The 135,244-nt window shown below is 41.2% G+C and overlaps 4 protein-coding genes across 7 annotated transcripts; all 4 read right to left on the bottom strand.

Annotated features, from left to right (window-relative positions):
* Positions 1 to 2,954: 2,954 nt before the first annotated feature.
* asb8 (ankyrin repeat and SOCS box containing 8) lies at positions 2,955 to 33,318 on the bottom strand. The gene is made up of 4 exons (XM_036533425.1): positions 32,977 to 33,318; positions 26,775 to 26,997; positions 19,795 to 19,899; positions 2,955 to 4,699 (listed from the first exon to the last, which is right to left on the bottom strand). The coding sequence occupies exons 2-4, from the start codon at positions 26,901 to 26,903 to the stop codon at positions 4,064 to 4,066; spliced, it is 870 nt and encodes a 289-aa protein (XP_036389318.1). The 5' UTR covers positions 26,904 to 26,997; positions 32,977 to 33,318; the 3' UTR covers positions 2,955 to 4,063.
* A 7,682-nt stretch (positions 33,319 to 41,000) lies between these two features.
* Positions 41,001 to 66,809, bottom strand: LOC118780282 (la-related protein 4). Of its 4 annotated transcripts, XM_036532701.1 has the most exons (18): positions 66,734 to 66,809; positions 66,357 to 66,597; positions 59,821 to 59,962; positions 58,545 to 58,691; positions 57,864 to 57,951; positions 57,074 to 57,210; positions 56,368 to 56,471; positions 55,818 to 55,928; positions 55,574 to 55,627; positions 54,176 to 54,388; positions 53,173 to 53,276; positions 47,021 to 47,062; positions 44,131 to 44,328; positions 43,400 to 43,451; positions 43,037 to 43,198; positions 42,723 to 42,847; positions 42,202 to 42,409; positions 41,001 to 41,645 (listed from the first exon to the last, which is right to left on the bottom strand). In XM_036532701.1, exons 2-18 carry the CDS (start codon positions 66,468 to 66,470, stop codon positions 41,277 to 41,279), a joined length of 2,370 nt encoding a protein of 789 aa, XP_036388594.1. In that variant the 5' UTR covers positions 66,471 to 66,597; positions 66,734 to 66,809; the 3' UTR covers positions 41,001 to 41,276. The 4 variants fall into 4 exon arrangements, with proteins under 4 accessions (XP_036388594.1, XP_036388593.1, XP_036388596.1 ...); XM_036532700.1 differs by having other exon boundaries at positions 66,357 to 66,794; XM_036532703.1 differs by lacking the exons at positions 66,357 to 66,597; positions 66,734 to 66,809 and adding an exon at positions 61,780 to 62,138.
* Positions 66,810 to 93,503: 26,694 nt separating this feature from the next.
* On the bottom strand, positions 93,504 to 112,442 carry LOC118780855 (integrin beta-7-like). Its single transcript, XM_036533573.1, has 15 exons — positions 112,413 to 112,442; positions 107,964 to 108,033; positions 107,478 to 107,557; positions 105,383 to 105,578; positions 103,830 to 104,000; positions 102,868 to 103,112; positions 101,371 to 101,529; positions 101,097 to 101,192; positions 100,490 to 100,579; positions 99,724 to 99,864; positions 99,437 to 99,627; positions 98,754 to 98,980; positions 98,447 to 98,660; positions 95,019 to 95,215; positions 93,504 to 93,658 (listed from the first exon to the last, which is right to left on the bottom strand). The coding sequence occupies exons 2-15, from the start codon at positions 108,025 to 108,027 to the stop codon at positions 93,504 to 93,506; spliced, it is 2,226 nt and encodes a 741-aa protein (XP_036389466.1). The 5' UTR covers positions 108,028 to 108,033; positions 112,413 to 112,442.
* A 1,126-nt stretch (positions 112,443 to 113,568) lies between these two features.
* LOC118780211 (ATP-dependent 6-phosphofructokinase, muscle type-like) lies at positions 113,569 to 130,761 on the bottom strand. The gene is made up of 22 exons (XM_036532603.1): positions 130,573 to 130,761; positions 128,591 to 128,664; positions 125,791 to 125,868; positions 124,681 to 124,870; positions 123,986 to 124,151; positions 123,670 to 123,714; positions 122,595 to 122,703; positions 122,271 to 122,366; positions 121,963 to 122,055; positions 120,096 to 120,221; positions 119,821 to 119,885; positions 119,421 to 119,484; positions 118,305 to 118,451; positions 117,879 to 117,949; positions 117,224 to 117,311; positions 116,645 to 116,797; positions 116,365 to 116,529; positions 115,734 to 115,795; positions 115,168 to 115,279; positions 114,584 to 114,683; positions 114,104 to 114,209; positions 113,569 to 113,917 (listed from the first exon to the last, which is right to left on the bottom strand). The coding sequence occupies exons 1-22, from the start codon at positions 130,661 to 130,663 to the stop codon at positions 113,770 to 113,772; spliced, it is 2,349 nt and encodes a 782-aa protein (XP_036388496.1). The 5' UTR covers positions 130,664 to 130,761; the 3' UTR covers positions 113,569 to 113,769.
* Between the last annotated feature and the right edge of the window lie 4,483 nt (positions 130,762 to 135,244).

Genomic DNA, 135,244 nt, shown 5'->3' on the forward strand with positions numbered 1-135,244 from the left:
TATTGTTGAAATCTCTCTCAGCTCTTACTCTTTGCTGTTTTGTCGTTCCCATTTCTGTATCCTGAACTTGCCAAGGAGGAAGCCATGTCTTTAATTATGTATCCAGCCCACTAGATCAGGCCTTGCATAACTAATGGCCCTGTTCCATCCAAACCCAGGCGTGTGAGGCTCTGATGAAAAAAAGAGGCTAGCATCCTTCATTTTTTCAAATCACGTGTAGCCCTCCCACAGGTTGAATTCACATTTAAAGAATTTCTCACCAAACAATGTAGCAGAACAGAGGAGGACATCTCTGCAAGCAAGGTAAGGGTATAGGAGAATATAAGGAGTTTGTTAAACCGTTACATTACACTTTTTATTTTATTTCATAGTTTAGTAGGAAACAGGTTCGAGACCTGTTTGAGAGTTTGAGACATTCCTTTATGGGGTAGTGGTTCAGGTGCTCAGGTGAGAGAGAGCTGTGTCTTCAGATGTTTCTTGAAGACAGAGGTGGACTCAGCAGAACAGAAGAAGTGTGGAAGTTTATTTCACCATCTGAAATGAAATTAAATAAGATAATGTTTTTAACTGGTCATTTCAATCAGACCTCAACCCAGACCTCAATTAAATGAAACATTTTTGGCTGTTTTCAGCTGAAAATCAGATCTAAAGGACGTAGAGGAATTATGACTACATGAAAATCTCCTCTCAGAAAGTTCAAAGCCTCTTAAAACACTACAGAATCCATGTAATAATCCATTCCAAGGGATGGTGTACAAAATACAAACTATAGCGGTGTGCATAAATATGTCTGTCTCGTTTTCTAGAATGAAATTAGTTTCTGAACAGTTTGACTTTACTCAGTGCAATCTTGTCAAGAGTAGAGTGCAAATCTAAGCATATACATGTTTCTGTTGCATCATGTTTTTGTTCCTGTTTAATCGGGGGTAGAATAAATATGGTGGATACTGCATATGTTCCCCTTAAACCATGACCATGCTTAAGATTGTAACTGCTGTACATCTAGGAATTACTTGGTTTTTCAAGTGTACACTATTGTTTAGCCATGCCTGTCTGAACATATAATGCATTGTTCAGTTCAGCGTTGTCTGTACTAGTTTTATGCGTGTGTCCCCATCAACGCTGTATATGTATGCAAGACAAATTTCTTTCAGGGGTAATAGTTGTCTTACTCGCTTACCTAACCCAGAACAATGGTGCTAACTTGGATCATAAACATACGAGCAATGCTAAATAATACCACAGGAACAAAATAGAAGACGGGAGTGGCATTCATGAAATCTGTAATGGGTGGTGTTCTAAGTCACTGTCAAAAGATTTTAACAGCAAAACACTGGTTCTAAACAGCCCACCGATTTTGGGAATCATGATACCTTGCTCTCCCCTCACTTCTGGTCAGTGTATTAAACAGTGTTCATGCTGACTGTTGGTAGGACTGAATCAAGAGAGGCTGAATGTGAAGAAGAACCTTCACCTGTCCCCCAGAACTGTTAATTGCTGGTTTGTTTAATTATTGTCTTAAGGATCTTTGTCTTTCAAATTGCTAATTTGTCAATAACTGAGCTCATTTCATGTCAAATACATCTAACCAGTTAATTTCATTGTTACTTGTCAGTTGTCTGTCTGTGTAAGCCAACCATTGGTTAACAAGCCTCACCTGCCTAATCAGGCTTGTTAAATACAAATGTGAGGGTGCTGTGTTAGGAGACTGATTTGGTTTGGCTATATTCTTATGCTGGTTCCTTTTTCTGGATTTTTAAAATAAATTACTTATTTTGTCAGTTTTGCTCATCCTCTCAAATATTGGCTTCTCCACAGAGGGTGACATTGGGATGGGTGAGTGTTATAAAACCCACTCACACAGCAAACAGGAAGGGGATCACCACCAACAGACTGAGTGTCCAATGGGTTCAGACTGTGCAAAAGTCACTAAGTCTGCATCAGCCCTGCCTCAGACAATGAATTTCCGTGTTTGACATTCTGCACAGATTTGCAAGCTTCAGATGATTCAGCTGAATCTCTCTGCCCTCTATATTGCCTGGTCCATACATCATAAATATGTATACATGTGGAAAATTTTGCAGACACATACTATCAAAACTGACCTCAGCCACAACTGAAAGCAGTGATCCAACACCCTCTGGCTTTGATGTCATCAAGACCTTCCATCTATCAAGGAGGGTGAACTGTGCAAGAGGGATGTAGAGACCTGTATTAGGTACACATGCTTACATCACCAAGTCTATATGAATACCACTGAAAAGTGGCAATACACATCTGAAGATATACACAGGTGCTGAAGGAGAATGTTCACTTGTTCCATCAAACTGTTACTTGTTTATTCAAGGATCTTTGTCTTTTAAATTGATAATTTGTTGATTACTGACCTCATTTCACATATACACCTAGCTAGTTAATTGTTCCATGGTCACTTGTCTAATTGTCTGTGTAAGCCACAGGTTAACCACCCTCACCTGTCTAATAAAGCTTGTTAAATACAGGTGTGAGGCTGCAGTGCTGGTTAAGACTGAATTGGGTTGGCTGTGTGTTCTGGCTGTTTCTTTTTGTTTGTTGCTTTTATTTAAAATGATTGGTTTTGAATATTTGCTCCTTCTGTATCATTTTTTGTGAGAAGTGTTGGCCAGAGTCTCCACAGGGAGTAACAGGCTTAGAGTCACTGTAGGCTACAGATCCTGTACTACCTACTGTGGCAGCTTCTGTTCTGGTCAACGTGGTTACTGTGTCAGTGTGCATCTGCAAAGAACTGAACGTCCTGAGACAAAGACCCCCCACTGGACTGAGGCTGGTACTGCAAGAACAAAAGGTCCAGTAATAGGGCCACTAACAACATGCACATGTACAGCATTTGGACAAGTTTGTCCTTTTTCTTAAAAATAAAATAATAATGGAAACACAAAAAGAACTGGATAAATCAAAGACTCCTAAATGCAAGGAGGATGATTTCACTTTATTACTTTAGGTATGTACAATCAGAAAAAAGAGCCAGTATTATTGGTATGCTCAACCAAAACACAGGCTACTTGTAAAACACAAACACCAACAGCACACAAGAAATACATTTGTCTTTTGCCCCGTGTCTTTGAAGTACACTCTACAACTATGAGATGTGGCAATAAAAATTATGCAATTGTTCCTCTTTTTACAATATTCCATGGAAAATATATTACCAAGCACTATGTGAAGTTCTCTCATCTGCTCTGTTTTCATTCCACATTTTTCCATTTAATATCCAAAGTATTACAGAAAAGACCACTGCGCCCCTTTGAAAATACTGATGACTTCAAGAGTTCAACCCTCTCTCCAAGTGCATCTAGGTCATGTTTACTTTAAGTGATTATCATACTGAGTGTATTCTCACATTAACTGTGTCACAGGTCTTCGGGCCTATGCTCTCAAATAGACTGATATAGATACAAAACCACTTCAAAACATAAAACATCTTTTTCTCTGTTGAAATAAACCTTTTTAAATTATATGCTCATTTAACAGGGTATACAATAGAATTTTAAGATTACTTATCAAACTTAAAAGCCAAAGGGATATTTGCCCATCTTGCACCATAAACACATGCAGCTTAAGCATTATATTACATCTTTAATCAATATTTTCACACATACTTTACAAGCAGATGCAAGCCTTTACTTTTCATGCAGCATGAGCAATATTTGTCTTACAGGCTGCATTTCAATGGATAAATGCCATATTCTCACAGATATGACTGCCTGTAGTTTTTTGTAGTCAACTATGCTGACCCAGGTTCCTTGTAATACACTTATCCATGAGATGAATGAATGATTTCTCCTTAGACCACTGTCCTGAGGTCAGCTGACATGAAGGAGGATGGGGGGAGGCAGGAATAAAGAGACAACGTGCGTATACACATACACGCAACCTCGGCAATTGTTCTAGTCACACTCAGACACAGGTGGATGTAAATGGAAAATAATGTACCAAAATTTGCGTATGTACACACACACACACACACACACACCGTCTGCTTTCCTCATAGACCACATCCACTCATCTCTTCTCCTCCCCTCCTTCAGTGCTTAAGCAGCAGGTACTCCTGCACTGACTCAGGCAGTGGCAACTCCTTGACGGCGCTGGGCAGGAACTGGACGCCTAGGCTGTAGCGAACAGCACAGCGTGCCAGCGAGCGCAGCGAGGGTGGCTGGGTGGCTATGGCGCTCAGGCGCGCCAGCAACTGCGGGTCCCGGCTGAGCTCACGTGGCAGAGATCCGTCGGGTCGCTGGATGTCCAGCCTGCCCGCGGCACGGCACAGCAGCTCCAGGCACTCCTCCTCCTGCTCTGTGCCCAGGCCGCGTGCCAACAGCGCCGCCAGCCGAGAGATGGGCGTCTGCCCCTTCAGGTTGGTGACATGAACCTGGGCGCCATAGTCCAGCAGCACGCGCACACTCTCCAGATTGCCCTTCATGGCAGCCCAGCTGAGTGGGGTGTCACTGTTGTAGTCCCGCGCATTGGGGCAGGCACCGCTCTCCAGCAGCGCCCGCACGCACTCGGGGTTGTCCTTGAAAGCCGCCCAGTGCAGCGGGGTGTCCTTGTTGCCATCCAGGGCGTCAGGCTGCGCACCATACTCCAGCAGCAGCTCCACGCAGCCCTCGTCCTTCTCCGCTGCATAGTGCAGCGCTGTGCGATTGTAGCCATCCAAGGCGTTCACCTGAAGGGGAAGCACAGACTGCACATGAGGAAACGTGAGGGAGAGCCTTTACCTGTATTCAGAAACTGAGAACAGTTTTGTGTTTAACTGCATTTTTTTAACATTTATTTATTGCAGTTTTGGAATGAAGCAAAAATGTTGTCAACAGGATACAACAGCATATCATTCAACTTATTCCCCCTGCCCTCCTCCCTCCCTCTTCCCATAACATCAAATCTTTCAATATAAAAAAAGCAGAAACTCAAAATGATCTTCAGTACATACACCTAGCAACAAAGGGGCACACAGATGCGGTAGACCCATGAGGATGGGTTTCTATATAGGGATGATGTTACTCTGATGAAAGTGATTGTATTAAAATATACAAACACACACACACACACACACACACACACACACACACATTTAATTAAAAGTGCTTCCCTTTTTTTCTTAAATGCTATTAAAAATGAAAAGTGCAACTTCAATAAATGTTGGTGGAGTAGCAAGATGCTGTGTTACAACTTTGTCCAAGTCATCATAATAGAATCAGACCAACACATTGAAAATTCTGTCCATGTTGCGGTTTGTGGACTCATCAACGTTCTGTGAAAACATCTGTATTGACAGCTTGTGCACAAAACATTGCCTAATGTGACAGGCAATGTTGTGAGTAGATAGGCCTTGTATTTGATACGCTAAGTTTGGAGAGTGCAGTTCTGTCCTGTGATGTTTTGCACAGGTCAACTAGCGCTGGCGCTATCCTGAAAGACAGATCATGTTCCACTATAAATGCAGACTTTATGATTGCACATGCGGTCTTGGATGGATGAAACGGCAACGTTGATGTATAACCAAGAGCCCGAACAGCTGCTTTGTGTGAGGGATCTGTATCATGCTGAGATAATACTTTTTGCTGCTTGTCCCATACTGTATTTTTTTCGAACACACGGGCTCGTTTAATTTGTGACAACATATGCTGAACGTTTGTCTGTCATTACCATTTTCATCTAACCAAGCCTATCACCATTTATTTTTCACCCCCCATTCTATTATGCTTGTGCCTGCGCCACACTTCACAAGTTTCGCTTCCGTGCTCCATCTATTTCAGGGGTGGCCAAAGTACGGCCCGCAGGCCAAATGCGGCCCGGGGGCAGATTTTAAATGGCCCGTGGCCTCTCTTCCTAAATACAACCCCTGGCAAAAATTATGGAATCACCACGTGTTCACCCAGCTTTTTTACTTCATAGCAAATAAACAAATCACAGATATGACACAAAACAATTTTTGTCGAATAGCTGAACATTCTGGCTTCATGAAACATACCTCAAACAAATTAAATTAAATTATTTTAATTAATGGCATACATTTTTCCAAATCAAGTAGAGGAAAAAATTATGGAATCATCAACCAAAAAAATCACAATTCGTACTTTGTTGGTCCTCCTTGGGCTTTTGATGGCCTGAATTATTTGAGACATGGACTTCACTAATGAAAAACAATATTCTCCATCAAGCTGGTTCCGACTTTCTCGAATAGCGGCTGACAGATCAGCTTTGCAAGATGGAGCCTATTTTTTTTTTTTTAATTTCCACCATAAATTTTCAATCGTATTGAGATCTGGACTGTTTGCTGGCCATGTCATTGAGTTGATATGCCTTTCCTGAAGAAAAGCTTTAACACTCTTTGCTCTGTGGCAAGATGCATTATCAACCTGAAAAATTACTTCATCATCACCAAACCTATTTTCTATCGATGGAATGAGAAAAGTGTCCAAAATTTCAATGTACACCTGTGCATTGACTTTTGAGGTAATGACTGCCATCTCCTCTGGTTCTTTACCTGACATGCAACCCCATATCATAAACAAGGGGGGAAATTTTATTGTTTTCATCAGTCAGTCATCTTTATATGTTTCATTAGGACAGCACCAGACAAAAGTTCCAGCATCATCTCCTTGGCCAATGCAGATTCATGATTCATCACTGAATATCAGTTTCATCCAATCATACACACTCCATGATTGCTCGTCTTTAGCCCACTGTAACCTTGCTTTCCTCTGTTTAGGTGTTAGTGCTGGTTTTCGTTTGGCTTTTCTGTATGTAAATCCCATTTCATTCAGTCGATTTCTTACAGTTCTGTCACAAACATTCACTCCTGTTTCCGCCCTTTTGTTTTTCATTTGTTTTGTTGTGCATTTTCTATTTACAAGGCATATTGTGTTGAGTTTTCTATCCTGATGCTTTGACGTATTCCATGGTCTACCCATATGTTTTCCTTTTATAACCTTACCATTTTGTTTATACCTGCACCAAATTTTAGACACAGCTGACTGGGAACAACCAACATCTTTTGCCCACTCCATGTTGGATTTCCTTCTTGAAGGAGTTTTATAATCCTTTCCATGGTTTCAATTGACAACTCTCTTGTTGAGGCCATGTTTCCTTTCAATTAGCCGAGTTTAACAGCTCGTTAAGGTCTGCAAGCACTCTCTTGTAACTGCAGACTAATTTGCATTTTTATACTTGTGCCGGTATTTGGTTTAGAAATGCAAATTACAAGGTGATTCCATAATTTTTTCCTCAACATTGAGTGATTCCATAATTTTTTCCTCTACTTGATTTGGAAAAAATGTATGCCATTAATTAAAATAATTTAATTTAATTTGTTTAAGGTATGTTTCACGAAGCCAGAAAGCCAAAAAATTGTTTTGTGTCATATCTGTGATTTATTTGCTACGAAGTAAAAAATCTGGGTGAACATCTTCTAAGTGTGGTGATTCCATAATTTTTGCCAGGGGTTGTATAGTGCGAGTGGGCCGCCACGGTGCCAGCACTATAGTACAATATTAGGCTATGTGGTGAAGAGGTGAAATGTGCTATTCAAGTGGCCCACCACACGATGGCAGCACTAACAGTTTGTAGACCTGCAAAACATTGAAGAAATTAAACTTGTCCCTTAATAACAAACTGATTGGTTATTCAGTCAATAGCCTACCAGTCATTCGCTATGGCTGCAAAGAAACGCAAAGTTGATAGCGAGGGCCGCCGCTTTCAAGAGAGATGGAAAACGGAGTACTTTTTCCACTGAAAGATGAAATAATTGCGTCTGTGTCATTTGCCAAGAGACTGTCGCTGTTATGAAAGAATTCAATATGAAGACACATTACGAAAATAAGCAGTTTGTACCAGAAACTGTCCAGCTGTGAAAGGACTAACAAAGTGAAGCAACTGGAAGCTAGCTTTGCCTCTCAGCAACAACTCTTCTTACGGGCAAAAGATTCAAAGAAAAAAGGTACCAGAGCTAGCTAGGAAGTGGCAATGCTATGATGCTAATTGCGAAGCGCACTAAACCTTTTGCTAAGGGAGAGTTTGTGAAAGACTGTGTAATGAAGATGGTGGATGCCAGCTCACCTACTTATTTTTTAAGGGGAGGTGATGATATGAACATTACTGAAGAATTACTTGACCTTCAGAGTCTGAGGGGCCATACTAGGGAGGAGGATTTGTTTCAGTCCGTGTCTAAAGTTGTCAATGACATAAAACTGCCATGGGCGAAAATGAGCGGAATTACTACTGATGGTGCGCTTCTATGCTAGGTGAAAAGAGTGGATTAGCCGCGCTGATACAGAACAAATAATGGCATCGCGCCCATGCTCACGGTAAAATTCATCATTCATCAACAAGTGCTGTGCGCGAAATTTATGAAATTTGAGCATGTTGTGAAGCCAGTGGTAAAAACCATTAACCTCATTCGTGCAAAAGCTTATTAAACACCTGTGTGTAGCAACAGTAGGCCTAGCCTGCAAACACATCTACAGTTTTTGAATCATCAGTCTAATTTATCTGTATTTTGAAATGCAATGCATTGCAATGATGTCTTATTAAGCCTGTTTTATATTCATATTTCTTTTATTTATACCAGTCCAGAATTAACTTTGCTTAAAACTAAAGGCACTATAAATAAATAAAATGTCTGACTTAAAGACTTGTTTAAGTATAGTAGGCACCTACATACACTACTGTATGTTAACGGATTTGAATAAAACTTAATTGATTTGTATTTTGAAGATTTTACATAATGAATATTTTGAATATAATACAATATAAACATTAAGAATGTGTTGTTTTCATTGCTATCTTACTGTTTCATAATTAATTGAAAACTGCACAGTACATTTTGAATTTTACTAAGTAGTCAGTGTAAGAAAATGTGAAGGCAAGGCTTGCTATGTTATTGATTACAGCCCATTTAATTGTTGATTTATTATTACACTGAAAATAAAAGCTTTTAGAATGCATGTGTAAAATTAAAAACAAGGAGTTGGCCCTCGGGTATTTTCACAAGATCTAACCTGGCCCCCGTTGAAAAAGGTTTGGCCACCCCTGATCCCAAGGTGGGTACGTTATCACTGGTTCTTCGCTGGCGTCGGAAGTAAATTCCCTATGGAAAATTACAATGGGCTTTGCACACTATCCATCTTTACTCAAGTTCGGATTCATTTCAGGAGCTGGAAATTTCCTGAATTAATCTATTCGGTGTGAGGATTTATATTTGGACTCGTCAAATGTTTCAATATTTTCCAAAAATGCTAAGATTTAAGACTTGTAGTTCATTTTGTAGTCCACTTTTCGAACGACATATCCCATAGAGCAATGCGGGGGAACGTCCTGACAAATCAGATACCACCATCTCAGCTGGGTATTCTGGGATGATCTTCGGTTTAGAAAATCGTTGGCTCTTTTCTCCTTCCCTTCTTCCCGCCATGTATCTCTATCGCGCTACTTCACCGCAATTGCATTCCTCTCTGCCATCACTACTCTTTATTAGGATTCTTACTTCTATCTCCCAGTATCTACCCATTATCTCTCTCTCCCCGTCTTCCCTCTTATCTTTCTCGATCATTGTTTATAAAAAACAAATCCAAAGATATTATAAAAATGACTTTCCTGCTGTAATATTACCTACTCCAGACCCGCTTTACACAGTTGAGTCTTCAAATGACCTCCCAACTCGACTACCTATCCCCAATTACGTTAATGTTTTTCACTCTGAGTGCTTGTATGTTTCTGTGTTTATGTTACATGTTTATTTTAGTTTTATTACATGCTTTCACATTCAAAACCTTCCCCCACATGCATCCTTACTGCACATTGTGTAATTCAATATCAATCACCACAATACCTATCCCATGGTACTGCCAGTGAAAATAACATCATGGAACATAAGAGGAATCAGCTCCCCAGCAAAAAGAACAAAAATATTAAATCACCTAAATGAACTAAGATCTGATATCTGCTTTATACAGGAAACTCACCTTACAGAGGCAGAATCTCGGAAACTTACAGCTAGATGGATTGGCCAGACATACCACTCCACATAGTTTCAAAAAACGAGGCGTTTCCATTTTAATCAGTAAAAACATTTCATTTTCTCACAACTCAACTTTGATCGATCCAGAGGGACGTTATATCATTATCACTGGTACTATCGGAAAAGACACTCTAACCCTAGCAAATATCCATGGCCCCAATGCAGACTCTTCCTCCTTTTTACACTCATTATTCTCAGAACCGTCTAATTTTCCTGACTCACATATCATCTTAGGCGGTGATTTTAACATAGTATTGGACCCAAACACAGATCGCTCATCATCAACCTCCACTAATAAACCCAACCACTCCTCATCCTTGCTTAAACAGTACATGACAGATTATGGACTGATGGATATCTGGAGAATGAATAACCCCAGTAATACTGAATACTCATATTATTCACCTTACCATAAATCATACTCCCGTATAGACTACTTTTTGGTTAACAACTCTATCACACACAGAATAAATGACTCAGCCATCCATAGCATTATCATCTCTGATCATGCCCCCATTAGTATTATCTTCTTAGCAGAACATCAGCCCCTCCCTCCTCCCAGATGGCGCTTCAATAACTCATTACTTAAGGACAAAGAATTTCACGACTACTTCAAACACGAATGAGCATCCTTTATAGAAATCAATAACACTCCTGGAATAACAGCATGTACACTATGGGAAACTGCAAAGACAGTCATGAGAGGGAAAATTATATCGTACTGTACATACAAAAAGAAAGAAGAAATTGCAAAAGAAAACAACCTGCAAAAAGAGGTGAAGAGATTGGACCTTCTGGCCTCTCACGCGCCTACCGATTCAGTAATGAAGGAACTCCTGAAAACTAAATATGAGTTAAACAACATATTGAACAAGAAAACTGAAGGCACCCTCCTCAAACTCCGACAGCAACATTTTGAATTTGGAAATAAAACAGGCAAACTATTAGCAAATCAGTTAAAACAACAAACAGAGAAATCTATTATTACCTCAATCATAGACTCATCTGGAAATAAAACTCAAAACCCCTCCATAATTAATGACTCTTTTAGATCTTTTTACTCAAATCTTTACACTTCAGACCAGAACTCCTCGCCTAAAGATGCTGAAAGATTTCTCAGGAATGTCTCCCTACCTAAACTAACTCAAACCCAAGCAGAAGATCTAATGGTACCTCTCTCCTTAGAAGAAATCACCAGAGCGCTTCATCTCATGCCTAATAATAAATCACCTGGACCAGATGGCTACCCTGTAGAATTTTATAAACAGTTTTGGCCTCTCCTTTCACCTCTGTTTTTTAAAGTGATATCTGAAATCCACTAAAATACCACTATTCCCCATCATATGAACACTGCCTATATTACAGTCATCCCAAAACCAAACAAGGACCCCATTCAATGCTCCAACTATCGCCCCATATCATTAATCAACACAGACACGAAAATTATTAGCAAGGCTTTATCAGTCAGACTGGAATCTGTAATTTCATCATTAATACACATAGATCAAACCAGCTTCATCAAGGGGAGGCATTCCTCAGAAAACACACGAAGAGTATTCAACCTGATCAATTTCTATAAAAACAGCACCTCCTCTAACAATCCACTATTCATCATAGCAACCCTTGATGCCGAAAAGGCGTTCGACAGGGTAGATTGGCCCTTTCTCTTCACCTCCCTTAATCACTTTGGATTCCGGTCATATTTCACCAATTGGATTAAAACACTGTACAACTCACCCACTGCATCTGTTATAACCAATGGACTTATATCAAAACCATTTCAGTTACAAAGAGGTACTAGACAAGGATGCCCTCTATCCCCACTACTGTTTGCACTTTTCATTGAACCCCTGGCTGCTTCCATTAGGCAATGTGACCGTATCTCAGGCATCCAATCAAACTCACACCACCATAAAATCAGTCTGTATGCCGATGACATTCCGTTATACATTACAAACCCCTCATCCTCACTTCCAGCAGTCCATAATCTGATCAGTAATTATAGTAAGGTGTCTGGCTACTCCATCAACTGGACAAAATCAGAGATTCTGCCTATATCCAAATCGAACTGGGATGCTGAGGCTGGGGTCCCCCTCTTTAAACAAACAGCAAAATCTATTACATACCTTGGAATCCACATTTCTCCAAATTTAAACGAATTATTCAAGCTTAACTATACCCCCCTACTACAAGAAATAAAAGATAATCTGGAAAGATGGAATAAATTACCACTATCTCTAATTGGCCGAATTTCAACCGTTAAAATGAACATCCTCCCAAAAATAAACTACCTCTTTGCCATGACCCCTGTCACCCCTCCCCTGGGCTTTACTGGAAACACCAAAAACCACAAATTAAACTATCCACCCTCCAAAAGCTCAAACAATACGGAGGACTCGGGGCCCCAAATTTCTTTTACTATTTCCTCTCACACCAATTACAGTATATCCGCCACTGGACAAATAACACCAATCCACCTTGGCTAGATATCAAAAACACTTTAGCTCAAGAATTGAACATCAAAAATCTCCCATTTATAGATAAATCCATAAAAACTCACACTTGTTACAAAAACAACAACACTATCAGCACCACCCTAACTGCTTGGTGGAAGTCAAATGAAATTCTCCATTACAGCCTCTCAGCATCTATCCATACTCCATTATGGCATAACCCCATGTTTTTAATCAATAACAAATCCTTTTTCTTCTCAACCTGGAATGAGAGAGGAGTAACCAGCCTGGGACAATTACTCGATGATGGCCTGCTCATGACCTTCGACCACATCCAAAAAAAATATAACATACCGAACCACTGCTACTTCCAGTATATCCAGTTAAAAGAAGTCATAAAAAAACAACACTAGGAATTTTAATAATCACAGCCCTCCCCTCTATTTAAAGTTACAATCACTCAAACCTAAAAAAATGTTATCCCAAATATACAAACTCCTAGCATCTGAAGACAGCACTATATCAATCCCTATAGACAAGTGGACCACAGACATAAACAACCTACCAACAGATGTGATTGGCAAAGCATATGCAATAACTCATTCTCTATGACATGTAATTCCAAAACCCAGCTTATACAGTATAAAGTCCTCCATAGAACACACGTTACTACCCACAAACTTTACCGCATGGGCTTTAGCCAAAGTAATACATGTTCATATTGTTCAGCCTCAATAGATGATTACTTCCATGCCCTCTGGCTCTGCCCACATGTCTAAAACTTTTGGTCGGAGGTCTTGAGCAGGCTATCTGAGATCCTTAGCCTCAGCATCCCTTTATGCCCCATCATAGCTTTACTTGGCGATGTCTCTACACTACATACACCGAAACATCTCAAATCATTCATATTAATATCACTAACCATCGCCAAAAAGACCATATTACTGAACTGGAACCAAGATATCCACAGCTCACTGGCTCAATCTACTAATAGACCATTCAAATCTAGAAAAACTTACCGCATCTTTGAAAAACAACATTAAATCCTATGAAGATAACTGGTCCGCTTTTCTACAATACCTTCAACGCTGAATCCTCTCTCCACAAATGACCCTTAACATTACTATTCTTTTTAATTTTTATTTATTTGTATATATTTTTTCCTTTCTTATATATTTTTCTCTTTTCTTTCCGTTCCAACAAACCTACATGAAAACACAGTGTGCAGTTTGTCCCACCAGTCTGGTCTTGTCTGTCCTGCCCCATCACGTCTTGTCAGTCTTGTTATGCTTTATGCCTCAACCTTTAAACACATTTAAATACATATATAGAAAGAATGATGTATTTATTTTATTTATGTATTTATTAAATGTTATTATGGTTTTGTTTTTTTGTTTGTTTTTTGTTTTTCCTTTTCCTTTTTTTCTTTCTTTTTCTTCATTGCTTCCCTTTGCTCTTTGTTTTTTGTAGTTGTTGTTGCTGTTGTTGTTGTTGTTAAATAAAAAAAAAAATAAATAAATAAAAATAAAAAAAGAAAATCGTTGGCTCTGAACCCGGCTAGTAGTGGTGTTCAAAACAATTCTTTTTAGTGATTCGGTTCCTTTCGTTCAGTTGAATAAAATGATTTTAATCTTTGACTCACTGATTCGTTCATTTCCATATCCGGTCGGGCGGCATACACAAGTCTGTAAATAGTTTTATTGCATTTTAAAAATTACTCTACATTGTTCCAAACATCATGTTCATTATTAGCCTGCTCTGTGGCAAAACAGCACGTGTGAAAGCAAATGTCAATGAAATTAATAATTATTAAGTCGTAATATTCATTACGTGAAACTGCATCTTGCTATTCAAACAATCATGCAGCCACAAAGTATACTTCGTCTTTAGGAAGGTAATAGAACCCCACATTTTAACGCGTATAATAGCCTAAGTAGCCTACATGTCATTTACTAAAACTAGAACAAAAAAAAAAAAAAGCACTGACGAAAAAAGAGCCAAGCTTATATCCGAAGTGAAAAACTTCATTTTACAAGTTTTGAACTAATCAAGCCCAAACATTTTAATATACTTGTAGGCCTAGTCAGTGATGTCGTATTTTTATTTGTTGTTAATGTAGACATAGTACGCTACAAATGTGATGCATAGGCTTATGCATCACATTTCTGTTTTGTTTTGTAGCCTACTATGTTGATTTGTCAGTATTTATTAATAAGGACTTTATTCACGTTAAAAGGAAATGTGATACGTCAACAACAAATAAATCGTAGCCTACATAAAATTGTAGTTGTGATATACAAGAACTGCGATACGTTGTGCATACCTAAAATATGCTACTGCTAAAAATATGAATATAAAAGAATATTCCAGGTACATGAGCAAAATAATATTTAATAATATTTTTTAATTCCTATAATAATGTCACGGAAGTGCTCCGATTCCTTTTGCATCATCACAGTCAATGGCAGATGTAGCCTGCTATACTGAGAACTAGCGATTCTGGCAACACATAGTCACCAGGTCTACATAGTCAGTGAATCTTTGGAGTCCGAAGGAACTGGTGAACTGAGGAACTTGTCAACAGTTCATCAGGTCAGTAGGGGGAGTTTAGAGTCTTCGTAGTCACCGGATATTTTGCATTGTCCCACATTGTCAGCTGTGCCGAGATGGCCAGTGGGAGGTGCTTTGAGAGTTTTAGCATTTCAGCCATTAGCTAGTTGTCGTCATGAACATACTGCTGATACAGTTTTGTGATAAGCTGCTTCGTGGACAGACTGCATATCTAATATTCACTGGATGGAGAGTTATAGCTGCTATGCCAGCTAATCAGCGCGCAAAGAGGAAGGAACGAATCTTTTAGACTAGGGATTCAGTACTCAGTTCACTTCAAAGATTCGTTCGTTCACGAACTGCACATAACTACCGGCTAGGTTTACTAGTGGAAGACATAGTAGCAAAGACGATAGTTGGTAGTTAGTTAGCTAACAAACAACCATATATAAAATGGTTCAGTGCTTTCCCGGACTGCAGCCACCATACATATGTGAATGACTGCAAATTTTTCAGGTTTCCAAAATGCCTCACGGCATAGTTTTACATCATGGAAATCGTGAAGGTTATCTCTGTAAGCACACCATCAGAGAGACGTTTATCAAATGTAGCTAACTGAATGTGCATTTTCACTCAAGTCGAGTGCCCAAATCTACACGTGTAAGCAGAATGATCTTTTTGCTTAAACAGCAAGATGTTACTGACTCTGTAGGTATGTCTCAAAGGCTTCCGGCGTTTTTCATCATTCAAAATCGGGTGCTAACAATCAGTCCGCTTAGCAAGCTCGAAGGGTGATGATGTAGTAACCTGACTTTGCTTGCTAGCTAGGTAGATACCTAACGTTACACTGGCCTACACTCACTGACACCCTGTAGGTCTTATCCCTCGTGCTCGCCCTGACCAAACTGGCGATATGGCCCTCAAAACAACTGAATTCCTCCACATGCCCTGATTTATAATGGTTTTCGCCCCGCTGAAAACTTCTGAAAACGTCTCATCTTAAAGAAGAGGAGAATATGGCTAAGCAACACAATTGCTGCTGATAGCGATGACTGCTAAAGATGAGCTTGCAAGTTAGCTGCTATAGCAATAGCTGATAACGATGATTAGCCACACTCTAGCTAACAAGGCCGGAGAGCGGGAATGAGAAAGCTCCGTGGTTTCATGGGACATGTAGTTTTTAGCCCGTGGTTGTACTAGCATATAAGATGAAAAATTAAATTACATAAAATTTAGCTCGACACAATTAAACAATATAAATCGCAAGTTGGGATCACAATATATAATCCGGGAATCGATGGTAAGCCATAAATCACTAGAAGTACTTTTAAAAGAGCGTTTAAAAAAATTTCTGACTAAAATGAATGGGGAATTTCACTCCAACACCAGTGTGACGTAGCCACCTCGGTACTCGCTGCAGTAATCAACTGATACAGTCCCCGCAAATACTTCCTGGCACCACCTCACAGAAAGTTGAAACTAGTTGCCGATTGGATAAGAACAGTGCTCGCATGCCAGTACGTCGCCTAAACAGGCTACCATTGGGTAAAAAACATCCGAAAAAACACCACTTCAGGGACTGTTTTTAATGAAATTGCGTTCTGGTCTGGCAATATATGCATACTGTTTTGTTACAACTAAGTTAATATGTTAGAACTCTTGTTTCAGTTTTCTAAAGTAATTCTTTATATGTTTCTGTATTTCATTGTGGTCACTTTAAAAATCACTGGACGTCAGTAACAGGAAGTTATGTCACGTGACCAGTAATCAGGAAGTAAGTGAACATGACATGGAGAGCTGTTTTGTTTTTTATTGTATCTGAGCTAATCCAGCAACATCTGCATACATCTTATGGCAGGTATACACTGTGCGATTTTGGGCTGTCCCAGACGAAAGATGACCAACGTGAAAGAAACGTGGCAATATCTTTGGTCATGGCCCCAAAACGGTGAGCCTACATCGCACTGTGAGAGAGGTTCAAGATGGCCGTTGTCAAGGTCTTGCGACCAAAGATAGCCTGGGACAAAATTCTGACAGTGTCAGAAATTTAGGATGACCATCACAATGTGACTGCTGCTACGACCTACTAACCAACGCAGGCTGATGACGTTTTATTCTTGTATATTGACTTGTGTCATAGCCTATGATTCAGTAGGTGTTATCATCGTACAGTCTACATACAACAAACTTGATGCCGTACCTAAGTTTATTAGATCCATGTCGCACAGTGTGGCTCGCAATAAACTTTGATTCGCAAAAGATTGCTGAAATCTCACAGTCTGTAGGTGCCATTATGCCTTTGGTAGCATCATATGCATTTATTGTTTTATCATTACCTATGATTGCAGATCATTATTTTTGGGACACACCTGTGCACACCTGTCACTAACATGCATCTTGGGTGATCCGATCACAAGTGGACAACTCTAAGTACGTCTGTTCACACCTGGCATTAAAATGCGTCTCCACATGCCTCTCGAGTGACCACTTGTGGTCAGATCTCACTTCCCCACTCTATAAGCAAATAAACACGTACATCATTTCCGTTTGCAAATGTAAGTTTAAGCATCATTTATAGGTCTGTCTGAACAAATCTTGTTATGACTGTCACTATGAAATAATGCATGTTGTATCTGTAAATGAAAACCTAGTTAACTAGCAAGCTATTCTGTTCATCACTGAAATTAAACACCCTTAACTCAGCTGCAGCTGATCTTTTGTTAAATTCCATTTATCGTTGGAAAAAGCAGAAACGCTAGATTAGAACATTTTGAAATTCATTTGTCTGGCATCTTGCCACTATCTTTGAATTAATAGGCTAAGCAAGATATTATGTTTCAGTTTCTTATGTTATTCACTGCAATGAAAATGTTTCATGATGTAGTTTAATATCAGTATAGTGTTTGCTGGTTTGCTAGTATTGTGAATACATTTATGAATTACTTTTCTAAAACCGAAGCGTGCTTGTTATAGAAGAAGGGACATTCTAAAACGCTTAACGTGAAAAGGCTTAACGTGGCTTAATGTTCCAAAACAGTGATCAATGATCACAAAATTTCTCTCGGACATCTCTTTCCATAAACACTTCCACCTGTCAAAAAAATCAAAACCGAAATCCTAGGAGTGTGGACGTTATCTTATATTGAGCGTTTTCCTCTCCATTGAAGCTCATTATAAGGAAAAGGCTTAACATAAGATAACGACCATATTCCTTAAATTTCTGTTTTGATTTGTTGATATGTGAAAGTGTTTATGACACGTGATGTCCGAGAGAAATTTGGTGATCATTGATCGCAGTTTTGGAATATTAAGCGTTTTAGAATGTCCCCTTGATATTCATATCGTAAATCTTGACTCCCACAATAGTCTACTAACATTTATTTATAGAACTACAACGCTTTACATATTATTCATAAAACCATTTTTCCATGTAATATATTGCATTACACTTTTGGGACTTGGAAGCATTTGAGGTAGCCTAGCTTTCAAACTCTAGTTGTTGTTGCCTGTTGTCGCATTTTTAAACCCTTTCGCACTTATTTTTAGCACACGTGTTAAGCTACGTTACATGAGTCGTTATGCTTTCGTTATTAAGCTTCTCATAGTTTTCAGTTAGCATTTGTTATATTTTTAACGTTAAATCGCTGTTTCCTCAAAGCTAAAATTAGCTAGAACTTTTCCAATCTTGTGTTCCAATCACCGGTTTTAGCATACGCACTAAACAGCTAATCACACCAGTGAGAACGCCGTTGGCGCACGAATGAGTACGTACTTTCGCTTACGGAGAGGACGTCAGTTGAGTAGACGGTCCTTCAATGTGGCCCAGGACACATTTGCGTTCACACTACTAAAAGAATGTGGCCATATGCAGCTCAGACCGCCTCCGAATGTGGTCTGAGCGATCGGATCTCAATGCGTCCTCAATGAGTCTTGGGTTTGTTCACACCTGTACTTAGCGCTGTCCACCTGTGATCGGATCACCCAAGACGCATGTTAATGCCAGGTGTGAACAGGGCCAATGTAACATTATGTGAAGCTGGATGCTAGAAATCTACCGAGTTACTATTGCTAATGACTACACTGTTCCTAGGCCATTGGAAGTTCAAGAATTGTAAGAATAATTACAAATAAATAAATGAACAGATAATTGCTTACATGTTAAAATATGATGCCATATATTACATTTTAAGTTAAATATACAATAAATACATACAACCCGTAACAGTAAAAAACAAGGGGATTTAATTCATATTAAAGACTGAGTTGGTATATTTACATTGTGTATATCTGTACATGTTAAAAGCAAGCATAGTCTTGATTATGCTTTTTGTATGTTTCAGTTTCACTCTTCCTTGCAACGTCAATAAACCTGTGGACAAGGGGCCAACTGTCTTCAGAGTCTTGATGTTAGGAAGGCGTTTATCTGACTGTCAAGTTATATACAGCACATACACCAAGGACAGCACACATACATATACATTTTAAATAGTTAGACGCTTGTATACATCGGAGGATTCTGTGTTCATTAACCATGTGCCATTTTATCAAATAACCAACCCAATTCTATAAATTTAATTTACAACAGGTTCATTGTAACTGTAATTGTAACTGCCACAGCCGTGAGTTAATGAGCAACACCAGCCTAATCAAAAGCTTATTAAATATAGGTGTGTAGCCGAAGTGTGTGAGGTGTGTGCTGTCCTAAAGGCGGCACTGCATCAGCGGGTGCCTACACTGTACCTCTGCCCCTTTCTCTAGAAGCAGCTCCACGCAGTCAGCATCGGCCACCATGCAGGCACAATGCAGGGGCTTCAGGGTTCCATGCATTCGGTTAACATCTGCACCCTAGGGGAGGAAACAGGGGTCAGTGAACATCAACACCAATTAATCAACTACACCCTTCCATAATCATTTAGCGAGTGGAGTCCCTAATGTATTCTGACTGTATGCTGCAGTGTTATGTCAGAGACACTCAAAATATTTCTGCCATGACAGCGTGGTGAATTGTTTGGAAAATGTATGCAAAATAAGGGAGCGGCAGTGTGGCATTGTGGTAACAAGTAGGGCTTGTACCTGAAAGGTTGCCGATTCCTTTCCCTGCTGGGGCACTGCTATTGTACTGTCTCAGTAAATATCCAGCTGTATAAATGGATAGTATGTAAAATTGTGACCTATGTGGGTCACTCTGGGTAAGAGTGTCTGCTAAATGACAACAATGTAATGTACTGTACATAAATTGCACTGAACCCCCGTGTGGGGTTACCAGGACCTTTGAACAGAACAATGACAGATCCAAATTCATCTTGAGAGATTTAGAACTGGTCATCTTCAAATGAAAAGGTCACTTGCAAATGACTTTTCTGAACCCACACAAAGTCATTCTGAGAATGTTTTAAGTTTCTCTTTTAACTTAGTTGTGACAGTGTGAAAGCCATCTGGGTACATACATGCAAAATACTGGCTCAGACCAAGACCATTAACACAAGGTCCTGTTTTTTTCTTGCAGAATACACATCAATGTCATGACTGGTTTCCTCCAAACAAAAAAACTTCACTTCCTGCATGTGACTGCAAGGTTTTTATTTGGCTTACCATCTGATGTAGGAACCCTCATAGCCTCATGTGAAAATAGCCTAAAATAGCCCTCATTTTGAAGAAAAGAAACACTCTGTGTGATCCTGAGGAACAAATCTTTGCTGTGCCTACAGCCACTTGTACTTGTCACAAAAGAGCCTACACTTCTGTGGTCTAACTCAACAACAGGTTAAGAGGAACACACTGTAACTATATGGGGACACAAAATAGTGACAAAACATAACAAAAACCACTGATGTGTCTGTTTTGTGTTCATACCTCAAAAGCATGCATACACTGCACACTTCTTTAGTGTTCCTTCAGTTTTGAGGAATACACTGATCTAGTCTGACACCACTTGCTGATCATTCATTTGGTCTAGATGTGGGTTATGTGAAGTGTTCTCACAGGGTAAAACAAGCTGCAGCTTGTTCAGCTGCATTTATTTAGCTGCATATACCCTTAACTTTGCAATTCGTTAATGTTAATTAGGCCATTAATTATTTAGCACAATGGAATAACCCTTTCCCTCGTACGATCACACCGGTGTGCTTAGCCGTTTAGCACGTATGCTAAAACCGGTGCGATTAGAACACTATTCTAGCTAATTCTAAAAACTCTAGCTAATTTTAGCTTTAAGGAAACAGTGATTTAACGTTAAAAAATATAGCAAATGCTAACCGAAAACTATGAGAAGCTTAATAACGCTAATGAAAATATAACGAATGATGTAGCGTAACAGCACGCTACATTGCATAAAAATAAGTTACGTGCGAATGGGATAATAACGTTTGGCTACTTAGGGGAGAGCCGGGACGAAAGTAACACTTTTCAGATAAACGTCATTTTAAAAGATAACGTTACAGACAGAAACTAATTATCGTTGTGACTAACTCATGTGTGGTCTATCAATACCAGGTGCTATTTTGTACAAATGAGGAATGACGAATATAATAAGTATAGCTGTTATTGTAGAGGGAAGAAAGAAACAACTGTTACAATCGTCCCGACAATGACTGCTGACAGTTAAACCTGACTGGCTTACCTGCCTGAAGTTGGCACCCCAAGTATTTAAAAAGTTCGAAATGGTATTACTGTTCGTTTGTGCCGTAAAAATTTTCGTTTGTGCTGCTATGGTTTTTTAGATATAACAAATTATATTGTATGTGCTGTGACGTCACCCAACACCCCAAGCTTCTCCGAATTGCTCCACAATGGTCTCGTTCGTTTCTGCTACGTTTGTGCCGTAAAAAAAATTGTTTGTGCTGCTATGAATTTGTAGATATAAACATTATAATTTTGGCCGATGAGGTCACCCAGCACCCCAACCTTCTCCGAATTGCTCCAAAAAGGTCACGTTAGTTTCTGCTACGTTTGTGCCATGATAATTTTCGTTCGTGCGGTCACGCTTTGGATAAAGACTGTACTTCATGGCAAAAAATTCTGTGACAACTTCCAGAACGCTGCTTTCTCCATAACGAAGAAAGCGGCTTCTACTGTGCAACGTTTTGCTGGTTGGTGCCCTGAAAAACTTACATTATTTCCTGATAGGCCTATGTGAGATACAGGATATTTCATCTCATGTAATATTTAATATGTTTAATAAACATAAGCCATACGTGTGTGGTCCTGCAGGTATACAGGTAATCTTGAATGTCTATAGACACCGCCCCATTTCATTTTTTTCCTGTACTGTATTTTAATTTGAGTGTAGAACGCACGAGACCACTTGTGGGTATTTAAACTGTGGGAACGCGCTGTGTTCTTCAGTTGGCAGTTGACATGAACTGAAGTAAAAAAAAAATCAGCCGACCCACAAATATTTGTTCATTCATTCTTTCAGGTGGATAGATATCACCATAACCACTGGTACATTGTATTATTAGCGTACGTCGTCTGGGTAGTGAAACTGTTACTGTCATGTAGCTCGTTGTTATTACTATATCAGTCTATAGCAGAATCGTTAAAATGTTACCGATATGCGTATGGTAGCTTGCTAGCCACTAGCTTGCCATTTACGTTGTCAAACCTGGGATCAAAACGAGTAGGAGTGAGTCAGATGTAACGTTTGCCTGGCTCCACGGATACCAATTCAATGACAAAAATCCAATAACAGACTGTTTTTATGTTATATGCTGTGTAGTTTGATTATTTATGTTTCCCGTAACTGTAACAGAATATTAACAGTTTAGCCAGAGATCGAACGGCTGACTAGCCGCTTTAGTTTATCGTTGCCAAGGCAACCTGGCAGCTCACTGGCTATGAGACGTCACACATAAACAGAGAGCATGCCTGAGATAATGAAGCCTAGTTGGGGTGTGACTGAGAATAAATGGGAATACAGTGACTACTTCACACTTGCCAGCCAGGCAAACGTTACATCTGACCAGCACAAACGAACGAGACCATTTTGGAGCAATTCGGAGGAGCCTGGGGTGCTGGGTGACGTCATCGCCCAAAAATGCAATGTTTATATCTACAAATCCACAGCAGTACAAACGAAAAATTTTACGGCACAAACATACGAGACCATTTTGGAGCAATTCGGAGAAGCTTGGGGTGCTGGGTGACCTCATCGCCCAAAAATGCAATGTTTATATCTAAAAAACCATAGCAGCACAAACTAATTTTTTACGGCACAAACGTAGCACAAACGAACAGTAATACCATTTCGAACTCTGACACGGTAAACTTCGGGATGCGTTAGAGTACTAATTAAATCAAATGATCATGACTATGACACATGAAACAATAGACACAACTTGTCATTAAAAAAAATACCGCTTGAGTGAATTACCTTTCCGTGATTGAAAACAGCTTCTCGGATATAACTCCGCGAAAGTATGACGTATTCACAGTTTTTCGGGGTTCTGGTAAGTGTTGCAAGCTGTACATGCTGACGCAGTCAGGCATATCAGACTTGTATGGGCTCGGAGAAAATCGCCGTGTTACTTTCGTCTCGGCTCTCCCCTACATATTTCAGATGTTAAGTCATGTTTGAGGTCGACGAATGATAGGCGAATCTTTGCATGCAGAGTTTACATGTCACCTTCTTGGGGTCGTCCTTTACACGCTCGAAATGATCCCACACTTTGGATGATTTCCTGCCAGACATAGTCTAATAACTTTTTAACGAAGAGACGCAGCTCCCGAATGGAGTTTGAGAGATTTTTTCTACGACTAACCGACCAATGAAAACTTGGTTGACTAAGATTCTCCTCATCGGCTATCGTTTGGTCGACTATTAGGGGGCAGCCCTAATCAATACACAACGCTGAAATGTTAATCCATGCTTTTGTTACATCCAGATTGGACTACTTTAATACCCTCTTGTCAGGATGTGTATATGCCTCCCTAAAGCCCCTTCAGTTGGTTCAAAATGTAGCTGCTCGTATTCTCACCAGAACAAAGTGCTTTGAGCACATCACCCCAGAATTAGCCTCTCTCCACTGGCTACCTATCAAATACCGCATTGATTTCAAAATACTTCTCCTTACATTTAAAGCTTTAAATGGGCTTGCCCCTCCCAATCTTAAAGACCTTCTTCACCCATATTCTCCAAAACGAACACTACATTCCCAAAGCGCAGGACTTCTCATTAGTCCAAGAGTGGGTAAAAGTAATATAGGCAGTAAAGCCTTTTCCTATCGAGCCCCTCTTTTGTGGAACAATTTACCCACCGAGGTTCGGGGAGCAGACTCTCTCTCTGCCTTTAAGTCTAGGCTAAAAACTTACCTCTATTTCAAATCTTTTAGTTGAGGGACACGGCACGATGCTGACATTGATCGTAGAGTCTCTGGTGGACTAAGTGGTCATTGCTGTCACTACATCATGGCCTGGTTACTCTGTGTTCAGCTGGTGCGGCTGTGGTCTGGTGTTGACTGCCTTAGGGTCGCCCTCATGATCATGCTGGCCCCTTGCCTCTTGTCCCCTAGGTATTCTGCCATAGTGCTTGTCTGCAGGGATTTTTCCTTATTACACACATGCATCTCTCTTCCCCCCTCTGCTCCCCCCTTGCCTTTATGCCTTTATGTTTTCATTGCTGCAATTAACATCCCCTAATCACTGTTTTCTGTTTGTTTCCTGTCCCTGCTCCGGGCTCCTGCCTGGAGCTGCAGCTCAAGCACCGCATCCCGATTTCCAGTTCAGCTACCTTGCTTCCCTGCCTATCAGGCCAACTGTGTGCCAAGAACCGGACGTTACAGGATTACATTTTATAATTACTCTGTTGTTAATTACTACTGTCTATCTAATTCAAATGTCTTAAGTACACTATACAACTTTTAAGTATTCTCTTTAAGCCTGTCTGCCCAGTGCTTGCCAGAAGCAGATGGGCTCCGCCTCTGAGCCGGTGTTCTGCCATTTTTTGCGTCCTCATCAGATTTTGCTCCTGGTCACAGGAATTTATAGCATAGTTTATCAACTATTGCTACCTTGTCAAAAAATGCTACAAGAAGGCAGCAACTTTCACATGATTTTGACCTGTTGTAGAAACAGTAACGTTAGCAATAGGAAGCACATTTTGATAAGTCAAATGTTAGTAAAGTCAATGTAAGATAACTAAATTGTGTAAACTGTGTCAAAGTAACCATATTTGCAAATCCCTCCTTCCCCAAAAAAAGAGAAGGCTTGGTAACGATCGGTAGGACCATTTCATAACTTTGATTTGATTTTCATAAATAATTTTGGGTGTTCTGTCATTTTGTCCTACCTTGTTGAAAAGTCCTATCTGCAGCCATCGATCTTTTGCTACCCTAACTTGAAATACTACCGCAGGGAGCCTACCCTAGGTTGCGTACCATTTTTAGCAGACAACAAATGGATCTTGTCAGAAAATGCTACCAACATATTATACTTATCATATTTAAAATATCTAAAATGACAATATAGTCTAAAATGACCTTAGAAGAAAATTATACAACGATAAAACAACTGGTAGCATAGTGTAGACACTCATCAGAAAATGCATCCAGTGTTTTAGCTATACAGAACTGTGACATATAGCGCTGAAAACATTAGGCATCTCATTCGCTTTGATCTAGCATTGCAGTAACACAAGACAAAGTGCAAAAACGTTAGCGAGCTAACAACACGTCATGAGATATGCACAGGTACATCAGCTAACGTATCTGACAAGGTAACCTGTGCTCGCCATTAACGCTAAGCTAGCTAACTAAGTTTTAGATCATATGGTCACATAAATGTAAATATTGCATAATATGTCAAATGTGTAGACATACGACAGAAAAACATTAGATAGCTACATAGATAATAAAGAAGTAACTAGCTATCTAACAAACTATTGTTTAAAAATAGCAAGTGAGTGAGTGGGCTACATTTCCAAAAACTTAACTACATTTCTAAAGACCGTCTCTACCGTCAGAAAAAAATTATGGGCGGGCATTTGGTACTGTCAGCTGTACCATATTTGCATGCCTACGCATGCTCACTACCTGCTGGTTGCACGTTCTGATGGGTCACAAAAAATTATAGGACACCAGGTTCTGCTCAAGGTTTCTTCCTGTTAATTAGAGTCTCTCCTTCCCACTGTTGCCTTAGGCTTGCTCTCAGGGGGTCTCAGGCCTGGTAACAATGTAAATGCTCTGTGACAACTTGTGTTGTAAAAAGTGCTATACAAATAAAATTTAACTGAATTGAATTTAATTGAATAAGCATTCAAATTAATTTAGCAAGAGAAAAACATTTACTGTGACCTCAAACAGTTAAAAAACAGCTAATTAAGCTGAACTGTCCAGATGTCTTGTAGGAGCAGATATCAAGAATGTGCATTGAATGCTGTTTTTCTTTAAATTGTCATTGAAACACTTCCAAAATCACATTTATGGCTTTAAATATAGACACATCAAAGATCAGTACTCAATTTACAGCTAAACCAAATGGCTGAGACCTCATATGTAATCGGAAAACCAGAATACATGGTATGCCACCAGGTTCAGAATCTGGTCGTGTTTTGTTATGCTGCTCACAATTCTGTGCAGATTCACTGATCTTGAAAATCTTTTGAAAATGGGCTCATTCCACTCGCTGTGGCCATCAATATCCATTGATATACAGGTAACGAGGATCAGTGTTTGTGCACCATAAGGCAGTAAAATATGACCACTGTCAGCGCGTGTTCAGCATACCTTTCGAATAAGGTCCTCTACATTGTCGTGCGGAAAAGAGCGAATGAAGGCAATGGTGCGGATGAGCCTCTCCGACAGCGAATATTTACTCTGGATGCTCTGCATTATGTACCACATAGTAGAACTCATGCGGGCTGGACGATCATCCCAACCAAGCGGGCTGACACTGCGCCAAACTGACACCACCCAATCCAAGGCGACCGGAACTGGCACGGTCTCAAATCTGAAACAGTTGTCAAGACAGAAACCCATGTACATTACATTACATTACATGCATTTAGCAGACACTCTTATCCAGTGTGACTTCCAGTACAATAAAACATAAGTGTATCCATTCAATTTAAATGAGCAACAGTGTCAGACTGGGCTAGCAACACTCCCACACCAGTGAGTGTACGCATAACACTGTTAGAACCCTACCACAAGTTAACTTGTGCATTCTGACAGAAGCCAAGTATACTACAATACAACAGTCCCTAAAACACAAAATCAAAATACATCACAATATTACACATCAAATACTAGAAGCAGCAGGTGTTTGGGGTGGGGACAGAAGTGGAACCTAGATGCAGTCTGAAGAGGTGGGTCTTCAGTCTGCCTTGAAAGATGGCCAGTGATTTCGCTGTCCTAACCTCCATGGGGAGTTCACTCCACCACTGAAGGATCAGTACATACAGGGATTGTGTCTGAGAAGAGCGACCCTGTCAGGTTGGAACAGGCAGTTGCCCTGTAGATGCAGAGCGCAGTTATCTTGAGGGTTTGAAGAGCGGTAATAGGTATGAGGGGGCTGTCTCATTTACTGTCCTGTATGCCAGCACCAAGGTTTTGAATTTGATATGAGCAATAAAAGGAAGCCAGTGAAGTGAAGTGAAGTGAGGAGGGGAGTAACTTGACTACGTTTAGGGAGACTGTAGACAAGTCATGCAGCTGCATTGTAGATTAGTTGAAGAGCTTTGATTGCACAGGCAGGAAGACAAGCAAGGAGGGAGTTACATTAGTCCAGGCATGAGGGGACAAGGGCCTGAACTGTGCTGAATACATACTGAGATAGGGGCTGATCCTTTAGATGTTGTACAAGAATAATCTGCACAACCGATTCACCACCGCCAGTGCCACTGAGAGGAGAAGGACAGTTGGCTATCAAGCATTACCAAGGCTTTTGACAGTGTTATTGGTGCTAAGGCTTGTAGAGTATAGGCTGAGGGAGAGGTCTTGAAACAGGGAGGACTGGGATGGGAAGAAAAGCATTTCAGTTTTAGCTAGGTTCCACTTTAGGCAGTGGTCCACTATCCACTGTGAAATGTCTTTCAGGCAAGCTGAGATACATGCAGAAACCTGTGTCAGATGGTGGATACGACAGGTAGAGTTGCGTGTCATCGGGACAGAAATGTTACAAAAAACTGTGAGAGGAGATGACTAGGGTTGGGTATCGTTTGGGTTTTTTCCAATACCTGTGCTAAAGCGATACTTTTAAAACGGTACCGGTGCTTAAACGGTACTTGAACTAGGGCTGTGCAATATGACCAAAATCTCATATCCCGATATAGGTCATTTCATATCCCAATAATGATACCTATCACGATATAGCACATTTTCTGTAAATTCAATGAATAAATAGTTTATATAAAATGGCCACATGGAAAGGCCTATTTCTTATTACATTTTGAATTACAGTATATACTCGACAAATAAAAGGTACTTACATATTTGAATATTTTACTCCTTTTATTTAGAACCTTTGTGCAAATTTTCAATGAACCCTTTCGCTCGTACAGTCACACCAGTGTGATTAGCCATTTAGCGCGTATGCTAAAATCGGTGCAATTAAAACACTAGATTGGAAAAATTCTAGCTAACTTTGGCTTTGAGAAAAACTTCAAGAGCGATTTAACGTCAAAAAATATTGCAAATGCTAACTGAAAACTATGGGAAGATTAATAACGCTAATGAAAACCTAACGAACCATGTAATGCAACACGAATAAGTTACATGCGAAAAGGTTAAGCATGTAACAAATTATAAAATATTAATGTATAAAATATAAAAAGTAGGGTTGTCAAAATAACCCGTTAATTTTGATTAATTTATTATAGAAAACAATAACGTGTCAAAAAATTAACACAGATCGCACTCTATGATGCCCCGTGACCTCATACATCACTTTGCATATAAGCATGTATCATGTATCCAACTGCAGGCTAGCTAGGTTCTTTTATATCATACACAAACATATCCACATTTGCGCTGTCGGTAAATGCGAATTAAGTTCGCATTGGTGTAATCAACGATTGCATTGGAACATCTGTAAAGCTGAGTGATACATGTACAGTTAAAAGTGTCAGTTTGCTGTTATACTGAATATCATCACTCATGGAATGCCTCTTGTCCAATCAAATTACTTGCTCGGAAACTAACTGTTGCATAAAGCACAATTTGAACATAAAATGCTTCTCACAGCAAATATTGATATATGCGATTAATTTATATTAATTAATCACAAAGCATGTAATTAGATTATTTTTTTAATCACTTGACAGCCCTAATAAAAAGGTAAATAGAAAACACTTTTCAACTATAGTTGTGTCACATTCACTCTCCTCCATATTTGTGTTGCCGTCATGCAAATTTCCTGCCTGCCTCAGAGTCATGTGGAAGAATGCAAAGTGTCATCCAAATGACAAAAAATATTGCCGTAAAGTGTGTGATTTGCGACACAACGAAATAAACGATAGAGCATAATACGAAACGATCAACATTTTTCTATAGTCACACAATATATATCGTCATATCGCACAGCCCCAGCTTGAACCGATACTTAAAAACAAAAAAGCACAAAACGATGGTCGACAACATTAAAGAACAGCTTTTTTTATTGCTAAGGCAAATTTGAACTTGAAATTGAACGATATATTAACTGTTAACAGTTTAAAATATTCTTAAATATAAATATAAATAAATACAAAACACTTAACAAATGTTAAGTGTTAGCATGTTAGCATTAGCAAGTGTTTTCACTCTATCTTTTGTAGCCATCTACCACATGGAAGCAGCATACTGCTGTTACTGTGATACGCGTGGCGTTTTTTTTCCTTCCGGAAGCATTTCACATGGCCTAGGAAAACTGGAGGTGTGCTCCCACATCAGGTATGACTATAGAGGAAAAAAATACAGGAAGAAACCTAGCGCCTTAACAACCCTTTCGCATGTAACTTATTTTTTATGCTATGTAGCGCGCATGTTACCTTACCTTAGAGTTTCTCAACGGGGGCGTTGTGAACGAGGTAGCTGAAAAGGGGGCTCTCAGGAATAAATGGGGGGACAGTTATTCATCACAACTTTTAAGCTTCTGTCAGTACAAACAGTGTTCATTTGAATTTGAAATAAAAGGTATTCTGATATCTTTGTGCAAATGATTAGGCTATGTAAGCGATTTTTCAGTGCTTTTATTTTGAAAGGTCACACTGGAAGTGATGATGATGAGTTACGCGGTGTTGATTGATGAATGAAGAGTAAAGCTTGTCGATCGGTTCAGAGCTCCAGTCTCCTTGGTTAATTAATTATTATTAAAAGTATAGGCTTACAACAGAACGCTCGGTTACAATTATAATATTTTCATGCTGCCGGTGCTCTGGCTTCTCCTCATACACTACCGGCAAATGATCTCCATAGCAACGCCTATACACTTCTGACGGCTCTGACAGCAGTCCAGTTTCGCGGGTTAAGATTCCATGACCAATCAAAATGCATTTTAATTCAGTTAACTTCAGCCTACTTTTGTCGTTCATTAGGTTCAGTGAACTGGTCTTCGGTCTTAAATAAAATGACTGTTGGAAATTTGGATGTAATATAAGTTAAAGACAGCGCGAGGGACCGCTGCTTTTTCATTGGCCAGGCAATTAGTTTCTGTTGTTCACGTGTTTGATTCCTAGTCTTGGAAAAAAGCTTTTGTGTGTTTGCCCAAGTAGTTTCTTCTGTTGTTCCTGTTTTTTGTTCGTGATCTTGAAAACAAAGTTTTGTGTGTTGTCCTGAATTTGTTGGAATTTTCAAATACATATCTTTACAATATTTTTCAATCAATTCCCAAAGTGTTGTTGTCGTTATTGTTTTTTTCCCCCAAAAAGACAATACTTCCCAACTCATATTCAAAACATCAACCATTCGAGGCATTTCCAAAACCTGAATACATCACTCCAAGATGACTAGTGTTTTCAACATTTTGACATTAATTTTGACCAAGAGGATCATGATGAGGTCAGGGGGCGTTCAAAAAAGGTTGAGAACCACTGCCTTACATGGTTTGTTGTGTTTTCATTAGCGTTATTAAGCTTCTCACAGTTTTCAGTTAGCATTTGCTATATTTTTCGAGTTAAATCGCAAAGCTAAAATTAGCTAGAATTTCTCCAATCTAGTGTTCTAATCGCACCAGTTTTAGCATATACACTAAACGGCTAATCACACACGGTTAAGTGGCACCGAAATCTGTGTTGCAATTTGGTCCGGTAGATACCGGATGTATAGGAACCGGTGCCAGTTTTGGTATCCAACCCTAGAGATGACAGAGCCGAGAGATTGCGTGTAAAGATAGAAGAGGAGGGAGCCAAGTACAGAGCCTTGAGGGACACCCATAGACAGGCTGTGGGGTCTAGACAACCCACTGTTCCAGGACATCCTGAAAGAGCATCCAGAGAGGTATGATTCAACCTAAAGGAGAGCAGTGTCAGCAATCCCCAACGTAGCCAGGGTAGGCAGAAGTAGAGTGTGGTCCACTGTGTCAAAGGCTGCAGAAAAGTCTAGAAAAATCAAGACTGAGGAGTGGGAGAAAGCTCTGACTGATTGAAGAGCATCAGTAATGGAGAATAGGGCAGTCTCTGTGGAATGACCAGCCCTGAAGCCAGACTAAAAGGGGTTAAGAAGGTTATTCCGGGAGAGAAAGGTGGACAGCTGGTTAGCCATTGTGCATTCAAGTGTTTTAGAAAGGGAAGGAGAGTGACCAGCTGATCATTCTGGAAATCAGATGGGTCCAGAGTGCTCTTCTTCAGCAGGGGTGTAACTCCTTGAATGCTGCTGGCATACTACCCATAGAGAGTGACACATTCATCAGACCAGTGATGAATAGAAAAAGACAGCAGTGACAGTCTGCAGGTGAAGGAATGGGATCTAGGGCACAGGTAGTGGGTCGATATGATGTACAGAGGTGAGTAATATCAGCATCTGAAAGAGGGGAGAATTTAGAAAGAGGAGGGGTTTGAGAGTGGGAGGGAGAAAAAAATAGGAAAAGGTGAGAGATGAGGGCTGTGGTGACTGGAGGGAGTTACAAACGCTTACAATCTTTAAGTTGAAATGATCTGCAAAGTCATCCACAGAGAGATCAGAGGGGGGTGGGGAGACAGAGGATTGAATAGAGAGGTGAAAGCAGAAAGTAGTCTGAGTGGATTAGAAAGTCAGCTTTGAATTTTTTTTCCACAAATGTTTATGAAACATTTGTGGAAGTCCGATGCGCAACACAATGCATATTGCTGCACTACCTGAACAGAGTAAGAATAATAATCAATGATGAGGGCGATGTAAAGCCACAATCTGTTTTCTCTGTGCACTACCGAAAATCCATAACAACATAAGACAATAGAGGATCCACAGAGGAAACACTGCGGCCTAAAATATAGATGCAAAAGCCTAGCTAGCCAGCTAACTTTCTATACCTTTGAAATTACCTACCCAGTTAGCTACCTAGAAGCGGGTGATATCTGATTGGCTAGTTTCAGCTAGCTAACAGTTACGTAGATAAGGTTATCTTATCATAATGTTTAACACCAACCGAAGCAAAATAAAATAATACCGAGACGTTTAAAATATACATATATGTCACGCAAGTTACTGGCTGTAACGTTAGCTGGAAGAATGACGTACATTAGCAAACTGTCTTTAGCTAACGTTACAGTAGCGAATTTAACTGAGGTTAGCTATCTATCTGCAGGCTAGCTAGATCGCTGCCTTTTCATGACTGCCATTCCCTCACGCCATTATTACCCTTACAGTGCAAACAGTAATTAACTGCTAGTCTAACGTTTAAACCTACCTAGCTGGCCAGGCCTCGAACCTCTTTGATACCGGCTAATGTTTGCTGTTTGATGAATACATTCACTTTTTTGATACGACACCACACGCGATAGACACTTTATCACTAATATGGTGACACACATACCGTCAGACGGCCTCGGCTTTGAGGCGACTCTGCGTGCTCGTCCTCTGAGGGAAGCTTATGATAGCAACTCTCCCGAATTAAAAATGGCCTCCCGAGTTCTTCCTCGATGGTATTTGACCGGATACCCACCATGCTTTCTCCTGCAACTCCTCTCGCTGGAGCATAAATTTTCCGTAAATGCTGATCTAGGATCAGTTTTGCTCTCCATGCTTCGGTCCTCGGTGCAGAAAGGTGATTGAAATTTTTATGATTTAGTTCTATATAGGGACTAAGCAAGGTCTGTAAAATAGTCTGATAAGTATCACTAACTTAACTGCACATTAATTTGTTTATGTTTCTCTTTCTTTCTGGTATTCTGAGACACATTGCTCCCACTGAACTTGCCTACTGCGCGGTTAACTGATCAGATGATCACCATCCAAAAATTTCATATAACTACGAAGATAAAAAGAGCAGACCTTCCCAGACTTAAAATGCTTTTTTAAAATCTAGAATACATCTTCAATACATTTATGATAGTATGATAGTAACACAATACTAATACAACGTAAACACTACTGGGAATTTAAGTAAGATTAAGATTACAGTAAGATTAATCGTTATCATTAGCAATTAAATTATTGAGGTGCCCAGACCTTCATATATATATATATATATATATATATAAACGTTTTGTCTTGGATGTAATATATTTTGACAACTTTCAAATCGTAAGGTATTTTATGACACGATTGTCGATGTGATACATTTAGCTGACATTGACTAGACTACTAGCAACATGTAGGCTACCATTCAAAGTGGTCATCTTTGACGAACTATAAACATGCAGCTGTACTGATTGCGAAGTCAAGATGGTATTAAGTCCACTCATTTTCCCTACATATCCGCGATCTAGATGAAGATCTGTGCTCAAGGACACATTCATAGGTTAATACTGCTGCCGGTACCTCTAAATCGCTTCTGCTTGCTGAGAACTTTCTGCCCATGACACATGCTTGCCTCCCCAAATTACAATGTTACAAATCACAGTAAGTGAGATATTTCCGTGTTCGAGTGCTGATCGAGTGTGTCGACTCAAAGAGTACCCAGAAAAGTCACAAAGATTTCGATGTACCGTGGGAGCAAGTAAGTCTGTCAATTCTGTGATTAAAAAATGTATTCAAAATATAATTGAACAATTTTGTGAATTTCCTACTTCTGAGTTGCGACTCACGTCTATTACGTGACATTTGGCGACAGCTGGCTGTTGCTAGTCAGTTCTAGTGGTTATCCCTCTAGGTCCACGTTCTTTCTTTCCCTCATCGCTCTTCACATACCAACAACCCCTCTCCAAATACAGAAACTCTCAATGCTTCCTGTCCATATACTGTTGTAGATGGCATCCTAAAAAGTCGGGGTTCTCAAACATAACACACGGTTAACGTTTACGAGCATTGACTTTATACGAATTTTAACTGGGCAAACAGTTTTTCGATTTAAAATGAATACATTTTGATTTGTATGACAGCCAGAAAATACATCTAAATGTAATCAATACATTCAATGAACAAATGGAGTTTTAAAACTATCCCCTCGATTTATTTTCCCCCTGGGGAACATGTTCAATCCAAGTCGATCTCAAATTATAGTGGATATAAAAAGTCTACACACCCTTATGAAATTGCAGGTTTTTGAAATGTAAAGACAGAAATAACAACAATGTAAATTACAGACTTTCCATATGTAATGTGATCGTCCAACAAACAAAAATCCAGAGAAAAAACAAATAGTTAATTAATAGGAACATTTTAAATAAAAAACTACAACACCCTGATTGCATAAGTCTGGACACCCCACCAAACTAATATTTTGAGGGAGCACCTTTTGCATTTATTACAGCAGCAAGCCTGAAGTGAATAAGCCTCCATTAACTTTGCACATCTAGACTTTTATCCCATAGAATTTTATCCCACTCTTCTTTGTAAAAAAAAGTTCAAGTTCCTTCAAATTGTAAGGGGATCTCCTGTGTACAGCTCTCTTTAGGTCATTCCACAGGTTTTCAATGGGATTGAGGTCTGGGCTCTGACTGGGCCATCCCAAAACTTTGATTTTCCTTTTCCGAAGCCATGCCTTGGTCGACTTGGATGTGTGCTTTGGGTCATTGTCATGCTGGAATATGAAATTCCTCTTCATGTTCAGCTTTCTGACAGAGACCAGCAGGTTTTGTACCAAAATATCTTGATATTTGGAGCTATTCATTATCCCATCTATCTTGACAAGAGCCCCTGACCCAGCTGAAGAGAAGCAGTCCCAAAGCATGATGCTACATCATGATGCATCACCATGCTTCAAAATTGGTATGGTGTTCCTTGGATGATAAGCTTTATTGGTTTTGCACCAAACATATCTTTTACAATTTAGGCCGAAAAGTTCAACCTTTGTCTTGTCAGACCATAGTACATTTTCCCACATGGTTTGGGGTGACTGAATGAATCTTTTGGCATAATTTAGACGGGCTTGGATGTGGTAGAAAGGGTAAGAAAGGGTTTCCATCTTGCCACCCTACCCCATAGCCCAGACATGTGCAGAATATGAGAGATGGTGGTCACATGCAAGGAGTGACCAGTACCTGCCAGAAATTCCTGAAGCTACTTCAGTGTTGCTGTTGGCCTCTTGGTAGACTCCCTGATTTCTCCTTGTCCTCTCATCAACTTTGGTGGGTCGTCCTGACCATTGCAATGTCTCTGTGGTGCTACATTTTCTCCACTTATTGATGATGGTTTTGACAGTGCTCCATGGTACATCCAGTGCCTTTGATATTCTTTTATATACCTCTCCTGATTGGTACAACAATTAGCTCTCGCAGTTTCTTTGGCAACTGTTTGCGGACCACAGCAGAGAGATGTAAAACATGCAGGACAAGGGGTCCTCCAGGAGAGGTTAGGGAAACACTGACTTACTGTATAAGCTAGGGAAGCAACAGGCTTCATCCACAATAAAAAGAGAGGTGACTAGAAACAATACTTAACAACACACACTGCAGTTTTACAAAGTACTATAAAAACACAAGATAGTTGCGATGTGGATGAGATGACAAAATCTTTGTAGGTGAAGTTGCCTATTATTTTGGAGACTGCTGGAAAGGAAATGGATACCCTATTGTAGACACTGAAATCTGAACAGTAATCGCTACACTAAGTACAAGACAAAGCCCTGATGACCTTATAAAAAAAAAAACCTGCTTGGACTCTCAAGTAGCTTAGTGCTTTATGCATTTGCTTTGAATGCAAGCTGAGCTCTATGGTCTGGGTTTGATGTCAGCTATGTAATCAACCACCGATGACTAAGAACCCACAGCAGCTGGACAAACTGGCTTTATTCTGAAGGGGTTGTCTTGCCGCTCTCTGGTACAATGTGATTTGTTAACCACCTGCATGTTATTTGGAAGACACCAGCACAGTGTCACCTACCTTCCATTGAGTGTCCACTCCACTGCAAGGTGCTGCGATACTTGCAACATGGTAACTTGCTGTTGCATGGAAGTGTACTTCTTACAGATCCTTCTGAGAGCAGTTGGAAAGTGTTTAGCCATGGCTGGCTCAAAGTTTGAGATCCATAGGAGGGAATGGGTAACTTATAAAATTTGTCCACTTGTAATGTAATCTTGTAAGAAAGTGAGCAGGGTGTAGATCTACAGCTTGATACAATAATGACTGACTGACTTCCTCCCTTTCTGGTCTGGTTTGGCTTGATTCTAATGTGGTGTCGTTTTCTGTTTGTTGTGATGTGATTACATAAGTGAAGATATTGTATGTAGTAAATCTTTGTGCTTACATCATGATGTAATTACCGTCATTTTGCTGTGACTGCCTATGCTCTCATACATAATGTTTATCAATAAAAAGGATGAGTGCTCATATTTCTAAAATATATTCATTTATATAAACTTACCTCCTGCAATTCTATTGAGATTAAAATATCACATTTAAAAATGTTTAAAGTCTATCCAACACCTACATTTTTAGTCATGCTTTTGATCCTCTTTAATCAGCTTTACAAATAAATTCTGACCTGTATTCAAAACTGAATTATGCATCTGCAAAAGTGTAAGGCTATGTTTTAATAAGCCGCAGTTCACAGGAAATGTATTCATCCATGAAATGGGTTGTGACCTCGGCAGGCTTGGTAATGGTATAACCTCAGAGTTTGGACAAATTCTAAATGCTCGGTGGACTAAACGACAATGGAGGGAACAAGAACCAGTCACGAAAATGACTTATTTCCATTTATCAAACAGAACCCACAGTCATTAGGGAACCAAGGTCAAACAGGAAGACACGGCTGACACTATCTTCATACCTTCTTGTTAAGGTGAAACCAATACATTTGATAGCAGTAAATGTTCAGTTGTATGAATGGATAATACATAACAAACCACGCAAGTCATGCTACTAAAACATTTACCATCCACACATGCACGGTCATATGCACACACAGTAAAATGAAGTGCAGACACATGTCTAAGGCTAAAACAAGATCATTGTACTTTATTTTCCCCCCAGCAGATTTTATACAGATATCTAGAGTTCAGTGTCTCAAACACCTTAGCTGTCCATTATTTCACACCCCTCCCCCCTACACCCCCCTACCCCACCCCCCACAAAAAAAAAAAGAAAAATCAGCTGTCCATTGCCTCATACACCCCCCAAAACAAAATCACTGTACAGATAATACCCAAAACTGGAAAAAAAGAAAAAACTAAATTTTAGCAAGCCTGTCAAGATCAATTTCTTCAACTTACACTTCTAAAATGATTTTCACATTACGCAAGATTAAAAAAAAAAAAAAAAAAAAAAAGTTAGTGCATTTAATTTCATTACACAAGACCACTAGCTGCTCTGAGTAATTTATTAATGAAAAGAATGACAAAAAACTACCCCCAGTGATTCATTACTTATTTACTGCATTGCAGCAACTCAGGCAATGCATCAAGTATATGCTTAAATGAAGACTCAACCCATATATAAATATGTCATTGGTGCAGTGTATTCCTGATCACATCAGATACGCGTCGGGAACACCACCTGTCTGACAGTACTGGGAAAGAAAAAAAGGAAAAGCTTTGCACATTTGGATTAAAATAAATAAATTAAAAAGCAATTGCAACAAATCATACTCTAGTACTGTCTTTCTCTAACAGCTAGCTTCTTCAGTCTAGTTTTCTGAATACAGAACTCGTCATCTACACCTACACGGGCGGGCGGGGTGTTAAGGGGAAAAGAGAGGGGAAAATATAATAATAAAAAAAAAATAAACCAACCATACTTGGGTATCTGTATTAGTGGCCTTATGTTTACATTCAAAAACTGCCATTTTGGGAAGGGCAAATGCACATGGACAAAACAGGGCTCAGCCTACTTAAACATAATCTCCCTCCTTTCACAATAGCTCTGTGAGCCTCACTGATTACCACCACCGGTAACCCATTAAGTCTGCAGCCATGTCTGCACCTGAAGCCTCGAGAATCTCAAAACGGGGTGGAGCTATCGTATGCAATCAATCTATAACTCAGTGAAGACTTTGTTCCAAACACAGAGTTTGTGTGTGTGTGTGTGTGTGTGTGTGTGTGTATATATATATATATATATATATATATATATATATATATATATATATATATATATATATATATATATATATATATATATATATATCCCATACACAGCCTCTCTCTCCAGCCAAGTCCAAGCAGATGGGCGATATGTTCCTGCTTTTGTAGCACATTCAAATTTGTCAGCCAGAAATGTTTAAAATTTTCTGCCAGTTAACTTAGAAATGTATCAAACAGTGATTGTGGTTTGGATAAACCTTGTTTTGTGTCATCTTTAAAAACAGAATCACATTTACATAATCATCCCATTTTGCTGAACTCGTGTCTTACTTCTACAGACCGCATACTACAGTTACAAATCATACACAGAACAATCTCTGCCCAGGGCAGGAGCACAAGTGACAATTTCTTAGCTCTCAGAAACAAAATAAAACAAAACAATGATCCCAAATCAAACTATTCAAAAAAGCTTAATCAAGCTGAAGGCTACTGACTGATGGCTACAAGTTATCAGGCAGGCTAGCAATAAAAGGAAACAGTAAGCACTATACATGGACCAAGCCAGGACGATTGGGAGGCCTCTTTTTGTTGATTGGTTTATATGAACTGCCAAAGTAGGCTGTGGGGGGCAGGAAAAAACAGTCGGTCAGGTGACTGGAACTGCAAGATGACAGTTCTGAATATTGAGTTGAATTTGATACAGCAATCACAAAAATGGCCATAGGACTTTAAGTAGTAAACAGTTTGCTCACTTACTATCTCTGAAAGAGCCTTCTTATTTAATACGGACTGTAAATTGCGCTGTAGCCTCTAATATCACTGAAGCAGTAAAACATCCAATCTTTGGAGACAGACAGCAGCTTCTTTGACCATCTTTTAAGAACACACTCATTTATGGATTTGAGACCTTGCCTCAAAGCTGGTATTTTGCATTATATGATAGGCTACAAATGGAAAAATTAATCTGCAAATATATTTTGCCTTTTAACAAAAGCCAAAACAGGTTAAAATGACTCACGATTCTCAAATCTGCTAGGGGAGGGACAAATATTTTAACATTAATGAAACTACAGTGCTATGTGAAAGCATAAAGGGTCTAACTTGCACATACAATGGCTCAAGTCATTGTCTGACCATGTTTGTAAGGGTGCAGCTCTGTTAAGAGGTTGCTAGTATCAACAGAAGATATAGACCACAACCAACAAATGTCATGCCTGCTATGACTTAATTAAAAAATGGTGTTCCTCTCCAACACTGCAATACAATCCAAAAAAAAAATCTGAGTACACCAGGTACAGAGCAGTTAGCTTGGTCTCTCTTGCACAAACACACATGCACGCATGCATACAGATTCCACTCTGTCACAAAAACTCAGGGGTCACCAAACAGCCACAGCCTGTAAGTCCCCATCCTGTGTCCCCATCACATGTTAACTAAATGTGGTTTAAAACTGAGCAGCCAGCTGAAGGCCTTCAATAGTCCACCGGTAATGTCACCCAAAATTACCCAATTCCCGTCTTTGCCCCCCCAATTACAAACATCTTCCCAGTTCTTAAGCATACATAAATTTCTGCTTAATACAGGGCCTGTACCTCTATTTACGTCAGATTTAAAGAAGGAAAGCTTGCAACAACCAGCAGCGACCTCAAGGTGTAAAAGAGCAGTCAGTTTGGTTCAGTCAGTTTGACTTGCTGTTTTTGCCATTACCCTGCACTGGTGTTAAAATACTGTATCGTCGACTCTTAATACTACCCTGGTCCCAAGCAGGCTCCAATAGAGGGGAAGTGAGTGAAAATTTAAAAGAAATGCAAATGGAAAGATATGCATCTTTCATGATGCCTCATTCTCTCCTTCCCAGCTCAGCTCCATATACCCTTCCAAAACTCTCAATGTTGTCAACAGGCATCCTGCCAACCGGCAGCAACTATGCAGAGCAGATAGAAGATTTGAGGAAAAAAAGGGGAAATTGCTACAAGGAAACGACCTTGCAGAGCAGTCCATTTTCAGCCAGACCTTCTGCTCCCTCATAGAGAAAAATGATAACCTGTAACAGGAACCAGGATTGCCACCAAACCTTGGCCTGTAAAATAGGTCCATATCTACTTTTCCAGAATGGCAGTCTTAAGCCCCATGATCCCTTGCAAACTAAGCAAAAAGCTAAAGAAAAATAAAATTCATAGTGGACAATGCATTTTCACGTTACGGTAATATTTCTCTATGTTCATGACATATGCATGTTCCTTCCTTTCTTAGTGCATATTATTCATAAGAGCCCAAGAGAATTGTATTTCAATGGTTAAGGGCCTCTGCTGAAAGGTCTTCCCTGCTCAATGACCACCATCCCCACCCCACCCCCCCATTCTCCCACACAGACAAAAAGAGCAAAAAATCTCAACTAAATCACACTGATCAACTGAAGAAAAAAATTCTTGGAAGTCGCTGAAACTGAGATGTTTTCTTCATTGATTGTAATATTCTTGGCTCATCATCTCCTTGAGTTTATCGTTTTTTTTCATTTTGTTGCATTTTCCTGGAATGTCCCAGCCCATCAAGTCTGTTCCAAACACCGTTTGGAGATGTTTCCAGGGAGAAGGAGATGGAACCTTTTTCAACTGCTCTTTTTTATACCCATTTATATATACTCATTTATATATATATATTTATATATGTACTTATTTACGTGTTGATTTTTCATTAATTCATGTGAGTTTTACTTTGGCGATCGTGGGGGGATGTTCTGCTCCTTGCCCGCATGCCGCAGGCCCCCCTGAGGGGAGCTGCGGCGGGTGAAAGGGGGGCGCTTCTGCTGATCTCGCAGTTTGAGACCCGCCCCGCCTGCCTTGGGGGGACCATGGCCACGATGGGACGGGGGTGTGTCGCGAGACATTCGGTTCTCAGCAGGCTTTTCCTGCCGCTCGCCAGGGCTGCCGCTGGCAGGGGTCAGCTCATCTGCCTTGTTCACGCGCAGCTCACGCAGGGGCTGCGCTGCTGTGCTGCCAGGGGCGTGGCCTGATGAGGGAGGGGGCGGGTCCTTGGGCGGACGCTGGCACACTTCCGCATAGCTCAGTTTGCGGGGCTCCTGTCAGGAGTGAGCGGGGACAGAAAGCCAGAGAAGGAAGAAAACAGACAGAAAAGGGAAAGAAAGATGCATCAGTAGAGGGTTCTCATAACTGGGTGAATCATCTTGCAAAAAAAAAAAAACTGTGCTTGCAATAATATATGTTACAAACTGCTATTACTGCAACTGCATATTAGATGAGATTAGATTAGATTCAACTTTATTGCCATTACATATGTAACAAGTACAAGGCAATGAAATGCATATGAATGCACCATCAAAACAAAATTGTTTCATCATTTGAAAAATACAAAATACTGTTGTAAAAATGGGTAAACCATAGCCAGCATTGTATTAGCTAACATGGCAGTCACTTTTTAATGAATGTATTGGCACACTGTTTATAAAAGTGCATTTTGGCCTATACGGTCTTTCTCAGCGTGTATGTTCTTTGTCTATGTTCTTCTGCATTATGACAGTATGTTTCCCCGAACATGTACCCCCTTCTTTGGTGTGCATATAACTTCCTTTACCCTCAGCCACTGTGTAAAACAAATGGAATGACACGGGGACGTACAGAGTGCACTACTGGAGCCTGGGGGACAGGCGATACAGTGAAAGGTAAGGCAGTGGTTGGGCCAGTTAGGGTGCGTGGGACTTTGGAGGTAGGAGGGGTCTGTGTGTGGGAAGGTAGAGCTGCTCCTGAGGGAGTGGCAGGGGTTGGAGGTGTGTCTTTTGAGATAGAAGGCTCTGGCTTCTCCAGTTTCTTCTCCTGGTAGTTTGCACTGTGGAGAGAGAGTGAGCAAGACAGACAAGAAAGAGTAGTGAAGAGAGGGGACATTGATATTGTGCAAACTCATTGTGATTTTTTTAACCATAATTATTTACCACAGCAACCTTGTTTGCATTTACACATACTAGTCCTTCACACATCTGGGTATTAACTGAATTAATTACTTTGCTTAAGGGTAATGGCATCCCACCTGTGAATAGAGCTTAAAACCCAAAGTCAAGAGCTACCACATCTTACTACACCAATGTCTATTCTGCCATTCTCCTTGAGGAACACAGGTGACACTATCAGGAGTCAGAGGTCACCTGGAGCCAGGGTGCTCCAATGTGGGCAGGGTGGGTTTGCAGACTGGCTGGGCAGGGGTGGACATACGGATTGCATCTTCTGAAACAGTGGTAGAACCAACAGCGGACTCTTTGGTCACATCCAGCTGGAGAAGACATAGACATTTCATAGACATTAGCATTTCAGAGAGGACAACTGCATAGAACATCAGCCTGTTGGACACCCAGATAACACTGGAGAGAAAGCAATCCCACAGTCCTCCGCAGCATTGGTATCCTCACTGCTCACACACCATTTAATTTCCAAAGGACTGGGACGTTAAAACCTCTCTCACCTTCTCTCTGTTCAAACCGCGCACTACGTCTGACATACGGTTCTCCAGCACAGGCTCCCCTCCCTGCGTGCTGACCACACATCCAGGTAGCGGAGGGAAGCTAGAGGCAGCCAGGTCAAACTTAGGTGGCTGAAGCTTGACCTCCGCTGGGGCAAGTGGCCTCTGCAAGATGGGGAAACTCATAGTTAGGCCTGTGCTTTAGGACAAGGCTCCTCTGTTTATGTTTATATTTACACAGGGAATGCCCCTGTGATGCAAACCACAATGTCATTCAGTTCCCAGACTGAATTCCCACCCTTTCTTTTCTGCCATAGCAGGAAGAAATGCCTCACAAGAGTGGTCAGTGTGACCGCTTTGCTTTACCGTGGATCGGTCATCTTCTCTTCTCCTCCGCGTCCCCCGGTACGCTCCTCTCCTGTGAGGAATACAATCAGAGCAGCTTATACACATGGCCAGAATGTACATGTGGCTGTGCTTCAGCAGCCATTTTGTCTAACAAGTAGTCTACGCAGCTGTCGGACCCTCAGATCTCATAATCTTACCGCTCACTGGGTCAGGTGTTGAGGATCACAGCTTTTTTTTTTTTTTTTTTTGGGGGGTGGGAGGGGGATAGAGTGGAGAAATAGAGGAAGATCTGGCAGAGGAAGAAGAGAGGGGGAAAACCAAAAGCCGTTCAGCCTCGCATCCTGGAATCCCTCTATGCGCATGCCTTTCTCATCATTGGGTCCGAGCTGACACAAACTACTGAGAAACAGGCAGATAGTGGAGGGTTTAAAACTCTGACCATGTTTAACCACAGGATATACAGAGCTTGCTGGTGCTACAGGATCGCAAGTTAAGAAGCAACAGAGATACTGTTAAACAAGTCAAGGTTTTTATTAAAATGACAAAAGGAAAACCTATGAGTACGTCCAAATCAATCTCAGGTGCAGCACACTGTGGAAATAGCACCTGTTCATTGACATTGGTCTTAGAAGCAAGGCTTAACAGTGCCAAATAAACAGCATGTCAGCTCCAAAAGTGTTTGATCAGGGGACTTATAATGTAAGTCCTCGCTTCAGTTTAAGCAGACAAACAGAACAGCTAGGTCTAACCTGCCCCTGCCGGCAGCACTGGAATCATCACTGATCTCAGGGGGGGAAAGATGAGCATCTCTTGGGGTGAAAGAGGCGTTTGGCTCAGATCGGCCAGTCCGGGGGGGCTGGGGACTTTGGGAACCGTCCACTGCTGGTAGAGGGGTTCCAGATGGGGGGGCCCCATCCTGGGGCCTCAGCTGAGGCTTCACGTGGTTCCTGTTAATTTAGTAGACAGAGAGAGGGAGGTAGTTGTACAGTAATGCTTTACCTCCTGACATTCAAACCCAGATGCGATGCTGGGACAGTAAGACCCAACACACGAGTCTTAGTAGGAGAGGTTTACAAGCTCCAGCCCCTGTTCTTTATATTACCAGCCTCTGCAGAATGAACGTGTTGGTGGAATGACATGGACAAAATTCTCAGAGCCATGGTGACAGCAATGAACTATAACAGAGTTACTGGATGATTAGAAACATGCTCAGAAACAGAAAAGCATGCAAATAGATGAGGGTACAGTGCAGTCTAGACAGGACATATGAAAAGCAATCCCCCTAGTCAAGGTAGAACAGTCTTACAATCTCTCCCTTGATGGGGAGCCAAAGGATGGCGTGGGGGGGGTTTCCCCACATTAGATCACTACCATCACAACTATCTACTGCACATGGGGTAACTGCTTATCAGTGAATGCTGTGAGGGCGGGTATAAGGTATTCATTTTGGGTGATGAAGTGGGTGAAGCGAATTACAGGAACCCCAGTAAGAGGCATCCTTTTCCAGGCTAAGCCAAGCAAGGCTGTTGGTCAACTTTCAAATGAGCCCAAGAACTGAAACTGTTTCCTAACTGGACATATATATGGAGCCTCTGCTGCTTTCACTAGTGATGAGAAATGGAGTCTTCATGAAGCCCAGACTGGATGACCTTTTCAATTGTAATTATTTGTTCACTTCTTTGATCCAATCATAGTTTTTTGGTGAAGAGATTAAGTGAACAAGAGTGTGGTAGACACATGGCCAGAGTATACATGTGGCTGTGCTCCAGCAGCCATTTTGTCAAACATGCGGTCTATGTGGCTTTCGGACCCTTAGTTTTCAATTGTACCGCTCACTGGGTCAAGTGTTGAAGTGGGGGGGGGGGGGGGGGGGTCGAAGGTGGTAAGAAAGAGGAAGTAAGATGTGAAAGAGGAAGAAGAGAGGGGGATAACCAAAAGCCATTCAGCATCGCATCCTGGAATCCCTCTATGCGCATGTCTTTCTCATCATCGGGTCTGAGCTGACACAAACTACTGAGAAACAGGCAGCCAATGGAGGCTTTGAAACTGACATGCCCACAGTGTTTGGCGCAGAATATGTATGGCTTGTTTGTGCTATGGTAATGCATGATAGAGACTGGCTAAACTAATATTAATTCCAATGTTTAGAGTCATGAGCTGAGAATTAACAGCAGAAGGTATCACCGCTCATTGATGGGGCTCCCGAAGCTTCACTCTCCTATGACTAGATTTTGCCATTCAGGGTGGCACCTGAACTGTTGCTCAAATGAAACCAAAACCACTGCATTAATTAGTTCCTTAGAGAACTAACTGAGGCTTGGAATAAAAGCCTCAGCCAACAGACATCTGACATTTCACCTACCTCTCCCTCTGGGCCTACCTGGGCGAGAATATTTCTCTCATTTGACTTTTCATTGACAGGAAAAAACCCAATGAGGTAGCATCACTAATAGGATGAGCATGAAGACAAACAAAATGATTGGTTAGCTTTGATGGAGGGGGACAGTTATGGGACAAAACTGCCTGCCCAAAAGGGTGCTGATAAGAGGACGGTATCTTGTGTGCATGAAGCTTTCAATCTGGTGACAACAAAAGCTCTGTTTACCACTATGAATGGTAAAACATATAGCATTCATACCCTATTGGCTTGAATTTCGGACACTCTTGACCAATAGGCCACATGCCCTTTTTGTGAGTGGCTAAATGACAAAAATGCTCTTTACACAAATAAATGGGGGAGGGCATTTTTTTTCTACACTCACAGTTAAAACACATCAGATTATGAAAGTAAGCTTTACCACATTCCTAAAGCAATGTCTGCTAAATGTACAACATCCAGTAAAGCTGCTTTGACCAATAATTCCACCTTTTGCCAATTAGCATCAGCTTTAGCAATTCTGACTTGAATCTAAGAATATAGGAGTTTTTTTTTTTTTTTAATTTTTGTTAAATTGTGAGGAGGGAAACCTGATGCATATTTGAGGCAACACTCAATGTGCAGCACAAATACACACAGCTTTCTGCTGTGTATACCTATAAACTCATTTCCCGTTCACTTCACAAACTGGCAAGAATAAAGGAACAAGAGGCTTCTGTTTCTAAGAAGGCAATGCATCAACGCTTTAGGCTAGTCTGGGTCCTCCAACTGATCTAATAAAGATGTGCCACATTGTATCGGTTATTTTGTCTCTAATATTCTATCAAAGAAAGCAGCCATTATGTTGTAGAATTTCGTATCTAAGTAAACTTGAGGGACTCACGCTGACAGTCCTGCAGGGACCTTCTTGCTCAAGATTTTGCAAATTCAACCCATTGATGGATAGATACATTCAATATCTCACCAGGACCTCTTGTTATCTTAAGTGTATCAGGTCAATTTGTAAAAATCTGAGACTGAGGAAACAGTCAGAAAAAAATCCATTACAGGCTGAAACTCTAGTGTATTCATTCCTTCATGAGATACATCATTCAAAGGACTGCCTTTTGGTTTACAGATATTCAAAAAGAAGGGAAACAGAACCCAATGCTAAGTGGCAGCAGAATGTTGTGTTCCCTGAGCACCCTTTTGTTGTGGCATGGAGGAAAATGAGACAATCAGGGGAAAGACACAATGAGGACAGGAGGACTTCATGGGAGTACCTGAAGGCATTTATTACATTCTTTCTTGAATAGAGAGGAACACTGTGGGGACAACAAGAGAAAACAGGGGCAGGGATTTGGAAAAGGAGGGAACTGGTTATTTGTAAGGAAAAGGAAATTCATTCAACACCGCTACTATCCTGCAGATTCTCCATTGATGACCGAGTAACATACTTGATACAGCGACTGTACTTGATATGATGTAGCTCTGGCAGTGAGCCACATTCTGGTGCCCTAACCATGCAATCGTTTACGTGCTGATGGAAAGGTACCATTTTGGCCATTTCACACACGCACAGTGGAAATAAAAAGCCTACACACCCTTATGAAATATTTTTTAAATGTAAAGACAGAAATAACAACAACATAAAGGTCAGACTCTTTCCATCTTTAATGTGACTTTCCAACAAACAAGAATCCAGAGAAAGAAAGAAGAGTTAATTATTAGGGTGAAAAGAAAACCTACAACACCCTGATTGCATATATCTGCACACCCTGCCCAACTAATACTTTGTGGAAGCACCTTTTGCATTTATTACAGCAGCAAGCCTGAAGTGAATAAGTCACTATTAACTTTGCACATCTAGACTTTGGAATTTTATCCCACTCTTCTTTGCAAAAAAAAGTTCAAGTTCCTACAAACTGCGAGGAGATCCGCTGTGTACAGCAAATCAGACTTTGATCTATCTTGACAAGAGTCCCTGACCCAGCTGAAGAGAAGCAGTCCCAAAGCATGATGCCACTACCACCATGCTTCAAAATTGGTATGGTGTTCCTTGGATGATAAGCTTTATTGGTTTTGCGCCAAACATATCTTTTACAATTTAGGCCGAAAAGTTCAACCTTTGTCTTGTCAGACCATAGCACATTTCCCCACATGGCTTGGGGTGACTGATGAATCCTTTGGCATAATTTAGACAGGCTTGGATGTGGTAAGAAAGGGTTTCTGTCTTGCTACCCTACCCCATAGCCCAGACATGTGCAGAATACTAGAGATGGTGGTCACATGCAAGGAGTGACCTGCAGCCGGTTGCACCAGCAGAGCGTAAGGTCGATTGCAAGTTTGGGTGTAAAGTCCATCTTAACCTCCACCAACGATCACTTAAAAAGATGCAACTTAACTAGTAGTTAATCAAAATATTGTTACATATAATGACGTATCTATCGTTTCAAGCCAATCAACGGCACCATACAATGTAATCAGAAAATATGGCATTTTCGACATTTGCTGTGCACAGTAGCCTGCATGTGTCATTGAAGGCTGGAACAATTGAATCGGCACAGAGTCAGAGGGGAAAAAGGCCTACGTCTGTCAAGTTTGTAACAATTATCATAGACAATTCTTCCTCTTTTAACCTTTCATACAAGCCTGTTGATAGCTGCCAGGCTACAAGGACAGCTTTTTACAATAAAGTAAAGTAATTAACATATTCATTTCTTGTGTGTATTTATTTTGTACCAGTGTGCATTCGCTCATTCACTATGTTTTGTGGAGTGCAATTTCTCTTGAGGTGCTGAAGGTTGTCTAGCAACAAATTGTAACTGAATTAGCGTAATAACTTTCGCTGAACAACTAACAGAAGAGCCAACCGGAGTTGCAAACCACATTAAAACTACCCAAGAACGAAGAAACAATAAGAGGTAAGTCAACGTTAACAGTTAACAGTAGTAACAGAAAAGTTATCAAGGTTCACCTTTAGCTGACTTATTATCGTAATCTTTAGTGTAACATTGTTCAAGTTGGCGACAACAAAAATGTGTTATACTAGCCTGTCAACTCTGTTAGCTAATGTTACGTAGCGTATGCTTCACTTTTCATTCAATGTGTAACGGACCATGGTGTTCTATATATATAGGTTATGCATGTGATGTCACAGTGGGTGGAGTCAGTGCGGGTTACACCCACTGAGTGGCAGAAAGACTTACCGAGCGGCAGCGTTAGCGTTCAGCTTGAATGCCACGAAAATACAAAAAACATCTAAAATGGGAAAGAGCTGTTGTGCGATTGATAACGTGAGATAACGACCATACTCCTAGGATTTCAGTTTTGATTTTTGGACAGGAGGAAGTGTTTCTGACAAGAGATGTCCGAGAGAAATTTGGTGATTGATCGCAGTTTTGGAACATTAAGGCACGTTAAGGGTTTTAGAATGTCCCGGCTTTTGTATACCTTCAGGCTTTGCTTTGTGTAGCCCCAGCATCGAAATCAGGTACATATAAATGTCAGGAAGCCCGATTCCTGGCCACATGTCAATGTCCATGGACCACTGGTACTTTGATAAATTGTAAGTATCACTGTCGAGTCCAACTGCCTTTAATTTACGCAGATAATCATTTGTTTTACTCCCGTTTTTGCAGTTTCCCATACTAAACGCAGCCACGTTGCAGGTAGGGATGTCACGAGAACCGATACTTCGGTACCAAGTCGATGCCAAAATTCTGAAAACGTGACGCTACTCGTTTTTCTACAGTACCGTAGGTATCGGGGATGTTATTCTTCCGGAGCTGACGGTGGCAGCATATACGCCTGTTTATTTTTCAGTACTTGTTGCTTTTATTACTCATTGTACTTAGTCATGTATTTGTATGGAGCACCATCATACCAAAAAAGAAATTCCTTGTTGGGGCAACTTACAACTTGGCAATAAACTAAATTCTGAAGTGTTCTAGTCTGTCGTTAAAATGCCAAAGGAAGAACACTTGGAAGATGGCGACAACTGCAGCTGCAGCGACGGATCCGCCTCGACTCGTCGAAAAGAAAAACAGTAAGAGTCGTGTATGGAGTAGTTTGCGTTCGAGGCCGATCATCAGGGATTAATAATAAATTCGCAAAAACCAGTATGCAAACGGTGCCATCGAACTTTTCAGACGAAAGGAGGAAACACATCCAACTTAGCGAAGCACCCCAAAGACAGACATCCAGATTTATTCAAAGAATTCAAGGTGAATGAGTTTCAATTCATGTTAACATTACATTAACAACGTATCCAAAGTGTTGTCCTTGATATCTGGAAAAACACGTTACCATTATTTTTGTTTGAGACAGCCGGCATTGCTGTGTAGCCAGCTATGTTCCATACGACGTTTGCAATGGCTAAACGCTAAAGGCTACCATGTTTAGGCTAACGTAATGTAACCATAGCTTGTAATAGTAGGCTACAGTCCTTACTGTTTAGTCTGTGCCATCTGTTATCAAAATATAACATTAGCGTTTTACATAAATATTTCCGGACTAATGGTCTGTCACCATGTCAGTAAATTTAAACTACTGCTTGCACTCTGAGTATATAGAGGTGTGTGTGTGTATGTGTTAGTACATTGTGTATGCAGCCTCGGCTGGTTTCTTATAGTCATTGAGCTATACCTGATAACTGAAATCTCATAATTTTCCTTTCACAGTACCAGCCAGAGGTGGATGTCGACCAGGAGAGGCAGGAGCAAAGTCAGCAAACACATACACAGCCAACGATATCAGAAGCTTTTCAGAGGCACAGAAAATACCATGCCACTGTTCTTTTTGTAATGTTAATAGTTGTTTCTTTTTATTAAATTATTATTTACATCTTTTCATGTCTTGGTTTGGTACTGCAACTGAAATGCTGTACCATCATAAAAAGTTGATTGTTTGTAATTAAACACAGTATTGTTTGTTTTAAATACTTTAAGGCTACATGCCACTGTTGTTTTTTGTAATGTTCAAATGGTTTTAATAAAGGAGTGTATGTTGAAATACATGGTAAAAAACAAAAACAAAACAATAAATCCCATGGTATCGAATTGGGTATTGAGAATCATGGAATTTCACTGGCATTGGTATCGACTACTAAATTTCTGGTATCGTGACATGCCTAGTTGCAGGATGTTTTGCCACTCAGTCCGACTGAGGAGGTGTATTCCGGCGGGAAAGTGACATCAACATATACCCAAGCCTATACTACTTCAGGCTTGGCCATGTCTGGTGAACGTAGACCAAGAAAAAAGAATTTCACTCATGAAGTAATTGTCATTTTACTAGCCAAATACAAGGAGCATAAAATTCAAATTTAAATTTATCCAAATTTAATAACGTTTTTTTACAGCGGACGTTGCACCTACTTAGTTTTAGGTATAAGTTTTAAGATATAACTTGAGTCTACGTTGAACGTATGTGATTTGGTGCAACGGTATAACTTTTAGTTGTTTGTAAATTCGAACGTAGTGCCAATTTACGTTCAAACTAGATAAAGATCGAACTTACGCTCTGCTGGTGCAACCGGCTGCAGTACCTGCCAGAAATTCCTGAAGCTCCTTCAGTGTTGCTTTTGGCCTCTTGGTAGACTCCCTGATTTCTCCTTGTCCTCTCATCAACTTTGGAGGGTTGTCCTGACCTTTGCAATGTCTCTGTGGTGCCACATTTTCTCCACTTATTGATGATGGTTTTGACAGTGCTCCATGGTACATCCAGTGTCTTTGATATTCTTTTATATACCTCTCCTGATTGGTACAACAATTAGCTCTCGCAGTTTCTTTGGCAACTCTTTGCGGCCCACAGCTCTCCCAGTAGGATACAGCCCCAAACATTCAAGCAAATCCTACAGCAACAGCTGACTTTAATCTGGGTTTAATCAGGATCACTTTCATTGATGGAAGGTGTATGATATTAACCTACAGGCATGATTTTGAATGTGATTGATTACCTTTGAACACATGTCGATATTTATCTATCGACATTTAAATTTAGCTTGAGGTTGTTTTAGGCATATGCTAACTAACAATAAAGACAATAAAAATGAAAACTTCATTCAAAAATACATCTTTTAATGAATGGTTACTAAGACTAATTCAGTGAGGGCAGTTGCTTGCTGGGGAGTACAAGTCTGCTTCCTTTAAAGAAAGCCATCCATTGTAGCATTACGAGATCCAACAAACCCATAACTCGTTCAAATTAATTTGAATGCAACCCACATTGGGCACGCACGCGTTGTAGAAATCTTTTGCAATTTAGAAAGTATCAAATTCTCTGGTGTACTCTAAACTTGTGCACTCGGCAGCAACGCTATCTCCAGCCATAAATGTCGCCGTGACAACGATGCAACGTAGAAGCAGAGAATTTCTAAATAGCAGATGGGCTCTGGTTTAGCATTGTAAAGTTATTTACACATTTGTGCTCTAACTTTACAAAGAATGTGAACAGGGTCGTTGTGAATAATAGGTTATTATTTGCTACACTGTATGTTCAACGTCATTAACAATTTATTGATCAAGAGAAAATGTATTTCATAATAGAAAACGTTACAGCTCATAACGTGAACATGGCTTTTAACATTGTGCTCCCATACCAGGCAAGGTCAGGTTTGCAAAGGTCACAGTTCACAACCTTCTTGGTAGAGTTAACCCTTTCGCATGTAAATGTCACACCGGTGTGATTAGCTGTTTAGCGCGTATGCTAAAACTGGTGCGATTAGAAAACTAGAATGGAAAAATTCTAGCTAATTTTAGCTTTGAGGAAACAGTGATTTAACATCAAAAATATAGCAAATGCTAACTGAAAACTATGAGAAGCTTAATAACGCTAATGAAAACACAACGAACCATATAACTTAACACGCGTGCTACATAGCATAAAATAAGTTACTTGCGAAAGGGTTAAGAGTGAAACGCTGCCACACTTTTGAGGTCTTTGGTCGTGAAGTTGTTGCCATCTCTATTGTTCACTCCAGTAAAGCAACGTCGCTTAGGCTACATGTCTGAGCATTCCGAGTCAGCATGAAAAACACGCGATGGTCACCAACTATTCGACAACTGAATTCTAATTTGGTCATCGATTTTAGCCGACTACGTCGATTATTTGTTGCATCCCTATTACTGATCATTTCGGTTTTCACTCATCAACCTTTGACAGAGTCAGCAGCTTTATACATAAGCAGAAATGTGAAAAAATTCTGCGGGAAGTTGATGGGTGCTTGATACAAGAAAGGTGTTTAGTTTACTGGAGCAACTGAACACAACACATTTCTAACTGGCTGAAATCTACCCGTTTAATATCATCTGTCAGGTATAGTATCCCACAAGGTTATGTGTTTCTAGATGGATATACCAAAGCTACCTATAATGTGAATTAAAGTAAGCCAGTCTTAAGTGCATATGCAGTTGGAGACTGGTTGAAGCCCTACCGGTTTCTGCTGAAAGGCCGATTGATGTTGATGGAGCCAGAGCTGCTTTTGTAGTGGCCAGGAGAGCCAAATCCATTCACAAATCCACTGTTGGGAAAGGGTGCCTGTCACGTGAACAAAGAACAGAATGAGCAGCTAGACACACACACACAGAAATGAAGCTTTTCAACACTTAAAGCATCACTCCTGTGCACTTTAACACCTCAGCCCAATAACCAATCCATCCTTCACACTTAAAATGCATCTAGAGCAGGGGTGTCCAAACCTCTCCTGGAGGGCCACTTGTCCTGCATGTTTTAGATCTCTCCCTGCTCCAACACAGCTGATTCAAATGATCAGTTTGTTATTCAGCAGCTTCAGGAGTTCATAACGAGTTGATCATTTGAATCAGCTGTGTTGGAGCAGGGAGAGATCTAAAACATGCAGGACAAGTGGCCCTCCAGGAGAGGTTTGGACACCCCTGATCTAGAGCTTTCATTTCCTCAGGAAAAGTGACCACAATTTTACTTTACACATTATTCAATAGAACACACAAAATAACAGAGGTTCAGGTGTTTTTGATGGGGAAAAAAAAGATTCAGTGCTTGAAAAAAAAGTCCTAAGTGTCTTGACGGAAATGGGCAGTACTCATCAAGAAATGAGTCCTTAATAGGCAAAGTTGTAAATGCTTAGTCCAATTAATTGACTTTCAAGGCCTTAAATCAGTCTTTGTGGTTAACACAAAGAAGTAGACATTCTGTTCAAAATGACAATGTCCAGTGAATGTGAAAGGTGGTACTATTGTAGCTGTGACTGGAGGTGCAGCAGAGCTGTAGTCCTCTGCATGGGACAGCAATGGGCCCATCTGCACTGCACCAGTACAACGGCACTGACAATTCAGCTGTGTTACCATTCAGTGCTTTCACTGATGTCCACTGTGGTTCCTCATTAACAAACAGAAAACGTGAAGTGCTACAGCTGTCCATCAAAGTGGGACCACACGCCTTTGAGTATGGAGTCTCACCAGAGGGGTCTCGAAGTACGGTGTTGGGGAAGGAGTCCAGGTCTGGGGCACAATTCCATAGAGGGGGTACTGCTGCTGGGGGCTGTAGATGTGCTGCATAAAGAGCGGTGAGCTGTACTGGGACTGTGACTGGGACTGCTGGGAGTACACACTGGAGTCCAGGCTGCGGTAACCATTCTTTGCAAAGAAGGTGTTGATGGCCTTTATTCTTGCCTAGGAGGGAGGAAGAGAAAGGTGATAACAGATGACAGGAGGAGAACTAAGGACTAAGAACTAAGGTGCCATCAGTGCTATTAAATAAAGCTGCATGGTAAAAGGATGTTTAAAAGAAAAATGCACTGATTTCCCCTTTGTATGCTGCAAAAGCCCAGAAAGGAAAGTCAGCACTGACAGACGGCCTAGAGTTTTAGCTGAATACGCATGGAAGGGGGAGTACAGAGAGAGATGAGCTGCACTTAAGTGTCAGTCCGTATGGTTAAACTCGGTGGTGTTAACATGCTAAAGAGAGGGAGGTAGGGCAGGGGTTACGCTGAGCAAAGACGACACAGGACACAGCTGTCAGTAAAAAGAACCCCACACACAATGTATCTGATTGGCTGACATGTGTCACATGAGCCAAACGGATCTGCCCTTGAAAAACACCCACCCAATTAGAGTAAGAGGATGGAAAGAGATAAAGACCCCAGAGCAGAACAGCACCATTCCAAGTCAGCACCATTCCAAGTCAGATACTGACTATCACAGAGGGGCTAATATTACTAGACATTAAAATGTGATTAATATAGTGTCATCTAGATGTGATAGGGTAGGGGGGGGGATCCAATCATTATAAACATACTTCTTAGATCATTTTTTTTCCCCATGACTTACTCATTAAACCCTACAGAATATCCAAAGTTATCATCTGAGAAAAAACATACAAACCAAAATGACTGTGGTGTATGCCTTAAAAATAGAATTTAAGATCAGCAAAGCTAATTGAAATGTTAAAGGCTGACAGGAAAAGATAAACAAGACTATATGCCAAGACTGGCCATTTATAAACAAAGCCAACTGAAAACTAGTGGCAGACATACAGGAAGGGGATTAGGATCCTCTGCAAAAGAGACACATTCATTTAACTGCTAAATTATGATTGACATTATAAAAAGGTGTTTCATTTTTCACACAACACAACTATAATACCCGTCAAGACTATTGAAATGAGTGAGGCTGCTGGACTAGCTTAGGGTAGACATTAACTGGTCCTTTCCTTTCTCATTAACGTGCTGTATATATACAGCCCCTACCTGATCCCTGCCATTCATTCTGAGGCCTCTGTGACAGGCTTACATACCATGAACACAGTATGCCACCACATCATGCTGCCATCAACCAGGAAGTTACTTGTCTACTCACCATGATTGGTTTCCCCTGAAAAGTTTTGACTTCTTCCCTTAAATACCTGTGTGCCTGTGGAAAAAGGAAAAAGGTTCACCTTGAGTAGCCATTTGTCAGTGCACACGGTAGCAAATCATTCCTAGTATATGAATACAATTACTGCCATTTCACACTAAAAACTAACACTCATGCAAAATAGACAATCTGAAGAATGCTTAGCAAATGTGCAATGGGGACTACAGAACCACAGCAAGCAGCTTACCTGTTGGGCATCAATATCCGACTGGAATGTGATGTACCAGTTGTTATTGTGCGCAAATTCGACACTTATCACCTTTGGACAATTGTCATTTTTAAAGAGAGACTCTACTTCCTGTAAAAGAGAGGAGAGATTAGGTTAATTACATACTGGTGGCATTAATTTCTGGCAGAATGTGATCAAAGCCCAAAGTCTTACCATACACCATTATTTTACACAAATATGCATAGAAAATAAAAGCCTTATTTCTCATTTTTCCTATAACATTTGAACATATATAATGGATTGTTGTGTTCAATGAGTCAATCAGTTCAATCGACAGATTAGTTTGTCTTATTTCAACTTTTTGTTTAGCGCCCTTCAGAGGCATCTCTGCACAGCGCAAATTTTTGGTTTAAAAGCAGGCAGACAAAATTAAGAAATAAACAAACCACATGGGACACTTGGTTTGGACACAATGAAGGTAAACAGCAACAGATTGAGTTGTTTCCCCTTATTTTTTATAATGTGTGCATGAGGTGGTTATTCCAGGTGGTGTACCACCCATTCGTACCTCTACTGGCGTAGTCTGAGGCACCTCCCTGAGAATAATGATGCAGCGCTTGTGGTTGGGACGTACTTTTTCCCCCTTCTCATCCACTTGAACCATGGGAGACGCTGAACACAGGGAGGGAATCAATATGCAGGTTGAACATTAGCACATGTGAGTAACAGAACTGCAGGACACTGATGTGATGCTACAGCATAGCATCACATCACTGATGTGATGCTACAGGGATAATATATCATTCTTAACTCCCTGAAGTTTCCTGTGCAGCAACCAACATCTCTGGCTTTTACCTGTGCACTGTTGTGTAATAAAATTACTCACACTTCTATGGCACATATGTGCTTGGCAGGGGGATGATTCATTTCATTCCCCTCAGGCACATAGCCCCCATATGAATGATGCACAGCAGCAATTTTACACAAGGAAATACTCCATACATCAGGAAAAGGAAGGATTCCTTTCCTAACTGGGGCATGATTAGACAGTGAGGTTGAAAACTTTTCCAGAACATAGGGGGAACCCCCCTACTCATGACATTAAATACCATTGGATCTTTTAATGACCACATTGACATCCACATTTCAAATTAAACAAAATGTCAAATAAACAGGCTTTCTACTTGGCCCAGAGAGAAGACCCTCCCCCATGTGGTCCAGCACCACCACAGGCAGAAAACACTTTTTTTACAGAAGGCTGTCCAAATACTCACATCTCAGTACATCCAGAATGAGTTCAATGTCTGTGGTCAATGTCTTGATGCCCTCCATGTTGGCGACAGTCCACACAGGGACAAACTGGTCACTGTCCATCTGTGACATCAGGTACAGGTCCTTGGACAGATTCTCTCTGAGGAATGGGACCCAGCAGGTAGCATTAGCAAACCAGAGTCCTTGGGAAATGAAGGGGACAAAGACCTAGAGTCCTGCAGGACCCATACCTTGGCTGACCACACAAGGCTACAGGCATTTTTCCCCATTTCCAACCAAACAGACCCATGTAGTGACATAAAAAAATCTAACACTGACATGTCTGAATATGCCTAGCAGTGTCTTTGCTTCGTCCAACATTTCATGCTGTTTTGTTAAATGCACTTTGTGCTTGCACTCTGAAAGTCATTCTGGATAAGGGTATCTGCTAAATGACAAAATATACATGCATGTAGTGTTACTGAAAACATAGCTCCAAAATGTTACTGAACATGGTGAAACTGCCAACCAAACCAGCTTCTTAGAGCATGTAGTACATGTTGTATAAGCTTTAACAGAGGTAGTGTTAGGGGTGGGGTCATTTCTTGAGTGTTTTAAGCCTTCATTTAAAAGAAAAAACATGATACCAACATGGTAAGTGCAAGATGGACTCTTTTTGTAGGAATGCTTCATCAGTTAGTTAACATCTTCAAGGCAAGCCTCCACCCTGCTGAGGACATGCCCTTTCACATCTCCCGAGGCCTCAGTGGGATGATGCAGGCAGCGCCGCTGTGCACACGGAGACACACTCACCTGGAGAAGCAGAACTCCAGCTGCTTCTTGAGGGATTCGCGCAAGGTCTCTGTCGAAATGGGCTGCTCCTCAGAGAGCTGGCCCTCCACTGCAAAAACACACAAACAGCATTCAGGCACTATCCACTCAAGTGGTTGTAGTTGCAAGTAGGCCCAAATCCTGAGTGGGGTGTTGCATTCTTACCCCTGAGCCAAGTTATCTACTCAAATTCCTTGTAATATACTCCAAGCTTGTAGCGAAGGGCAACTGTAGTGACAGCAGAGTGCTGTCACTACTCAACTGTCACTACGGTTGATGATGCGCTCTGACTGCCATACCAAAGAGCCTGGCTCTTTGGTGTCGCGGTCAAAGTCGCATGTTTGGTACCCCGTAGACCCGGGTTCGAGGCCAGGTGGGGTGACTGCTCTCGCCCTTTGCTTCAAAGCTATATAGGTAATCCATAGAAGTAACACACATGTCCCAGGAAATGAGGGCTCTTTAAGCAAATAAAATGTAAAGAAAAAATGCTACCAGCATCTTTAGGGTGAGAGCAGGCAAGCTGAGCAACATGAAAAATACATGCGAGAGACTGCTGTTCATTCACCCATGGCCACCACAGCTCATTACACACAAGGACAGCACTGTGGTTATAGGTCTGTAGTGTGTCCGAGAGTGCAGCAAGCACATTGGCACTACACTGACCTTTTGTCCCAGGTGTGGGCTGAGAGAGGGTGAAAACCAGGTCTGGAGGGGGGTCCATGCCATTAATAGTGCTCTCAGTGGGTGTCGTGGGACTGCTGAACCCCACAAGGCAGGACTTACACTCAGAGGCAGGGGGCTCCAAGTAACCTGGGAGAGGAGGAACCAGTCAGGCAGGTAAGAACACAAAGCAACAAAACCACCGAGGCCTGACTAAAGACAAAGCGCTGCACTCTTTCCACTCACACATGGCTAAGTACACCTATATTTGCCCAGTACAGTAAATTCACAAGGAATCCACTTTAGTAGGATTTTTCCAGCAGTCACAATATCACATGCAATACACTGCACATCCTGACACTCATGTATGAGGACTTAAAGGACATCACATATAATGCAAGTCCTTACAAGGCCTTTTCCACCTACAGCTTGATATAAGTAAGGTGGGGCTGAAAGTGGGTAGCTCTGGGGACAACTGGATTCAATGTGGCCAGGTTTGGTTTAAAAGAATTTCTATTTATCAGACTATATACAAGCTGCTGTTGCAGACTAAACACACACTCATAAGACCAACATCTACTGCCAAACAACTAACCTATCCAGCCAGAAAGACACACCATTATTTTTGTGGGAGGAGGGAGAACTTTTGTTTGTCAATGTTTCACACTGGGGTCTTTTTGACTAGCTATCAGTGAATGAAAACGAGAACTGCCAATTACCTAATATTACAGACTAATACATGCGGGATATTAGCTGTCTGGAAGCAACCAGGCACTATAATACAAGCTGGTAGCTAGTTAGTTAACAGGCAAATGGATATCACTACTTTTCAACAATAATAATAGTAATGAAAGGTATAATGTGCAACAATCAGGGGATTTTGGGAACATGCAGTTAAGTAATGGTACTGTCATGACTGATGCATACATTATTGCATTACTACATAATGAGAGAAGAATGATGGCACATTTGGCAAAGGAAGTACTCCTTTTTTAGAAAAGGCAAGTCCCATCATGCAGTTCGAGAGGCTAGGAGGAACCAGAAGTGATGGTCAAGCTATCCTGAAAAAGGCTGGGCACTGGGAAGAGCTCATGAGTTTTGATTTCACATCTATACCTCTCTGTTCTCCAATCATTTAGCACCAAATATGAATTATTTCCATCCAGATTATGCTTCTCCATGAAGAAATATGTGCAGTGTTCTTTAGTCCACTACATTTTATCTGTAGTAATTTATGGAAGACCAGTCCAACAGTAAAATGTGCACCACGCTATCTCACCTTCAGTGATGTCATCAGTTGAGGGAACAGTCTGAGGCCAATGAGAGCCCTCGCTGCCATCTACAGGAACGTTGCTGGGGGCTGCAGGGACCTCCTGCCACACCTTGGCATTGGGATTCAAGCCTGCTCCCTTTGAGGTGACCTAAAAAAAAAATTAAACTGCAAGTTTCACATAGACCATGACTTCATTGCTGGCCTCTAGTGGTGCCTCCAGAGGTTCAGTCAGAGAAGATAATTAATTAGGCTGCTTCCACTAGTCACAACCAAAATCAAAAGTTAGAAAGGAAGACAGTCATAAGTTCATAAATGAAAAATGGGAAAACAGATTTAGGGGCAAGTACAGACCTTTCTGTGGTAAACTAATAAGCAATTAAATGAGTAATTAAATGTTCTCAAACAGGAGAAATTAATTAAATGTTCATGAATGGTGTTTTTCATACCGAATCACAACTGTGACCCAACCTCCAGTTCTCTATAACTGCTTTCTCACTTAATGCAATGCATTAATGCACAACATCCCAGCTGGAATTCCACCTAGCCCCTTTGTCTACCACTGTTTTTAAAGTAGCAGCTCACATCACTTCTGATAATGCACTGGTGTAATACTGCATCAAAACACAAAGCAATAGTGCCCACGACTAAAGTCTTCTAATCAGCCTGTAGAATTCCTTCCTGGCCTTCATCTTTGCTGTGAGCAGGCAGCTGCACTGACATAATTCTAAAAACACCCTTTCAAGAGAAATCCTCTAGCAAGCTGGCTAATTTTTATTTTTCAAATGAATGAAAAATTGAAATTTAGCATCTGTATACAGCACAAGAGCAGATTCACGGCTTAAATGGGTTGTCATGCACGAATATATAGCTGGATGTTTTGCTTTTGTGGTTGATTAATGCAGTGTTTTTCTTTTGTTATATTACTTACTTTTATGCCTCATAGTCAAAGTTTTATGGCTACGTAACAGTTAGCTAGCTAGTTTACTGTCGCTTCTAGCTCTGTTAAGATGCATGAAGTCTGAAGGGTGACATCTGAAAATTTAATCAAGATGAAGTAAATACCACAAGATAAATAAGGGTCTCCATACTTTCTCATTTCTGGATTTGTTCAATTATTCCCATGTTAATTAGTTGCTCGGTAGCTATTTAGGTGTAACTTGTAAAAAGAAGTTTGTTGTCTGGATACTATGCCATAGCCTTTTTTGCTTTATATAATTAATCAAAAAGACTAAGAAGTTGTAAAAAATAACAGGCATCCATCTCACTCAAGGGTAGTTATGTTTCTCTTTAATGTCGTAAATCGTACTACATACAACAGCATCAAACACTAATAGTAGTATCGATGCAACATGCTACAAACCAAAGTTTAATAGGAAATGCTGTGCCTACAAACATACCTTTCCTGTCAACGGCCTACTGACCTGTATCGGTTTAAACCATACAGGTAGCACAAAATATAACCTATAATATACTATATATTATGCAGGTAGCAGTGAAATATTGCCAAAGTCAAAGATAAATTAAACGTTGATCATACACTCCCGTTCACGTTTTAGAATGTAATGTAATAATTTGAAAATGTTCAACTACTTTCAAGCAGCGTTCACTTCACTTTTGATATGGCCAGCATGACTAAGCCCGAGCAGCGCATGCTCAAACATAAAGACTCGAGTGACGTAATCCCAGTCCGCGATAAACTAAAGTCAAATCATGACCATCTAACTACATAATGTACTGGCATTTGCCGTTGACACAACCCGTGCACTCAATTAAATAAAAATTTATAACCAAATCAACAACTGCAACGATCAGAGTGGTATTTGCATAGGTGTTGAGGGTTTGTATCCAGGAGCCCTCCACTGCGATAACTGGCTAGGACTGTCACATGGCCTCTCCTCATTTGAAGCCTCGGTGCGTGAATGCGGGTCACATCGCACAGTTGATCGTAGTATAAAAGATACTTACCTCAACGAACAACAACATTCTCTTTTCGCCACTGAATGATGCAGATTGCGATGATAGGATGTCTGATGTCCTTAACCCGTTTAATGAGTTTTAGAAGATAAATTTGATCTGAATTAGGGCGGAATATTTCCAGAAGCCGTTCACGCTACAAAAAAGCGCCCTCATCGGCCGTTCATCGGCCTCCCATTCGCTCAGTCATTGCCTCCACCCCGCCCTCCAACCGCGTCACGCTCACAAACACACTTATCGGCAGCTAAGTAGCTCACTACTCCACTTTTAACACTAGATAGCTAGCAAACCCAAATTCCTCGCGTCGCCATTGGCACAGTTAAACTCTTCGATTAACGTTTTTGTGGATTTGAGCCTTTCGAAGGATTCTGCCCCTTTGTGCTGGTCCTGGATCCGTCTCCACCTCTTGCACAATGATGTCGGTAAAGGATTAAAAGCGTGTAAACTGTCCCTGGGTCAGTGGTTGGGGACACATGCCTTTGAGCGTGCCGGCGCTTGTTTCCGGACTTTAATCCCCACCTCCTCCGCGCGGCATGGCTGCTGCCGCCAGTGAACTGCAGAGCACATGGTGAAAAGCAGACATGGCAGCCAACACCGGAAAACAGTACCCCGTTTAAATAAATAAAAATACACACATATTACATAGCACGCCGTAATATTGCATAGAGACACTTTCTTGCTCATATCCAACAATTTGCCTCTAACCTCTGCGTAAAATTTAAACCCTTCCCAAAAAAAAGGATCGAGCTACAAACTCATTTTGATCCTAACGACAACTGTCGACACAAAAATATAACTTTCACAAACTGATCCATTACCATGATGCTAACAGCTTTTTAGATGTTTGTACACACTTCTGACAACAAGCTTATAGTCTGGAAAATGACACATTCAAATGGGTGATTATGGAAAACAAACTTAAAACTTTTTTAAACTTAATCAAAATGTATTTTCCTAGTCATCATTTTCTTTTTCCAGCAAGACATTCTGGCAAAGACTTAAGGCCAAGCCAGCTGATTTTCAATTTCGGAATGTGCAATGATCATACAACACCCAGATAATTAACAAATTCTGCCATTTACAATTTTGGAACTGGTTAACAGGATTGGGGTCCATGTGGGCTGAAGACAAGATCATACATTAATCTCTGTGAGGCAGTGCATATTTAAGTGCATTTCAATAACAAATACTAAACCACAAAATCATTAATCCATTGCCTGCATCAATACTCCTATACAAAAATGAAGAAAAATCTAGTTTTCTTCTCACTCATCAATACTGATAGACAGCCTATTAATCTGGCATTTAACAACCAGTAAGTAACTGATGTCACTAATTTTCCTTCCTGAATATTAAATCAGATACACATCTTGTGGCAGTAGAGTCATTATTAAGTTAGAATGTCAGATTAATCAAAATGCACATCCCCTGAATACAGCAGAATGATGATACAAAGTATGACTTGAACATACAGACCACTTTGGCCTACATGTGTGAATACAAGCCATCAGTAAACCTGAGTAACCAAACTCTCTCAACTCTCTTCTCTCTAAGCAACTGTGAAAGATTTCCTAAATCCAGAATGTTCATACACTGTAGCAGGACAGTGAATTACAATGGAAGTGGAAAGGTGTACCCCCAGTTGTGAACTGTTTCTGTGCTGTTGAGGAACATGACTGATATGTACCTCAGTACTCATATTTAAGGTCAGAATGTATGACTGTCCTCCTGTGTTCTTGTTCATGTTCTCTGGGGCAGTAGTATGGTCTAACACTTAGGGAACTTGATGTGTTACCAAAAGCTTGAAGGTTGTCATTCCACCACTATCCTATCATTGAATAAAGTACTTAATCTGGGTGGCAGTGTAGCATGGTGGTTAAGGAGCAAGACCTGTAACCGAAAGGTTGCTGGTTCGATTCCCTGCTGGGCTGCTGCTATACCCTTGGGCAAGCTGTATCAATGGATAACATTGTAAAAAAAACTAAAAAAAAAAAAAAAAAAAACAACTTGTAACCAATGTAAGTTGTTCTGGATAAGAGTGTCTACTAAATGCCAATAAAGAAAATGAAAATGATCTAAATTGCTTTAGTCATTAGTAAATATATCCAGCTATATCCACAGGCAATATTAAAAATGCAAGCTGCAAAGTTACCATGTTTAAAAACATCTACAAAACAAATATAAGAAATTATAATAAAAAAATACAAAAATGTGAATTATATTGCATAAAATGCATTTGTGGCACCACTGAGGCAAACACTTCAAACCAAAAGTTACACAAGACCACATAAAAAGCATGATGTATAAAGTACATGAAAAGTTGTGTTCAAAACCAACTAGCTGAACAAATACACTCTGATACCAGGGTAGCATTTTTACAGACTGATTGTATGAGGGTATAAAATGAGCCAGGTCACTAAGACAAAATCGGGAGCAAAAAAAAAAAAAAAAAAAAAAATTCAACAAAACCAATAAAACCAACAAGAATCCCCAATGCCTTGTGTAGGCGGCACAAATGAGTAATGTAATGATGAACATTTAACGATTATTTGATCTGAAATGGGAATCTGTGAAAACTTCAGGAAAATCAAGCTAGAATCTCCATCTTTTCATAATGAATAAAGTCAGTTTCAGAAGATAACATGTTAATAGTTCAGTAAAATCTCAATACAGCCCATCCTGAGACCTGTCAGTTTCTTTCAATCCTCAAAAAATAATGCAGGAAAATGTTGATCTACCAGGAGGATTGCTAATAGACTGGCACATACTACCGGAGAAAAAACGGGTGTTAAATAACGTTACCACAGTTGTTGTAGACGGAAATGTGACCACTCAGTGTCATAAAATAATGACCAGTAAATGAAAAACCAAGTTAATCACTTCGTAGGTTAAAGCACTAATCAGCATTGTTTTCTTTTAACACAATTAAAATTCATACTGTATTATTGCCAAAATAAACGAAGAATCCAGCCCGTGCAAATGTTTGTATACAAACCTCAGTATATTTCAATGATGGCATGACGATCACTTCAAGGACGTTATGGTTTCCAACAGTGCCACAGAGTAAAACGTAAATTTAAAAAGGCTAGCACTACAGCTTGCGTTCGTTCAGATTTAACTAAGCAAAGATTAGTCAAGAAATCTGCAACACACTTCCAAAGTCCGCTTCTGACTACTACTCTCTGCTACAAGCCCAGATAATGAGCTAGCAAACATCACCATTAACAAAACCTACACGATTTCTTATCTCTCCCGATTACAGTCAGAGCCAGTACACACATAAAAATTCTTGAAAATGACCTAGTACACACTCTGTGGTTTTGTCCCCGTCAGAGAGTAGCGTTTAAAGCCAAATGCCTGGTTGAATAGCATCATGGATATGTTGAGCTAGTTAGAATCACGAGGAAAGTGGGCAGCATGGACGCTAACTAGCAAGCCAACGCTACCCGTCAGCTAGCAGTGTAGCTATCGCTAACTCCCAATAAACACTTTGACAGACGAGATATGCATACGAAATGACTAAAATTGCACGTAACGTGCGCTAGTGATGTCGTTTTTAAAAGAAAATAATACTGTACCAGCAGATGTTCACTTGCTTACTTGCATGCAACAAACATTTCATTCAAGAAAGCTAACTTAGGGTAGCTAACATCCTTCAGAAAATACATGAACCAGCCAGCTGCACATAATCGATGGTAACCCATCTTCAGCGAAGGGTAAAATGCCCGATGTCTTGCTACCACCTAATTCAGCTAGTTAACTGTCAAGTGATTAAGATGTAGCATGTGGCTGGCCAGCAATCCAAACAGCTGCAACGACAGCTTTGTACAGCCAAGCCACGAATTTAGTGGTTCACCAAGGCTAGCTAGGCCTAGCTCATTGTAACATATGGCAAACTAAAATTACCCTTATAGGCATCAAAATATGCCTCGGAATCATACTGCTAGTTTAGCCATACTAGAAACGTATTGCTATTTTACAAAGCTGTCTATCCAGTTATATAATTAGTTAACGTTATAGCAGTAATGTAAGACAAAAATAGCTCGCTAACCCTGCTACCTTAATCTTGGTTGGTGGCCAACTACCAAGATAGCAGCTGTAGCTAGCAAGCTAAATAACCAAAGCAGCTAGCCAGATACCGTCCCAACCGCACCGCTGTCACGCGAACCAGTCTGATTTTCTTATTTTAATTTAGCTCGTCGCGCTGAGTAAACACCTGTAGCTAGATAATTTAGCTATGGCATATTTCAAAAGACTGATGTCCAGCAGGTCGAAGCCGCAAGCTAGTTAGCTAAGGCTAACACCACTGGCTAAAGCTAAGTACGGCCAGCGAGTGAGAGCAGTGACCAGCAAGCTAATGACGATGACCTAGCTAGCTAGACTAGGTTAACCAATGAATACAACTGAGATTGTGTCCAGTAGTTAACTACCCAGTAATCGTGCTACGCAGTTTGCTAAGTCACACTTGTAGTTAGATAGCTTGTATTTCGGGTAAGCCGGTTCTATAAAAATCAGATTTTTTTTGGGTGGAGACTGTGTGCTGCTATGCAGCGTCAGGCCCAGCTCACCATGCCGCCTTGGTCTCCGCCGGTCTTGGCCGTTCTCTCCCCCTCTCCTGTGGTGTCCGGTCCCGGCTCAGCCTCCTCCTGCTTCTGCGGCTCTCCGCCCTGCTCCGAACTCATCGACCGCTCCAGGCTCACTATTCCCCCGTCGTTCTCTCCCGTCTCCCCGCTTGCCGCCCCCTCGCCTCCCCTCTCACTCGGAGAATGCAACAATCACTTGATGTCTTCTGCGATTTGTTTTAGCTACCTACAGAGATAAATTATAAAGGAAACTCGAATGTGATGACAACAAGGCCTGTCTTTAATATTCCTTCTTAATTTCGTGTCAGCGCCACTGAGCCGCGGAGTGCATTCCTTGTCGGGCGACCGAAGGGGACACGCACCTTCACTGAAAATAAGCGCTATTGACAGACACACGTTCACAGTCCGCCACCGTCCCGACTGGCAGCGCGACCTCTCAATGCCCTCTGTGGGTAAACTTTCAACCACGCGCTCATTTCCCCTTCCGGTGTTCCAACCGCCCCAAAGTCACGTGTGCTGTTTGTTTTTTCCTACATAAATCCTTTAAACCAAATTCAGATCGGTTTCTTATTATTACAGTGAGACAGAAGAATATAAAAATATACTGAATGCAACATTATTAGAATGTGCTGAACAATAACAAAAATACAAAATGTATCTTTTTGGACTTTCGGTTTCATTAATAGCAAGGTATTATAATAAGAAGTTAATTCTTTAAAACGTGGCAGAGGAGGCAACGTCAGGTGAACAACCAAAGTGTCCACGTTGTGTTGAGTACATTACAGATGGCTACTTTTTCACGCACCTGGGAATGGTTTAATTTACATTTACATTTATTTATTTAGCAGACGCGTTTATCCAAAGCGACGTACAAAAGTGTATACAATAAGTATTAGCGACAGTACGGGGACAGGATGTGTACAGTTCCACAATGAGACAGTTCTCAGCTGAGAGCAAGGTCTGTTTGAGGACACAGTACTATCTAATTTATACAGCTACAGGGTATAGGGCAACTAATAAGATCCGACTTCAAACAGCGCAATGAGTGCCAGAGTAAAGGCGGAAACACGAAAACGAAACACAAAAAGCACACAGGAATCAGCAGTTGTGTGACAGGTTAGCCCAGGTAGAGTCGGAAGAGGCTCTGCAAATGAAAATAAGACGTACTCATATATTAATAATGATTTCTCAAGGTTATTGCATCTACCATTTAAAAATAATTCATTGGAGAAAAGTGTACCCTTTGAACTTTAGTCTGAAATTGAATAATATAAAAATAAGGGCAAGGAGGTCTAGAGCTGGATGTATAGAGAAGTGGGAAATCCTGCATATACTGTATGTGTTTAATCTGGAAAAAGGACATTATACAAGGAAAAATATTACATGCTTGAACAAAAATGGTCAGATATATGAGGAGTTGGATTTTAGGATGGGAATAGGATAACTGAAAATGTTACATTGCATTGTAAAATGTTTTTCACTAACCTTGCAGACCATCAAACACATTGATCATTGTGGTCAACTACCTTGTGTGGTTGAAGAAACCAGCAGAAAGCCCTCTGAGTGTGACTTTGATTTGAATGAGTTTCTCAAACAATCAATCATTAACATTAAACAATTCAAATGTGGCAAAATGTCTGTGGACATGATGGCCTGCTTATGGAATTTTTTTCTAGAGTTTTATTACTTTATTACCCCCTTCCTTAAGCAGACTGTTTGATTCAATGATTGCAAACGGTCTCTATGTAGTACAGCAAGACAAAGCCTCATATGTATTATACCAAACACGGGAAAATAAGCATTGTTTCTTGGTTATAGGCACCAATAACTTTGCTAAGTTGTAATAGTAAGATTCTGGCTTTTTTTTGTGAGGCAGACTGCATCCCACTCTACCTGATATAGTGAATAAAACTCAAAGTGGGTTTGGTTCTGGTAGACACGTTAGAAGTAATATTCTGTGATTTAAAAACATTAACAAATTTGTATAGCTATATCAGCTCATTTGGGATACTGAAACACACCACTCCCAGATGCTGTGTAGTCAAATATGTTCATCAAGGCTGTCCATCACTGTAATTAGTAGTAGTAGTTGTTGTTGTAGAGGGATTTGGTAAAGAAAACATCCAGAACTTTCAATCTGTGATTACAAAGGGATCTCACTAAACAAGGTACAGTACAGCCACAGACCACATAGTGGCAGTCAATAAAGCCTGCAGATTCTTCCTATACAACATCAAAAGAATCCACCACTTCATGCCTACCTATTCAACCCAACTCCTGGTCCAAGCCATGGTCCTCTCCTGTCTGGACTACCGTAACTGCCCACTCACTGCCTTCCCTTCATGTGGAAACAAACCCCTGCAGCTCATCCAGAATACTGCTGCTTGGTTGGTCCCCAGTGTCCTCAAATTATCCCATGTTTCACCAACTTTATCTCCCCCCATTGGCTCATCCATCATTGGACCCTAAACCCCAGCTAGGCCACTTCAACGTAGCACTTGCATAAAGTTCAAAGGTTATTTGACGTCAGTTGTAATAAAAGAAACCTAAGTCCGTTTTGTCTGTATATTTCATGCTTGTGCACATTTAATAGAATGTTAATAATACTGTTGACTTTGTATCTGGCTAGCCAATGGCAAGTGTATTTTAAGCCAGTTAGCCAGCTTTGTACATGACAGGTCATACTGTCACTATCTTTTGACCTTGTCCTTAGGTAATTACAAAATTTAGTTAGGATTCTATGTAACTATAGATTGCGTAAAATGTAGATTTAATGGACCTATAGCAAGTGTTACTTATAACAACACGTTGTATAGTGTAGCGAGCCAGGTTCTTAAAGAAGAATAATACTGCATGTTGCATTAAACAACACAGAACAAACAAAAGGAGGGGACTAACTAAACGGGAATGAAAACACAGTCATGGTGGGCAACCGCCCCCTTTTCCAACATGTCACACTGCCCCCGCCTAGGAGGGTTGCTATCCCCAGCGACCAACAATAAAGTCCTGCAGGTGTTGGGGAAGCCGCTGCTGACACGGAGCCCGCTGCGAAGGTCCTTTGGCGCCCCCTGGTGGTGTGATGGAAGTCAATGGCTGGCTCTCGGCCCCTGACTCCCCCCCGGATGGAGCCAAGGGTTGGTGAGGCGCGAGCCAGTCGCGGTGGAGAACCACCACCCGATTCCGCCGAACCAGCTGCACCCAGTACACGACGTCGGAGAGTCGCTCCAGCACCGTGCACGGACCGACCACACGCTCCATCGGGGCCCCCACCTGGTACTGCTGCAGGGGAGCGTGGGAGCGCCGGGTTGGCTCCTTACGGGCTGTGCAGGAGTTGCACCAGTGGATGTGGAGTTCAACGTCCTGCCGACACCCCGGCCAGTAGAAGCGGAATACTATTGAATACTATTAAGTATGCGAGCGAGTAAAAACATCTGACCCAGATGTTTAAATGTTTACATGTTTTAAAAATCAGTCTGCTTTACTTAGCTGACTGTCAACCTGAGGTAAAACGAAAAGCTAACGTTGTGTAACAAGCCAATTGATTTGTTATCTTAAACAAGTTGGTTATACTGCCATCTTATTTCTTTTTTTTCCTGAGTATTTCTTCTTCTTCTTCGGTTATTCAGGCTCCAGCTGACTTATGGGATAGCGTAGTGTAGTACGTTCGCATACTTCGGATGTAGTAGGTCATCCGGGTACTGTTCGACTACTATTAAATGCCTATTCAGACACCCTACGGATTGTGACGTACTGCTTTTGCGTACTACATAGTATGGAAGTATGAGTATTCGGATGCAGTCAGAGAGACAGAACTGCGACTTTTGGTGATTAGTAGGCTAGTAAATAAATACATTGATTTACAATATTTATATAGCACACCGACATGTGTATGTAGTTACATCAATATGTTTTTTTTTAAAGTAAAATTTGGTAGGCCTACTATTTGAGGATTAGTGTGAACAGCTAGCGTTACCTGCCTTGTTGACATATTTTAGGCTAACGTTACCTCGGTTAAAGCGCGTGTTGCTGTTATTGCTTTGATTAGTTTTTTTTATTATTATGTTCTTAAACTTGTACGGTAGTCAAGAGCACTCATATCCTAACGTTGATATATTTAGAGGGAGGGGAAGGGAAGGAATGTTTCAAAATTCAGATCAGATTAATTTTCTAACATTTCTTTAATTCATGGTGGTTTCTGTAATCTCATGGTAACTGAGGGCCTAAGTAATCTTAATGACTAATGCAATCTTTATGACTTTCAGATAGGACAGAATGAGACCGACAGGTGACTATCAATGATTATCATGAATTCATTAAATACATCTCTAATAAACTCAGAAACATGAATAGCATGTCAAGCAGTTTGTCTGTGCCCTTTCCTCTGTGTTGTCCTTGCATATATTCTCCACCATGGTTTGCTGTGCTGCATGGGGATGCTCGAATCGCTCGGAGAAAGGAGTACGAATGTACGGTTTCCCCACTGACACGGAGAGGAGAAAAAATGGTTGGCTCAAGTCAGCAGGAGCAATCTTACTGTCACTAAAGATTACAACAACAAAACAAATATGTGAGGTAATCATATTAATAGGCTGTTCGTGGTTAATAACTTGGTAACATGGTTCATGTTGCTAACTTTGTATTGCCTAATCTGTTATCTAACGTTCCCTAAATATACAAATTTAGTGGGGGATAATCCACTAACATGCTTTAATGCACATGACAATTTGATTCAGATGTGCTGATAATGTACTATCTGATTCTTTAAACGTCTTACCCATTAACAGTGCATCACAAACAGTCTATTCTGCTGCAACTCTACTGCGCTGCTAGTATTTGCTGCTAACTTCCGGGAACTATTTGGAGGCCCCATGGTCCGCCATTGCTGTAAAAAAAGGTCCATTGGAGCGAACGGAGTTGACGCCACTCTCTCTCTACATGGCTCCGTTAAACAGGTGTTCACATCGTGTGGCGAGCGACGGAACCGGAAATTCCCGGGAAAAATTATACGTTGGGAAGAATTGTACGTGACAATTAGTGGTGTTCAAAACGATTCTTTTTAGTGATTCGGTTCCTTTCGTTCAGTTGAATAAAATGATTTTAATCTTTGACTCACTGATTCGTTCATTTCCATATCCGGTCGGGCGGCATACACGAATCTGTAAATAGTTTTATTGCATTTTAAAAGTTACTCTACGTTGTTCCAAACATTATGTCCATTATTAGCCTGCTCTACGGCAAAACAGCACGTGTGAAACCAAATGTCAATGAAATTAATAATTATTAAGTCGTAATATTCATTACGTGAAAGCGCATCATGCTCTTCTAACAATCGTGCAACCGCAAAGTATACTTCGTCTTTAGGAAGGTAATAGAACCCCACATTTTAACGCGTATAATAGCCTAAGTAGCCTACATGTCAATTTACTAAAACTAAACTAAAAAAAAGCACTGAGGAAAAAAGAGCCACGCTTATATCCGAAGTGAAAAACTTCGTTTTACAAGTTTTGAACTAATCGAGCCCAAACATTTTAATATACTTGTAGGCCTAGTCAGTGATGTTGTATTTTTATTTGTTGTTAATGTAGACATAGTAAGCTACAAATGTGATGCATAGGCTTATGCATCACATTTCTGTTCTGTTTTGTAGCCTACTGTGTTGATTTGTCAGTATTTATTAATAAGGACTTTATTCACGTTAAAACCAGTAAGCAAAAGAACATCTGTAATACGTCTTGGAGACGTGTGCGAAAGATCTCTAGAACAGCTGGAAGATGTATTCTAGAGATCGTTTGCTCATAGGGCAGACGTCTCTGAGACGTCTGCATACTGATCTTTAAAAGACGTTTAGACGCTGTATTCCAGATGTACAAGAATACGTCACAATAGACGTGTACATCTGGCTTTCGTCTTATAAAGGTCTAAATTATGCCGTTTTTACATCTAATGCTAATATTTACGACGTTTAGCCGCCTTATACAAGATATTTTAGCTACTTTGGATTTATAGTAGGCAATAAATAAAACAGCATGTGAAACTTAAAATGTTTATTGAATATTTATTTTCGCCCCGGTGCCAGTCTTAAAAAATCTTGTAGGCATTTTTCGGCTTCGGCCTCTGTGGCATGTATGGCCGGATTTCTCAAGGCAGCCCCTGTGAATAAGAGAAGAGAGAAACAGACAAACAATTTATTTGGTGTGAGAACGTCATTTCCTCTCCTGGTTTTTTACGGTCTATATGGTCGCGACACGGTAATTTTTTTTGGAAAAGTAGCAGTCACATGGATTCACTGCAGACCCGTTGGACGGCAGCTTTCAGGTAAGTAAATTTGATTGATCGATTGATTTCTTTTCCCCAAGAGTTCAGTTTTTATACCCAGATAGCAGAAGATCTTAATTCGACATTGAATTATGGTCAGAATCGTCGTTTTTGGTTGAAAATATATTCAACATTTAATTCCAGACACAGTTTAAACGTTCAAAAAACGGTATAGAATCAACATTGTATAAAGGTTTTCAGAATGTGGCAATCGTGTGTGCCGTCATGTTTCCGTGAGTGAAAGATAGGTCGACAGTTTACATTGCAGTTCTCGGTACCTACCAATAATAACAGCTGCAAGGTTCGTCCCTTTAAGGCCTGTCTTCTCTCCTCTCCCACACTAGTTTAAATTTTTGACAAGTTCATTGCTGAAAACCTTGGTCCCAATTCTCCACAGTTTTTTTTTTATAGTGTTGCCACCACTCTGTGATAAATACGTTATCTGAAACAGAATGCTTGAAACCAATCAATAGCTGGAAAAACTCGCCACAGTAGTAGCCAACACCGTTAAAATGGTTGAAAATGAATCATAAAATTCATTGATTTGCATCTGGTTGAATTTGAAAAAATGTGTGTGTGTGTGTGTGTGTATATATATATATATATATATATATATATATATATATATATATTCAAGTCTTACCATTTTCTTCTTATACGCCACACTTTGTAGGCGTTCTTCAAGGTTGTGGAGGCCCTGTGAATCTTTAATTGGATATTGGAAGGGCTCTTCCTCCTGGTGATGTTGAGCCCTTCCTGTTCCCTTCACCAGGGTCTCCACAAGGGTCGTGAGATGGGCTATTTTAATGTCCATCTCACGCACTGCCTCAAGGAGGCCTCTCTCAAAAGCTGCATGCACAGGGTTTGGGTAAAAGTACAAGTTTTTAAGTTTAATTAAATTTATTTCTTACTGTAGATAACATTACTTAAAGGTAAAGTACATAATTACGATGACAGTTTGTTTATAATTCAGCCCAACAAATTATACTGGTTCCTTCCCTGCTGTTGAAGTGTTGGCTGAAATGGGCTTGAAGGAGCAATTTGTGAAATTTGATAGATAAAAGTGCAGATAATAGCTATCATTCAGGCATAGGGTGAACAGATTAAATATAACACAATAAAGTACTGTTATGAAATTTGAGTCTATCAGCATTCATTTACATAAACAACAATCATGTGACCACACATTTTGCGCATGTCACTTACGTGTGCACTGGGTGCTATTGAAACGCCGCCAGCCCTGCTGGTTTTCACTTGCTGAAACCAAAGAACATAAAGTTGCTTATTCAAAAAGGTACATGTTCTACTACTGTTTTGTAGAATCTTATTGTAATGACTTCTTACCACTGGTTGTTGGTTCTTGCAACCAGCCCTGTGGGTTTTCACTTGCTGAAACCAAAGAACATAACAAAGTCACTTATCCAAAAAGGTACATGTTCTACTACTGTTTTGTGGCATCTTATTGTTATGACTTCTTACCACTGCTTGTTGGTCCCCAATGGTTTGGCTGCAGGTTGTTTGCTACAAGAAAGAAACAGGAGGAGGACACATTTTTATTGTGCAGATCCTGAACAATGCTACAGCCTTACAACAAGTACGTGTGCATTTATGTGTGGTGTTATTACCAGTGTTGCCCCTGGTGGCCATTGCCCATGGTTGCACAGCAGGTCCTATTTGTAAAGAAAATTAAGAGATATATTTTTTATATAGGAAAGGGATCCTTTGGTTTTGTCCATGTAATTGCTTAGTCACCTTAGCCTACATAAGTTAAGCTTATGAGGATTGGCTACATTAATTACATTTGTTTCAATATAATGCCCTTGTTCTATAGGCATACCGTGGGCATTGTTCATCTGATTTTGATCTCCCCACAGGTTTAGGTATGATGCTGTGATCACAAAAAAAACGTAAGTGTCATTCTTCACAGATCTGAAAATACGGTCTGGGAACACAGTCTATTGGCATGAACTAAACTCCTCACATGTAGCATATTTAAGCATAGGTCCCAAGAGGCTCTGGTTTACAATGATTTTAGAACAGCTAAGGGGCGTTCTTAGACAAAGCGAAATTATGACTTGCGCATGCTTTGGTTGGGGAATGGCCAACTAGATTGGTCTGGCCTATGTGCTGTAATACAGAAAATCGAGTACTGAACATTTCTTTTCAAGTGAAAAGATGGATAACTACAGTGGCTTCACAACTAGACTTAAAAAAAAAAAAAACACTTATGATCTCACCTTGAATGCTTGACTGCCACTCCTCCACTGCGGTTTCAAGCTGACTGGTTGCTAAGAATAAGAGTAAAGTTTTAAGCTTTGTGGGGTCTTGTTAATCCATTTGTACTATTTGTAAGTTGTCCTCACCATAGTTATGTACTGTATGTACTTACGGGTGTATGATGGGGTGGCTGCCCAAGACAAGTGGATTGGATTTTGAAAGGAAACAGAAGCATACAGACAAAAAAAAGAATGGATTGGATATTGTATAGGAAGATGGTTATCTATACTTAAAAAACATACATGATAATGATGCTATGTTTTCAAACAGTACCAGCTTGGTTCAAGCCATTTGTTATTTGTGGAGGTGGTGGTGGTGGTGGTGGTAGTGTTGTATCCTTTTTGGTAAAAAACACATTAAGTTCATTGTTTATTAATTAATTCATTATTATTTGGATTAAAAAGATAAATAGTAAACAGAGTTAAAAAATACAGTTAAAGGCAAGTGATTACTGTTGAGTTATTGCATGTATTGATGGAGTTAACGTTAGGTGTTGTTACTCAGAATGCCCAATAAGTGGCGGTTGTGTTTACAAAACCGTTAGAAAAAGAAACCTTTTAAAAAACGAACAGAAGAAGAAGAGCGTAACGGTCAGAATGAAGATACTGAAAGCAGTCTGTTATGTGTATTCCTTTTATTTTTCCTCTCAGTAAAAGTTAAAAAGACCGTTCAGCGTCCGGCTTTGTCATTTTTCCACCCCTTTTGAAGCTGCAGCTAAACTATTCCCACAGGTAGTAGTGGTGGTGATGGGGGTGTTGGTGCTTGTGGCAGTCTCTTCTTTTTCGGTCTGATGACCTCTTCCTCTTCTGAAGAGGAATAGCTTTTTCTTCTGCAAGATGAGAAGAAATTAAAATTAGAATTTATGCCCAATTTGAATTCTAAGTCTGTAAAACACCAAATCGCTGACACAACTCACTTTCTCTCTCTCTTTGAATTTTCATAGTCCGACTGGATGTCTGATGTATAGCAGGACCGCTTCCACCTGGTAACAATGTTTTCAAAGTTGTCTAAAAAAACCAAAAAAAAAAACCAAAAACAATGTCTTGAATGTGGATATAAGTGTTTTCTTTTGTATGGCTGACTTTCCATCCAACTTTTTAATGCAGACTGTTCACATAGGGTTACCCCTTTTTGGACCCACAACTGTTCACATCTCCTCCCTTGAGTGGAAGAGTGTTTATTCTGAAGTTACATTATCACAGTGGATAGAAATGAACACAGAACATTTCTTTTCAACAGAATTTTCAAAAATGCCTTTAAAATCTGTTACTGATTTTGGACGGAAACTCAGCTTATGTCAATATGCCAAGCCATTGTTATATATGGAATGATACACTAATTTGCTTTCAAAGTGGTTAAGTACTGCAAGCACCTGAATATTGAAAATATAACTTATGCTTGAAGATGAATTTCAGATAGGATGGAAAAAAGTTTGTATGTGGGCGGGGGGTCATAGACACAAAGACAGTGTTGTGATCTTCCATCAGTGTGTCTTAATTTCTACCTGTTTCATAAAGGACCCTGGCTGGATGCCTGGTCCATCCTTTTTCCGGCTGTGGAATGTCACCCCTCTTCACACTCCTTAGGAGCCGGTTCTGGTCCTGGAATGGTGGCCACCATGCAAGGCCATCTGAAAACCAGGACTTTGCAATGGGTCCGGTGTTCCCCTCCTGAACAAATTCTACGATGACGAACATTCTGCAGCAAAAGTGGACCCGAACAAACCCTAGATGAAATTAATGGATTGTGTGTGAAAAGGTATTGTAAAGTTTTCAAAAACAAGATAAGTAAATTTGTTAAAGAAAATGAGTTAAAAAGAAAAAGGGGAAGGGGGGGGGTGAAATTATTTTCCATTGCAGTGCAATAGGGGAATGGAAACAAAATATCTATTAATTGGTAATATGAAGGCCTTTCTCTATATATCGTGGAATTTGCAAATGTTCATTCTTTTAGATAAGCTGCTGACAGCATGGATGTTGAGGAGTGACGAAGATAATGGATAATCAAAAAAAGGTTTGTGTTCCTCGAATTTAGTGCACAGCACCAACACGTTGTTGTTAAGGTGCAAAATGTCTCTGGCTTTTTTTACTTTTCCACCCAAGTAAAAATAACAATTGGCTTCATCTGTTTTCAGTGTAAATGCTGGTGTGTCTATTTTTTTGTATTGTGTTGCATGGTTAAAATTGAGTGGAAGAGGGCCTAAACTGTGTTCCTTCCCCAAGTGTGTTTTTTTTGGAGATGATGGTGGTAGAGGGCTTCTCTGAAAGTCTTCTGGCTATCTGACTAATGGGCCTGCCTGGTTTTCTGATCAACCTCTTGATCTTGCCTAAATGATTTTCGTACTGGAATGCACTGAAGCTGTCCAGGGTACCATGTTTTTTCACATCTTCAGCCAAGTGAATTAGATTGTGGACATTATATGTCAAAAATTTGACCCATACAGTGTGCTAAAATGAGATGTAAAAAGACACAAAATGACATTTGCGTAATTTGTATAGTGGCCAATCAGATTTGCATCGCTTAGAATGTAGATGCCTACAAATAGCAACAAAAAGTTGTCGTAGACTTCAGGACTGACGGTGTCTCTCAATAATGCTGGTCCAGTGTACAGCAGAAACTGTCGGAATTCTGTAGCCTTCCATCTGTCTATGTCCTTCAGAGGCCTTGGTTTCCTTGCAAACTCACATGGCACATACTGCTGCATTCCCACCAACCTCTCTGACAAGTATGTCACCTGTGTTCCAGATAGTCTGCATGTTACTGGACCAAAACAAAGCCACAAGAGCAGAAGGCGTCGAACGACACCGAGGCACACCAGGTGCATGTAATCCAATGGGAATCCATACACCATCCCCAGACCAGTCCTCTCCAGTGGTGATGTTCCACGGTGGTGGTCAGCATCTGCCCTTTCTCTAAAACTGTTGTCAGACCGTTTAGGCAGGTCATTTCTGGGGAACGTCATCCTGTTTTCCACATACACCCCCTCCTGGACGCACTTTTCGCATCCATTGTATCCTGTGTGGGCTTTAATGGATTTAATATAAGTGCATGCAGGGGCATCACACACCACAGAGAAAAGCTTTAGCTTTAAATGAAGTCCCTCAAAATCAAAACCATCCTGTAGCTGGCAAATCTCTTCCACAAAGTCTTCCAGATACTCTTCAAGTGAGTCTGGCTTGGTGGTTCCACAATATAGGCCAATGGTGACTGGATTTGTTTTCGGTAAGTTTAGAATGGTTCCAAGGATTGGCCAGAGCTGGGTTCCAGAGCTTTTAAAAAGCAGAAGCCCATCAATGTTGACCTGCAGCTGCAGCTCGTTTTCTGTGGCCAGTGCATATTTGTTTTCTAACAGGATGCTGCTGATTGACTCCAGCACACCAAAATAATAATACTGACCACCAGCTTTCTGGCAGACCTTCAGGTTAGTGGACCGTACTGTACCCAGCAGAGTATGTGCATCCTTAGGCAGCGAAGGATGACGCTTGCCAAGTACATTTAACAAACTGTTGAGGGCAGTATGGGTTATCATGTGCTCAGTCGCCCTTCTGGACAACTCGACAAGCAGGTCATCTGACTCTGACTCAGACTCTGACTCTGTCTCAGTGTCAGACAGGTAATCCTGACAGTCAAAAAATGACTCCGTTTCAGGCATGGTGGATGAGCAATCCAAGAAGTCCATGTCCTCGTCATCAATGGCATCGTTTTCAATGTCTGCCCACCCTGTGCCTGGCAATGACTGCAAGTCTGTGTCGACCCTAACCTTTCACCTAAGTGTCCAGTAGGATGGTATGTGACTGGAGGACATGCTGCCAGATGGGGTTTGACCTGGGGGGGGCGGGGGGGTTGATTAGTGCTATATATCTGTTTGGTATTTTATCAGTGGTATTCTATATCATTGTTTATGCATAAAAGGTATATTAACTAGTTCTTTTTGTATTAAACTTTACCAACTATTTTTTGTTGGATTAAAGACATGGCTCCTACTGCTGGCTATAAAAATGTTATATTTTTCTACGTTTTTTTTACGTTTTAAATGAGCTTCTGAAAGCGAATTTTTGTCGACATTACAATATCCTCGATGGTGTTAGATGTCATTGACTGAATGACTGTAGAACTTGAATGCATGCTTGCGATTGGCCAGATGCTTTTTTGCAATGACGTAATTGTTCTTGCCAAGAATCAAAGGACCACAACGCTTAACGGACGCTCTCATTCTCCCACATGGATTTCACAGAGGTGGATGTAATTTCATGGTCTCACATGAAGTTTTTCGGACTACTTCGAAGGTAGAAAAGGTATGTTTTGATAACCGGCGTCGATTTGTTCTGTGAAAGTTGTCAAGGCTCAGGCAGGGACTCAGGCGTGGACCACGGGAGCTTCGGGTTCCAAGCGTCTTTAATGGAATCGTCAGGCAGATCGCTAATCAGAAAACGGGCATGGTCGAAAACCGGAAGGCAGTCCGTGGACAGAACGAGGATCGGGAAACCGGAGCAGGCAAGGTCGGGAACCGGACAGGCAGGCAATCAGGCGAACGAGGCAAGGAGGCAGGCAAAAACAAGGTCAGGGTATGAGCAGGGTCGAAAAACGAGAAACAGGCAGACAGAAGCAAAAAGCAAACGGCGGGGACGAAACAGGACAAAAACACTGTGACGAACTAGCAACAGGACAGGGAAAAGCAGGGAAGATATAGGGCAGGGCTGACGAGGGGATGGGAAGCAGGTGTGCAGGCAATCAGGCGGGCAGAGACCGGGCGGGGAGCGGGGCAGGACTAAAACACAAGGAAAACAAAAGCACATGGGCAAGGAAAAACAAAAACACAACAGCTAAGGAGGCGGGGCACTGACAGTACCCCCCTCTCTATGGACGCCCCAAGGCGTCCTAGCAGGTGCGCCAGGATGCCGGCGGTGGAAGTCCCTGATGAGGGCAGGATCCAGGATGTCCCTGGCAGGGACCCAACACCTCTCCTCGGGGCTGTAGCCCTCCCAGTCCACCAGGTACTGGAATCCGCGTCCCCGGCGCTGAACCTTCAGCAGACGGCGCACGGTGTAAGCCTCCGTTCCGTCGATCAGGCGAGGCGGCGGAGGAGCCCGCGGAGCCGGGCAGAGGGGGCTACTGACAACAGGCTTGACTCTGGAGACATGGAAGGTGGGGTGGATACGGCGGAACGAGAGCGGGAGCTTGAGCCGAACCGCTGCGGGACCAATCACCTTGGCAATAGGAAAGGGGCCGATGAAGCGAGGTGTGAGCTTGCGGGAATCCGTCCTGAGGGGAAGATCCCTAGTGGAAAGCCACACACCCGCTGACCCAGGCGATAGCGGGGGGCTCTGGAATGGTGGCGATCGGCGAGTCGCTTAACCTGCGCTGAGGAGCGAAGCAGGGCGAGCCGTGCACGTCTCCAGGTGCGGTGACATCGCCGGATGAAAGCAGCTGCCGAGGGGACGCCGACCTCCTCCTCCTGGGCTGGGAACGGGGGGGCTGGTAACCTAGACAGCACTGGAAAGGGGACAGTCCCGACGATGATGAGGGCAGGGAGTTAATAGCATATTCTACCCAGGGCAGTTGCTGGCTCCATGCTGACGGCTCCTGGGAGGTGAGACACCGCAGTATGGTCTCCAGTTGCTGGTTCGCCCGCTCGGACTGGCCGTTGGACTGGGGGTGGAACCCAGATGACAAACTGACCGTGGCGCCCAGCAGCCTGCAAAAAGCCCTCCAGAAGTGAGAGGTGAACTGGGGGCCCCGGTCCCGGGGTCTCGTCTGCTGGCGCGAACTGGCGAGACAGGGCGTCGGGTTTCCCATTCTTGGTTCCCGGTCGGTAGGACAGAGTAAAGTCGAACTGGGAAAAAAGCAGAGACCAGCGGGCCTGTCGGGGTTCAGACGCTTAGCCGACCTGATATACTCCAAGTTTTTATGATCGGTCCACACCAGGAACGGCGTCTTTGCCCCCTCCGGCCAATGCGCCAGTTTAACTGCTAGTAGCTCCCGATCGCTGATATCGTAATTGTGCTCCGTGGGCGAGAGGCGATGGGAGAAGTAAGCGCAGGGGTGGAGTTTGCTGTCGGTGGCCGAGCGCTGTGACAGGACTGCCCCCACTCCCACGTCCGAGGCGTCCACCTCCACGATGAACTGCCGGGCAGGATCGGGCTGGGTCAGAATGGGCGCTGAAGTGAAGCGGCCCTTCAGGTTGCGGAACGCCTCCTCCGCTCCCGGGGACCAGGTAAATGCCCTATTGACAGATGTCAAAGCAGTGAGGGGAGCCGCTATCGTACTGTAATTCCGAATGAAGCGGCGGTAAAAATTAGCAAAGCCGAGGAAGCGCTGCAGCTCTCGACGGGAAGTGGGGCGAGGCCACTCCTCTACAGCTCGCACCTTCTGCTGGTCTATTTGGATGTTACCCGCTGTGATCACGAAACCCAGGAAAGAGACGGTGTCCCGATGAAATTCGCATTTCTCTGCTTTGACATACAGGTGATTCTCCAGCAGGCGCTGGAGAACCCGACGGACATGCTGAACGTGTTCGGGCAAGGAACGGGAGAAGACGTGTATGTCGTCCAGGTAAACGAACACATACTGGTTCAGCATGTCCCGGAGGACATCGTTTACCAGTGACTGGAATACAGCTGGGGCATTAGTTAACCCGAACGGCATGACCAAATATTCATAGTGCCCGGAAGGAGTGTTGGAGGCAGTCTTCCACTTGTCTCCCTCACGGATACGGATCAGGTGGTAGGCGTTGCGGAGGTCGAGTTTAGTAAAGATGGTGGCCCCTTGCAGCGACTTGAAAGCAGTGGACAGAAGCGGTAGGGGGTAGCGATTCTTGATGGTGATGGCGTTGAGACCACGGTAATCAATGCAGGGACGGAGGGAGCCGTCCTTCTTCCCTACGAAGAAAAATCCAGCCCCGGCAGGCGAGGAGGACGGGCGGATGATCCCAGCAGCTAAAGACTCCCGGATGTAGCGATCCATGGCCTCCCTCTCTGGCGGGGACAGGGAGTACAGGTTCGGAGCCGGGCAGGAGGTTGATCGCACAGTTGTAGGGGCGATGCGGAGGAAGCGAGGTGGCGCGGGACTTACTGAAAACCGGCTTCAAGTCCAGGTACTCCGGCGGCACTGCCGACAGGTCCAGGAATTCCTTGGGCGAGGGGGCGTCCAGCGACACAGGGGCCAGAGCATCGCGAAGACAGTGGGAGTGGCAGAATGGGCTCCAGCCCAGAATCTTGTTGCCCTGCCAGTCAACGTGGGGGTTGTGCCGGGCTAGCCAGGGATGGCCCAGGACCACGGAAGCTTGTGGGGTGTCTAATATGTGTAAAACAATCTCCTCGCGATGGTTGCCGGAGATGAGGAAGCTCACAGGAGGGGTGGCGTGAGTGATGCGGACCAGTGGGGCCCCGGTGGCGTGGGCTTCTAGCGGCGAGCGCAGTGGGACACGGGGCAGCTGCAATCGGGCCGCCAGGCCGGCATCGATGAAACTCCCGTCGGCCCCCGAATCGAGTAGCACCCAGACGGCGTGGGGCTGACCTCCGATGAGCAGAGTGGCCGAAAAAAGAGGGCGGACTTCAGGGGACTGGCTTAAGGGGGTCACGCTCACCTGTACTCCCCTTGCTACGGGTGAGCGCTGGCCTTTTACCGGGCAGGTCGCCACGAAATGCCCTGACTGCCCGCAGTACAGGCAGGCCCCGGCGCTGATCGTCCTCTGTTGCTCGGCAGGGGACAAGCGAGTCAGGTGAGTGCGGTCAACCTGCATCGGCTCCGGGGAAGCAGGCGGCGGAATAGCAGGGCTGTGCACAACTGGCGTGGGCAGTTGTTCTCAAGAGGGGCTCGGCAGTTCACTGGCTCCTCTCTCCCGGCGCCGCTGCGACAGGCGCTGGTCGACTCGGATGGCCAGGTCCACCAGGGCGTCAAAGCTGGCCGGCAGTTCCCGGGTGGCCAGCTCATCCTTGATGGACTCTGTAAGGCTGTGGAGAAAAGCGTCGTAATGAGCCTCCGTATTCCAGCCGCTGGAGGCAGTGAGAGTGCGGAAGTCAATAGCAAAGTCCGACACTGACCGACGCCCCTGGCGAATCAAGAGCATCTCCCTCGCAGCCTTGCGACCATGTCTGGATCGATCGAAGACCCTCTTCATCTCCTCCGCAAAGGCCGCGAAGGAACGGCAGAAAGGGACGCTGGCGTCCCAGACCGCAGTGCCCCACTCCCTGGCACGTCCCGTCAGCAGGGTAATGACATAGGCGATCTTCGCCCGGTCCGTGGGAAACGTGGAAGGCTGCAGTTCCTCTCCCAGGGAGCACTGGGAGAGGAACGACCGACAGGTTCCCGGATTCCCTGTGTATGACTTGGGAGGTGGCAGACAGGGCTCCCGGTTCGGGGGTACAGGTGGAGCAGATGGGGGAGCTGCCGCGGGCGGCGAGGGGCGGTTATCCTGGCTCAGCTGCAACTGCTGCAGCTGAGACGTGACGCTGGCAAGGCTGGCAGCGAATCCCTCCAGGGACCGGCCGATGGTTTCTAGCTGGGTTTGGTGCCCCCCCAACAACGCGCCCTGCAGCTCCAGTGCAGCCCGCAGCTGGGGTAGGTCCGCTGAGTCCATGATGGCTAGTTCGTACTGTCAAGGCTCAGGCAGGGACTCAGGCGCGGACCACGGGAGCTTCGGGTTCCAAGCGTCTTTAATGGAATCGTCAGGCAGATCGCTAATCAGAAAACGGGCAGGGTCGAAAACCGGAAGGCAGTCCGTGGACAGAACGAGGATCGGGAAACCGGAGCAGGCAAGGTCGGGAACCGGACAAGCAGGCAATCAGGCGAACGAGGCAAGGAGGCAGGCAAAAATGAGGTCAGGGTACAAGCAGGGTCGAAAAACGAGAAACAGGCAGACAGAAGCAAAAAGCAAACGGCGGGGACGAAACAGGACAAAAACACTGTGACAAACTAGCAACAGGACAGGGAAAAGCAGGGAAGATATAGGGCAGGGCTGACGAGGGGATGGGAAGCAGGTGTGCAGGCAATCAGGCGGGCGGAGACCGGGCGGGGAGCGGGGCAGGACTAAAACACAAGGAAAACAAAAGCACATGGGCAAGGAAAAACAAAAACACAACAGCTAAGGAGGCGGAGCACTGACAGAAAGTATGCGTAGTGGATATATGCGTTTTAAATTATGAAATCACAAATGATGACTTTGAGACCACATGGGCTGATAGCTAGCTAACGTCAACGTTAGCCATGGGGAGGTTGGTTGTAGGAGAGCAGATTGTTTGAAGTTAACTTTTGTGGCCATTTAGCTACCAGAAGCCAAGAGAAACAAATAGCCAAACTAATGCCTATTTTATTCAATTTTGCAGATCGATGCTCGATTGAATGAAGTGTTAACGATTTAAAGAGGATTAGGTGTATGCGGTAAGTACAATGTTTATTGCATTTTCTCTCGTTAATCATTTGGATGAGCGTAAAAAATCTTTGAGATGTGTGTGTGATAAGTACAATATCTGACGTTGTTGTTTACAGGTTAAGGCTAGTTAGGAGATTGAAATTAATCAGTATGGACCGACATGTCCATGGGGCTGATTCCGACAGCCAGTTGGCCCCCTGGTAGCCGTTTCACTCTAATTTACATGAACCGTTACAATGCATTAAGATTAATTGTAGTATAGGTAAATTTCAACTTCCTACGTTTCCTAAACTTAACTAACGCTTGAATTTTGGGAGGCGTCACTGTTTTTTTTTTGTTACATTTCGCTGTATTTTTGATAATTCCAGGTAAACATGGTGTTAGTCTGGTAACTGTTGGGTACCTTACGCTAACAGCCAGGTGGAACACTGCACAGAGATGGCGCGAAAAAAGGTCCGCGAGGTCACGCACTACGTTAAAGTTTGTGTCCATGGAGGTAAAATGTGAAATTTATTTGTAACTGAAACATGTGAATTTAAACGGTGAAATGAAATTACCATTGCACATGTAACATTTATCCGCTCCTTCAGAAAAGAGTTCATTAACAATTTGTCCCTGACTAAATTCTGACTGACCACAAAACAGAAAGCGAACTCGGTAGCGCTAACTAATGTTACAATATGTTAACAAACGTTTTCTTCTGTAGCGTTAACATTTACAAATCGCTCAGGTTAAACGAGACAAATCCCGGTCACGCAGTGCTTGGATAAGTGAATTCCTTATATTTGTTCATGAATATACTTTGTTTCAGCTAACCGTAACGCGAACTTATGTTGACATAACCTGTGAATGGCGTTGCCATAGACGCGCTCCAAAAGTGTTGTGGAAATTACTGAACGTTAACGTTAGCCAGCTAGCGAAACTGAAATTAGCTATTTCTTTACTAGAAATTAGCTGTTACTTTAAAACTTCGAGAGTACTCACCTTGAAAGTGAAAGCCGGGTTGGCAGATAAGCTAAACTAATACTGAATATTATAAGCTAATACTAAATGACCTAAACTATTAACTATACACTATGATTAAATATAAACACAAACACTAAAACTCTAAAAACACTGTTAAACTAACTATTGGAGGTATTTACAAAAAATCAGCTATATACAATACACTACAATCTACAACAATATAAACTACAAAACTACAAATACAAAACTAACGCTACAAAATTACAACTACAGAAATACCAAACTATGCTCTAAACTATCGCTACGATATCTCTCCTCTGTCCACTTTCCAGCTCTCACAACCCACAAACGCAACGGTCGCTTCACAGGCTATTTAGACGCCGTGTAGCGCACGAGATCACTAACCCCTGGTTCTATTGTATCACAGAGCGCGAAAAATGGAAGATTAGCCAGTCAGATTATTGTCATGTGTGGTAAATTAATAGCCATTGTCTCATTTTATATGTTAGTGATTCTTATTGCTCAACATCAAACAACACAGAAATATAAAGTGTATAGAAAATATGTGTAGGGCTGTTTAAGTATGCAATTTAAGTGCGAAAATATTAGTGTAGGTAGTGCAGGTAAGGAAGCAGTTTCTCTAGTCTTGGTGGGTTGATTCAGGTTGAGATAGAAACTGTCAATTTAACTATGGCCTCTGGTCCATCTGTAGTGCTGTCTGGATTTCTGGGTTTCTCCTGGGTGTCTGTAGCAGACTCTCAAACCATTTTTAAATATGTTGAACATTTTGATCGCTCATTAAGAGGCATAACTGCTTTCCTGTTTGTGAACTTGTAGTTGTTGGGATGCATCCTGTACTATATGTGTTGAATCTCTAATCCTCACAGTCTCCCACCTAGACAGAGCTGAACTCTTGACAGGTTGATTAAACTGAGTAATGCATTGCCTTGTGAGGTAGCAAGGATGCCTAGCTCACCTAAATGAACTGGACAGATGGAAAGCCCTGTGACCACTAACCTACATGTTTTGATTGATCTATTATAAAATATATACTTAAATGTGTGTGCTTTTTTGTGCATACTCCTCTAGCATACGCATCATACACCTCAGAGCTGTTGATCACAAAGTAATTGAGCAGTGTATGGCAGAAATTTGTTTTGTTTTTCCCGTCATGATCTGCAGTGAGAAGGATTGACATTCCAACACCAAGACAGATGGTGGTGGTACAAGTCCAGGTCCAAAATCCCTACGAACAACACAGGTTCAGTGTAGAAGAGAAGCCTTCAGAACTCAGTGGGATGGAAAAGCATCCTCCCCCCCTCCTCTATTTCTTTCACATTGTCACTCACTCAAATAGACAAGGTTCCTGTAATAATGGAGGACTTGGGGCTAAAAGCTAGTGTTCTAAATTATGTCTACTGGTGCTTGCATAAGTACTCAACCTCCTTGAAAGTCTTAGAGATATTTTGACAACAACAACAATAATAATAATAATAACATGCAGTTTTTGCTTTATTCAGCACTGGAACATCAAAGGTTTTTTTGTTAACATTGACAAATTATTCAGAACTGACAGAGGTGCACTTGTACTATTGTATTTTTATAGCATTAAATAGCATGTTTCTGACTACATTATACATTGTTTACAGAATTAACAACAAATGAACACAGTGAAATAATAATAAAAAACACAAATGTAAAAGCTCTGATACAGATTTGGTGTCAAGTCATTAACTAATGCTTTAGTATTTACTAAGTATACTATTTTTAGTATTTACTAAGTAATACTATCTTTAGTATTAACTAAAGATTTTAAATAGCACTTGTCTGTGTATATATAAGCCTTCTTTCTCTCTCTGTCTGTCTGTCTGTCTGTCTCTCTCTCTCTCTCTGTCTGTCTCTCGCTCTTTTTATGAGGTAAGGAATAGAAAACATGCATTATTATATGAATATAGAAAAGAACATGATTTTAATTCTCTCACCTTGTTCTCCATCAGAGATTGTGAAGCTTGTCCAGTGAAGACGAGGAAAGCCAGCAGAAGGAATTCATTGCAGGACGAGTGTGGCCCTGGCAGTGGGGGCCAAAATTTCTACCACGAGCTGTGAGATTTATTTTCCAACATTTTCATGTACATTTGCTTTAATGCTTTTATATTATATTGCTTTTATTATTTTTTTCAGACATATTTATGTGTTAATTGACTTTTTTGTCAGTTTGTTGTTACTGTGTGAACTCAGGACATTGCTACTTAATGTTCAGTCAATTTTCCCTGAATAAATAATGTTTGTTGAACAAAAAATAAAAAAAAAACAGTACTTGAACAAAATATTATGTCAGTAACCACTGATGTCCGCAACACGTCCTTTGTTGACCTGATTGATTCATGTGATTGTATGTGTGATCAATTTTAAAATCTTTGTGTTGTAAGAATAAAAAAGCCTTTGTAATGTTAGCATAGTTTGTGTTTTTATTTCTTTACTGTTCTTTCTGGTTTGTTCTGGCAACAAACATTTGGATATGTATATTTCAGCTGAAGCCTGTGTAAGTATTACAAACACTAACTTAACATTCATTCAGACTTGTACCACTTTTCACTGATGCATGCAGACTGGGATTAATTTATTTCATTTCTAATGTCTTAATCTCTTATTTCATCTGGTGTGGGTAAAATGACTAGCAAGACTGTCTCACAACAGTTAGTAAATTATAAAAGTCTTTGTTTTCAATAGGTCTGTAAAAGTGTAATAAGGTTGATCAAGGTGCTGCCGTGGAAAAGACGCTGTCAATGATGGTGTTTACTGCTATGAATGAGAAGGCTTGTATATGATGGGCAGCGTGGAAAACATGGAAAATTCATAGTTTGTAAAATGGAGAGAGCCAGCATAAAGTAGTGGAAGATACAGTTTACAGTGTCTTAAAGGGTTACTGTTAGCAAAATGTGTGGCAATCTATGTCAATGATGGCATTTGTTAATATACGGATAAACAGGCTGTCACACAGTACCTTTAGCCCCTTTCACACATGCACTGGACGCCGGAACATTTTACAGACGCTTTTATCCAAAGCGACTTACGTAGGTTATAGTTCTTTACAATGTTATCCATTTATACAGCCGGATATTTACTGAGGCAACTGCGGGTTAAGTACCTTACCTAAGGGTACAGCAGCAGTGTCCCAGCGGGGATCGAACCGGAAACCTTTCGGTTACGAGGCCTGCTCCTTAACCACTATGCTACACTGCCGCCCTGCGACTTCATTCTGCCAGCTCCCTAGTACAAAGTCCGTCTAATGTCGGATTGAGTCCATGTGTGAACAGAATGGGCCATGTTCCAGAGAATCCACGGCGAGCGAGTGGGTGTGTTGATGACGTTTCTATCTATCATGCGACTGGCGCGAAACCGGGAGAATACGAACATCTGCTTCGTACCCTTTTCTGCGTGCCTGTATTGCTTTCCACTCTTTCGTTGACACTGCAGATACATGCAAATACATGCTATTTTCAGTCCAATGATCGTTAAAGAGATAGCTATAGTTATACTGCCAAAACTTGTCTCTTACGATGATCAATAACGTTGGTTAGTAGTTTATTATCTGGTTAGTAGCTAGCTAAGCTGTAGCTAAGTAATAGTGATAGGTATAGTGAGATAGGTGAACTGGTGACCTAACATTACATAGCGAACAATACTGGGTACTACACTGAAAAATAGCATGCAGTATACAGTATATACTTGTGTAATACGCAGTACACAGTATGCAGTAGGCGGTTTTCAATACAGCCACTGCGATTTCTGCAGCCTACCTTTTGTGTCATGCCCTGCCTCCTGCACGCTCTACCCAGGCGCTGCCCCTCACCAAAACCAAACCGGAGTATTTCCTGTAGGTGAGAACGAGTCTGTCACGGGCAATCTCCTGTTGTGTGCTACATGTGTGAAAGGGCAATTCCGACTTGATTCTCCCGAGCTTGTCCGGTGTTCATATGTGAAAACGGCTTTTGTGACTATCAACAAACGATCGAGTAGACGACGTTAAAACGACCTAAATAAGACGTTTCAGATGGAACGCGATGTATTTCAGACATTACGACCTTTACCAGATGTAGAACTCCACCATGCCTTGACAACTAAGTCGTGCCGACGTTTGCAAGATCTAAAGAAGACGTTCCAAATGGAACGCGATGTATTTAAGCTGGTACAACGTTTTCCAGACGTCTTGCAGACATAAGATTAAAATGTTATTGAATATTATTTTGCTCATCTCCCTGGAATATTATTTTATATTTATATTTTTAGCAGTGGCATATTTTAGGTACGCACAATATATCGCAGTTCTTGTATATCAAAGCTGCAATTTTACGTAGGCTACGATTTATTTAATGCTGACATATCACATTTCCTTTTAACGTGAATAAAGTCCTTATTAATAAATACTGACAAATCAACATAGTAGGCTACAAAACAAAACAGAAATGTGATGCATAAGCCTATGCAGGTTATCTCTGACTGGTCAAATTTGGTCAGAATGAGGGGATACCAAAGTCTGAACAATTTAGGGTGGGTTGCACCAACAAGGATTAAATTAAGCATAGTTTAGGGCTAATCAAGGATTTGTTGATCTATGTTTTATTTTAATTTCAGTTGTGTTGCTCCACTTAATTTTAAGCATCGCTGAACAAATCAGCAATTAAAACCTTAACCTGTGATTAACACCTTGACCTGCGATTAATTTTGATTGTCCGACATGATAGATTGGCCAGTGTAAATAAACAGCAACAATGTTACTCTCTTGAGACTAATCATTAGCGTTGCGTTTTTCTTCCCTTTTGAGAGAAAACTGGCATAGGCCTATGCTACAAATATGATGGCCTACAGCATCAGGGCCCTGCCTAGAGTAATGCACTCATCTTATAGAGCTTTCCCTCTCAACCTGAACTCAGGCAGCTTTTACCAGCACACAGACTCCTCCACCAGAATGAGCTAAAGCAGAACCAAAAGCATTTTAAACTTTGCATTATTAAGTGGTATACAGTAAAACCCAAGGAGTGTGTAAATGTGTTCTTTATTAATCATCATCACAAGACTAGTTTATCTTCACTGACACTCATCAGGTGGCACATGAGAAGGAAGTCATGTGATCCCTGTCTGCATAGGCAATAAGCAAAAACCTAGCATTTCAAGGATCTCCATTCTTTACCCAGCAGGATGACTACACCACCTGGAGATGCTCTCAGGCTAATTATGTCCCCTGAAGATAGATTTCATAAGTCACTTTCAAAGAATGTCCTGTGCTAGGACACTTGAAGTCCTACTAAAGTCTTTCAGTGCATTAAGGAAGCTTTCCTTTCTCGGCTGATTTGCGGGATGTTAATAGAAAATGAATGGAGCTACTGGAAGGTTGGACTAAGGCAGTTGTGACACCAGTGATGCCAAGGCATGCTGGAACAACCCTGTGGAATAGAACACATGGGCAGTAATAAAATTTACAGCCATGGGTAGGGTGGAGGGACCTGGCACTGTTACAGCTTCATAGTGAACTAAGAGGAGGCACACTTCTGCCTCCCCTTCCCTAAAAAAAAATGTTTTATGTGTTCCTTTTCAGAAAGGTTGAGGAATGGTCTTTTCAGCCTGAACACTCCTTGCTTATAACTTGTCTGACCATATGACAGGCTAAAATGCATTCCATCCTCTGGGCAACATGAATGTGTGAAATATTGCTGTTTTTTGTATTTCTGTATGGACACCATGCAAAAAGTGGAGAATATTCTATTCTAATCTAATTTTTGCATTACCTTTCACACTTACGCAAAGAGGAGGTTCTGGATAAGCATTAATCACCTTGTCTCCACCAGATGGCAAATGTTGAGGGTTGCAAACAACTACCTGTCTAAAGAGTTTGTGGAACTCATGTAAAATCATGTATTTTTCTGCTTCCACACAGAAACAGTTTCTTAACTCTCAATATTAATGCTTGCAAGCAGAATCCAGTGACCGTACTATCACATGAAAAACAAGCTCGCAGCAGTGTCACTTTATAGCATGCCACCTTTTTAGGAGTTACTGACACAAAAGTAGAGAATTCATTTTCTTTATAATGTATAGAGGTGGCACAAAAACCATAGCAACAGTAACTATTTACCTTCAAGTGACACCATATTGAGGTCAAGGTTGCCGTGAGTACTTTGAGGTAGATCGGTGTAATGTACTGTGCTATCTGATGGAAGACAATGAACACTTCAAGAAATATGAATACCTTTATTAACAAAAGCTTGCAGGGCACCGATGTAATTTCAGTAAACCAACTATTTTGACTGAGATTTTATTGTAAACAATGAAAAAAGGAAGAAAAGGTGTTCTGCATATCAAACCTAGCAACAGAAATATACACCTATGCACAAATATACACAAAAATGTTTATCTTTAAAATAAAATTGAGCAAAATTAAGATCATTCATAAAACCAAAACAATCAAACAATAACACCTCAAATTCCCTGGCAAATAAATCTACTGAATTAACAACAGAATGATTAAAATTCAAGGTTCAGTAATTTGCAAGTAAAACAGTTTGTCACAGAAAAATACAGGTAAGCTTCTGACAGATGTTACATCATAAATAAATCAGGGTTCCCTTTTGTAGGTTTATAAAATGGCACGGTCACTGTGGCATGTCAATATAGAAAATGAAAAGTGGCCAAGCATCAGAACTTTGCTGCTGTAACAGCCTGTAAGAGTATGGTCTACCAAGTACAGGGCCACTGGATTTCTAATCTCCATTCATCATCGCTGTCTCAATTAATGAAAAAAACATAAATAGTTTTGGTACAGAGTGCCTACAGAAAGACACTTGATCACTTCAATTTCAGTTATGTTAGTTATGTGTGCAACTGTGCAACATTAAGGCAGACACTCTTATCCAGAACAACTTACATAGGTTACAGTTTTTTTTCCACATGTCATCCATTGATACAGCTGGATATTTACAGAGGCAATTCTGGGTTAAGTACCTTGCTCAAGGATATATCTGCAGTGCCTCAGCGGGAAATCAAACCAGCATCCTTTTGATTATGAGCCCTGCTCTTTACCACTACACCACACTGCTGCCCAAAGTTAAATCTGATGAAGTTTCTTAAAATAATTTTTATGCATTTTGCAGGCTCAAACAAGTTAAATGACATTTAGTAATTTATTTTTAGCTTTTTCCCCTTTTTGCAAACCTTTTTGGAAATCAGCAATTGAACATTAGATGCCTCTCACCACAACAACCACTGCCCTTGTAAGACAGAAACATTTGCACATAGCCACTGACTGTTTTTCCCAGGTCCCAGAGTGAACTACAGTGAGGAGAGCCAAGAAAAGCCAGTTTGTTCCCATTGCCTGCAAATGACACAGCCAGTATCGAGCTCCACTCATGGTGTGTAGCCTGTGCTTAATGTGTACAAGTAAGTCGGCAACTGAGAGAATTGATCTTAGGATGATAACACCAGACTTCATTACTCTTGGAAAAGACTGAAGAAGGCCCACACGTTCCCCCCCTCATGGAACAGACTGATTAGTGGCTTTACTAGCTCCACTGTTCATGGAAGGTTTTCACAATGAAATTAAATTGGGAGGCAGCCATTTATGCAGCTGGCATCGGTGAAATACTATATTTTACCATAAGTAGAACCTGAGTAGAAATTTATACAATCCATTTTTAATGGATTGTATTAACTACAATACCAAGTAAAGAAGTGAGTGCTGCATATACCACTCATATACCATCTAACTAGTTGTGCAGGTATCACTAATGTTCAGGAACCACTGCCATAGATGCAAACTGGGGTGATGCTGAATGTAGCGAAAGGTGAGAGCAGTCAGCTACACTGAACATCAGTCCTCTTTCCATGCTTGTTGAAGCCAGTGGACTAGTGGACACTAGGAGCTTTGGTGGGAAGCATACATGAGGTTGGAGATTGTGGTTGCAGCCTACTGGAACAACGGGTTAAAAGTCTGTAACAATCATGAAAAACAGCAATAAGGTAAAGAGGTCACTGAGATCCATGGTCCAATGCTAAGTATGTGCAAAAAATGGTCCAAGAGCAAGAGACAGGAGAGGCAGAGAGCTAATAATCAAAAAACATTTACAAACAGGCCAGATATCAGTTTAAAGGTAAGTCCTCACCATCCCCTGCTTATTGCTGGTGGCTACAGTGGCCATTCTTACCTTATTTCACTGTATATTTTTCTGTTTCTCCAGGAACTGTCTGTACTCTCTCTGGTTTTGAACCTGCAGGATCACCCAGTAAATGATCAGGAAGATGCTGCCACTGGAGACAATAGCTGTAGCCATGCACCCGGCGAAGACTATGATCTGAAAAGACAGGCCTGGGGTAGGGCAGGAGGAGGGGGACAGTCAGAGAGCAGGGTCAGCACATGACAGGGTGGGATTGGGGGGTGTACAAGTTGCTTAATCTCCTTGGAGTGCACCTGTACTCTCCTTTAACACAGCAGAGTCCGTTCAATTTTAATTTCAATTTCAAAGAGAGAGAGAGAGAGAGAGAGAGATAGAGAGAGAGTGTGAGTGTAAACATGAATCAGTCCTTTCTTTGATAAAGACTGCCTGTGATGATGAGCTGCTGCTCCAGCAGTCTCACATGTACAGTTTAAAAGGATTGCGCTAATTCCCCCTGTTTTATTTTCGTAAACATCAAGTAGCCATTGCAGACTGGGGAGAAGGACCTGAGAGGGACTGAATCTTGGCTGACCTGTGAGGCCAGGAGGGAGAGCTGGTCACAGGTGCAGCAGGAGACGAGCCATTCATGGGACTAGAGAGGAAGTTGCCAGTGATCATTGTGGGGTCATGCTATAGCCCTTGGAGGAGAAATAGCTTGGAAGCCTAACCAGGCTGGATAGAGCCATGGGGAAAAGCTATGGTTGGCCCCAGGATGTGACAGTCTGCCAGGCTGGAGGAAAACCTGGTGTGCAGTGGTCCTGTGTGTTGGTAGACTTGGTAGGGTCACCAGTACCTGCTTTTGGTGACCATTTATGGGACATTAAACAAAAGCTTATATCTCGTACTACATGAGACTAGGAGAGGGGGAAGGAAGTGTGAAGGAGAACCTTAACCTGTCCCCCCAAACAGTTTGATTGTTAGCTGTTTAAATGTGTAAGGATCTTGAATTTCCATTTTCAACTTCACCATAACGGAGCACACTTAGCCCTCTTGTACGTGACTTATTTTACATTATGTAGTGTGTGTGTTATGTTACATGATTTGTTATGTTTTCATTAGCATTATTAAGCATGGTTTACACTTTGCTATACTTTGTAAAGATAAATCGCTGTTTCCTCAAAGCTAATGTTAGCTAGAATTTTTCCAATCTAGTGTTCTAATCACACCGGTGTGACTGTACATGCGAAAGGCTTAAACAGGTTAATTGTTACATTGTTCATTTTTAAATTGTTTTTGTCACTGTTTGAGAGGCAGAATTGGTTAATGAGCCTCATCTGCCTAATAAGGCTTGTTAAATAAAAAGTGTGGGACTGCAGAGCAGGGTTCTCACTTTCAGCAGTTTGACTGTGGCTTTGTGCTCAGGCTGCTTCTTTGTTTATTGATTTTTAAAATAAGTGATTTATTTTTTTCTGAGCTGTGCTCCTTCTGTTTGCTCTTTGTGAGAGGCATCCGCTGGCTTTCCCACACTGCTGCAGAGAGTGGTCTTGGAACGGGGTTAGCTGGAAGGCTCACCGGAGTGGTCACTGTAGGTGACCACGATGTCGCCAGTGTCTGTGTCCAGTTTCACCTCAAAGAAGACCCTCTCATCCTGACAGGGCAGCTGTTGGGCATCGGGGAAGTGGATCAGCTTGAACGCCCCACAGGTCTCATTACAGGTGTGAGAGATGTTTCCACTGTCCTCACTGGACACAATGCACCTCACGCAGTCCCTGGCAAGCACAGTGCACACGATGTTCCATGCATCAGTGGTTCACTGACATGAGTGACTCGTAATGTTACATAATGGTTACATGGTTAAAAAGAGACCACTGAAGTAGCAACAGCAGCAACCCAAAATACCTATTAATGGACCAGCTTTGTCCATTGTGTCAATCTGATGATTATTTTGCCTATTGGGTGGTGGATATTCCAAAAAGGTGGTTTAAGAAATCATAAGTCGTAACCTGAACTCCAACTTGACTAACCTTGACAATTCAGGATTTTTTGGCTCCATGAAGGTTGGAAATTTAAATAATTTAAATTTCAAATTTAAATAATCAAGTTAATTGAATCTTGGACAGGTTGAACTGAAAACCGGCACACTCAGGTAGCATTTTATAAGCCATTACTTGTCGATCACAACATAATGATTAATCATGGATTCCAACACCTAATCAAAACAACGTGCCTCTTACTTTTCAATCCTTGAACAAACCATTATGAGAGCACACAATGACTACTTTCATGTTGTTTCATGTCAAAAAAAAGGAGCAGACATAGCATATGTCTCTTTCAAAATAATTATAAGAAATACATGTTTAACATTGAAAGGGTTAAAATACAAAAGATTCAACATTAATGCCACAAAAGGATTTCTTCTTCACAAAATCTGCCTCATTGGGCCCAGGGGGAGCTTTAATGAGAATATGGGTTCCATCAATGCAACCAATCACCTCTGGAAATCCTGAAAAATGAATTCAATTTCATTTGTCACACACTGTTCACCACGCAGCGTTAGTTAAGATACGACACAGAGACGTAGGGTCTTTGCATGCGTATCGTCTGACTAACCACCGGTACCTTCTTTTAATCCGCACAGAATAACCCCGCGGTTATCAATCGTCCGAACATATCCTGTACCAGACAGACGTTATGTTCGCTCACACATGCACGTAAGCAACTCAAACTCGCCGCCACACGGATGTTCCTTTGTTCTATTTGAACACGTGTGTTCAGCAACCACGCGCAGCCCACATGCATGCGCAGCACACGCACGACCCAGAACAAAGGAACACACACTTTCTGACGCGCTCATACACACTAGCGCAAGACACTCGCTCCAACCTACATACAAGTGTAAATACATACAAATACACATTTGCCTCACTTATTGTACATAAATGTATTGCAGTACTACTTTGGGTTTTATATTTCAATAAATGCATTATTTTTCCAAGGTTGTCTGTTGTAATATTACACGTGATATCGCCAACCTCTGCTGATCAGAATTCCAAATGCCTTCACCTCTTAGTTAAATCATCAGTGTTATTTGTTTAGTTAGCTAAATAGATAATATTGTGATTTGATTAACTATTGATGTGGTAATTTTAATTATGAGTATTAATTTAATTATTAATTGAAGTTCCAAATTAATAGTTTAGTATATTTTATGAGACTATACAAAACGAATTTGAGACTGATCTTTTATTTTAACCACTATGGTAGATGCCATATTCTGTGTGGCGCCTTCATGTGTTTAATTTAATTATCACCAATATAATTGGTACCTCATGTAAGGATATTCCTTACACGTAAGTGGTACCTCTCTCTAATCGTAGGCATTGTCCCTACATAATTGGCATTGCCCGTGTGAGGAAGACTAACTTCCCCCTACAACTGGGACTTGCGAGATGGCTTTTCGGAAACACCTGTTCACAGTCAGTTCCCAAAAGCCTACTGCCACCATGCCATCATTTTAAATTAAACAAACTAAACTGCTTAAACCACCAATGGCACCAGGGGCTGTCAGAGCCTAAATGATCGTGCTGGACTGAAAGATCCCAAGAGTTGGCAACTCCCACTACTGCGGACTACAAGGACTGCCTCGTGACACTTTTTGGGGTTGTTTCTTTTCTATACAAACTCAACATGCAATTAGGTTCAGCTAGTTATTTTGCAGCCATTTTCATAGTTCTGTTGAGCCAGGGAAGCCTAGTCATAACAATGGATTTATGGGAACACCACAAAAATGTGCAAATAGTGCTTTAATGCATGGCATACTCTTCCTATGGTTCTACTTACAGTGACTTTTCCGACATGTTCTGCATCGCTAATAAAATCATAGGGCAATCTAATCTACAGTGTCTACAATGGACTGAGTAAAAATACACAATGTGTGACAACAGAAATGTGCAGCTGAAGGAGGCCATTGAGATAATCAATTGACAGTGTTGAAAAGCGATAACAGTCGTAAAGACGATGTTTTGAATGAGACAGAACAAATCTTTGAGGTCTAACAATTCTTTCATAGTGCAAACCTTGTTGAACAATGTAAGCATGTATTTCAATGGGATTTCCTTGAAATGAACAGACCATGATAGTGAAGAGAGCGATTGGCTGAAACCCCATGTTTTCAAGTTAATCTGGAAGACAACAGGTTAGCTGTGAGGGATGAGTTTTCATACATACTGGAATAGAATTACTTTGACCAGTTTTTGGAACTGCAAATTTGGGATTTCTTCAAATTGTTGTCACAGATCTTGATTACTTGCTAATCCCTTTTCTGGAATCCCTTGTGTGTCGCTTGAACAATGGCACAGATGAAAACTTTTGCCATCACACTTTTCACCTGACTAATAATAAAATACATTAATAAAATACAATTCTTCTGATTCGCCCTGGAATCTTAATATTTGTCGAAGTGTGCAAACAGCATATTGCTTTTTACTCTTCTGAGCAAATAAATAATGTAATATTAATACAAATATGCTGTACTGTGTTATTTTAGTTTCCTTAGTTTTCCAGCAGGGGTTGCAGTTTTCACAGATTTAGAAACCTCTATGAGGTTTCTCTATACCCACTCATTCTCTGAAAAACCCAAACCCCAAAACCCTTAAAGAACTGCATAATGCCGTTTTGTTTCAGTTCCAGGTATCTTCATTTTCAGTGAATGAAAGCAGAACTGAAATTATAGGGATAGCAACATGGGTGTAATGCTTCAGTAATCAGACATGTAAATAGAGTGTTTGATTTCGAGGTGGGGTAATGCTGTTGAATGCGTTGAGCAGGGCATGTAAGCTAAAAACCTTCAGTGAAAACCCAGCACTTTAAATGAATTATATGTAAGCATGCAATGGAAACCACCCTGGATAAGGACAAATAATTGACAAGCTGCATTCTGATATAGTGTAGGAATGGTTCAATGCTTCACTCTGAAGTGAGCAGATCGAGACAGTACTCACTGGTACTTTTGACAGGGTGCTTCTAGCTTCCCGCAATGTTCACCGTAAAAACCAGAGTCACACTGGCACTGGTTGCACTTGCAGCGCCCATGGTGGGTGCACACCAGCCCTCTGTCCCCTGTCTGGCATTGATCCACGAGGGTGGAGCACTCGCAGGCATGGCCAGTAAAGTGGTCATAGCACTCACACATGCCACAGTTGCACACCCCCCGACCTGTGGGCAGTAATGCACAGGAAAAACACCTCAGTCCCCTACTCTGACGGCACTCCACCACACCACCAACCCCCCCACCTACGCACCCCTCACCTCCACAGATCATGTTGCCATGGCGGCTGCAGCTGGTGGGGTCACAGTGGCAGAAATGGCCTGTGTACTGTCCCCGGCACACACAGCGCCCACAATCACAGCTGCCATGCCCACTGCACACGAGGGAGCTGTTCATCTGCCTGCACAAGGCTTCCAGTGTCAGTGTGGTGTCCCCATCCTGCTGCTGATGGCACCCGCACTGCTGTCCCATGTGCCCTTCATCACAGCTGGACCACAAATAAGCAATATGCTACTTAACCACTTTACCCCAACATACTGTACTCCTGCTTTTACTCTACCAGTATTTTCTGACTTCAGTGGTGAACTTGCCTGCATTATAGCAATATAACCACTAGAGGGCATTATATCATTGATCATTGTGGTGGGCTATAGCACTTAACAAATAATGTTGGGTTTTTGCTACTGGACATCACACCGTACAGACATATCCATACATTGATACACTGGATCTAGCACAGTATGTTACTAATACATCTAAAAGCCAGTGATGTCTGCCACTGGTCATTTCTTGACTATGATGAGTAAGTGTCCCTGTGACTCACATCCACTAGCATGAATGTTCTGGGGGTGGAGGCTTTGTGAGGAGTCTTGGGGATAGGCAGTTTGGGGAGGAGGAACTTTGGGGTTGGAGCCCTAGGGGCAGAGACCTAGGCCAGACTTGCCTGCAGAGGCCGCAGCTGAGTGTCCCATTGCCACTGCAGTAGGAGGACTGTTCCTCTCTGTCCTGGCAGTCACAGTCACACAGTGTCTCGACGGTCACACGCAGCACCTCGTTGATGCCCCGTGGTTTGATGATAAACGTCTCCTTCTTTGGCAGACAGGCAGAGCTGCTCAAAGTCACCGTGAAGTTTACCTGGGAACCAATCAGAGCAGTTCTGGAGTGTGCTTGTCATCAGAGGCTCCCTACTGTCTCCACCCAGACATGCATTCGAAAGCTAGGATGGGGCACCTGATCATTGATCCTGACATTGTTGCACTCGCCCCTCTTCTGTCCCAGGGTGTGGACTCCATCACTGCATGAGGAGCTGTAGGAAAGCTCCAGACTGGGTGGGACCTGCATGTGCTGCAGGAGGATTATGGAGGACAGGTTCTGCAGATGCCCAGACAAACACAACCATTCCATGTGTGACTGTTCAAAACCAAACCAGACATCCAACAGCAGTTTCATATGTCAAGAAAGCTTCAAAATCACATTTTTTTTGGGGGGAAAAAACTCTACAGAGATATAGTAACAAAGGAAAAAAAAACGAATATCAGCCAAATTATCAACTGCTGACTGCATTGACAGAGTGGGCTGAAAGCCATAATTTACTGTAAAGGGTGGTTATTGACACACAAACAGTGAGTGAATATTCCTTTGGGCAGTTAATCTAATTCTATATAGAATGTGAATTAGACTATACTAAAATGTGACAAATGTGGAATATGGCTACAGATACTGCCTAATCTAGTAATTTGAAAAGGAGTACCTTAGATTTCTCTACCATAAAAGCAATGCTAAAGAAGCACTTCCTTACACAAGAAATTTTGCTTCTTTTGATTTTGAAGACCCTTGTTTCCAGTGGGCCCCTTTTTAGACCTTTTCCATTTTCTTCACTTTATCTCAAAGCAGAATGTGGCATTCTTTTGACCAGTTCATGACCGGTGGTAATTTTAATTCCCTGATGTTCAGGTGGTTGTGGGTAATACATTCACGGCCATGAGTCTGCATTCACCTCATATGCTTCTGAAATGAGCTGGACCACGTTACTGGAGTCACCTTTCAGCACCCCGACCACCGACTGGGGTATCAGCTCACTTAGTGCCTTGGGAGATTATTGGGTGGAGGAGGCAGAAACAGAGGCAGACACAGTTAGCTAGCAAATCAATACATTCAATTCGGTGAGAGAGAAAAGACCATAAAAACACAAGAAGTTTAATGATAAGAGTTGGCTCCTCTTTTTGCCTATACTCCAGAGTGTATCTAGGACTGTGTCAAGCCTGGTCTTTAACACGTTGAGTGTCTGTGCTTCCATTACAAATTCTGGCAAACTATTCCATGCATTTATCACCCTGGGAGGAAAATACTTCCTTCTATCAGCATGAAATTTACCTTTTACAAATGTCATCTTGTTCTGCTGACAGAATTAAGATCAAAATAATTTCTATAGCACACTTTATCCCTTTTAAGAACATAAAAACCTCAATCAAATCTCCCCTGACTCTTACAAAATGAAGAACAGTAAAGACACTGTAAGAGCAACCTTACCATATAGCTAGAAGTGTTACTCTCACTAGGAACACTACTCTCCCTGACCTTGTGTGAACACTACAATCACTCACCTCATAATTGGGAACAAACTCTTCTGTGACTGCAAAGATAAGCTGAATGTTGTTTGCTGAGAGGAGTTCTGAGAGATGCGCCACTGAAGGGTAGTCCTGAAAAACATTTGCCTTAATTACACGCAAAGGTGGGGATGCTGGTCCCACACAGCAATGATGGTATCATTACGCCAAGGCCAGCGAGCCAGTCACTGAATAACAGTATCCTGTTGAACCTAATCCAGATAGGAGAAAGCTCCAAGCAGGGGAAAAGGAGGAGGTGAAAGTTACGTACATAAATAGTGCCTTTGTCATGGACCCCTTCGCTGTTGAGATGACACTTCCCATCATTGGGCTGGTAGATGCCACCCAGTTTGCCATCTCCAGCCATGTGGAAGGAGTTGTCAGAGGTGTAAACTATGATACGAGAGACCTGGCCCCAGCCAATCTCCTTCTGTACACACAGAGAGTGGCAGAGGGAAAGAAAGACACGATCTCTGAGTGTGTCGTCTTTCTTTAACTTCAAAGAAATAATGCATTTCCACAAATTAATGAATAGGTTTATTTAAAAGCCTTGACATTTCTGTATGAAAACTCTTCATAAATAGCATGCATTTTACCGCATTAGCTAAGTTTCTTGACGCTCCATTAAGCTAACCAAGTTTGCTGGCTACTAAGTTGGCTAGCTCTTAACAGTTTATTACTGTACACTATTAATAGTCATGGCATCATTGGGATGCTGAAGGATCAGGTGTTTTGTGATAGTGACATTTCTTTATAGCAAAGATGATTAAACTATCCTAGTTAGCTAGCCAACACTAAAATGGTAGTATTTTAGCCAACAGAGCTAACCTTCCAGGTAGCCCAAAGATAGCGAGAGAGCAATCAGCCAATGCATGTGGCCACATTAGTAAACTAATCTGACATTGCTGCTGCCCCTTATTTTATATGAAAAAACTTTACACAAATTATGCTTAATCAGCATTGGTTGCTTATATACATAGAATGATTTACATTTATAATGGTGGCTAGATGCTTAAACCTTCTTCAATATCTTTATTTAGCAAGTGGAAGTTTAGCTAAAATAATTTTACATAAATTGGACCACAGTGCAACACAATTCTGTACTGAGAGCAGTCATGCTGCTTTCATCTTCTCCTATGAATGTATTGACCGGTTTAGACCAGTACATTAAAATATTGATATAATTCACTGAATTAACCTCACATTACTAGAAAGAACTGAATCATTTGGCAGCAGTGCGCTAATTACATGTAACAGGTGTTTTTCCACACAGCAGACTGCTCCTGCATGAGCCAGCCATCTCTACAGCTGAAAAGCTCAGAATGGGAAGGAGAAAGCCCTACCACTCCTTGAATATCAGCTAGTATCACCCAGTAACATTTAACTTTCCACTTTTGTTTGGAAAAAACATGTCAATGATTATATTTTACTGTGAACATGTGTTATTGTGACTAACAGTCAATTAATAAACAGATATTATTATAAACAGGTTATATCTGTAGTGTACAGGTATGTGTTTTTTGAGGCATTCTTTTCCCACCACAAGCCATGGTACAGGAATGATGGCAGTGGAGTCTGCCACAAATGTGTTCCCAACTTTTACCCTCCATCCTGAGGTACAGTATATATACTTATGTGATTTTGTGTGACTTATGAATGCACTCACTCACTTTCTGTTCTCGATTGCATATTGGGATGCAGCCTTAGAATCACTGCACTCATAACTGCATCAGTATACTTATTGTCACAATTACAGTGTCACAATCACCTGACAGACAGTAGCCTGCATCATGGCATCGAAGCCAGACTCCGGAGGGTCCAGATTGGCTGATATTTTCTCCTTGCTGACTCTCCTTTCAAACTCTCCAGCATCCTCAGTGAGTGGAAGCACATTCTTGAAGGTGAAGTTGGGCTGACAGGAGCCATTACTGCTTGCTGAGCATGGATATGCCAGCTTGGTCTTCACTGTGCTCACGTATGGCATGGCCACTTTGTCAACAAAGGATCCAAAGCCTTTCAGTAGGGGAATAGCAGAGAAAGGATCAGTAGACAGTTTTCTTCAGATGAAGGGAGGGGAGAGATTTTATGAACAGATTTAATTGTGGTGAGACTGGGGTTGTGAGTGGGGTAGGGTTTGAGTTTGATAATGTGGGTAGGGAAAACCAGCTGCTTTTATACCAGTGGCTTTCACAGCCTCATCTTGAATGCAAAATTCACACTAAAATCTAATGCCTTCTGCACAGCCAAAAAACAGCAACAGCAAAAGGGTTCCACTTTGCTATAAAACAGTTGATGAACATATAGCTTCTTATTGATTATGACAAGCCAAGAGCAAGAATTACACTAGTAGGTAACTTTTACCTATGCGGTTTAAAATTATTCATAAATCATTGTTTTAAAAATGTACTTTGCATTTCTTTAGGTTTGTTGTTTCAAATAAAACACCAGGTTCTAATATTATTTGCATGTAATAAAATTTATTACTGCTTTAACACAGTCAAAGAAAGCACAGAAGACAGGCAACATGTTCTCCATTCCAGAGTTAAAACCTATACGATATCCATCAGTTTAAGAGTGGTTTCACAAAGAGTATACGAATACATTAAGGGCACTGCTCAGGATATGCCCCCCATAAGTGTTGTCCTCCTGACCCTCTTGCTAGATATATAGAATGCCAAGTATTATGTTATGGTTGCTATAACTGCCTAGATGTTGGACCTCTGTACTGACCAATCCTGACTGTGCTAGTGACATTCCTTAGGGTGTTGAGGATCTGCCGGCCCAGCTTCTTGACATTCTGTAGGTCATCCTTCATGGAGTAGGAGAAGTCCATCAGGTAGTACAGGTCAATGGGGTAGCCCTCTATTCGTTTGAATGTCACCTCAAAGGTCTGGGGGACCCCTGAGAAACAACGCATTGGAAGGGCAACAAACAGAAAACAGAGGGAACAACATCTGTTATATAATGTAGTTAAAGCATAAAAAAATCTGAGAGCATATAATTACTTTCTATCAACAGTGCTGTGTTGCGTCTTTTTATGTCAGGATCTGAGATCGGGACACAAACGCGGACCACAGGGTATATGGATCCAAGCGTTTAATCGGAATTGGTAGGCAGTTCGTGGTACAGGGACAGGCAGGGTTCGAAAACACGGGGAAGCAGTCCGGGGGCAGATCCAGAATCGGTAGTCGGGGCGGGCAGAGTCAGGAACCAGGCAGGCGAATGGCGTCAAACAGATCCGAATCGGCAGGCAGAAAACGAAGTCAAGAATCAGGCAGGAATGGAGACAGCAAACAAATCACGGGAACTAATGCGGGGACGAGACAGGAAAAATCACTGAAACGAACTAGCAACAAGACAGAGACACGCAGGGAAGATATAGGGCTGGGGTAATGAGGCAATGGGATGCAGGTGAGCAGGCAGGCAGGTGCAGGTAATGAGGAGATCAGGTGGGCGTAGACCAGGCAGGGAGTGGGGTGGGGCTGGAACACAAGGGAAACAAAAGCACAGGTATGGGGAAAAACAAAAACACCGCGGCTTAAGGGGGCGGAGCCCTGACATTTTACTGGTATATAGAATACATATCTACTTCTAATCAATTTCCTAAGTTACCTAGAGCAGCAGAGCTGTTCTCTGAAAAAACAGCACTTGACCAATAGTTAGACCAGCGTTTCCCAAACCTCTCCTGGAGGACCCCTTGTCCTGCATGTTTTAGATCTCTCCCTGCTCCAACACAGCTGATTCAAATGATCAACTCGTTATGAACTCCTGAAGCTGCTTAATAACAAACTGATCATTTAAATCAGCTGTGTTGGAGCAGGGAGAGATCTAAAACATGCAGGACAAGGGGTCCTCCAGGAGAGGTTTGGGAAACACTGAGTTAGACCAATAATTAGGGCTTGCAAATATTTTTCTTCTGAAAAATCAATAAACCTTTGATAATGAACCCCGGGATTTTAATAAAGTTTTTGTTTTTGTTTAAAAAGGTAAGTAGTGCATGTGGCCCATAAACATTTGATTACCAAATGCTTGGCATGTCCAGCCAAACACTTTCCATTGGTTTCATTTTCTCACAAAATAAGCTCTGGTGTCTGATAGAGGGACCTTCAGATCACAGAACCTCAAAGAAGAGCTACAGATCCAGTCACTACAGGTATTTTCAACCTTCATAAATTAAGTTATAACTAATAATTAGTAGTCCTTTCACAAAGAACCAGTTTTCCCAATGATATCAGGTTTGGGGCAAAGAGAGTATGAGTTATTGTGGCGATGCTGGTTCTCACCAACTCTCAGCTTCAGGTGGAGGCTCTGTGGCCTCAGCTGCACCACAGCCCCTGGGCCGCTCCTGAACTCCTTGTCACGAATGGTTTCTGTGGTGGGCTGGGGGTTTATCACCTCTTCAAGTGAACAGTTTCTTATTCTCAGAGCCTCTGTGGTGTCACATCGTCGTTCGTTAGGTTCACCTGCCTTCAGGAAATCCTAGGACAGATGTAGGGGTGTGTTTCAGTCCAAAATATTTCAGAAGTGCCCCTATATTTGCATTGAAATACAGTATATAAGTCTGACATCCTAAATACATGTGTTGCACAATTAAATGTACATGTCATTATGCACAATTTATCCAAGTTTCAGAACAGGAACCAAATGAACCATACAACCTCCTTGGGTAATTTTAGGCATAAGACACCCCAAAAGACTCAATATATCAAACCTTTATGATGTCACCTCAATGAAAGTTAACCAAATCAATAATGTGCTAGTTAGGTTGCAATCGTTTTTCTGCAGGCTACACACATTATCATGATGAAACTGTGTGAAATTTCATCCAATGTTATGTAAGCTAGTTGGACAGAAAACGGAATATTGTCACCCTATGTGTAATAGCATCGCAAGCAACATAGCAACACAGGCTAACAAACATAAGTGTTATACTAGCCTATTTCATTACATGCATAATATTATACTCATAAAGAGATGACATTGCTGCATACATTTATCTTTTGCATGTTTCTCCTCTTCTTCTTTCCTCTTTTTCCTAAACTGGGCTTACACCTTTTCTTATCCATTTGTGTTGATTTGGCACTCGAGCATCAATACATTACCCATCCCCCAACACTATCAACCAAGAGTCAAAGACTAAACCAATTCACCTTGGTGGTGTGCAGACTGGTTTTATACTATTCTTAACGATTTCGCACAAACCAGAAAAAAATGAAACAATATGTCTATGAAACTATATATTCACATTATGAATGAATTGTGGTTTTTTTGGTAGCATTTCGTAGTGTGACTGATTTTACTGATTGCATTAGTACTGTACAAAGTTAGAGGTGCGCTATTTGATAGATTCCCCCGCTCCCCCAACCTCGGGCTTCCAGTGCAGAGACCTGAGGTCAACCTTCCCCCACCCCCCTCCCCATCTCGTACTTCTGAGTGGAAGACCTTCCCAGGTAGTATACCTGCTTAGCTCACAAACTAGAATCAGAGCGCCCACTCCGACAAGGTTAATTGACCCACACGGTGACATGATATCATTGACGTGACGTGCAAATGAGCGATAGAAAACTGATCGCACAAATGTCACCATTCCGATTTTTTTGTGCGGGCGCCCCGTGCCGCCCCCGGCAAGATGCTGCCCTGGGCGGCTGCCCATGTCACCCATACCTAAATCCGCCACTGGTTAAATGAGATTTGTGTGATATATGACATGGTTTCGTTAGGCATCAGTGGACTCACAGCCACAGAATTGGAAGACTCAAGAGTAAATTGCTGTCATAGTGCATGTGTGAAGATACCCTGAAGAGTGAGGAACGGGTTTCCTCTTTCAATACATTCTGACATTTCATGGGACACTGGAGCCTTCAAATGAGCCTGGCTGATATAAAGTGAATGGGGTTCAGGAGGGCAGTTGGATCCACAACAATTAAATGTTCGAATACCTTGTAAGGAAAGATTTTGAACTTCAACTGTGAGCTATGTTGAAGGAACCTCACACTGTGCATTACCATGAAATGTCACCTCAACCATACACTTTCTTGCTTTTTTCAATCTGGTATGCCTGTGGATATTTGAGTTGTAGTATGATGTAGTGATATGGATCAGGGCTTAGAACAAAAAGGTTGCAGGTTCAATTCCCTTGCAGGGCAATGCTGTTGTGCTGTTTGACAAAGTACTTAACATAAACTGCCTCAATAAGCATCCAATTATATAAACAGATAACACACAACAATGGTAAGATCTTCCAAGTTACTGTGGATAAAAATGTCTGCTAAGCAACTTTAATGTGATATTTAGATCTGAATAAATTTTATTCTGGACAGTAGCTGTTTTCTCTTCCTTGTCAGCCATCTGTGGAAACGCAGTCTGGAATCAACTCACCTTCTTTACACACCAAGCACAGCCGGGGGTCCTCACACACTCTATGCAGCTGGTCTTAAACCAGCAAATCCCATGTGCTCCTGCCAAACAGAAATCATCCACATATACTCATGACTTGACCTGCCAGCCACTCATGCCTGTCCTTACATTCCTATAATACATTGCTTCTTGTATGTTTGCCCCACACACTATTATGTCGCCTCCTAGCTCAGGTTGGGTAATGACTAGTAAAAGCAACACAAATTAAAACACTTTATTTCCTTGTAATCTGCTGTTAAGAATTTTGTAAAGTTATATTTTTCCAACTACCCAAAAATAATATTTTTCAGCTCAGTAAATATATTGAAAATATGTAATTTATTGCCATTTTAGTATGTTACAATATATTTATACTTTGCATTAATATAATTTAAATGTATTTGTAATATATTCTTGGGCTGAACAATTTTAGAAAATATTAGAAAAAGTGCCACAGCTTGAACCTACCCAGAATTCCTTTCAGCTCCACACAATGAAGCAGCAGAACTATCATCAGCCACATCCCTTTCATGGTCTGCTGATAAGAAAGAGGAGAACACTCAGGAGCAGTGATAAGATTCTAGAAAATCTGCAATTGCTAGCAAACACACAGGCCTTTGCTCAATTCAAAATAATTGGTGTCTCCTTACATAAATGTTTATTACTCAGTTTGAAAAAATCTGTGTTATCATATCCTCAATAAGAAACGTGTACCAAGATCCACGACTCTACACCTGCCAATACTGACAAACTGTTTTTTAAAAATTACAAACATTGCTCCAGTATGGCAGCTGTACCATGTGACTACATGATACCAGATTTGGTACAATGACACTTGCTATGGGTCTCTACATTACTGCAAACATTGGTTAAATTTGAACCATTTCAGCGATCACCTTAGCCATAAAATTACACCTATATTTGTACCTATATTGTTAAACTCAAAATTCTAATGAATACATTTTGATCTAACTTGTGAAAAGATGTTTATCATATTTCTGGTCAATGCAACCAATGTTTAAGGAGGCTTTGAAGCACTACCCTTCAAAATGCTGATAATCAATGATTTAAAATCAAAACCTAATGGCAGCCATATTCCTTAACCACCCACCATGAAATTTGACCACTGTAGACCTAATATACAAAATATACTAAATGATTAGTTTATGACAGCAATTTTATTGAGTGCAAGAAAATCTGAGAATATTTAAAAGACGCATTCCAGAGGACAAAAGAGTGAGGGTTGCATGTCAAATAAAAGTGTTCTCAAAAAATCCAAAAAGGTCAAAACTCAAATATGTTGCTCTTTTTGAGGGAAGCCATTGTATTTTTGGAGATTTCCGGCTGGTAAAAAGTACACTACATGGAACCTGAATTGACAACATATAAAGATGCTCTGTGGAAACTTAAAAGTAATTCTAATATTTGATGACAATGGCAGTGGGTCAAGCCTTTTTTATTTTTTGCCCCTTGATTGATTGAACCCCTCACAGGTTTGTGAGGTGTAATTTGATGTGCAAGCAGCACCATGTTTAAGCATTTCTAATTATTTTCACTATGAATATTAACTACTGCCCATGGCTAACACCCATCAGTTTTTATGTTCAAGAGTCTAGGGAAAGAGTCTAGTGTGCTTACTATGTGTTGCCTATCCATCTGTGAGGACATGGGTTAAAATAGTGACTCTTTAACATGTAAACATTGTGTGTTCATTTGCAGCCCGCATAGTGCCACCCAGTATCAGACGTCACCAATCATTCTTATATGTTTTCATAATTACAAGATGTAATTGTCTAGCTTGATGTAATAGCAGTAGAAATAGATATCCGTTTCACATTACATGTAAAAGATTGCTATTTTCTTTATAATGGTGTATCAAACATAAATGTAGAATAAATTAGTTCAGTCACATGACTGCAGAGCAATAAAGGAAAATCACAGGAAATCAGCTGAGGGTGTCAAAGAGGGCAGCACATACAAGTGTGAGGGCTAGCTCTATTTTCAGCCGATCAAATGTGTGCGCTAAACATCAGTATGTTTACACTCAGGGGCTGTGACATTGTCATGACCACAAAAGAACGGTCATGCAAGGACATCTCTCTCCGCGGCTGTCTCTGTTAAGTTTCATTTCCTCTTTCCACACAGGTGCTGAGGCGTTCATTAAGATGAATGGGTTACTTTTAACAGTTATTACAGAAACAAAACTGTATTTGTCCTGCTTCATTAGCAAGGATAGTAGGTCGTAATTATAATTAACATTGACACCGAAACCATGCTTGTTTGATAGCTCACATTCCTATTTTCTGTTTGCTTCACATTTACGGCTAATACACACAACAACAAAACTACTGTTTACGGGAGCCAAACTACAGCAAGCTTCAATTTCATAAGGAAGTGACGTGTGCATACCGTATTATGAGTGAAATTACTATTATTACTATTATTTACATTTATTCATTTGGCAGACGATTTTATCCAAAGCGACTTACATAGGTTACAGTTCTTTACAATGTTATCCATTTATACAGCTGGATATTTACTGAGGCAACTGTGGGTTCAGTACCTTGCCCAAGGGTACAGCAGCAGTGTCCCAGCGGGGATTGAACTGGGCACAGTAGCCTAATTAGGCTACGTTCTTTCAGAAGTACAGATTCGTTACGCAATAAGCTTGTGCAACAGGCCTAACTCGCAATATAAATAAAGTAGCTGATAGAGTGCGTTCCGAATAATATGAAGCCAAAGAAAACACTATTAGCCTACTACGTTCCCAGATCTGATCCCTGCGTTTCACAGTGAGAGTAAATCACCTTTTTCCACAAACGACAGATCGCAACCCACAGTTATGCCGGGTTCAGACTACATTTGGTTCAGACTGATTTTGACACGATTTTGTCGTAGCCGACAAATTTCCAGCGTCAGGCCCGAATGTGAACATCGAGAACGACGCCGAACGACGAACGGGTCTTGTAATGTGATAATCGACGAACAGCGATGTGGCGTTTAAACGTCGGTAATATTATTTTTATTGTGGGTACACATAAAGTGTTACAGTAGGCCTAACTGTCAGTTGCATGGAGTTACAGTAGCCTAATAACAGTAGCTAATCAGTATTACTATCATATTTGTTAAACTTACAACTACATTTACATTAGTTGTAGAAATCGTGTAGGCCTACTAGAGACAACAAGGCACATTCTGTATCGGATCGCTGATCGCTGTGAATGATCTCCAGCTACATTGTATATTCAATGTCACTAACAATTTATTGATCAATAGAAAATTTATTTCAAAATAGAAAACGTTACACTTACAACGTATTATTGTATTCATAACACGAGGTATGGGCAGGGTCGGTCCAGATGCGGATCGAGGTCTGGACTTTGAGAAGCCCTGCCCTAGGGCTATGTGACTTTTGTATGTAAACTGAACGCATATACGTCAGTTCAGGCGGTGGTCAATGAAAAGAACTGGAGCTGTATTTAACGTTTTCTTGATTTCAGTTATCGTGATTGTGAAACCACCTGATATTAAAACATATTTTTGTGTCTTCATTTACCAGAGAGAGTATACAATTGCCAAAACCCTCTGCGAGACCTTCTGTGTACATACAGCCAACGTGGTAGTGCCATGATTAACACTTTCTTGACCCGCTTCCCCGACGACATGCAAGGACATGAACGATGGTTGGTCGGGGTCAAACTTGTAGTGTTGCTAGTCTCCCGAGTCCCGACCAAGACGAGGCAAGATTTTATGGCATTATGAATGCCTTGTATGACATGGTGACCGTCGTGAAAGACAAAAAAATCGTGTAGTCTGAACCCGGCATTAGCTCGTTGTAAAGTAGTGGTAAAGTCCTGGGATTACGATTATATCATTATACCACAACATTTGACCGACAAGGTAGTTATGATTAGTGTAGCATAGTGGTTAAGGAGCAGGATTCATAATTGAAAGGTTGCTGGTTTGATTCTCTGCTGGGGCACTGCTACAATACCCTTGGGTAAGGTACTTAACCCACAATTGCCTCAGTAACTATCTAGCTGTATAAATTAGTAACATTGTAAAAACCTGTAATCGATGCAAGTCGCTCTGGATAAGAGCGTCTGCTAAATGCCAATAATGTAATGTAAAATATGGTATTTATTTATCGCCCTTTACAATATTATAGGCTAAAATATGATATAATTTTGCGAGGATTTCACAGAACACTTTGCTTCTACACGTAGAAACATGGACAAGAAAACCTTCTGTACTGGTCAACACCCCACTGAAAGCCCTGAAAGCTTCTTCTGAAGTACATACTGTACTTGTACTGTTACCTGAACCATAAAGCCAAACAATACAGTGCAATCTTTAATGCTTCAGGCTACAACGAACATAACAGAGATCATACAGTATAGGTAACCCCTGAAATCTGTCCCGTTGTCACATTTAAAATGGTAAACGGTCACATTTAAAATGTGGAGGGCAATTAAACTGTAGCCACTCACATCTGAGCAGTATAAAATTATCTAGTCAATCGGAAAAATGCATCGATGTCGCGAGTTCATTTTCTGTTTTGCAAAGCCCTGGAAGAGAATGTTTCAGGACAAGCAGTCCTAAGACTTTTTCCACAGAACACACACACTAGTATTACGTATTAATGTAATGAGTTATGCAGTAGCCTGCTCCCCTTTTATTTGTTGACTGTCTAAAGTGTAAATAATTTGTTTCTCCACTTTTTGCTAGCTCACTAGCTAGCAGTGTAGGTAATAAATATTGGAAAACCTTCCTACCTTCTATTTTAGCGCAGTTTTTGCAAAAAAAAAAAAAGAAAAAAAAGTTAAACCCTACGTAAGTTAATTTCATTCTTTGCTTCTGTAAACTGTGAAAGAATTAGCCGTTGTCGAATTGTCAGGTTGCAGCAAATTTACTCACATTTCCCTGGAAACTTCAAGCCTCCCCACCGGCTTCACGTCAACGCACCAGTGATGCCTGTGTGTGCACCCATCGGTTGACCGGTTTCAAGCGAAGGAAGGGTGTGTGGTGTTTTGCATGTGCCCCTACCCTCCAAACTCAACACGGGCAGTGCGAATTCGCAGAATGAGGCCTTTTTTTAACAGAACATTTATTGCCTTATTGTGCTGAATGTACAAATGCCCTTTTCACAGATTGGTTTCCGAAAATGTCATAATGTTAGTATTCTTGTCGTTCATAGACTTGCGTACTGCTATCTGAAGTTTGTTCTCACTTTTGAAAAAGACAGAAACTTCAGTCTTTGTAGATTTTAACAAGCTATGAAGTAGCGAAAAATGACATAACAAGGGTAGCCTACTTGGTTTCCCTGAAACGCGCCCGATATGTCAGAGCACCGTTGGTGACCTCTACTTCAGCAGACTAACAGGTTACCTCCATCATTTTCTGTCTCCCTCCCGTCTTTTCATATGTGTGTCGATTTAAATGTTTAAAAAATTCAAATTTCACACGAATTTACAGCAGATTCATTTTGACTGAGCCCCAATACACAATGCATTTTTGTTCTTTACACCTTGTATTAAAATTGTTTAAATATTTTTTTTTCTGGCCAACTGAATGGATGTTCATACAGGTGTTTGACAATATAATGTGGAAAATTTATTAATAGGATGTGAAATATAGCTTCAAAATTATCTGAATCATCTTTCACCTTCATGATCTTCGTTTGAAATAGTAGTTACTTTGCCTCCCTCCAGCAATGAAATGGATGAAACATTTGCCTGTGCTAGTTTGTGCCCGGTATTTCTCTTTAATGTGTGGTGAAAAAAAAACCCCTGTAAAATCACATTAAACAAGTATATCTGTACCCCATTCTTGTTCCTTTACATATGTGCTCTACTCTAACCTCCATAAAAATACCTGAAATTTAGTTTTGTCAGTAGGTTCGCATACCACAAAAAAGCTCCAATGTTAAAACTCATGGTAGCTGGTGATATAGGATATACATCAAAACTAAAAATAATAATAATAATAATAAAATTCAGTTATAATTGTAAGACACCTTTATTGTATATTCTTTTTTTTGCAATACACAAAAGGCAGTGAAAAATAGCCCAGGTGCACACAGAGGGAAATGACTGAAAATAAAAACAGAGACAGAAGAAAAGGATGATGAGATCTGGGAATCTCAAGAGCAGGCTGGGAGTGGGAAGAACGTAAGGTGGATGGAAATTAAGTGAGAAATGACAGTTAAAAAATGGAGATGGTAAAAGAAGAAGAAGACATATCTATGTCCTCCCTTCCCCAACGTTGTCCCTTATTAAGCCAACTTGGGGATGATGCCTGTCTTCGGGATGATGTGCTCTAGGTGAGCGTGGTCCGTGGTGTCCATTTTGACCTTGTACTTGGCCAGAACCTTCAGGAGTGGCCTCAGGGACAGCCACCACTGTGTCTTTGGGATACGGTGCCTGCAGAAAAGGGCAGAGACAAGGAGGAGTCATTGGAGGACTTGTCTCAAAAAGGTATGTTTTTGCATCACGCTCACCTCCACTCAAGGTTTAATTACAGTTGAAGGGAAGCTGGTTTGCTAAAAGGCAGGGGAATGCAGGATATAGAGGTGGAAGATACAGAATCATGGAGGGATGGAGACTCACTCAAAGTCAGTCTGTTCCTTCAGGTCAGCAAGGGGAGTGAAGACTAGTGACCTCTTCTTCATGCCCAGCAAGCAAGCAGAGTCTGGGGTATTGGCAAAGATGCGACCTGGGAGGGTGAGGGAGGCACTACAGTCAGACAGCTGACATGGACAGATCACATCTAAGACTGACTCTTCAGAACATGGAGAAGCATTGTTGTCATATGGTTAACAGATTCACTGGTCTATAACTGGACTATTGCAGGTTCAAACCCATATCCATAACTGCTTCAGTAAATATCTGGTTATATAAATGGATAAAATGTCAACTGTAAGATACATTAAGCTATGCTCAGCAAACAGAAAAAATAATGAAAGTGAAAGTAAAAATGACACAATGCAATGAGAAATGATGCAATAGTAAAACTCAGTAATACTGTGCATCACCATTCTGCAGTTGTGTGCATGACCTTTCTGTGCTGTAATGCTTTCACGCGCTCACCGTGTCTGTAGCATTCTTTCAGTTTTTCTGTGAGCCAGAGCACAGACTTTGCCCCCATCTTTGTGCCGAAATTCCTGTCAAATGGTGTGGGGGTTCCACCCTAATAAAGAAGGACATTTATAAAGAAGGGCACTGGGAAATATGAGCATGGGGGCATTTACAAAAATATATTTAATTCACTTTATATGAGTTATTTCCTATGCATATTATACTGGGCCTTTATAATCATCATACGTTTCACAGAGATGGACAATATGCACAATTGTCGCCAAAATTGATTTGACAATCAAAAAGTCAAAAAATATATTCAAGTCCATTATTCTAAAAAAGCAGATTTTTATATTGTAAGTAAAACCAAACTATTTTCCCAGGTTTAATTTTCTCATATAAACACTTCATTAGTTTTTTAAGCATTAATCCATTTAAACAGTCTCCAGAAAGTCTTTGTGCAGTTTGCTCAAACATATGTGGGGACCCAGTTAGCGAGTGGCTCGGTTAGGAAGCAGCTAAGTTGGCTTCACTGAACTACAGAACCCAGCATTTCTTCCATGCAGCCAGGCTTGTCACTCTCATTCCACACTGACCTGCTGCATGTGTCCCAGGACGTTCTTGCGGCAGTCAAAGACACCCTTCCCCTCCTCAGAGTACAGGTTGAAGATGAAGTCAGTGGTATAGTTGGAATTGCAGTTCTCATTCCTGCAAACAGGGTGGCATCATTTGCAAGTGGAATCCAGGGGGGGTTAACTATGACCAAATGGGAACTTCTGTTTGAGGTGTCCAGGACAGAGACATTGGGGTTTTAAAGCCAATAGAAGCTGGTCAGAGACTGCAGAGGATGTTCATCAATATTTGTCTGCGCTCATTGTGAGGAACAGTTATAACACATAGTTTCACATCCTCTCCCAGCACAAGCCAAGTTTGTGAAGTGAGAAGTAGAGATCTTCAGTTATAGGCACAGTTGAGGAGAGAACTGCCCCACCCGTCATGCTCTGATGAGATGTTGAAGTCTGGCCACTTTAATCAGTCCCATAAAATGAAATGAAAAATCCCTTCCTCTGAGAACATTTAATCAAAGATTCCTCCTTGTTGTGTGACACACCCACCAAGCAACAAGAAATAACACATCTCCAATCATCAGAAATAACCAAACCTGAGAATTAAGCCTCTTTTCACTGTTGTCTTCATCTTTGCCACCAGGTGCTCCACATTCACCTGTCACAGACATCAGCGAGTTTGTCAGGAATCCCACTCTAATCAGGTTCATATTTTCTGTGACTCAGGTCTGTAATGATGTATGTATTGAAAATCGATTTTTTTATTCACAATTATTTTTTTCTCACAAAAAATCATACAATTTTCAATGGTAACTTCTACTGCTGAAACAGTCTGATGACATACATATGCATATACCAGTTGTATGGAATAGACCAAAGCATAGGAATATAGGAATAGACCATGTGGCAACTTTAGTGTCGTAACATGTTTCCTGTGGAGGAGTGTCAGTGTGGTCAGTTGATGTGAATAATCATCAATGACTTGACTATTTTCTTTTTGTAGTGAAAAGACATTTTAGAATTTTCAAACAATATGATTAGGCAGATGAAGAGCATCCCATTATATTTCTAAAGAGGAGACCAAAGTGCAGCTGGTGACTCAGGCAGAGGAAACAGAGACAGAGACCCCTGCAGCCATTAGACCAGCATTTTTTAAGAACCTCTGGATCCACACCCCAAAGGCCTGTCTGAGATTAACGGAGTGTCACCATAGCAGCTGCGCCTCACCTCCAGGTCACGAATGCTGAAGGGATCCTCGTAGATGTAGGCAGCGTCAGCTCCTGATGCCAGCCCCGCCATGGTAGCCAGGTAGCCGCAATACCCACCCATTGTCTCGATGATGAACACGCGGCGCTTGGTACCGGCAGCTGACTGCTTGATCCTGTCACATGTCTGAGAGGGAGGCAAGTGTGGGGAAGCACTACTGTTATAGCACTGACTGTGATGCCACACCACGTGTGCCACAGCAGTCACTGAGGTGGCTGTGTGCATTCGTTACAGTTCTGACCGTCGTGATAGTGTTCAAGGCAGTGTCCGCTCCGATGCTGAAGTCTGATCCAGGCACATTGTTGGAGACGGTAGCAGGGATGACCACTAGGGGGATGCACAGCTCCTCATACTTCTCCCTGGCTTGCACCAGCTCCAGCCCACCCACAAACGCCTGAGAGCAGCAGAGAGATGGGGAAAGGGGAAGGAAGAGAGACATAGAGAGAGAGAGAGAGAGAGAGAGAGTGTGAGTGTGAGAGAGAGAGAGAGAGAGAGAGAGAGAGAGAGGGAGGGAGGAAAAAATAAAAGAGGTTCTTTGTTAATACCCACAGATAATTTTACTAGGCTACAAACACTACTGGAACTACACTCCAAAAATATGTCCATTTTAAGTGACACCTCTACACACTCCACAGGAGTCAAATTTATTTGTGTGTAATGGTTACCCATTCATTATTCTTCCTGTTAATGTGTTTAATTGAACGCGCAGTGAAGTAAGCATGACCTTATATGTGTGTTGCCCTTATGTTGAAGGTCAATGCATATGATAACATCAATTACTGCTATGGACAGAAAAGGCTGCCATATTTCAGACTCTTACCTCAAAGCCTCCAATAATGACCAGAGCATGGATGTTGTACTTGGCAACGTTCAGACTAATGTCCTCTACCATCTTCCCTGGCAGAACCCTATACCAACAGAGATACAGCATGCACCAAACAGAACGATCAGAGATGCTAAATCAAGAAGAACTTATGCTGGGTAGTCTCCTAGACATAGTGGTCTGACAAGGATTGAGTTCAGAGAGCTTGATCTGATGTGGTTTACACCATTTTAATTTTGATGATACATTTCTCTTGTCATAGTTCAAATAAATAGGCTGCTGGCTTTTTTGTCTATAAGAAGAAAGTTGGTGCCATTGTATAGGAAATGTTAATGAATAAACATATTAACAGAGCTGATCACAATTGGAAACTTTGCACACCTTATCAGAGCAAAGTGTCCAATGGAGATAGTGCTCTTTATCAGGGAGGCTCTCCCTCTATCATGGACACACCTCTCGGGGAGGATCCAGAATGATGGGCCACTTACAGCCACTGGAGCAGTTTGGAGAACAGAGCAAAGAGGATGGCTATGGAGATAACAATGGCAGTAATGCTACTAACAGTCTCCATTATCAGATGATATGCTTAGATCTAGATGTCATTGTTATTATCACCTTTTTTACCATTACGTTTTGCTAAAGAGTGGTTTACCTCTTGGTGCCCAGCACAGAGCCGCCCTTCCCCGTCCAGCCTCCAACCCCAGTCCAGGTGATGGGCTCAATCTATAGAGAGATGGGTGGTGATGGTCAAAAGTGGGAGGGAGAGGGTTGAAGGTTTGTGAGTCTTTGTATTATGGTTACATACAGTACACCACAGACATGAAATAATGGGTCATATATTGGTCATATATGAACATTGTTAACAAATGTCCTTATTCAGATCAACTCACAGTTAATACTTTTACACATTATACGTATAAATTCTTATGATATCGAAGGTAATGACATGTTTCTCTATGGTGATGACAGAATTGCCCAGGTTACTCCAACACCACCTCAGGCCTTGATCTACACAGGACTATGCACATACAAAGAGCAGAAAGAGAAAGGTTTGCGTGAGGATGAACATGATGCTTACCAGTCCCTGTGCCAGCCCCTCAAACCCGTCATGCACCGCCATCATGTTGTGACCCTGAATGATACCAATCCTGACCGCTGAACGGACAGCAGCGTTCATACCTGCACAGGGAGCCCCGACATTCATGATGGCAACGTTGATATTGCTCTGTAAATGGGGGGTTGAATTGAAGGAGAGACCCTCAATTAATCTACACACAACTGGGTTGTGCTTAAGTTAACTTTGTACAAGTGTAACAACACTTTGATCAAACTCTTTCCTTTAACCCAACCCTACATCTAACCATATGCCAAACCCTTTATGTATACATATACATTTTGTGTGTCAATGTGAAACAGCACTCATGTTTGATTACACAGCACATAGAGTGTAGTAACATACTGTAGGTAAATGTCAACCATATTGGCCCGAACATAAGGTGTGTTATTCCAAAAATGTAAATCTTAAAAATGCAACTATATTTACAGACTATTCAAAATATGTAATGCTAATGTTAAGCGCCAAAAAGGGGTACCATCAGCCAAAGTGACACCAGTGAACACAGAGTGCACTCAGTAGACCTGATTATTTTTTCCCTTTTTCTCTCCGAGTCTGACTGTGGAATTGCTTATTGGGCATGAACTCATACAGAGAAATGAGGTTTGTGTGAAGCAAGGTGTGTGGAAATACCAACCCTCAGATACACTCACCAACAGTAAGTTACTATTTCACACACTGTGCATTTCACTGGGGAAGAATAATTTACTCGTTTATATTTAAAAGAAGTGGGTCACCAGAAATTAGTTTTACAATTTTAGCAATTGTGAGTACAGCTGTATATTAGAGGATTTAAAGCACATTACTTCCTGAGCAAGTGTGCATAAAAATTCCCCATTGAATACTGAGGACTCTTATTTTTTTGGCTTGATAAACTACACTTTTTTTAAAATGTCTTCTTTGAAAATGGGGTTTCCATATAATCAGGCTGACATCATAATCAGGCAAATATGATATGAAATGTGACCAAATAGTACATTAGGTTAACTGACAGCAATGAGGCTGAGGCAAGAGATACATCCCATAAGAGATAGTGAATGAGCATGTAGAGCATGGAGAATTTGGCTTGTTGTCCCTCACCTTAACATCTGGGGGGCGCACGTGGGCCAACAGCTTGTAGGTGTTCCAGTTGTTCTCAAAACTCCTGCAAAAAATAAAAGCTATATTGGTAAACATATTTCAATTTATTTTTAATTAATTCATCTGTCTGTCACCATCTGCTCATCATACATGTCTATTCCAGACATTACAGGTATGCCACCAAATGTCAAAACAAGCTGGCCTTATCACACATTATAACAGATAAAAAATGATTACATATTGATAAGTAAGTTTTGTGGCAGCAGCTTCGGCTGGGCACCTTTACACTAAGGAACTGAAGATTTTATAGCAATTGAGAAGTGTAAGAGAAAGAGCTTGTAGAAGAGAACAACAGGTGAAAGGTGTAGAGGAATGAAAAGGAGAATAGCTGGACACTCACTTTCCCCTGAGCTTGATGGCATCATCAAACCTGCCCTCAGCCATGGCTCTGGTGACGTCCTTTGTCTGAGACACAGACAGGAAGAGAGAAATTGTCACATTCATTTGCATTTTTTTTAGTTATAGTCATTTAAATCCATCTTCGCTTCATCAAGAGTTACAACATTTTACCAACTCAACAGTGTAATTTAAACACCATTTGGAAGGCTTTGTCTGTTTATGATGGCAGCCCTAACTTTGACATGTCGCTGATTACATCAAACATAGAACGCTCACCACTTGGACACACTCCATCAGGGGCAGCCTGACGGCCTGGTTTCCAGAGAGGCTGACCACACAGGCAGGGGTGTCTGGGGTGGCTTCTAGCAGAGCCATCACAGCCTCCACTCCCATCCTACTACCCTGGAGGGAGTGGTGAGAGGGTAATGGAGTGAGCAAGAAGGTAAGGGAGAGATGGAGAAGATGAGAGAGAGAGAAAGAAAGAAGAAGGAAAAATGCTCATAGAACACTCGATAAAATAAATACACCAATTACACAACTCTACATGGATAATACTGCAGAATTGTCCTAAAAGTACAATGACAAACTCTTTACTAGATTTGTGTGCATTTCCTGAAGAGTGGGTGCATGTTTGCATTATGTATGTGTGTGCATTACTACTGCTCTTAATATCACTATTGGAATTGCTGTCTGCCGTCTTATCTCTCTAACTGTACATATATGCCCATCTCTCCTCCCTCTGTGTCTGATGGTACTACGCAGCCTGAAACAAAGCAGTGTGACAACTTAGATCGACAGCTGAAGTCTGCGAATAATTGGGCTCATAACTCAAAAACCGTTCATCACACATGACAACTGTTCATCACGCATGTTTATGCCTCTAGAGCCAGAATCCAAGTAGATAAGGCTGGGTAAAAACCTACTGTTCAAAGCCGGGAGTAAAATCCTTATGCTGTTCTCTCTAACTGTGCATGTATGCATGCAAATTTGCATACACGTGCATGTATGTGCATGAGCATGTGGCCAAAGTTTTTGTATTTGTTTGTCTTAGAAGAATAAAAAATAATAATAATAATAATAAGCCACACAAGAACAGCAGTGTGCTTGCCAAAGGACAACTACACTAATAATGCACGCGGGGCAGAATTAAGATGGTTTGCATTCAAATGGTTTAACATCCAAAAAAGAGCAATACATTTCTGGATGCATCTAAGAACAAATCCCCAAAACATGCTGCAGTTTAAAGCCCTACCAGCCCAGAAACTGAATCCTAAAAGAAGTCTTATCAGTCAACTGGTTTTAAACCTCACCTAATAGTATCTGTTAGTGTACACCATGTGTAGATCTACCACTAATCAACAAATCTAGATCAACCAATTTATGAAAAAAAAAAAAAACAAAAATGTCTATTTGGAACACTGGGACACTGAGACAAAATGACAAATTTAGCTTAACTGCCCTTGGAGCCTAAGACAGAATTATACATTGGCAGAGTATTTTTTCACTATCAGCGATACAAAGCAGGGACAAATCCTGACCAAGAACAGGCTTGGTGACCACAGGCTAGCAACAGAAAAAGGCAGACATGGCCACCAAAAAGAAGGGAGGATCTATGGTCACTGTTAGACACGTCTGGCACAAGCCAAGACACACTTTCTCCTGAACTGTAATAAATTTCTAATAATTAGGGGGAAATATTTTGAATTATATCTCCCTACATTTAAGAAATGAAATGACAAAAGAGACAGTACAAATTCTTCTTGGGGAGGGAAACACTACATGTATCTGAGTGCCACATAAAATGCACAGTATTTTGTTTTATTTATTTTTTATCAATTATCAATTTTAATAATCAGTTGTTTTTTAGGAAATTAATAGTTGTTTTCTATAATCTTGACATTTTTGTGAAAATTGTTTAGGCAGCACTCTATCTGTGTGGTCATTTCAATAAAGCTTGTTTGAATTTGAGTTGGGTTAACGTCCTGGTACTTCTTATAAATGTGTATGTACAGAGAGATTGAGAGGGGGAGGGAGAGACAGTTAGCAAAAGTAGAGTTAAACATTCTTCAGCAATACTGCACATTTTGACCTGGTCAGGCCATGGCAATCACAATCTGAGTAAATCAGTCATAGGGAGATATACTAGGATTCTGTCAAAGGCTGAGGGAGTTCCTCCTCTCTGCACATGTCCCAGGATGGTTGCACGAGTATCATAGCCAAGCTTCTTCGTCACCAGCTACAGACAGATAGAAAGATGGGGATGGTGAGACAGACAGGCAAGTAGACAGACAGATGCAGTTTTCAATAATGATGCTTTGATAGATAATCTGTTCACATTTTTAAAAGCATAACTTTAAATGATCAATGCCTTATCATATTACAGGTAACAATCTAATGTATGAAGAGATGGAGGAAACAAAGGGAGAGAGATGAAGAAAGAGAGAGATTCACCTGCTTGATTTGCTCAGAGGTGATGGGCTTTCCATCCAGGTCCATGGCACCCTCAGCCACAATGATTACATTCAGACGAGACCCCCTGCCTCTTGTCTGATAGAGAAGACAAAAACACATTTTTATCATAAAAGGAAGTTACTCTTGGTGTAACTGCCTGATTTTTACACATACTACTTAAAGGGAGGAATTCTGGAACACCTTGAACATATGGTGTTTGCTGGGATGTGGTGTTAGATGCAGTAAGTATTGGAGTGCACTGTGAGTTGGGACACGGTGTTGGGATGCATGTGCTGGGTTGCAATGTACGTTGAGGTTCAGCACCTCTGACAGTCTCCTGCAGAGGTGATCTTCCCACCCGTCCTCTGGGGGCATTTCAGGGATAAACACCCAGTCAGCACCACAGGCCAGAGCAGTGACCAGAGCCAGGTAGCTGTAACACACACAGGGAGTGTCACACACCAACTCTCTCAGACAGTGTTGTGCAAGTTCACACTTAACAAGAGCTAGCCCAAAGCTTATTTCACACAGATTAAAATTGAACAAGTTCACGTTCATAGTTCACAATTTTGAATTTTGAACAAGTTCACAGTCCCAGTTAATTTCTTCCATTTTTTTAAATGAGCTGCTCTGAGCTTATCTTTTTCAGTAGAACCTCCTCCAACCCATCCATCCCCAGCCCCCAATCATTGCCACTTCTCACTGATTGTGTATACTTGTACATTCATAAGTTATGTATTTTATTAGTAGAAGTACAAAAGCAAATAAAGTAATAAAAAGTTCAAATCACAAAGCATATGTACATCAATGACTTGCACTAGCCACTTTGCAAAAATTGTTTAAGCTAGCCAGCATTTACAGTGCACCATGTACCCTGTCATATAAGGGTATTGTTCAGGGACTATTTCGTGTGTACGTCTACATGCGCAGTGATTGTTACACAGGATATGGGCAGTTGGTTGCGGGCTGTCGAGCTGTCTAGCTGATGAGTTGCACTAATAAAAACGTCTCATGTATGGAATAACGCTGTCCGTGTTTATTCATCAAGCAGTAACTTTAACACACCCAAGGATTCCGAATCTCACGCAAACCTAAACAAGCTTGAGTACACGTTCTTTAGTTGCAAACGGGTACGTTCAAGTTCACCATTCAACAAAAAAAATGAGCACGTTCAATGAACACGCTCTTTTAATGCGTTCATGCACAACACTGCTCTCAGACATGCTGTCACCTCTACACTTCTACACCTCTACACACACACACACAAAACGTGGCACATGTACACACACAGAGAATGTCACAAACTAGTTTCAGACATACTGTCACCTATACACAAACACACACACATGTACATACATACACAGGCAGTATAGCTTGGATCACCCACACAGCTACTCACCCACAGTGCCTTCCCATCACCTCCAGGATGAAGGTTCTTTGGTGGCTGTAGAAACACAAGTGTGGGCCATTGAGATTTCCATGGAAATCCACACAGAGCAGAGAAAAAGCACTTCCATTTAACTCAAGTTGAGATCTCCACAGAAAAACAGGATAGAACATCCAGCTCAACACACTTTCAGCTAAATCAACTGCCATAAAAACATGTCTAGATAAAGTATCAACAAAGCAAATATATTATATGATCAAAGGGATTATTTGTAGAGAATAATGAAAGGTATAAAAGTTTGCAGGTGATGGAGCTCAGGTGAGGGTACCTCTGTGCTGTGGTGGTAATGGCATCCACCACCTCTATGATGCGATGGAGGGCGGAGTCAGTCCCGATGGTCATGTCGGTGCCGCAGAAGTCATTATCGATGGATCCCACCATGCCCACGATGTTGAGGTGGGAGGAATCCTGGGCCTCTTCTTCTGTGATCTTTTCTAGACAACAGGGACACAGTGGGGGTGTGTCACACAGAGGAAAGCTGCCTTTGCTCAGGTGTCAATCACAGAGTAGTATGAGCCAGTCAAAAGACTCTGTTCAACAACGCTCTGTGACTGGTTCAAATCAGAGCCACTGACAGCACATGATAGCCCTGCCCATTCTGGGATCTATGAGGCCTCAATCCTATCACTGTATCACATGTGTGTTAGTTTTTGGTCAACCCAATTCAGCTGGCTCAATTGGTTTAGTTTGACAATTGACACAATTGATAACTATACATTTCCCAAAATTGTGTCTAGTTTCAGAGCATAGAGTAGCCAAGGGAAAATGTAGTAAAAAATTATATTAAGTCTTAATTAGCAGAAGCAGAATGTATACTGCTTCCCAGGATGTAAATCTGGTACCCCTGTGTCACACATATTGAGCAAACTGAAGATTTCCTATTGGCCTTCATAAAAGTGGTCTATCCTAGTGGAGCTCATCCTGGGAGAGGCAAATCGTTGTTAATGGTGACTGGTTTCTCACCCTCTGCCAGCAGGTCTGCCAGCAGCTCGCTCCACTCTGTGCGGAACTCGTTGGCGCCAGTCAAGCTGCCATCACCGCCAATCACGCACAGGTTTGTGATGCCCAGCTTGACCAAGTTGTAAGCAGCCTGCATTCGCCCCTCCCTTGTGCGGAAATCTTTACAACGCGCGCTGCCAATCACAGTGCCACCCTAAAGTAGAGCATGAGAATAAGCCCAGGCAAATCAAGACACGTGCGCGCACACACACACACACACACACACACACACGTACATGCACCTCTCCACATACCCGAATGCATTCATATGGCCCGAAATTGTGCAAAGTGTAGTTGCTATTATATTATTAACGCATAGAAGATACTCATTCAGGCTCACTCACATTTTGCTTTACTCTTTCATATAGTTGCTTATTTACGTGATTCATAGTTAGTGCCTTACTCAAGAGGATCGCAGTGTCAGACATGAGATTTGAACTTGCAACCTGCTGGTCACAAACCCATATTTCCTGACAACCATGCCTCACTGCCTAATGCTGACATGTCTGCTAAACATACTCACATGTCCCAGTTGCACATGTTCAGTAATATGTGTAGCTAACATACAGCCTGATATAAAGAGTGACACAAACAGAGAATGGGTATGGTTCTCTTGAAAGGAGATAGATCATAGGTCTAACTTAAAAAGAGGAGTCTGTCCTGTTCAGATATGCTAGCATGCAGGAGGGGAGACAGGCAGTGATGGCCTGAGCACAGTACAGGCCAAGGCAGGGACAGTGTTACTAAACCCTGCTATTTTCACCAGCCTCCTTATGGAGAAAAGCATTGCTAGCTAGGTACTATTAAATGCTTCAAAGACTAGGTGCAATGATAATCCAACTGCATTTGAAGGTATTTACACGTTGCTGGCATCGCTATTTCTCTACAGCCGGAAAACTATAAAGCCTGGCTTGTATGACCTTTCCTTTACCCATTCGGTCTATGGAACTGCACGTGCTGTATTGAACCATTTCAATGTGCTGAATGAATGACGTGAGTGAATGTCTCAGATGAGAGAAAAGAGACGCACAGAGTGGGGTTATTATTAGAGGGCCAGTGTGGGGATGCACTCACCAGCTGCAGCATCATGGACACGCTCTCCCAGGTAGCAGGGCGAATGTTGTCCCCTCCGTCCACCAGACCCTGGTAACCCTGCACATGGCACCAAGCAACACAAGCTAAGTAATAGTCACAAATGAGCTGCATACAGCTTTGAGTCTCGTGGTCACCTTTTGTAACACAAACTAAAAAATACAGGCCTCATACAAGGGTTGTTCCTGTTATCCGGTAACATTTTGGCTTCATAATTCTTGGAAAAATAATTACATGTTTTTCATGTTTTTAGCATTCTATCAGAATAGTGACATGTTTATCTATTAGGAATACATATTGGTCAAGCTCAGGGACTCAAAAAATAATAATTATGGGTAGATTGTTCAGACATTGGCTGTGAAGGTATTCCACCCTGTTAGGGACATATACATATTTATCACAAAATGTAAATGTTAAACAATAATGACCTTTTCTTGGATAGTACATGTCCCTCATGCCATCATAGTATTTTTATTCTTGAAAAAATAACAAAACGATTATTGATGAATAGAATATGTCTTGATTATTAAGAACCGGTACTTTATTGGACCCATTTTTGCCAACAGGATGGTAAATAATACCAAAATTTTGCCCAAAAACATATATGCTGTTAATGCTCCTCACCTCCCAAAATAACACAAAAATCTGCCAAACATTTAACATTGCTGTCAAATTATTATTTAAAAATAACTTGTCTAACAGGGTGGAAAGGAGCATAACAGGGTGGAACACCAATGTTAACAGGTTCTAACAGTGGATGAATTTTCCCTCATTGTCCTGCATGCTTTGCCATCTGTAATGTGTGGAACTGCACCTACACAACACTGTTTCAAAACAATCTCTTTTTTTCCAGATTTCCTTGCAGTGTGCAAATTGGGGGAGGGACACAACAAATAGCTTTGTGTGTGTGGTTCCTTATCACAATCAATCATGATGAGAAGTGGCACATTCTCTTTTCAGGTGGCTAGAGAAATAATTACAAATTAGAGAGGACAGACAGAAGAAATTATGTTTTATTTATATTTGATTAAAAATAAAGATGCTGTAATTCATCATGCTACAGTTCTATTGTTTATAAAACCCAATAAACTGGTGGGTCTAACAGTCTTTACCTAAACAATAACACAACAATAAAACAAAATTAATATGTAATTAATGCGCTTTGTGCATGAAACAATGGACCTTACTTTTTTATTATTTTACCACAATAACTCCATCCTACTATATACATGTCCTGAGTACTCTCCCACTGGTTCCAGTTCAGGAGATGAAGCAGGGGTTGCTGTGGGAGTGGGTATTGCTGCCCTGGCCTTTTCCCTGGCTCTCGCCTCTCTTTTCCTTTCCCTCCATTTTTTTCTTTGGGCACGCTTTTCATGCTCACTGAGGTCTGCAATTTGTTTCTTTTTCCCTGTCTCTCTGTCTCGCTGTCATTTCTCTCTCTCTTTCTGCAAATACTTTTCTCTCCTCTCAGGGTCTGCACCTCCTTTTTGCCCTGTAGCAACGCTGCCTCTCAGCTGCACTAAGTGATGGTGCCATTTCCTAACAAATATATATCATTTCATTATTTTTCAACCACACAAATTCTATTGTATTATACTGTATTATGTACTATATATAATTTGCAATACACACAAAATACAATTCATTTATTTAATTTATTCTATTGGAATTTCCATTGGAATCTAACAAGGTGGAAAATTTTGAGCTAAGTTAGCTGTAGCTCTTTGATTGATCGACATTTGGCTAGCTAACCATCTACAGATAAACAGAACTTTTATAAGAACAGAACTTATATATGTCAGATATGTTTTTTAATTTTTTTGACCAGACAAACATACTCCATAACATAGCCTAACAGGGTGGAACTTTAAGAGTGACAAGCAGGATAACATTTCAAAAACTTAAAAAAAAACAAGTAGGCGTGACAGTTGAACCTTATCTCAGTTTGCACAGTTGAATTCCTGCCCAAAAACAATGATATCACTATCTGAAAATGGTCTCAATGGAATTGTAGTCTTTTTTGGAAGGTGAGAAAGTACATAGTAACAGGGTGGAAGATGACTTCAGGGACACACAGTAAATGAAGAAAATGGTAAAAAATAACTATAATTTCACCTGATTTTTATGTATGATGAGAGGCAGTTTAGCCTAGTCTATAACATAATTAAAGAATATTTTGAGGTTTTTATCATTTCATGGTTTACAGGTCTTGTGGAAGTTGATTACTTTGCACTGAGGACATTATAAAATTGAATGCATATATCAATAAAAAGGTGTGTAAAATACAAAATAGTATTTTTAAGGTCTATTATCTCTGTTTAAGTGATAAAGAAGACCTAAATATACAATTTAATTAATAATACAATTGTTATAAATATGTGACTTATTTTAGAGAAAATTTGAGTAATTAAATCATAAGGACAGTAAAAGTCACTGTATAACAGGAATGACCCACAAAATCCTTTAATGTGAGATTTGATTTAAATGATCTGATGCACTTGCATGTTTTCAGTTTCCTTCCTGACTGTTCAAATGTAATACTTATACAGTGCCCTTAGTTAATATAGTCAAAACCTAAAAAGTTCTCTTCAAAATCTAACTACTTAGGAATAGTCATACATTTACAAATATCAAACATCCTACCTTGACCTGAATTTAAGTGTGGAGTGAATAAGATGGTCAGCTATTAATTCCAGTTACCACCAGTCTGTATTGGTCTCAAGATGTCAGGATTGATTGGTGATCCTTAAAACATTATAAGGTACACCTATGGGCTACTGACCTCGTGAACAAAGTAGACCTTGGCTCCTGTGTAGAGGCCAACTCTGACTGTGGCTCTCACAGCTGCATTCATACCTAAAAACACAGAAGGACTTTCCAACACTTTGTCTATTTGTCAAGCAAATATCCTCAAACAGGGAAACTTACACAGACTATATTTTAACACTTTCATTTTAAGCAATCAACGAAATCCTATTGCCATAGTTCTCTTTACAGAGGACTTCCAACGATGCATTAAAAAAACAGAACAGAAATCACCCGGAGTCACATCAGTACATTTAATGTAACAGTTAATGAGATGTGATCAATCTTTGTTTTATCTGAGAAAGAGAAAAGCCCAAAAAGTCACTTATATAAAGATGATTATACCAGAAATTTACCAAAGCAATTCAGATTGATTAAAGTACCTTGATTAATGGTAGTGAACCAGTCCAGTCCCTTAATAAATACCTTACATTGCTATACCAGGACCCCTCACATTTATGTCCAGCTTTATGATTCAAACATACAACTCACTAATTAGATGTCTAGTTCTTTAGGAGTTCTAATATGCAAAGCTGCCATCCTATGTCTTCCCAAAGGTGGTCAGAGCAGTGAGAAAGTCTCAGGGACAGCGTTTATTGCACATACCAAGCAATTACAAGTCCTTTTGACCTTGTGAGTGGTTGGAATGTTCCAACTAAATGCTTTCCCTGAGGTTCATTTTGAAGTGCTTTTAGGGCCAATTTAAACAGGGTTTAAGCCCCCATTTAAGTCCCTAGTTCAGCCTTTCCATATAAACATGCATCTGTGGGGCATGCTTCTCAAAAATGCTTGGGATGTCAAGGAAACCACTGCCTTGAAAAGTATACCCCTGGAATAGAAAAACCAGGAAAAGGATCCCTGGCTCTTTCTCTGATGTGTATGCCACTGAAAAGGCCAAGGTGTCTGGGTTGTGTTACTGTAAATCTGCCCAGAGAGTTTCTCATTTCAACAGAGAGCAGCTGTGGAATAGAGCAGTCATCACTGTCATGCTGTGTCATACCACAGAAAGGTCACTGCCGCTAAAATTAGCTTCAAATAAGAGAAAGAGGTGAGACAAGGAGAGGGAGATAAAAGGCTCAAAGCAAAAGGTTACACCTTTTACAAGATCAGTGTAACCCAACACATGAACAGCTGAATGATGAAATATAACAATAATTTAACTTTGTCAGTTTTAACTTAGTCATAACAAAGTTTTAACTTTGTAACTGTGCCACAAAACACATTTTCTCAAAACATAACTTTGGTTTATTGTGAGAGACAAAGACAGCATGTTGGTCTACAAACATCAGAATCTGGGGCCTCTTGTTGATGCCAGCCATTTATATAGTGTATAAAAATGAAATATACAAATATGATGCTATAAGAACTCTGTAGATATAGTGGGCATGGAGTTGCCGGTCTCTATTCAGTCTAACTGCACTGCACTTTGCTCTTAAGTCTGAAGAAAGAATTTAAGTATGTGCTATGTTTGAAGTTTGTTAAACAGATGTATAAATATTGGCCCTTAAACTAATTAAAAACAGTGTGGAAAATGTAACTGATGCTTGAGCTCCTCACTCAAAGTTAAGGATGGAGGCAGCAAGAATAAAAGTCAAACAACATTCAGTCACAGCTCAAACAAATCCCTCTCTACTACTTCCTCCTCACACCTAAACTGACCAGTCAGAGGCAGAGTTAAAGGCCAGAGTCATTAATCAGACACATGACAGCTGGTGTGCTTGTGGGAGGAGGGGGGCATGACCGTTATTTTTGATCAGCGATAGATGATCGCTCATCTCCCTTGAGCATGGTTTATAAGCGTTTGTTTTGGATGCCCTTCAAACAGCACTTCCTCCAGCGTCCAACCACTGTCTTTATTAAACTGTATGTTATGGGTCATCAATAAAAAACCTGTTAGCTACTTAACCAGAGTGGTTCTACAGTCGCATGCACCACGCCTCTTCTCCCCCTCACATTTACCTTGAGCGTCACCTCCTGATGTCAACACGGCAATGGCCTTGCCGACACCCAGTTTGGTGGGGTCCACTGGGGTGTCCCCTGTCTCAGACATGCTGGCAGGTTCAGAAGGACCTCAAGCAGAAGGAGCGAGATTGGAGAAAAGAGACTACTTGTACCTTGGTGTTCAGAGCACTGGTTTCCCTGACTCTCTCTGCTTCTCACCTCTCTGAGAGAAAGGCTTGGAAGGGCATCAATTTATAGACCACTGTGAACACCCACCCCCCCACCACCCCCCACCCCAAACTCTTCCACTCCTCCCACAACTGTGTACTTAGAATAAATCAACCCGACAGTCCACTCCTGTTAATACAGCACTGACACTGTTGTTTTACTTACTGTTGTTTGGTTTTCATAGCTTTTTCCATACCTCCCACCTTTTACTGGGATTAGCCATTGGACTTGGGACAACGCTTGGAGACATTCTGTCCAGCTACATATTGGCAAGCTTCAATTGAAAATATACAATTTATGAGTGCAGTAAAACCAAGCTGACTGTAAGAACTAAGCAATGTTGGCAAGTAAGTGCAGTGTTAAGCTATCTGTAAACTCGTGTGCAATAACCAATGAAGCAGAGACAGAGGAGTTGTTTCCTGTCATCATGCTGTGCAGATTCACAGATCTTTACGTAAATAGGATCATTCAGTCCTATTCACTGTGGCAGATACATTTGCCAATCTTCATATCAGAAACGATCAGTGAATCGGCACAGACTCTGTGCAGAACAACCAATGGCTTAATCTGTTGATTCAACAACTGTGCATACATCTGCTGCAGATGGAGACGTGGACTCAGTGATGCTTGACTTCCAAGGGAAAGAGATATAACAAAGCAGGGACAGTGGGAAGAAACAGCATGTGGCATATGAATTTTTTTTTACCAAAGTTTTGCTGATTCAGCAGCAGTGTACATTTCAGAGATGAGAAACACAGCTGTAACCAGGTTGTACTGGACCCATGACATACTGTCACATTTACATGCAAGAACAACATGCGTACTCCCAACAGACATATTTCACCATGGGATGAGGAGACATTCTAAATACACAGCACCAGAGCCTCTGATCACAGCTGCACTGTTGTATGCTAATTAGATTGTGCTGTCAGGCTGAGACACTGAAACAGGTAAGAGTGGTCTTGGTGCTGTTTAAAAGCCAGCCAATAACATGGGACTGGGGACTTGGCTGACTGAAATGGAGGCGACAAGGTATAAATCTCCCATGTTCTTAAGTTACAAACATGCTTTCTTTAAAAATAGTGCTATGTATCTCATTTTAATGTTTCAGATCCAAAGTCAGAAATATGCACAAGCATGTGTTGCAATACTGTATTTAGGGCTACTTTAAACAGGGTTTAAGCTTAACTCTGTTTAAATACATCAATGGTGTCAACATCTCAAAAAACAAATTTGGAATGTGAATGAAACAACTGTCTAAAGAAGCATTACTTAACCCTATTCCTAAGGACATACCATTGTTAATTATTTGCTACAGGTATTGGTTGTTGGAGAAATGTGTGTGCTAAGTGGATGAAACAAGTAAAGGGGTTTGTGTAAGTTAGTTCCATCCCTGCGACCCCCCTCACAGAAATCATTAATACAGATACCAAACTTACTTCATAAAAATTACTTGTTCAATGAGGCCTAATGTATTTAAGTAAACTTATTCATGAATTTCTTCAGACAGATATGGTTCAAACAAAAATATGTTGAATATCTTTCTCTTTATATTAAAAATGCAGGACATTTTTTTCAGAGAACTTACAGCAAATCTGTGTACAACTGTCAAATAAAGCTCAGTATTCATTTACTTGCTTTTTACGACCAGCAGAGTAATTGCATTAATTTTAGAAAATTGTCTAATGGTGTAACTTACACTAAATGGTGTACGAATAACACAGGATAACATACTGCCCAAAACCAATGTTGACTCCTGAGTGGCTCAGTGGAAAGCCATTCATCTGCCCTACAGGCCCTGCATCCCTGGCTCAACATCAGCCAGGTCATCAACCATAACAAGGATCCCACAGTGGCAGAACAAATTGGCTTTGTTATGTTAGGGATGGGGGTGGGGAGGTCAGCCTGGGTTTCCTTTTCCTTTACCTTCCCCTGCTCTCAGGCACCTGCAAGTTGCTCAGCTGACTTTGGTGGAATAGCACCTATCCTCCAACTGGGGATTGCTTTGCTATGATGCATTGTAGGACTTTAAGTGCAAAAACAAACCATTGACTATAACTGTTTTGGAGGATTGCATTTATCCCACTGCAGCACTCTTGCACAACAGCAGAGGTTGTCATGGTGAGATGAACATAATGTAAAATTCACAATCGCAAACAGGGCTGCATCAAGGAGAAAACAGCATTAAAAACTACTATGCAATGCTTGAGATGGAACTGACAAGCCTATTTCTGGAGCATAAACAGCTCAGCTGACAGTTCCCTTCCATTGTTGTCACAATGATCCAAATACACCCTGCTCAATTTAGACACAGGACAGCACACACACCTGCCATTTCAAACCACACAACTTTAACATTTTCCACATTGATCTTATCTTTATTTCTGCAAATGTCCGATAGAGAGCCTTTTAATACTGTTTAATTACTTTCATAACATGACTGTTCCAACCATGTCAAACACAGTTCTTCATTTACATGATCATCAAATGTCTGTCATTTGAAAACTTCAGCTGGGGGGTTAAAAATAGGTCTGTTTCCATAGACTGTACATGGCAAAGGGCACGCATGGTCTGACTCAACCCTTACAGAATGTCATGCCAAGACATGCTTTTCATATGAAGGAAAAGGGCCAAGGAAAATGAAGGAGGGTATATTCCTCCCATTTCCAATATGAGCATCACACAGAAGCATAAATCAATATTGTCACTTCCTTGAACACATCTGGAATGAAGACTTGACTACATCCTGCAAACAGAGGGTTTAAACTGAAGGTTCCTTGGACGCTCCAGGGATAGTTTGAGTCACTGAAGTGATAGCCTGATGGTGATAGTCTAGATGGGGTTCTCAGGGCTTGGAGCAGTAATGGGATACCCAATACTTGTGGAAAAAATAAAAACTACGATGGCAAGAGAGGGTGGGTGACAATCTGCTTTAAACCCACAGCTCTGATTAACACCATAATGATTTAACCCAGCAGGCCAGTTTATTAGATAAGTAGGTTATGTGACATAGTGATTCGGGAAACAACCTCGTGAAATTGAGGCAGTTGCAATTTAAATTCAGAACCAGGGTGAGATGCAGCCATTGTACCATTGAGATGTGTAAATGCGCTGCACATAAAGCACTAAACATGGTTTTGTCTGAAAATTAACCCCAGGGGTAATGTTTGGTTGGTTGTACCAAGCCTTTCTTCATCTGCATTGCAAGAAGTGATGGGAGAATAAGGATTCATGAAACCCAAAATGGGTAGAGCCATCATGTCTACCAATCATATAACACTATTACATAACGAGATTGGAAAGTGAGCCCGCTGTGTCACAGCCCAGACTCCAGCAAGGCCGCTGTGCTTCTACAATTCAAAATACTGCTGCAGTACTGAGAAATTCTACTAATATGGACCAAAAGGTTTCAATAAATGGCTCTCAAAATCAGAAGATGACAACATCATTAAAATATATTATTTATTATAAACACTGCACATGACACAATTGCACAGGGCCAAAAGTGCCCAATGGCAGATGACCCTAAGAAGACTGAAGAACATGAAAATGAAAGGGGAAGGCATGGCTATTTGAGCAAAGCCATATAAAGTTCATTTCATTCATATATTCATTAAACTACCAGAGAAGGCACATGCTCACTTCAACAGAACACAATCATAACCTACAGATTTGGTACCCTGGATTCTCTTAGTAAAGAATGACTGTTAGCCCTGGGTGTCTTTATGTATAGTAATTAGACAGTAAAGAGCTTTCAACAGTAATCGCCAAGTTTTATGGAGTATTACTCAATGCAAAAGCTCAGTCCAAACCTAAGAATTCAGGGCCATAATACAACAGTAGTGGCTAGATAAAAAAAATAATGTCAAGATCTGTTACTGTTTCTAGAAGGACAGGAATTAGTGTCAAGGCTTTTGGGGTACTTCACCAAAAACACTATTCTGTACACCCAAGCAATAAAACTTCAAGTGAACTGAACTCAGATTTAAAAATTTCAAATCATAACTGCAGAAAATTAAATTATCAAACAAATATGTATTTAAGGAATACTTGTGATGCAGAAAAAACTATTCAGAGCATGGTTTGCTATATTACATAGAGCATTGTGAAGAAACCAGACATAAAAAGTGACACAAAGTCAAATAAGCTCAAATAAGGTAACATACAAAAAAAAAAAAAAACAACAAAAAAATAACTACGCTGACAGTCAAAGAAAAAAAAAAAATCTTACTATGCATTATACACTCTGCACATTGGGAATGGTTCCACTGACGATTCCCTGTGGCTGTTGGCCTTCGTGCTGTGGACATAATCCTGTTCTAAGATGTTCAAACACGCATAGACACCAGACCCCAGGAGGTCACACTGAAAATAGTCCTATGTAAACTACTGTGAACGAGTCACATGATGAACATGGTAGCTCCAGGCCATTTGGCATTTACAATCAGAAAGCAGTCATCCA

This window comes from Megalops cyprinoides, chromosome 7, assembly GCF_013368585.1.
Source record: "Megalops cyprinoides isolate fMegCyp1 chromosome 7, fMegCyp1.pri, whole genome shotgun sequence".
NCBI classification, from domain to species: Eukaryota; Metazoa; Chordata; class Actinopteri; order Elopiformes; family Megalopidae; genus Megalops; species Megalops cyprinoides.

Excerpts from the sequence above, each read along its gene's own strand:
- LOC118780211 (XM_036532603.1), bottom strand. The coding sequence starts at position 130,663 with ATGTCTGAGACAGGGGACACCCCAGTGGACCCCACCAAACTGGGTGTC. Across the intron at positions 122,367-122,594 it reads TCTGCAGGAGACTGTCAGAG|ACAAGAGGCAGGGGGTCTCG; the intron begins GTGCTGAACCTC and ends CTTCTCTATCAG. Across the intron at positions 116,530-116,644 it reads CCTTGAACACTATCACGACG|ACATGTGACAGGATCAAGCA; the intron begins GTCAGAACTGTA and ends CCTCCCTCTCAG.
- asb8 (XM_036533425.1), bottom strand. The coding sequence starts at position 26,903 with ATGAGTTCTACTATGTGGTACATAATGCAGAGCATCCAGAGTAAATAT. Across the intron at positions 19,900-26,774 it reads TAGAGGACCTTATTCGAAAG|GGTGCAGATGTTAACCGAAT; the intron begins GTATGCTGAACA and ends TTCCTCCCCTAG. Across the intron at positions 4,700-19,794 it reads TTCTAGAGAAAGGGGCAGAG|GTGAACGCCTTGGATGGCTA; the intron begins GTACAGTGTAGG and ends CTTCCCCTTCAG.
- LOC118780855 (XM_036533573.1), bottom strand. The coding sequence starts at position 108,027 with ATGAAAGGGATGTGGCTGATGATAGTTCTGCTGCTTCATTGTGTGGAG. Across the intron at positions 103,113-103,829 it reads CACTAGCACAGTCAGGATTG|GCTTTGGATCCTTTGTTGAC; the intron begins GTCAGTACAGAG and ends CCCTACTGAAAG. Across the intron at positions 99,628-99,723 it reads ATGTCAGGATCAATGATCAG|GTAAACTTCACGGTGACTTT; the intron begins GTGCCCCATCCT and ends ATTGGTTCCCAG.
- LOC118780282 (XM_036532701.1), bottom strand. The coding sequence starts at position 66,470 with ATGAGTTCGGAGCAGGGCGGAGAGCCGCAGAAGCAGGAGGAGGCTGAG. Across the intron at positions 58,692-59,820 it reads AACTGATGACATCACTGAAG|GTTACTTGGAGCCCCCTGCC; the intron begins GTGAGATAGCGT and ends CTCCTCTCCCAG. Across the intron at positions 55,929-56,367 it reads CTCAGACTACGCCAGTAGAG|GAAGTAGAGTCTCTCTTTAA; the intron begins GTACGAATGGGT and ends TCTCTTTTACAG.